Genomic DNA, 101271 nt, shown 5'->3' with positions numbered 1-101271 from the left:
TAATCTCAACTCTTTACTTTATGCAGATGATGTTATACTTTTAAATAAATCTGGTACAAGTCTGCAAGATTTCCTGACTAAATTGAATAACTGTTGTAATAAATTTGGTATTATCAGCAATAGCAAGACAATGAAAAGGCAGAAACATTGAAAATATTAAATGCATTGTGAATGGAGAACGTACAGAACAAATAAAACATTTCAGCAACTTAGGCACAATTTTTAGCAAAGACGATAAATTAAATATGGAAATAGACAACAGAATCAACAAAGCTGGTATAGTAGGAAGTCAACTAAATTAATGTATATGGAATAAGAGAGAAATTAGTCAAAACACTAAAACTGTATAAAAGACAGTGTTCAAACCAATTTTAACTTATAGATCTGAGAGCTAGGTTAGAAATAAAACACTCGACCAAAGACTAGAGACAACAGATATCAGAATACTGAGAAGGATTAGGGGTATGAACAGATGGCATCAATGGCAATATCATATTATAAACAAGGATATTAGGAAAGAACTAGACATTGTTAGCATCCAGGAATGTTTTAGCAGAGCTAATCTCAGGTAGTATGGTCACTTAAACAGAATGAGAAGGGAAAGATTAGCAAAACAAGTGTTCTCTGCCAGGTTGGCAGGAAAAAGACCCAGAGGAAGACCAAGATATAGGTGAATTGATACAGTACAAAGTGCCTTAGAAGACAGAAATATAAGATCTGATAATTTTGGAATCTTGACAGATAACAGATTGATTTGTAGGAATTTTATAGGAAAATTGTTGATAGGAAGTAAATAATGATGCAAGTTCTTCATGTAGTATTATCATAATATCCTGTACACCCCTTGAGGGTACATGTCAGGAATTTGATGATAATTAACCCAAAAGAGCATAAATTCATCCTTTCTGATCCATATGTAAATATTTCACAGTCACCATCATCTACATTCTCATGGCTATAACAACATACTGTTAGCTAACTTTAGGGTTGATAGAGCAAATAGCATCTCTGCTTTTTCAGCCTATGAGTCATGGTTTGAATCCTGCCATGACATGGATGTTTATGAATGTCTTTAGGCAGTAAATGATTTTCAATGCCACTAGTTCCCTTATGCCTAAAAGAAATTATACATCTGGTCTCTAGTTCATCTGGAGATAATCTGGTAACCCTACATCTCTAGGGAGAAAAGATTATCCAAACCATAAGCGTGATCATACTTATGGTTTGATCATATTAAGTGTGATCATACCAAGAGCATATTGGCACCCATAGGTGCTAATGTGCTCTTAGTATAATCATTTATTGTGCGAGATTTGTCCTAAAACAGTCTCAAAGCCATCATGCAGCCACTGCAGTTTTTACGTCCTGATTGCTGACATAATTCCTCTGCTATTATTATGAATTAAATAACAATAAGTATACGTGCCAAAAAAACCACACACATTTAATTTATTAACTAATCCATATATTTCTGGTTGCAAGGACATCAGAGAGAGAGAGAGAGAAAATAAAAGAACAACATTTAAAACTGATATGTTACATATCATGTGTTTACTTACTCATGTCTCAGTCACAGTTGAATAAACAGGAGAACACATGGGTCAAAGGAAACAATGGTAGAGATGCACTTTTTTTTAATGAATGATTTATGTAACAGGGTTACATAAATCATTCATTTAAAAAAAAAAACACTATGAAGAGTTAATCATGATTACTTCCCAAAACATTGAGATAGGCATGAAATCAGAACAGTTCATTATGCCTGCATTTTCAGGTGGATTTAGGAACTCTGAGGTAATGCTGACTGCACACTGAATTGAATTTTGTGCACTACGTTGTACACTACAAAACTACACTGAATTTTGCATTTTACTGTTCTTGTTGCTTGTTCTTGAACCGTAATGATTAGAATGGAATGGGTGAGTGCGCGCGTGCGCACACACACACAACTAGATAAGTTAGGGAACTATCAGTAATTTCGTTTGAAAATTATTTTCATTTAAAATAGCGGCATTCTTTTGTGGAAATTCTATGTTTTTACAACAAGAACTTCTGGTTTCATTTGGCAACGTGTGTGCTGATTTGAGTAAAGCCTTAAAGTGGTTTGATTCATTATTGTATGAAAAGCTTGAGTCAATTTGTTTGTCTAATACTTCATGTACTTTATATTGAAATAGCAACAATGAATGTTAAATATAATACTATTCAATGTCAAAATAAAATATATAAGTCAACTATCTTGAAAATTTGCAAGAGTATTTCGGAAAGCATTATTTAGAATTGGAATGTCTTTGGTAGAGATGCACTTGTGAAATCTATTTCAGGTTAATTTCACAGTTGTCAATTCTAATGTACAGTTTACACAAACTAATGATGCATTTATATTTAAAACAAATTATAGGAATAAAACAGTTCATCATTGAGTTCCTCTCCCGTTTCCCCATAATTTTAAGGATACAGCCATGAATCCTAAAAAATAAAAATAAAGGAGAAATTAGAATGCACTGAATGAATGCTTTTATTTTATATATTGCAAATTAGTTTCAGAATAAGTTTGAATTTTTATTTTAATAAATTTTCACAGTAATAATATCTTCTACTCAAACAAAAAATCTACAGAAACACATTAAATGTCCTCAATAAAAAGGTATGACAAACAGAAACCCCCCCCCCATATTGGACTGAAATCCTCTTAGTGGTTTCAGTATGCTTTATTCTAACTAGGAATTGATATGGATAAAAACAGCAGCTCCAAAAGATGTTCAAGTTCAATAATAAGCAAGAAGAGATAGGAACACATCTCCAGCTTCAATAGACTTGCCATCTAATGGTTGACTATATGTGAAGCTGGAGATGTGTTCCTATTTCTTCTTGCTTATTATTGAACTTGAACATCTTTTGGAGCTGCTGTTTTTATCCATATCAATTCCTAGTTAGAATAAAGCATACTGAAACCACTAAGAGGATTTCAGTCCAATATGGGGGGGGGGGGTGATTTTATATTTTGTTTTCTGGAATGAATGAGAGGAATATAATAAACTCATCAACTTTCATGATATTAAATATGTAATGCACTAATATAAATATACTAAAAGAGTGAAAGAGGGAAGATAAGGAGAGAATTATGTATGGTGATTCAATGATAAGGAGTAGTGCCAGCATGACAAAATCTTGTTTCATGTGTTGCATTTATTATTATTAACATCCGACTACCATGGAATCTGACTCATCGTGGAAGGTACACATTATCACAGACAAAGCTCATCTGCCCATGTCTTAAACTGATTCAATGTGTCTATGTTAATAACACACACTCAAGCAACACATTCCACTCACTAACCACTTTCTATGCAAAGAACCCATTTCTCACTCCTCTGCTCACACCCTCCTTATACAGTTTCCAGGGGTAGCTTCTTGTTCTATCCCTTTTTCCTATTTATGAAAAATTTCTTCCATATAAACCTGATAACAATCCCTGACTAACTGATATGTTGCAATTATATCCCCCTCTCTTCTTCCCCCTATTCATGGCTTTATAATTTACATTCTTTCAATCTGTTCTTCCTACTCTACATTCCAAAGAGAACACTGACTGTCTTCGTGAATCTTTTCTGGACCCTTTCTAACATATCCTTGTCACCATGAAAACCTGGTGATGAAATCTGTGCACAATAATTCTTATCAAGGCCTTATACAATGGAATCATAACCTTTTTATTTTAGCATGTCAGAGTCCTCTGCATCATTTGCCATTATTCAATGTGACAACTTCAGAACTTGTGCGATGTGGCTTCCTGAATTTCAGGTCCTTCTCAACCACCACTCAGATCTCTCATCTCCTCAACCTCCTTTAAATTTTCCACACCAAGTGTATGTTTTGCATCCCATCTTTGCTTATCAAGTTTCAAAACCTTACACTTTGCAACACTGAACTGACAGTTCAAATTACATGCCTATTCATATAATTTATTCAAATCCTCCTATAAGGCCATAGAATTTGCTTGACTCTGCAGTCCGCTCCAAAATTTCGCATCATCTGCAAATCACTAGTTAAGCCCATCCCAATATCATTAATATACAAACTGGACAACAATGGCCCCAATACAGACCCTTGTGGCAGTGACACTTCTCTTTCAGGACATTGCACCCCAAAAAAACTTTCTGATACCTATCTGACAGCTAGTTACTGATCCAACTCACTAGCAATTCTTGTAGAAAGGCTTATAAGTTGGTTGCACAAGATTACTAAATAACTTATGGAATTCACAACGTATACTGGATATGTTTCTACTTCATTTGCTGTTTTTAGTGCCTGCGTGCACGTGTCTTAATCTTATGTTCCCATGAAGATGGCAACGTGACGTTGCAGAAATACAGGAAGTATATCTTAAAGTTTATTTTAATTTATATTCCAGTATACATTGTGAATTCCTTAAGTTATTTAGTAATCAACTCACTAGTCTTTTATCAAGTCCCACTTCTTTCAGTTTATTTAATAGCTTGTCATGTGGCAAACTATCAAAAGCTTTTGAAAAATTTAAGTATACCACCGTATATACATTGCCCTTGTCCTAGACATTTGTCACCTTGTTATAATACATACGTTAGTAAACACAATCTCTCCAGTACCTTAACCACAACTCCAGATATACAGATTGGCCTATAATTTGTAGCTCCAGCTTTATGCAGTGGAATAATTTTGCCCTCTTTCCACTCGCTTGAAATCTGAAATCTGTGCAGCTGTACGACTATCTAAACAGGCATGCCAATGCTACTGCCAATTCCTTGGAACATTCCCTTAAGACGTGGTGATATTTCATCAAATCCTATCAAGTTACTGACATCAAGCTTATTTCCTCATGTTCCTCCTGCTCACTCACAATTAAGCCATCCTCTCCTATGTCCTCTATGATTTCTCATGAGGATGAAACACCCTTATAAATTCTGTGAGAAGTTTTCAGTGTTGAGACCACATTATTATGTAATTAAAGAGTTTAATAAAAAATAAACAATTAAAACCCACAAGTTTCATAAGTCTTAAGACTTACATCATCAGGGGTACTGGTACCTAAAAGTTTAATACAACAAAAGCCTGTTAACAATTAATTACACATATTACATGTTTTTGAAAACTTCACAACTGTAACATAATTGATAAACTAGAATACAAATGGCAAATTTGTTACTGTATGCGTGTTCCAACACATATACAGTAACGAATTTGCCATTTGTATCCTGGTTTATCAATTATATGTTACAGTCGTGAAGTTATCAAAAACATCTAATGTGTGTAATTAATTGTTAGTAGGCTTTTGTTGTGTAAAACTTTTAGGTACTAGTACCCCTGATGATGATGCAAGTCATACGACTTATGAAACTTGTGGGTTTTAAGTGCTTATTTTTATTAAACTCTTTAATTATACAATAATGTGGTCTCTACCAAAAACTTCCCACAGAACCACTAAACCACAGAAGCTTAGGTTTGCACCCTTATAAACTATTCACTGAATAACTCAATGGCATCTTCGCAGCAGTTATCATTCTACCATTTTCATCCATTAACATCGCCTTACCATAATCATTTTTCCTTCTACTTGCCACATTATCTGATAAACTCTCTAGTTTTTTCTTGGCTTGATTTGCTAATTTCTGCTCATACTGTACTTTTGCTGTCCTTACCAAATGAGTCACCTTTCTGTCCTGCTCTTTATACTCCTCATGCAATTAATTGCTACCATTATTCATTTTGTGCTGCATCCACAGTATTCGCTTCTTGCAAATTTCATGCTTAATCCCTTTATTCAATTTGACCTTCGGAATACATTCACACATTAATGCTGTTATGTATTTCTTTGGCAGTTCCCAAGCAGCATTTATTTCCTCATTGCTCAACTCCTCATTCCATACTATAGATCCAAGGTGTCTCCTAAACTTGTTATAATCACCAGCCTTATACTTCTACATATATCCTTTCCTCACAGAAGTCTGCATATGGCTAGTCACAACTGAGGTGAGCACTTCATGATCACTCTCACCAACTGGATGGAAGTGCAAAACCCCATTTGCAATCACATCCTCCAATGAAATATTCAGATCTAAAACTCTTGATCCTCGTGTGCCCCTCCTTTAAATACTAATTGAGATAGGTGTCTCTTAAAAACCCAGTTAATTTTTCTTACTCCCAAATGATATCTCTTCATTCCAATCTATACTGCCATAATTAAAATCACATATAACAATCAACCTTCTCTTGTTCACCAACCCAAGTTGCTTATACATTTCTTCATCACTGTCGACATTCCCTGGTCTATAGCAGCATCTGACTAAATAACTCTTCCTGTCAACCCTCACCTCATGCCATACTGACTCAAAACCAATACCACTATTTACATCTCTCACTTCCACTTTGCATGGACATAATTCAACTTCTATCATCAACAGTATCTTCCGATTTGTCTGTATGCAGGATAAAAAACTCAAGTTTTTCATCCTGCATACAGACAAATCGGCCTTGAGAACACAAGCAATTTACAAGCAAAAAATACTAGTGGTGGTGGGCAGTAGATGCCATTGGCGGTTTGCTGTAGTTGGTGGATTAAGTAGGTGCCCTCCCTTGACAAGTCTTTGGACTCCTTGGAGGCATCAAGTAGTAATAAAAATAATCTTGAATTCTCGTTCTATCATTATCCCTCACAGTACTATTATTCTCATTTACAATAACTTCAGGCTCACAAGTTCCATTCTTCTGATCTTTTGCTCATATCACTTGTTCCTCCTTGCAGCAATAGTCGCTCTGACTCGCACCAAATCCATTCAAATGCAACCTGTCACTTTTGTACATTTCCATTTTCCTTCAAATGCATCCCACACATTCACAAACTCCACTCCCTTCTCCTCGCTCAGCTCGACTGACACACCATTCATGATCGTTGCTGTCTATCTCAATATAGTATCACTTATTTGAGTTTATAACATTTATAACACATAAACAAAAGAAAACATTGAATAATGCTTTATTTACAAATATTTTTGCTTGAAACTAAAACAAGTGGTAAAAAAACAGTTACACAAGGTAGAATGTTAACAATGGATTGTTTAAAAGGATATTTTCTGCGTGCATATATGACAACATCAAGATATGTTTAAAAAAATACTGATGACTAAGGAGAATGAGACATTTCCATATTTTTGGCAAAGACAGCAATCGTTTTGATTTAAGTTAGGGCAGAAGCACTTTCCTTAAATAAACTCTCTTATTTAAAGTGACAATGATAAAGTAATTAAGTACTTGACCAGAAGATTCTATACTCAGTGTGGGTCAACAACTTATGCAAAACCCTACTCGCCATGCAAAAAATTTACTTGCCCAAGACCACCCAGTATTTTAATGAGATGTCTAAATAAGTCAATAGGAGTTCCACAAAATGAGTAATAATACTGTACCAAGGTTGAGAAGTTGTTTATTTATTTCTCATTAAATAATAAAATATTCTTTAAACTAAACATATTTGGTCGCTTTATAATTAAAATACAAACTTATTTATTACTGACCATATACAAAAACAAACTTACAGTTTGTTTTTGTAAATGGTCAGTAATAAATAATTAATCAATCAATAAATAATAAATAAATAATTTACAAAAACAAACTGTCTGGCTTTTTCAAGGCATTTACGGAGACATAAAAACTAGTAAATGCAAATTGAATGGAAACGTTGTAAACCAACTAGTAGCTAAGGTTACACGTTCGCGTGACAGAGAGGACTTAGTGTTCTTATTCATTATCATGCATGCGTGTTTGTTGTAAACGTGTAATGTGATTACTGGCTAGCTGTAGTTCAGATTGATTTAGAGAGAGGATCAGGTTTTTCCACGGACTGTTTAGGATTGCACCCTGATTTCTGTTGAGGTTCCCACCGGTTATCAACACTATTGTGGCTTCCTTGAATAAACGATGTCTGTAGTCATCATCCAGATATGGCATGGAGCTGTTTTGCCACTCTATCGTGTGGTTAGATGTACAGAAATGATGTGCTAAGTCGGAAGAGATACTTCTGTTGCGGTTTACATCACCGACATGTTCTTTTTGTCTGATTTCTAAACTCCGTGAAGTTTGTCCGATGTAGGTAAGACTACAGGAGCAAGAAATGTAATATACTCCTGGATATTTGTAGAAAGGCACCTTATCTTTTGGGGATCCTAAAACTTGTCTGATGCTGGTGGTTGAAGACCACTCTGATGTTTTAGGCTCTTAGTATTCTGGCTATTTGATAAGAAATTGACTTGATGAAAGGGATCTCTACAGTAGAAATGTGCTGGGAGTTTGATTCTTCTTGTCTGGGGTTGTCACCATATAGATATTTTTTGATGATGTTTTGAGGAAATGATATAGCATATCATTTCTGTACATCTAACCAAACGATAGAGTGGCAAAACAGCTCCATGCCATATCTGGATGACGACTACAGACATCATTTATTCAAGGAAGCCACAATAGTGTTAATAACCGGTGGAAACCTCAACAAAAATCAGGGTGCAATCCTAAACAGTTCATGGAAAAACCTGATCCTCTCTCTAAATCAATCTGACCTACAGCTAGCCAGTAATCACATTACACGTTTACAACAAACACGCATGCATGATAATGAATAAGAACAATAAGTCCTCTCAGTCTCTGTCACGTGAATGTGTAACCTTAGCTACTAGATTGTTTACAACGTTTTTTATGTTCCTTTCAATTTGCATTTACTAGTTTTTATGTCTCCGTAAACGCCTTGAAAAAGCCAGACAGTTTGCTGGCAAAACTGGTAGGCTCTAATGTAAGTTTGTTTTTATAAATGGTCAGTAATAAATAAGTTTGTATTTTAATAAAATATTCTCTTTTGTTTATTCTGCAGCTACTTGCCAGCTAGCAAAATCAACTCGCCATAGGTGAGTGGGTGATTATAAGTGATGCAAGATTACACAAGATAGAATGAACTGTTTAACCAATGGATTTAACAATGATTTAAACAAATCATTGTTAAATTAACAATGGAAACTGCTTGCAACAGTGAAAGGCAGCTGAAAGTTTGCTGTTGAAAAGAGGTTTTATCTTGTAGTAAATTAAAGATCTGGATTGGTGTTTTGGTGTAATTTTGTTTATTTATCATTGCTTAGCATAAACGAGTGATTGTGGAGCTTTGCGTGTTTGAAAGAGATGTTACTTTTACTATTTTTTTTGAAGCTTGTGGGGAACAATGAAAAAATGGTGATGCAAATGAGATCTGCACATCGTGCAGAACAAAAATCAAATGTAATTAATGGTATAGACTTTTGGAGAATAGTTCAGTGTAATGAGTACAATATGTACATGGGGAATGGGGAGTGTTTGTGGAGAGGCTGAAAAGGAAAAAAGGATATGTTGAAAGTGATACTCTGTTGGACTATAAGTTATTGGTAGATGCAAAACTGACTAATGGAATGAAAGAGTGCAATTGTAGGAGCAAATGAATATGAATCATGGAATGGAAGTGAAGGAGAGTAGGAAGGATATAAACAAAAGACAGATGTCTTGCATCTTGACAACTATGTCAAGATGCAAGACATGAAAAATGAGTTTATCAGAATGAGAAGCGAGATGAAAAATGTGTAGCGAAAGAGTGAAGAAGGATAGGATGAAGGAAAGCAGAGAAAAAGAGGTGATGAATGACATTCCATTATTACAGATGTGATGAATAAGATATTCCATAAGGTGTTTTCCAGAAGAGAGAATTAGCAGCATCGTTTATGTGTTAGATATGAGAAGACAAGCAAGCAAGTTGGTGGTAGTTGTTGGAACAAATGACTTTGTTGGACATAAGGAAAATGAGAGAATGGATATCAGGAGGTTGCTGAGAAGAGTGAAGATAACATCGTGGTTGGAAAAGTAGTCAGTGTGTTACTCAGGTATGCCAGTGATGAGTTGAGACAGAGCAGGGATCATGCTGGCAGAGCTGTGCGAGGAGAAGGGAGTAATGTGTGAGATATATGTCACATTTGAGGGAAGGATGGATTTGTACAAAAGTGACAGGTTGAATTTAAATCGATTTGGTGTGAGTTGTCTAGATAGACTGTTGCTGCAAGGAGGTGTAATGAGTGATGTCAGCAAGAGAGCAGAGGAAGTAAGAGGTGAAGCATAAGATACGGAGAAAACTGGTGAGACTGAAGTGGTTGTAAATGAGAATAGAAACAAGAATGCAGATAGACAGAAAGAATAGCGTAAGGCAAATGGATGTTGAAAATAATGGTGAGTGTGTGTATGAGGATAGTTAGCATGGGAATGGGATGGCCTGAGATGTAAAGAATGTAGTTGAGACTGAAGAGATAGGTAGGGTAAGTGGTGATAAAGGTGACTGGGAATGATCAGGTGTGGTGAAAACCACAACTAACAAGTGACACGGGTAGGACTGGTTATAGACCTAAAAGTGAAATGCAGTATAGACCATATTGGTCTGTTCCGGTCTCATTGTCCATCCAATATCCTACCGTGCCTTCTCTTTCCAATTGGTTTATATTTTAACATTTGTTTAGGATATCGGGTGTAGGCCATTCTGTTTACATGTTCTATCCCCAATATTATATTTTTGCATTTATTCCTTTTTAAAACTCCCCTAATTGTTTCCTAGCTTTGCATGATTCCTAAAATTAAATACAATATACTAATACTTCATGAAGAAGACACTTTTGAATGTGTAAATATTGCATCACATTTATGTGAACAATCTGGGTGTGCAGTCACAAATACAAACACCTTTGAGCCATTTGAACAGACATACAGATGGTGTAGCTGGTCAAATTCTTAGCATTTCAGTAGTTTTAAACCACCCAAAAGGAGAGGTAGGGTGTGCACTGGGACAATAACACCAAGAAATCAGTGGCTGCGATTGGTTATTGTTTCAACCAATCCAATTGAACGTTGTTATTTGTCATGTGTTATTGTTTTCTGAGTTTCATCTGTTTTGTGTGCTTGAAGTGTGAACTGACTTGTTTAGGACACATCATAGACAAGTTTTTAATACATAATGTTCTATAAATAATTTATAACTTTTTTTGCACATATTTACAATGGGAAATAGTGCTGACGATATCTACTGAATGTCTCATTTTCTGCCAGAGCTCTCATGGATTATATGTATAAATAAGTAAGCAAACCAAGTTATTTCAGCTTTTCTTTAGTTCAAATCCAGAAAAATAATAATTTTCCAAGTGATTACTTTTCCTGATTTCTGTGTATATTATATAGCTGTATTTAAAAATCATATCAAAATTCAAATTATCCATGTCTTGCTCTAGTATTTGCAACTGATAATCTAATCTCACCACAAAGCATAAACAGCACAAGTGAAGCATAGATATTGTTCATTTGACCTGTATGCTTTCCATGTTTAAAATTATATTAATTGATAAATTAAAGTATTCAAAGTTATCCTAAAATTAATTGCATTGGATTGGCAATTAAGATGAGCGCTGATATGCTATGGATTCTTAAAACTTTCATACATCAATAAAATGCAATCATACAGTCAAATTGACATGAATTTTGAAGCATGGGTTGCATAAGCCACACGACATGTATATGAAATGTATAAGCAACTTGGCTTAGCAAACAAAGGAAGGATGAGTGATCATTATGGGTGATTTTAATTGTGGTAATGTAGATTGGAATGGAGCCTCTGTAGCTCAGTCCTTTTGTTGGAAAGACCTGGGTGAGATTCTTTTCCATAATGCAAGGAATCTTTACCAGGTCTTTTTTGACAAAAGGTGAATTAGCTAGTCTCATATGGAGGTGGAGGATTTTTTCTTCATGAAACTTGAAGAAAAAATTGAAGACAATAATTATGAGGTGATCACCTGGGTGGGGGGCTAGATATATTAATGCTTTGGTGAGGAGATATGTGGAACAAAGGACTGAGCTACAAAGGCTCCATTCCAATCTAAAACTCAAAACAGGCAAACTGGTCACGTGAACACACACATGCATCAACAGGCATAAATACTGTAAGGCAGGGAAGGCAATGGGAAACCACCTTGTTCCTAATCATTATTCCCTAGTAAAGTAGCATATATTGGCTATCCCACCAACCATAAGGTTGAGGAGAGAAGATTGTAATGAAGAGAAGGCATTTAGGCACAAGGAAAATTAAAATTAATCATTTCATTGGAGGATGTGATTTGGAGTGGGATGTCGCACTTCCCCCAGTTGATGACAATAATCATGAGGTGATCACCTGGGTGGGGGCTAGAAATATTAATGCTTTGGTAAGGAGATATGTGAAACAAAGGCCAGTGATTATAAAAAGCACAAGAGATGGTATAGAACTATAGAATGAAATGAGGAGTTAAACAGGAGGGAGATAAATGCTGTGTGGAACTGACCAAAAGATATTTAACAACATCAACATGGGAATGCATTCTGAAGGTCAAAACGCTGAATAAGGTAAATATTAAATGATGAATGAAGGGATTAAGAATGAAATCTGGAAGAAGAAGAAGATAGTCATTGTTTATTCGTATGGGGGCTCCCCAAGACAGCACAAGATAAAGAATGGTAAATTGCATGATCAATGCAAAGAGTACGTCAAGAAGGTGACTAAGCTGGTAAGCACAGCAAAGGTGCAGTATGAGCAGAAATTAGTAAATCAGGTGAAGAAAAACCCTAGATAGTTTTTCAGATATCTGGCAAGTAGAAGGAATGGTAATTACTGCAAATGACATAGCTGAAGTGTTCAGTGAACAATTTATAAGGATGTTTCATCCTGATCAGAGTGAAATCACGAGAAGCTCAAGAATAGAGGAAACAGGAGAAGATGGCCTATTTTGTGAGTGAGCAGGATGTGTTTAAAGAATTAAATAAGCTTGATGTTAATAAGGCAATAGGATTTTATGACATATCACATATCAAGGGAATGTTGCATAGAGTTGGCAGTAGCATTGGCATGCCTGTTTAGTTAGTTTTATAACAGTACAGGTCCAAGAGAGTGGAAGGAAGGTAAAATTGTTCCACTGCATAAAGGTGGTGATAAAGCTGCGACTACAAAATATAGGCCAATCTGTATATCTGCAATTGTTGTTTGAGAGATTAGTGAAAACTAGGATACAGAAATGGGTTTGATAACAGCAGTATTCTCTGTGATTGTCAGCATGGGTTTGTTAAAGAGAGATCACATTTTACTAACTAGTGAGCAAGATCGGTGACTAGCTGTCACCAATCCAGCACACTAGTCTGTTATTCAATCCCATCCATTTCAATTTATTTAACAATTTATCATTCGGCTGTCTATCAAAAGCTTTAGCAAAATCTTAGTATACCATTGTATATACATCTCCCTTGTCCAATACATTTCTAACTTTGTTAATTGTAACATAAGTAAACTGGTAAAACAAGAAAGTTGTGTATGGGAATACAGTCCCAAAAGAGAGAGTCACTAGAAGTCACTACTAAGAGAGTCATTACTGTTGATGTCAGTAATGAGACCGCTGTTGTTCAACTTGTACATTAATGATACTGGGACAGGTTAAACTGTTGCTATTCATATGATGCAAAATTGGGGACTCAAGTGGATGTTGTGGTCTTACAAGTGTATCTGTATGAATGAGTGCATACGAGGGTGGTCTGAAAAGTTCTCGGCCTAACAATGAAAAAAATAAATTTATAATTTCAAAATTATTTTTATTTTTCAGCATAATCTCCCTTAAGACTAATACATTCATTCCAGCGATGCTCCAGCACTGGAATAAATTTTATCATTATCCCATTCCTGTAGTGGTTCTCAATAAGATCTGCAAAATACCCCTCTACAGCTGCAATCACCTTTTGATTTGAAGAAAAACGCTGACCAGCGAGGAAGAGTTATAGTTTGGGAAAGAGATAGAAGTCAGAGGGAGCCAAATCTGGGGAATAAGGTGAATGTTCCATAGTGCAGATCCCTTAATTTTCTGATTGCTAAAACACTTTTGTGGGCAAGTGCATTGTCCTGATGAAAGATGATTTTTTTCTTCTGCAAACTAGGTCTTTTCTCACAAATTTTTTATCTAGTCTGGTTAAAAGATCGAAATAATATTCCCCGGTTATTGTTTTACCCTCTTCAAGATAATTAATAAACAAAATGGCTTTAGCATCCCAAAACACCGATGCCATGACCTTTCCTGCTGATGGAACCGACTTCGTCTTCTTTGGCGCTGAACAACCTGCTTCTCTCCACTGTTTTGACTGTCGTTTGGATTCTGATGTATAATGGTGAATCCAAGTCTCATCCGTAGTAATAAATTGATGCACAAAATCAGTTTTGTTCTTGTTAAAATGCTCCAAGCACCGTTCAGAGATTTTCATGCGAGTGCGGCACCCATCTTGCGCAAAGCTTTCTCACATGCAATCCTTCATGCAAAATATATTGTACACGTTCTTTTGAAATGTTTATAGTCTCAGCAATTTCACACACTTTGACTTACCAGTCATCCAATACCATCTCGTGCATTTGATCAATGATTTCTGGTGTTGTTACACTTTTTTGGACGTCCTTCACATGGATCATCTTCAAGGCAGGTACGGCCACATTTAAACTCGGCAGCCTATTTCTTAAGTGTCGAAAACGAAGAAGAAGAGTGCCCATAAACTTTTACGAACTTTGAATGAATTTCTTTTGCTGTTAAACCTTCTTTTACAAAGAATCTTATAACCGCATGATACTAAATTTTATCCATTTCAAGGGATACAGACAACATTTTTGCTTCAAACAGCTGTATAAAACAAACTACTCAATAGAATGACTTGCGACAGATGTACTAACTTAGAAATAGAAAAAAAACCTTGTCAATAGTGTTGCCATCTATGGTTGAGGCTGAGAACTTTTCAGACCACTCTCATAAGTGAAACTATCAATTCAATGTTGTAAAATGTAAAGTTTTGAAATTTAGTAAGCAACAATGGGTTGCTTACTAAATTTCAAAATAGTTGCTTACACCCAAGTTACAAAGTATACAACTTGGGTGTAAAATTTGAAGGAGGTAGTGGAGATGAGGGATCTGGGAGTGGTGGTGGATAATGATCTGAAATTCAAGGGGGGGGGGGCACAAGTTGGTGCTTGAATTTCATCACACTGGATACTGAAAATGATGCAGAGGATCTTGGCATGCAGAGATAAAGAGGTTATGATTCTGTTGTAAAAGGCTTTGATCAGGCCCCATATGGATTATTGTGCACATATTTGGCCACCTGGTTTTCATGGTGATGAGGATATGTTAGAAAGGGTTCAGAGAAGATTCTCAAGGGTGGTAATAACTGGTCTTTGGAATGTGGAACAGGAAAACAGATTTGGAGGGGGGGGGGGTTGTGATTTACGAAGCCCCATGAATAGGAAGAGGAACAGAGATATAATTGAAATATATAAGTTGGTCAGGTATTGTTACCAGGTTAATGTGGAAGAAATTTTTCATGGAATGGGAGAGGGGATAGAACAAGAAGGGGGGGGGATGCAATTTGCAAAGCCTCATGAATAGGAAGAGGAATGGAGATATGATTGAGACATACAAGTTATCCCTGTAAACTAAAAGAAGGATGCGAGCAAAGGAGTGAGGAGCTTGTTCTTTGCATTGAGAGTATTTGGTGAGTGATATTGTGAATTGTCTGAAGTTGTGAATGCAGACATACTGAATAAGTTTAAGGCATGGTTAGAACTAGTTTGTCCAAAATAAAGATTACAATCGCAGGGAACTTGAAAATTGCCAAGGATAAGAGAAGACCATCTGTCCTTGCAGGAAGGCAACCAAGATAAGAGTTTATTGATGGGAAATAATGTCAGTATTAAGCTGTATTTCTTTAAGATCTGGTATTTCTGAAATAGGTTCAGAAATGCCAAATATGTAAGAAATTGGAAAACTCTTTGTACAGTTTCTTGTAGCTAGAGTATAGGAATCACACATTTGATGTATTTATATTTTAGCATAACATTCTGGATGTTATCAATCTCCAGCTAGAGGACTTCAGGATTGGAACAAATAACAAGCATGAATTAGTAGATTCTGTCTACTAAATTAAAAGAAAGCATATCAAAAGTTCTTGGCAAGTAAGTCACCTTGTGGTGTTTGGGAATACAGAGAAAAATGTAAGAAAGCAAAGCACTGTGTAAAATTAGCTAAACAAGTGTCATGGGAAGACTTTAGTAAGAACATTGAAAATAAATATCAGGAAGGTGGTAAAATATTCTGGAGGCTACTGAAAAAGCTCAGAAATGGAGTTAAAAGTAAAAGGTCCCCTTTATCAAAGATGCCCCCTTTATCAAGGATGATAAAAAAGGGACATAAAAACTGAGGATAAAGATATTCTTGATGTACAGAGAAATTACTTCGAAAGATTGCTTAATGAAACAAGCATTGACAGCATGGTGGTAGAAAACACTCAACAGGAATGCCATCTCAAATACAGGGTGTTCGGGATAAATTTGACATATTTATAATTAATTATATTTTTCCGTAAGTTACATGTATTAACACACACTTCTCTTCATTTAAAAGTTTGGACCCTTCTTCATTCATATACAAGATGTCAGAAAGGATGGATAGCTGGAACCCACCTGAATCATGGAAGAGAATAACTTGTATCATGATGATTCGTGCCCGCCATCAAAATAAGGATATTACGACTGCTGCCCAATGCTCCCTGAATACAGTAAAAACAATCAGGCATGAACTAGAGACTTGCAATGGTGACTACGAGGATGTAGCAAGAAGAAAGATCCCTAGCAGACGATCTGATTGCGTTCGTACAGCAGAATTCCTCGCAAATCTGCAGGAACAGGTGTTGAAGAACCCTGGCATTGGAATTCGGGCTTTGTTCGTGGAGTTGCTAACTGTAGTCAAGCCCTGGATAACAAGGGTAGCCAATGGTAGGCCGTATGTATGGCAGCAGGATTCGGCCCCTTGCCACACCTCTGGGAAAAGTCAAAAATGGTTGTCTGAAAATTTCTACGACTTCACCAGTCCAAATGTTTGGCCTCCAAACTCCCCAGACCTTAACCCCATGGATTATTTTGTATGGGGCGCAGTTGAAAAAGACACCAATCGCACTTCCAGTAATACAAAAGCCCAGTTAATGGATAAAATTAAAACAGTTTTTGCGGCCCTTCCCAGGGAGACTGTAGCATCAGCTTGTTCGAGGTTCCGAAGCAGAATTGAAGCTGTGATCGATGCTAATGGTGGTTATTTTGAGTAAATCTTGTTGATAGTATTGTAATTAACTCTGCCTGTAATGTTTTTTTGTCAATTCATTAAATTTAATAGATACAAAGAAGATTTTCTTTTTCCTTACGAAACTGTCAAATTTATCCCGAACACCCTGTATATATCTGTATTTGAAATAGAAAAAGCTATCACAACCTGAAATGTGGAAAGGCAGCTGGAATAGATGATATTCGACCAGAAATGCTAAAATATAGAGTATAAAAAGCTTCACAGTGGCTACACTGCATGATTCAGAGGGTCTGGTCAGAAGGTCAAATTTGCAATGATTGGAGTAGACCTCACATAGTACTATCTATGAAAAAGGGGAATAAAGCTGAATGTAAGAATTAGAGGAATTTCTCTGCTGAATGTTCTAGGTAAGATTTATGCAACTATTCTTGAAACAGTAAAGAAAAATTGTAGAACAGAAGCTTGGAGAAGAACAAACTGGATTCATGCCAACCAGGGGTTGTCAGGAGCAGATTTTCTCTTTAAGACAAATAGATGAGATATCATGGGATATAACAAGGATCTCTATTTAAATTTTGTAGATTTGGAAAGGCATATGACAAGGTGCCAAAAGGAAAGCTGTTCAAAACGCTCCAGTTATATGGTGAAAATGGGAAATTATATCAAGCATTAGTCTCTATTTAAGATGTAAGGCAGCAGTTAGAAATGAAGAGGTACAAAAATTTGGTTCAATGTTAAGTCAAGTATGCAATAAGCATATACATTATCTCCACTGTTATTCAGGGTCTATATGGATTGCATGTAGTGCTACAGAAGAACCTTGAAAATCTCATGGAGAGAGCACGAGACAAGTGCAGAGGTACTACAGAGAATGAAAACACAGACATCTTTAGCACAGGAAATGATCCAGAGAAAGATGAGACTGGCAGGACATGTACTGAGGGAAATCAACAGCACAGAGGACACTAATGGTTATTAGAAGGAAAGCTTATGGGAAGAAGATCAAGAGGTAAAAAAAGTGGCTATGCTGAAACAAAAAGAAGGGCTGCCAACAAAGAAGGCTGGAAGAACATGGTGCTGCGCCCTTGCACTAAGGAAACTACATGATGATATGGATCGCATTATGAAGGAAAGCGATATTAAACCTGAAATCAAAATTGGGGATATTAATCTCAGCTCTTTACTTTATGCAGGTGATGTTATACTCCTAAATATATATCCAGGACAAGCCTGTAGGTTTCACCAACCAAATTGAATAACTGCTGTAATAAATTTGGTATGAAAATCAGCATTAAAAAAACAAAGACAATGAGAATAGGCAGAAACATTGAAAACATCAACTGCATCCTGATGCAGTTGATGCCTATAGCACAAGTAAAACATTTCAGCAATTTAGGGCACAATTTTTTTGTGAAGATGGTAAATTAAATTTGGAAACAGACAGCAGAATTAGCAGAGCTGGTATGGTAGGAAGTCAGCTGAATAAATTTATATGGAATAAGAGAGAAATTAGTCAAAACACTAAACTAGCTGTATTCAAGAGTGTTCAAACCAGTTTTAATTTATGGATCTGAGAGCTGGATTAGAAATAAAACTCTTGATCAAAGACCACAGATATGAGAGTCCTGAAAAAGATTAGGGGACTGAACAAATGGCATCAATGGCAGTATCATATTAAAAATGAGAATATTAGGAAAGAACTTGTGATTGTTAGCATCTTGTAATGCTAACATCTAGTGACCAAGATATAGGTGGATTGATACAGTAAAAAGTGCCTCAGAAGACAGAAATATAAATCTCATAATATTGGAATACTGACAGATAATAGGATAATCTGGAGGAGAATTGATAAGAAGTTAGTAATGATGTAACTTTCATAGAGTACTATCATAAGATCTTGTACACCCCCTGAGGGTATATGTTAGGAATTTGATGACAGGGATGATTTACTGATTTACTAAATTAGTACTGTATCTACTCGAATATAACTCGCACTTTTTTCCCCAAAATTAAAGCTAAAAAATCATGGTGCAAAATATATGCGAGGGAATTTTCAGGAACTAAAGTTTTCAGGAAAAAACTGAAAATGGTTATAACTTACCAAGAATCTCCTACTCGCTATTGCTACTTCCAGCCTTGAGAGTGGTTTTCTTGTGTGCATTGTCAAAATCATCTACCCAAATAGCGTTATCTTCTCTTCCATCTAGGGCATTAGAGATGCTAGTTTTTTAAAAAAACTCTTGGCAATAATTTCTGACGAAATCGTTTCCCAAGCTCTCAAAATCCAGTTGTACAACAGTTCTAATGATGGTCTCTTAATCTTCCCTGCTGGAGTCAGGTCGTAGCTGCCAGCTGCCATCCATTCTGTGTAGAATTGTTGTACGTAGTCCATGAATGGTTTGTTGACCGATACATCCAAGGGCAATACACAAGGTGTAAGACCACGAGGAATAATGGCCACATCATTCCTCGTATCCGAAAGTTATTTTATTATCATTCAGGTTCTAAGTGTCCATGAAAGTTATCCCACATGAAGAGAGCGGGGTATCAAAATAAGGCTCCTGGTGATTTGACCCAAACTGTTCTAGTCCAATCTCGAGCAATGTAGTATCCATCCAACCGTTTTCTTGGACTCTTACGTTAATTCCAGGAGGAAATTCCCATTTGACAATGTTTTCCTTTGGAATATTACGTAAGGAGGAAACTTTCTTCCATCTGCAGTAATTGCAAGCATGATCGTGTATTGCTGTTTTTCACTTCCGGTTGTGCATGTTATCACACTTTTTTCACCGTTTTCTGTTATTGTTGTTTAGTGTGGCATGTCAAAATTGAGGGGGAGCGTTTTATCGGCATTGGCTATTTGTGTTAGCATATAGTTATTGCTCTTCCTAAGTTGAATTACATAGTAATGAAAATCCATCAGTTTATCCTTGAAATCTTTTGACATTCTTTGACAAAGGGATGTCCTTCGACGAAGGGAAAGACTTTTCCTCTTCATGAATCTTGTGATCCAACCTCGGCTCACTTTCAGGTCTGTAAAACTGATGCCTTGTTTTGAAACTAACTGATGTGCTTTGAGTATAACATTCTGTGTCAAAACACAGCAACCCATCTTTATGCAAACCTAATACTAATTCAAGTAACTATTCTTCCAATTCAGGAAACTTTCCACTTTTAGGTCCTAAGAATGCTTTTCTTGACTTATTGATGCTTTCTAATGAAAGTTTCTGTTTACACCAATATCACACATTAAACTCTGTCACTGTAAACTCACGGTCTGCTGCTTCTCGATTGCCATGTTTTTCTGCAAAATTAATAACTTTGAGTTTAAAACCAGCACTGTAACTTGAACATTTCTTCATATTTCAAGCAACAATCACCAGTAATTTACAAGACTTAAGATATGTAATGAACAAGCCTTCACAAATGATTAATGAGAAGTGAAAGCAGAGCGCGAAACAGACAGCAATAGTAGACCAGTAGAGATAGTGCAGCTATGAAGATGTGCATATACTGGTGCAGTATTAACAAGGGATCATGCGACCCAATGACAAAGTCAAGCCAACAGTTGTTGAGTTGGAATGCTGATTCTCTTCAACTGAATTTCGTAATATCTGAAACTGCCATAACAATATTCACTATATATTTCTTAGTTTTAACACATTCACAACAGGGTGGTGTTTTACCCATTTATGTTTCTGAGGAACTTCTCATTACCGTTTGTGTACCACCTGCGTCGCATGGGCAGGCTGAACTCACAAAGTTTCAACCTTTTGGTTGAATTTTAATGCCGCTTGTTTGTGTGCCACTTCCACTTTTGTGATCTTTTTATTTCATTTAATTGAAAATTTGGACAACAGTTTTTAGTTAGATACTATGTTTGCAGGTGCAACATATGGTTTTGCTCGAGTCTATACAGCATAGTTTCTGTGGGAGGGGACATGTGATTAGTTAGTGCCATTTTTATCCTAGTTCTCTAATTGCACTATTTGTTGAAAAATATATTACATCATCAAATTCCAGAGATGTACACTAAAGGGGTGTACAGGATATGATAGTCAGCTCAGCTAAAATCAGATAATGCCTTTTATTCAGTAATAGAGAGTAGGCAAGGCCTTATCTACCTTTCGAAGACTGAGTGGGCAGTTCAATCTCCACTGATAGCCAATCAGAAATAGCTGTCCCATGTCTATCGCTAATTATAGGTAGCCACCGATGAAAAGGCTGGCATCTCTTGGTACCTAACAGGATATATTACTGCCTGAAATAATGTGGATACTGCGGTCGATTTTCTCGAGTTTACGGGACTAAAAACTGGTTTCCAGGAGGAAAAACTCGCTTGCCCGATCGATTGAGATCGACTAACTTGGACACCGGTCAAAGAAAGGCTTAGAAAGAGTTTATCAGTTGGCAACGAGACTTGAACCTAGGTCTAACTTTGAGCAGCCAAGCGCAGAGGATGCAAGCTACACAGGCAACTAGGATATGATAGTACTAAATGAAAAATTTAAACCATTACTAACTTCTTATCCATAATTTTCCTCCAAATCAATCTTTACCTGTCAATACTCCGACATTGTCAGATCTTATAATTCTATCTCCTAAGGCGCTTTTTACCATATCAATCTGTCTATATCTTGGTCTTCCTCTGGGTGTTTTTTTCCTGCCAACCTGGCAGAGAAAACTTGTTTTGATAATCTTTCCTCTCCCATTCTGTTTAAGTGAAATACTAACTGAGATTAGCTCCACTAAAGCATTCTTGGATGCTAACATCCAAGATCTGAGAGCTGGGTTAGAAGTAAAACACTTGACCGAAGACTGGAGACCGCAGATATGAGAGTCCTGAGAAAGATTAGGGGCGTGAATAGATTGCATCAATGGCCATGTCATATTAGAAATTAGGAAAGAACTCGATGCAATCTATTCACGCCCCTAATCTTTCTCAGGACTCTCATATCTGCGGTCTCCAGTCTTCGGTCAAGTGTTTTACTTCTAACCCAGCTCACAGATCCACAAGTTAAAATTGGTTTGAACAATGTCTTGTATACAGCAAAATTTTAGTGTTTTAACTAATTTCTCTCTTATTCCGTATAAATTTATGTTTACAATACCAGCTTTATTGATTCTGTTGTCTATTTCCATATTTAATTTACCATCTTCACTAAAAATTGTGCCCAAGTAGCTGAAATGTTTTACCTGTTCTATAGGTTCTCCATTCACAATGCAGTTCATATTTTCAATGCTTCTGCCTATTTTCATTTGTCTTTGTCTTGTTATTGCTGACCTTCATACCATATCTATTACAACAGTTATTCAATTTAGTCAGGGAATATTGCAGACTTGTAGCGGATTTTTTAAGAAGTATAACATCATCCGCATAAAGCAGAGCTGACATTAACTACTCCAATTTTGATATCAGGTTTAATAGCACTTCCTTCATAATGTGATTCATATAGATAATGAATTAAAAAGGCATAATGTACATCCTTGTCTGACAATAGATTTAACATTAAACCATCTTCCTGTACTTTCTTCAATTCTAACTGATGATTTACAATTCAACTTCCTTCAATTCTAACTGATGATTTACAAATAAAGACTAAGTATTGCTGGTATAATGCCCCATTGACACCATACAACTGTAACGCTTCGATTAGCTTTTCTCTTGGCACCTTGTCATATGCTTTTTCCAGATCCACAAAACTTAAATACAGATCTTTGTTATATTCCCATGACTTCTCAATTATTTTTGTCGTAAAGTGAAAATCTGATCCTGACAGCCTCTACTAGCCTGAATCCAGCTTGTCCTTCACCGAGCTTCCTTTCCACAATCCCTCTCAATCATTTCTCAAGAATACTTGCATAAATCTTAACAGGAACACTCAATAGGAAAATATCTCTGTAATTCTCACATTCAGTTTTATTTCCCTTTTATATATGGGTACTATGAGCGCTCTACTTCAATCATCTGGAATTTGTCCCCTCGGTCCAGTCCTTCTGAACTATGCAGTGCAGCCACTGTAAGACTTTTATACCTCCGTACTTGAGCATTCCTGGTCGATTATCATCTATTCCAGCTGCCTTTCTATATTTCAGGCTTTTGATGGATTTTTCTACTTCAAGTATGCATATGAATTCCTGCTCAATGTTTTTTACCACTGTGCTGTCACTAATTGTTTCATTTAGCAATTTTTCAATGTAATTACTCCATACTTCAAGGATATCTTTTTCTCCAGTTTTCATGTCACCTTTATAATATCTCTAATTCCTTTTACAGCACTCTTTCCTCCATTTCTGAGCTTCTTCAACAACTTTCAGAATATCTTGCCACTTTCTTGATATTTATTTTCTATGTTCATACCAAAGTCTTCCCATGACTTCCGTTTAGCTAGTTTTATATAATGTTTAGTTTTCTTACATTTGTCTCTGTATTCTCTAAGAGCACAAGCTGAGTTATTTGCCAGGAACCTTTGATAAGCTTTCTTCTTTTCCTTCACTGCTTCTTTAACTTCCTGTGTCCACCATGGAGTTCTGATTTTTCTATCCTTGCAGACAACCTCACCACACGCCTCTCTGTCCCTGAATTAATCAATATTTTCTTCAGTGCTTGCCACTGAATTTCCAGGGTTTGGTTCCTGTTCAAAAAATTTCTTTTTTTCTTGAATAATGTTTGTATATTTTAGTCTACAGTTCACATCTAAAAGCTGCTCAACTTTTATTTGCTTTAAAACTTTCTTACATGTTCTTCTTTTCAATATGAAATTCAATTTTATTCTGCTCAAGACAAAATGGTGATCACTTCCAATTTCAAATCCTCTGTACACTCTAGAGTCCTGCAACAGAGAGAAAACATCACTACCAACAATAACATAGTCAATTTGACTTTTCTTATTCCTTGCCTATTCTTTTCATGCGAATTTATGCACATTCTTATGTTGGAACATGGTGTTAGTAATAACCATGTCCATGCCCACAGAAATCCAACAGGTATTTTGCCATTATTATTAGCTTTGTTCTTTTCTCCAAATTTTTCCATAACATTTTTGTATGTCTGACAATCATTTCTTACTCTGCTATTTAGATTCCCAACAAGGACTTACTAATATAATAATGGAATTAACTCAAGTAAATTATTATTTATTCGTAGAATTTTCGCCTGCATATCACAGGCATCATTAGTACAGGTACAAAGGCTAATTAAACAAAACTGTTATATTCAACAAGTGCCACCTAAGTAGCTAAGGTTAAATTTCCTAAATTTATTTAAAAAAAAAATTCTTTTATTATTTTTTTTTTAAAAATATATATATATGTGTATACAATTACAAGTTAGGAAAGATTTGCTGATTTATAGAGTACTATCTCACACAAGGGGGAAAGACGTAGTACCAGCGGATCTGTTTAGGTTAGGAGAGTGAAGTAACGTTTCATGTTTCTTTGTAAAGCCATTGCCATTAGGAACAGACTTTTTTTTGGTTCCTAATGGGAACCAACAAAGTAAGGAAATACAACGGGTAGACATACTACATACTAATATAATAACGGAAAGAACTCACGTAAATTATTCTTTATTCGTAGAATTTCTTTACCGAAACTTATATCGAGACTTCACGGAGAGTCCACTTCAAAACAATGTGCCAGATACAGTAAAGTATTAGTTAAGAAAGCAAATTGCATTAACAGAATATTATTCCGAAAGCACCGTAAGATGGCTCAGGTTATTCCTACCTGCTGTAAACTAAAAGAAGTTTTTAAATCTCAAATAGCCCATCGGATTTATTTAAATTATCTGCTACAAGAAGCAAAGAAATACTAGATATCAAGAATGCTATAGAACCAGTATCAGAGACTGAAAATTTTAACACCATTTTATGCATTTCATCGACTTCATACCGATAGGTTTTTAATGCTTCCCATGATAGATTGGGTGCCATAGGCGTTTGGGGGGGCTACCAGTCTGGAACTCGGGGGGTGCCAGGGGCAGACCCCCCCTTTCGAGTTTTCAAAATTCGAGTCATCAGAATTCAAGGAGAACTGGCCTGCCAGTCTGGAACTTGGGGGGAGAGTAGGTGTCGAGGAGGAGGCACCCCCTATTATTAACATAAAAACTTTAAAGTAATCTGTCACAATTTTCACCTCTAGTAAAATACAATATATTAGACCATACTTTGTATAAAGTCGTCTAGTCCACACTATTGGTCTTGAAATCAATATCCTCCATTACATTCCGATCTTGGCTACATATACAGGCACCTTTTTCCGAAAACGTTGGAAACTTGGCAGCTGTAAATCCGGAACTGACTTTCTTCAAAACTCAAAAGAGTTATCTCACACTTTAGGCATCTGTTGGCTAGAACGTAGGTCACCGACCTTGAATCAGTACGACATCCTCGAACATCGATACGACCTTTGTTTCTATGTGGCCATCTACCAGATGATTGACCTCTCTTACAGATTACGAAAAACCCATGATGACAACGAATCACAGCAAGAACCAACTTCCGACGATGAATACCAAGACCTCTGTGTGTGACTCCCCTTTTGCATCACTCCTGTTACGATTTTATTATCTTGGGTGTGTCATGGGTCTTCACACAGCAGCCTTTTTGGTCGCTGCATTAAGGGGGAAAACCCCGTACATACTTGATCTTCGCGATAGTTATTGCCCTAGGTCATATCTTAATCTGTCTGGGATATATCTTTGTTTTAACAATCCTTTGTTACAATTTAATTTATACTTCATTTTCTTCGTTCTTTGTTAATATACAATAATTTGGGGGTTACATGATTGAACAGTTCACTCTAAAATATTTCCATATTACATAAACATAAAAAAAATGCTAATTAACTACAAGTATTTTGCATGGATTTTTCGTTCTCCAGTAAAATCGGTATATAAGGGTTTTTGTACAAAAATCCTTCTATACAAGATTTTACAATGCAAAACTTTTTAATTTCTGTTATCGTAAAGGAAAATCAGGGGTGCGAGTTATATGCGAGGGTGAGTGACATTCGAGTAAATATGGTAGAGTAAATTATTTTAGTAGATCTTTTGTGAAGGATATGGACTATCTTTTCCAGAAAATCAGAGAACCAGTTTTTAATGTTGAGGCCAAATATCAAATATATCAGCAATTTATTGTACTGAAAAGGGTGCTTGGGGTTCTATTGAAGAGAATAAGGTTTCCTCACAATGTTCTATGTAGAAATTAGCTAATGTAGGAGAGAGTGGAATACCAACTGGAGTTTCTTCTATTTGTTTGAAGAGGTTTTTGTAACTGGTAGATGAAGTGAATTACAAAGTCAAATGGTTTTACTATGTCAAAAGGAAAGATCTGTGATATCAGCCGAAGTTAAGCATTGTGCAGAACATTGGTAAACAATAATTCCTCATCCAGACTGATCATGATGATATTGTCAGCTCGAAGAGATGACTTCATTTTTGTTAGAAAATCTGATGATTTTTTGAAACGAGAACGAACAAGCATTTCCAACATGTGAACTTAATCTGATTAAAAATTTGGATATACTACGAGTAGGAGAGTATTCAGTCTACAGTATGGTTAAGGGGAATGCCATCTTTATGGATGAGTAAAAATGTGGTGTCCAAGCAAAGTTCAACTTTTTTAATCATGTCATTATCTAGACTTGTGACTTCCTCTAATAAACAGTTCAATTTGTTGAACTGTTTATTCACCAGTAGTAGGATTATGGCTAATTTCTTGATACATAGATCTGTTAGAAGAAGTGCTAATTTTCTATTGTAATCAAATCAATCAATGACTTGCTCCTTTTGAACATCAAGAATCAAATGGATGGAAGAAAACGAAAGTGCTGCACAGAAGTCATTATAAATCAGACAGATTATTTTTGGAATCATCAGCTTCAAAATATTCACCAAACCTTAAGAAGTATGGTTGTATTAATTAACCAAAAATTTGGGAGACACTCATTTTAAGATAAAATTAATACCCTCCCCCCTGCTGTCTCTTGCTCTCTTTATCCAACAAACAAATGGTACCAATTAAAACTCTAGTTCCTTGTATTGTCCATTACAATTTCTTAAACTGGTCCCCACTGTTAACTGAATTGTTGCTGTTCATGTACTGTGACGAACTGTTTTCTGTGCTTTGAAGGCACTGGATATAATACCAGTGCAATATCAGCAAATAAGTTAAATAAATATTATTTTCTTATTATTCTTATGGTGTGAATCAATACTATTAAACTGACAGTTCAATGCTAGTAAATATCAAGTTATGCACTTTGGTATAATGTTTTTGGGCTTTTGGAGTTTTAGTAGATAAGGAGTTGAAGTTCAAGGGCCATATAACAAAGATCGTAAATACAACTCAGAGGAGAATTGCAATACTGAAGCTTTGACATGTAATGTAAGAAATCATTTTGCCATGTGAAGTTATATTCATTCCCTTACAAAGCAATGGCTATAACTTCACATGGACAACTGTGCACAGATCTGTTCTCTTGGTTTCTGTGGCAATGCTGATACAGTAAAGAGAGTGCAAAGGAAACTGTCAAAGATGTCAAGATTGTGAAATACAGATTAAGAATTTTTGGATTGCAGACACCAGCAAACAGGAGAAAGAGGGGTGATATGATTGAGATTCAAACTTCTGAAAGGATCATACAGGATATCAGCAAATGAAATATTTATGGAAGGTGGGGAAAGGATGGGAGGGCATCCACAGAAATTAAGAATAAATGTAATCGAGAAGGAAGGGAGAGGTCGATTGATTGGAAGAGACTGCTTTTAGAAGTTGAGAGTGCTCTTTCAACTCATATATATATATATATATATATATATATATATATATATATATGAGTTGAACGAGGGATGTGATGATCGTATTGGTAAGTACGAATGACTTAGAGGAAGCATGAATCAGGTGGCAAGAGATCCGAGGTTTCATGCTCAGGTTGTATAGCAACAGACAGAGAGAGGGAAGATAGTATGTTACTCAGGTATGATAATGCAGAGCTGTTGAGGAAAAAAGTGTCAATAATGAATGGTATGATTGCCAGAATGTGTCAAAAGAGATACTTTGATTGTGTGGATGCTTGGAGTGCATTTGATGACAAAAAAGAACTGTGTGCAAGAGATGGCTTGCATTTCAATGAGAAAGGACACAGGCATTTGGAGGGAATGTTGTTCTCTGAATAAGTGAGAATGTTGGTGCATGGAAACTAGAATTATCAGGGTAGATGGTGGCAGGGGGAGGGGACAATTGGGAGAAAAGGAAACATATGGTGTAATGCAGAATCCAGTGGCATCTGGAGGAAATAATGACAGGTATAGAAACACTAACAATGAGTTGATGTTTCTTTATACTAATGTCAGGAGTATCTTGAATAAAGGAAATGAATTGGTGGAGCTGATAGCCTCAGCCTGTCCAAAGATTATTGGGATCAGTGAGACATAGTTGATAGAAGATGATATACTGACAGGAATAGAAGTAGCAGGACATAACATTTTTCGGACAACGTGGTGGTGAAGTGTAGCCATTGATAAGTGAAGTATTTGGAGAGCAATGCCACTAATGGTTTAAGAGCGTATGGTGTGAGGTGGAGGTGGGCAGAACAGGATATTTAATGATGCGTTACTGTGCCAGGAGCACAGATGGTGAAGAACATTTAGGTAGCTGAGCTTGGCGAGTGCAAAAAGAATGATTGTTATGGGAGATTTTAATTACAGCAATATAAATCAGGAAAAGGAAACTGCATGTAGTAGTTAGTAATAGTAGTAAGGGAATGGAATTTCTGGAATTCTTAAGAAACAAATGTCTAAGGCAACATGTAATAGAAAGAATATGAGATTCAAAAGTTTTGGATTTGGTCATAGCATCAGAGGAGCTGACTCTGCCCCTGGTTCGAGAGAGTGACCATGTGATTTTAACTTGAAGGATGAATAGACAGTTTGGGACAGTTCTATGGATGGAGAAATTGGAAAGGTGATATATCATCAGTGCATGGGAACTGATGAAGAAATAGTTATTAGCAGCAATGGCAAGTTGTATACTTAGAATGAAAAAGAGAATATAATTCTCTTTTTAAAGAGAATTACAAACAATAAACAGGAATGTGAATGACAAGCAATAAAGTGAATGACAAACAATAAACAGAAACTGCAAGTGAATTTTTGGAATCCAAGTACTGTCATAGTAGGCCAGTATACCCCCCCCCCCCAAGGGTGCTATCAAAAAACTGATGATGATGGAATTCAAATATGAAAATCCTTTGTAAAGATTGTGTTTTGCATATTTTTCATTAAAACAATGATGTACTCTGTTACATTATACACATTTATATTAAAAAAAAAATTCTTTTGGATTTTGCTATATGCAAAAGTTCTAATGATCTAGTCTTCAGTAAACTACCAATATTAGCTTTACCAACACTAAATATTAATTTAATAACCTGGATTAATGCAGTTCATCAAAAGGAGGAAGGAAAATCAGAAATACCAAGAGTCATCACTTGATAAGTAGTAAGTGGTGAGAACTAGTCAAAGCATGAGTCATGCTTTGATTGATTAGTTTCCAGTAAACATCAAACAGTATAAGGTTACAAATAGGTATGGGGAAAGAAAAGAAAAAAAGCTTTGTTTTCATGAAGGTAATACACTTTGTGACAAATCCGTAGGCAACAGTTACAATTCAAAATCTTTCCTTTTATATAAAATAATTTTAACGGAGCATCTTGGAATATAATTTTTTAATTTGCAAACAAAGACCTAAAATATCTGCATACTTACTGCACATCAGCTGTGTGGTCTAGATCTGAAAAATAAATAACCACTCTTAAGTTGTTTTATCAGGAAAAATAAAAGCAAGCTTATTACACATTATATATTAAATATACTTGTATAATATCATTGACTTCTAAAGAAATGCTAGCTGCACTGTGGAAAATCCACTACAGCTACTACACTTCTTAATTCACTCAATATGACAAATTAGTGGATGCACCAATCCTCTCTACCAAATGAATTTTGTTACCGCTACTCATAAGAAACTATTCTTCAACCTGGCTGACCCTACTTTTAGCCACTTTCATATATATCCCTATCTTATTTTTTCTAGTGTGATATGCAGCAAATGAATTTCATATCAATACCTTAACATCTTATTGTTCGTACCATTTCAACTTAGAAATATCTTTTTTTTCCCCCTTTGGCAATCCCATACACAAGAAGTTGTTCAAGCAAGGAAGTCAAGAAAAGGTAATAAAAACAAACAAAACAAAACAAAACAAAAAAAAAAAAACCTTTTCAGCATTAAATTTCAAAACCTCATAGATTGTAATTTTAATGAATACTTGACAAGAGAGGAAGATGCTGTTCAAAAGCAGCAAAAGAAGAATGAAGAAAAATGAAATGAGAGTGAATAAATGTTCAATAATGGTTGTTGCACATGTTTCAACTTAGAGAAGAGTGGAAGAACTAACAATAGCAGTTCTGTAGTTAGTAACATGCAGATATTTGCAGAATATTATTATTATTATTACTCAGATCTGTTGTTCTCCTATCTACAGCCATTCTATGAAAAATCTTATCCACATTAATCTGGTAATTATCCCTTACCAACTTATATGAACTGAACATATCTCTGCACCTTCCTTCTATCCAATAGGATCTGCAATTTGCACTCTAAATCTGTCCTCATGTTCCGTATTCCAGAGAACTAAAACCAACTCAATCTCCTCTGAACCCTCTCCAATCATGATCCTTTGAAAAATCAGGCAACCACATCTGTGCAAGGATTTTTTGCCTGATTAAAGACTTGTAGAAGTAAGGATGATTCCATTGTACATGTTAGTGTTCTCTGAATCATTGTCATAATCCACTGTTCTGTCCTTGCCATTTTAGCAAAATATCCCCAAAATTTCAGGTTCCTATCCATTATTCCCAGATCTCATCTCCTCTACTCCTGGTAAAATATCCTCACCAATCTTATACTCTGCATCCCATGTTTGCCTCCCAAATTTTTAAACCTTACACTTCACTACACTGAACTGGCATCCCCATAAATTCACCCATTCACCCAGAGCATTCATGTCCTCTTGAAGGCTACAATCCACGTACTACTCATAGCTCTCTCTAACTCTGCATCATTTGCATACAAATGTATCACTATTCAAGCCCCTTCCAATGTCATTTACATACAACAATGGCCTCAAAAAATACCATAAGACCAACTTGTTAATACCTATCAGACAGCCCATCTCCAATCCAATACATTAATTTACTCCAACCCCATCTGCTGCAGTTTAATTACCAGCTTGTCACGTGGCAATCTATCAAAGACCAGAGCAAAATCTAAATATACTACTGTGTATGAATCCCCCTTGCCCAATTGTCACTTATTGTTATAATAAGTAACAGATTACTAAAACAAGATCTTTGTTTAGCAAACCCATGTTGTCTTTCCAAGAGAATTCTGCTACTGTCAGTCCAGTTCTGAATCCTGGTCCTTACTAGCCTCTCTAACATCTAGACTAAAACTCAAGGCAAGCAGATTGGCCTATAACTTAAAGACTTAGTCTTAAATTCCCCTTTATAAAGCAGAACCATTTTGTCAGCTTTCCACTTTGGAATTCGGGCCAATCTAAAACTCATGTTAAGTTAACGTTGGTGCTAACTCCCTGGAACACTCCCTCAAGACATATGATGTGGTGATATACCATCCAGTCCTGTAGTGGCATTATTGACTACTGACATTATAAGTTGATTATTGACATAAGTTAACTCAATTCCTCACTCATCATCAGTGGTTCTTCTCCACTTCCCACTACCCTCAAGTTCTGCATCAGAATACTTTAATGAAATGCTCATTTAACACATCTCTCTCTTCTACACATATTGGACACTAAATTAGAAACTTTTATTTTACATATAGGCATGTTATGCATAGCCACTGCTGATCTTCAATTCCCTGCGCATAGTTTGGTGAGATTTGGGTTGGGAACAGCAGTGGCTATGCATAACACAGGAACATTTGTTTGTTCATATGTACAAGCTTTCAGACAATGGTGATCTTGCTCCTGATAATAGACTGCCTTAGCACCACAGTTATGCCTCTTAGACAAGCAATGTGGGTTATTTTTCCACTGATTTCACTTTCTATATCCCGGGATATAGAACAATTGCCTTTACAAGTCATCTTGGTAAGGCGATGGTGATAATATTGACAGAAAGATTGAGAACACAATTGGAAGCATACCTTACAGATGAGCAAGCAGAATTTAGGAAAGACAGAACTACAATTCAACAGATTTTGACAATGCAGTTAATAGCAGAAAAAGCTAGGAGAAAAAAACAAAAACAAACATACCTGCTTTGTTGATTTTCAGAAGGCATTTGACAGTATCGACCAGAAAATGACATTAGCAGTGCTAGAATCCTATGGAATTGACAGAAAACTAATAGCTATATTAAAAGATGTTTACAAGAATGCAGTTGCAGCAGCTAGAATAGATGATGATGTGGGGGAAATGGTTTAAAACAAGCAGAGGTACTAGACACGGGGATCCAATATTGCCAAGCATTTTCATCGCACATTTAGAAAGAGCAATGGATAAAATCAAGAGAGATGCAAAAGGAATATCAGTGCATGGGATGAGAATTAACAATCTAAGATTTGCAGATGGCATTGTTATTATTGAAGAAGGTGAAAGAGAACTACAAAAAACATTGAAACTGTTAAATGAAGAAGAAAAAAGATTTGGACTTGGAAAAAACAAATTGTCTTTGGTGAGCAAAACATGAAACAAAAGATACAAGTGAATGGAATTGATACAGAAAATGTAGAACAATTCACATATTTGGGAAGTAAAATGACATATAATTTGGACTGTAAAAAAGAAATAAAGTTCAGGCTTGTAAAGGGAAGAACAAATCTGAAGGCCATGGATAACATCTGGAAAAGTAAAGTGATCAGCCTGCAAACAAAACTAAGAATACTGGAAACATGCATCTTTAGTTGTGTACTGTATGGATCTGAAAGTGGGTAATAAATAAGGAATCAAGAAAAAGAATTTTGGCATTTGAAAGAACTTGTTACAGGAAGATTCTAAGAATAAGATGGGTACAGAAAGTCACAAATGAAGAGCTCTATCAGAAGATACAACCAAAGGAGAATCTAATGCAGAAGATTATACAACAGAAGCTGCAATTATTTGGACACATTTGCAGAATGAGCAAGGACTGGAAGATAAAGACATTCGTGTTTGGTATTAGGGAAGGTGTGAACAGAAGAGGTAGACTATACAGAGAATGGATAGACGACATAAAGGACTAGTGTGGAATGGGTGTACAGATACCGCAACACTGTGCATAGGACAAAGAAAGGTGGAAGAAGATAGTGAAGGAGGCATCGGACACCAACGGGTAGTGAGCCCATGGTTTGTGATGATGATATTTCACCTTTTGAGAAACAAGTCAGTTCATATGTTTTCAAAATTGTGGCTCCAGCCAGAAGGGCACCCACAAGAAGACCTTTATCGAACTTGAAAGATACTTTGTTTTTCCCCATTGTGATTAACACTATGAAAATTATTGACCAGCAACATTCTTAAATAGTTGCCTAGAACGTGTGGTAACACATATAATTAAGTATTTTGCATATATGCTGCTTAAGTGACGTTTATGTACATTTGCATAAAGGTTTCTAATTCAGTGGCTAGTATGTGTATATCATCCTCCCTTCTACTGTTCACATATATAAAAAAACTCACTAAGATTTTTTTGAGCTTCATTTGCTAACTTTTTTTTTAATGTGTGGTTCCCATGGGTGGGAACCACACATTTTTTGTTGTTCCCACCCAAAAAATATGAAAGTCAGGTTTCCATTGAGAAGTTATTGAAAATGTGGCTTTCAACTTCCTATGAGCCTTCAACTTCAGCATGCCAGCTAAAGATGTGGTTACAATGTATTAATCTTGACAATAAAGTTTCCCTTTAATTGTTATTGGTTTTAAATATATACTGAATATTTTATTTACTACTCTCATGCCTTAACATGTATGAAAAGTAGGTGTATTTTCGATTAAACTGTGTTGTGTTCCCAAACAAGTGAGATTCTGATCTTCAAAGATCAGAATCTCACTTGTTTGGGAACACAACCTCTGCTATCCCATGTTGTAAGCTTCCTCGTTTACACATTTTTCATACACGAAGCAATTCTTGAGAACACAACTCCTGCATGTAATGAAAGTTACCTGTACTGCATTTTTTAGATTGATTTAGACAGAGAGGCATGTGAAGTTGTGAGGATAGAAAAAAATCAGAACTCCATGGTGGACTCAAGAAGTTAAAGAGGCAATCCTGGAAAACAAGGAAGTGGATCATAAGTTCCAAGCAAGTCAGTTATCATACCCTTAGAGAATATATATATGAAAGCAAATAAGTGGGTAAAAGTAACTCGATGAAGAAAGTCATAGGAAAACTTTGGTAAGAATGTAGAAGATAAGTATCTGTAATGTGACAAAAATGTTCTGTAACTTACTGAAAAAGCTAAGAAATGGAGGAAGGAATCAGATGATAAAGATGATATGAAAACTATGGTAGAAAATACTCAAGAACAATGCAATCAGGAGTACATATTAATATTTGAGGTAGAAAAAAAAATAACCACAGGAAAACAAGAAATGTGGGGAGGCAGCTGTACATGATACTCAGTACAGAGGTATAAAAGTTTTATGGTGGCTGTCACTGAACAACTCAGAAGCTTGTCAAGAAGGTCAAATTCCAGATGACAGAGTTCTCATACTATCCATCTATTATATAAAAAGGGAATAAAACTGAAGATGAGAATTACAACAGAATTTCCTTAATGAATATTCCAGGTAAGATTATGCAAACATACCTGAGAAGAGGCTAAGAAACACTGGAAGAATATGAGGGGAGGCTGAAAAGATCTGATAAACACCTAGAACAAAAATTATATTAATGTAACTGATATAATCATAAGAAAGAAAATATTTTAAAACTCTAACTCCCATGTTTCATAAAGTAATAATTTGTTCTTTTTCTTTTAGGATATATAAAGAAGAGATGTCAGACGTTTTTCAAGAAATTCAAAGACACAGAAGTGAAAGCCATCATCAAGTTTTTCGTACTGCAAAAAAAGTCCACAACTGAGATTCACCAAACTTTGTGCGAGACTTTAGGGGACTGGATTATGTGCCCCGGCATATCCAACAGTTGGCAAGTGGGTAGCCAAGTTTAAAACTGGACATCCTGAAACAACAGATTTTCCCCCAGGTCAGAAAGACCATCCACAGTGATCACACCTGAAAACATCAAGGCAGTGCATGTCATGATCCTTGATGATAGACGAATAACAACCAAAAACATTGCACAGATTCTGGGGATATCCAAGGAATGAATTGGAGTCATTATCCACCAACATCTGGACATGCAGAAGCTTTTAGTGAAGTCAGTCTCTAAATATTTGAATACTGACCAAAAGAGAGAATGCGTGCTGTCATCTCAAGGGATTTTGAGTCATTCTGAGAAATCAGGTGCCAATTTTTTGGCTCATATTGTGACTGTTGATGAAACATGGTAACTCAGAGACCAAACAACAGTCAATGTAGTGGAGTGGAGACACAAAGGCTCTCCATGGCCAAAGAAGTTCTGAACTCAAGTCAGCAGGGAAGGTTCTTGCCAGTGTCTTTTGGTATATGGATGGTATGATCCTTTCCAACAGACAATACACAATTTGGGGTTTCAATGTCTGCCTCACCAGTCCTATTTGCCAGACCTGGCCCCATCTGACTATTTCCTATTCCCAAGTTTTAAGAAGCACTTCAAAGGAACAAAATTTATAACAGATGATGAAGTCATATCAACAGCTGAGGACTGGTTTGTGCACCAAGACTTTTTTTGAAGAGATTGCAAATGACACAGAAGCATAGTAACAAGTGTATAACACTTCGCGGGGAATATATAGAATAATGTGCAAGTTACATGGTTCTACCTCAATTCCTTAATGGTGATTATCACAACTTTTCAGCACACTGTCAACCTAGCAAATAGGGGATATCAGTATCAGATTTTCACTTCAAGTCAAACAGTTGAGAAATCGTGGGAATATAACATGGATCTGTATTTAAGTGTTGTACATCAGGAAAATGACATATGACAAAGTACCAACAGAAAAGCTGTTTTAAACTATACGGGATAAACAGGATATCTTGAGCAATACACAGTCTATATTTAAGTTAAGTTAGCAGTTAGAGTTGAAGGCAGTACATGAAGATGGTTTGCTGTAAAATTAGGTGTGAAACAAAAGGTGCATATCACCCTGTTGTTCATCATCTATATGGATCACATTACAAAGAAAAGTGGCATTAAATATCAAAATTGGATATGATAATTTCAACTCTTGACTGTATACTGGTGATTACTATGATTATTATTATTATTATTATTGAGAGACTCCATAAAATCAGGAACTCATTGAGGGAGGCCACACTACTTACAACAGCTGTCATACCTGTTTCTGAATTCATTCATGCTACTTGCACACACAACATCCAATGGTAATCTATTCCAATCATGCATTTCTAGCCCTCACCCCTTCCTGACAGCATTAATTTTCAACTACCAAGGATGGCCTTGCGTTCTTTGTCCACCCTTCATAAAATAAAAAATTCCATCTGCTGAAATTCTATGGAACCCTTTCAGAAGTTTGTAACTCTCAATCATATCACCCCCCTCTTTTTCCTATTTGTGTGTCTGCAGTCTACAAATTCTCAATCTGCCTTGATAATCAGTATTGCACAATACTGATATCATTTCTAACACTTTCACATGCACTCTCTCTCTCTCTCTCTCCACTGTATCACAATTACCACGGAAACCAGGAGACCAGACCTGCATGCAATAGTCCAAGTGAAGGCTTTTCAAGGCCTTGTAAAGAGGCAATATGACTTCCTTATCTTTACAGTAGTATCAAGGTTCGTTTCAGCATTGCAATTATTCTCTGAGTTGCATTTATATTCTTTGCTATATGACCCGTGAACTTTGACTTTCTGTCTGCTAAAACTCCAAAAACCCTAGCCAAATTAGTTCTTCTGGCATAATCCAACCAATATAATATGATATTGGATATCTAATCACACAAAAGTGCATGACTTTACATTTATTAACATTGAACTGACAGCCATTTAGCTGGAATTATGGTCATGCCCACAAAATTCCAGCCTATTCAAATCATTCTACAAGTACCATATCAGCAGCACTCCTGATTACCCTACCTATCTTTGCATCATCAGCAAATAACTGTATGTCACATGCTAATCCTTCCCAATGTCATTAATGTATAGACTGAATAACAATGGACCAAGTAATCCTTGAGACATCTGCTCTCAAGATTCAATGCTGAGACATCTGCAAGATTCACTACCCCATATATGACTTTTTGATATCTGTCAGTCAGTCATCCTCTTATCCACATCAATAATTTATAATCCAAACCATATTCTCCAATTTATGCAACAGTATTCCATTCTGTATTCTGTCAAAAGCATTAACAATATCCAAAAGTACCACAGTGTATCCATTCCCCCTTGTCTAACTCAGTGGCAACATTATTATACAATGTAAGTTGCTAAAACATGATCTTCCCTTAGTAAACCCATGCTGTTCGTTGCAAAGTAGAGATTCTCTGTCAGCAAATTTCTGAATAATAAATTACACGATAACCACAGTAATTAACTTTAATGAAATGAAAGTATAGATATTTTGTACTGAAAATAACAGTACATCATCAGTGTGTAGAAACAAGCAATCAAAAGGAACTGGATTACAAAGTACATACAGCAGTCAGTGGTTTACCAATTAAAAACTGTTGCCACATGCTAGAAATTAGTATTAATAAATAATATTATTAAAAAACTATTTTTAATAACATTATTTATTAACACTAATTTCTAGTAAGCGGCAACAGTTTTTAATTGGCAAACCACCGAATGCTGTATGTACTTTGTAATCTGGTTCCTTTGATTGCTTGTTTCTACACACTGATGATGTATGGTTATTTTCCATACGAAATATCTGTACATACATTCATTTCATTAAAGTTAATTACTGTCGTTATTGTGTAATTTATTATTTATAGTCATGCCACAGGCGCCTTTAAAGATTAAATATTTCTGAATGTGAGCTCCAACCAACTTTTCCAAAATCTTCAACACTTCTGAGATACTGATTGGTCAACAGTTGGATACATCGGTCTTTGAACCACCATGCACTGGGATTACTATACATTCCTTCCACTACTGTGGAATCTTCCCTGTTCTGACACTAAAATTATATAGCCCGTTCAAGTGAACACTCTTAGCATCCCTGCTGATATCCCATCAGTTCCTATTGCAGAATTCTTATTCAGTTGGTGCAACAGCTTCTAGTACTTCCTCCTCATACACTTCAGTTTCCTCACACAGTGAAGAGGTAGCAATGACTTCAATGTTACATATACGAGGTTGATAGCTTTTAACAAAATGCCTACTCACCTGCATACCATCATTCAAATTCACTCTTTCTTTTACTTGCAGCATAACAACAGAATTCTTTTAGGTTATCTTTCTCTTGCGAGCCAGTTTCTTTTCATACTCAGACTTAGCTTTCCATACAACACTTCTGACTCTTCTGGTGTACTGCTTATAATTAACATCACCCATATGTACACAGCATTGCTTCCACAACATTTTTTTATTACAAATCTCTTGCTTAATTAGATTACACATCCATTTCACTCCTGCTGCATTTATTCTTCGATCTCCAGAGACACATTATGATGTCACATAATTTAAATATTTTTTAAATGCTTCGTCAACATCCTTCCCATCCAACAACTGATATTATAGTTCACAACCTAGCATACTCTTCAGGTGGTCATAATTTCCTGCTTTGTAGTTTAGCATGTAATCTAAATGGAACATTCATAAACTTAGCTACTTCCCAAGTGAGCATCGCATCATCACTATCAACAGCCAGAAGCAGAATAGTTACGTGTTTTATTGAAACCACCTCTGACACTATAATTAGATCTAACACTCATTGACCACAAGTTCTTTCTGTCACATACTGTTTAAGGAAGTTATATCACAACAGCTCAATAAATTTGAGTTTTTCATCTTGTGTACAGACAAACTGGCTTTCAGAACACATACAATTTACAGACAAAAAATACTAGGTGTTTTTTTTTTTTTTTTTTTTTGTCTGCAATGGGTCATTTACACACAAAAAATGCTACACTGAACTGCTGCTACCACATCATAGATGATGTGATAGTAGCAGTTCAGAGTAGTTGGTGGATGAAATGGTGAAGACAGAGTTAAAGAGTAGGTTCCCTCCCTCGATGAGACTTTGGACTCCTTGAAGATGTGATGAAATAAATAATAATAATAATTTAGTTTCATTCTCTTTATGCAATTTCACAGCTACCCAATCGATTTCAGATAATTAAAGTCTCTCATCACGATTACTCTTTTTGGGCATATCGACTTTATTTGGCTTTACATTTCTTCGTCACTAGAAACTGATCCATCAGGAGTGTAACAACACCCCGTAATGTATTTGATCTTGTCAGATTCTACCTCACAGCAGATGGCTTCAAACTCACTGTCACATGAAATACTATTACTAGTATTACAACCATAGGTCTCATAACTCACTGAATTCATTTTTAGATATCATTACAGCACACCCCATGCTATCCCGTCTATTTTTCCTAAAAATACTGTTCTCTTTACACTTATTACCAGTTAGTATGTCTCATATATTTCTGATAGCCAGGTCATATTAGTGTCTACAATATAAGGTCCCAATATATTAAAGACACTAATATGACCTGGCTATCAGAAATATATGAGACATACTAACTGGTAATAAGTGTAAAGAGAACAGTATTTTTAGGAAAAATAGACGGGATAGCATGGGGTGTGCTGTAATGATATCTAAAAATGAATTCAGTGAGTTATGAAATTGGGACCTTATATAAGGTCCCAATATATTAACCACAGCAAAAAACTAAGCTCCTTTGTTTCTGATACTCTTAGCATTTGTGCACAGACATAAGTTACTTTCATGCTCTTTTGTATATTCTTCAGGGGCAGCTTGTGCATAGGCACTGCAGAACCCCCAATTTTTCTCGTTATATAAATATATTTATTAAATTATTTTTATTTGCTTGTAATATTTAATTTTATCATCAACAATCATATATAATTCTCTTATTTTGTATAAAAAATAATAAAATTGATCTTGTAGCACTTAGGAGGGCAAAGGACGTTAGCAGCACTGGGTTTACCACAGTGCCATATTGCTAGTATTTGGTATGTGCGCAAGCATATGCACGTCATTGTGAGATGTGAGCTATTAGCGTAACGCAGAACTGTCCGTCACCCAGTTCCACTGTTGTTTATATGCAGTTTGCGCCAGTAGAGTGTTCGTAGTGATTATCATGTTTACTCCGTCTCTTTAAATATTTCATCATCATCATCAAATTCCTGACATGTACTCTCAAGGGGTGTACAGGACATGATAGCACTACATGAAAAATTTACATCATTACTAACTTCCTATCTATAATTTTCCTCCAAATCAGTCTGTTACTTGTCAAAACTCCAACATTATCAGATGTTATATTTCTATCGTCTAAGAAACTTTGTACCGTATCAATCAACCTATATCTGGTCTTCCTCTGGGTCGTTTTCCTGCCAACCTGGCAGAGAACACTTGTTTTGCTAATCTTTCCTCGTCCATTCTGTTTAAGTGACCATACCCCTTGAGATTAGCATTGCTAACGCTAATAATAGAGCGTGGAATTCGCAACCTGCCTAACCATATCGCCAACAACGTGAGACTGGATGTAGTCGGTGTTCTCACTAAAGCCAAACCTCCGAAATCCAACTTATCCAAAAACGAATATACAGCCCTACAAGAATTAAAAAACAACAAAAAAATAGTAATCACCAAAGCTGATAAGGGAAGCACCACTGTGGTACTCAATCAAAAAGACTACAAAGGTAAGCTAAATTCTTTAATACGAGACCGTACTACTTACCTCCCCATTGAATATAATCCAACCAACTCTCAGATTAGAACTATCCACAGACTCCTTAAGAAGGTCACTTCTTGGCCTGTGGAAGTCACCAACAAACTTAAACCTTATAACTCTAGACCCCCCGATTATATGGACTCCCAAAAATACATAAACAAAATGTGCCATTGCGTCCCATAGTGGATGGCATTGATTCCCCCACATATAAATTAGCCAAACATTTAGCCAAAACGCTCACACACTACACTGGCAACACACCATCACACATAAAAAACTCAGCCCACTTTAAAGCCAGTATAGAAAACCTCACACTCCAACACACTGACATAATGGTCAGTTTTGACGTCTCCTCCCTATTCACTAATGTCCCACTCAAAGAAACCCTTGAGCTCATCCAAGCCAAGTTTCCTCCCGATATCTCAGCCTTATTTCAGTTCACAATGAACTCAGGCTATTTCGTTTGGCAAGGAAAGTTCTACAAACAGATAGAGGGGACAGCCATGGGTTCACCACTTTCCTCACCCTTGGCTAATTTCTTTATGGAGACATTTGAAGAGAAAGCCTTCAACTCTGCCCCACAAAAACCCACTATTTGGCTTCGTTATGTGGATGATGTGTTTGCTATTTGGCCACATGGCTCAGACACACTCCACTCCTTCCTAACACACTTAAACAACCAACATCCCAGAATCCAGTTCACCTTAGAAAAAGAGGAAAACAACACCCTCCCCTTCCTAGACACTTTAATCACCCGCCAGCTTGATGGATCTTTGGTTTTCTCTGTTTACAGAAAACTCACCCACACTGGCAGATACATTCACCAGCAATCCCACCCCCCCTCACAACAATATGGGGTGATAAAAACACTATATAACAGGGCAAAATTAATCTGCTCAGATGACAAGGCCCTGACTATGGAACTAAACCACATCCTCAACACTTTCTTAGCCAATGGCTATAACCCCAAAAAAATCCAAAAAATACTAAAACCTGTAAACCACAACCCCCCTCCCCCCCTCCACAATAAAGACTACACCAAGTCTATCACTATCCCCTACATCCAGGGCACGCACCTCTGAAAAAATAACTAATATCCTCAAAAAATATGACCTTACTTCCTGTTACAGACCATATAAAAAGTTGGCATCCCTTATCCACTCTACCAAAGACCAACCACTTCCCCTAGACCTACCTGGTGTATACCAGGTCCCTTGCAGCTGCAAATTGTCCTACTTTGGCCAAACAGGCAGAACAACAAATATCAGGATTTCAGAACACCAAGACTACATCCGGTTTCACCAGTACAGCCGCTCTGGGTTGGCAGACCATGCCTTAGATACCCACCATAAAATTCGATGGAAGAAAACAAAAATAATCCATCGCAGCAAGTTTAAATACAAAAGATTATTCAAAGAATCTTCAGCAGCTCTAAAAAACGTTTTTAACCTCAACAAATTTGGGTGCATGAAACTGCCCCAAATTTGGGAGACTTTCATTATGAGAACTTCAGCCCAACTGCCAAGACTACCAAATTAGCCCGCAAGAGGGCACCACTAGGACTTAAGGAACAAAATTAGTTTCTTACATTCTTCCTCATTTGCTTTGTTAGTTCCTTAGTGCACGTACCATATCTTTATGTTCCTGAAGATGGCAATGTGACATTGCCGAAATACAGAAGTGATTCATTAAAGTTATCTTTAATTAAATACTTCATATGCGTTGTTAATTCCGTAAATTAATTACCAGTTAAACCTGGTTTTACTCCATTTCCCAAGTAAGCAAACAGACAAACAAGTCAAGTTTGCGCCTGCACTTGTTAGATTAAAGTCATTCATCACGATTACTCTTTTTGGGCATATCGACTTTATTTAACCCAAGGTAAAATACTTCCTACTAATTTCTCTCTTATTCCATATGAATTTATTCAATTGACTTCCTATCATACCAGCTTTTTTGATTGTTGTCTATTACCATACTTAAATTACCATCTTCACTAAAAATCGTGCCTAAGTCGCTGAAATGTTTTACTTGTTCCACAGGTTCCCCGTTCAAAACACAGTTGACATTTTCAACAAGTCTACCTATTTTCATTGTCTTTGTCTTTTTAATGCTGACCTTCATACCATATCTATTACAAGTTATTCAATTTAGTCAAGGAATCATGCAAACTTGTAGTGGATTTATTTAGAAGTATAACATCGTCCGCATAAAGAAAAGAGCTCACATTAACGTCTAAAATTCTGATATCATGTTAATATCAGAATTGGAGATATGGATCAAATAAATACTTAGTCTTTATTTGATCCATACAGATAATGAATAACAGAGGGTATAACGTGCATCCTTGTCTCACACCAGATTTAATATTAAACTATCTTCCTGTACTTCCTTCAATTCTAACTGCTGACTTACAACTCAAATAAAGACTAAGTATTGCTTCATATAATGCTCCATTGACACAACATAACTGTAAAGTATGGAATAGCTCCTCTCTTGGCACCTTGTCATATGCCTTTTCCACATCGACATAACTTAAATACAGATCTTTGTTATATTCCCATGCTTTCTCGACTATTTGTCGTAAAGTGAAGATCAGATCCTGACGGCCTCTATTTGGCCTGAATCCAGCTTGTTCTTCATTAAGCTTTTCTTCCACAATTCTTCTCAACCGTTTCTCAAGTATACTTGCATAGATCTTGCCAGGAACACTCAGTAGGGAAATACCTCTGTAATTCTCACATTCAGTTTTATTTCCCATTTTATATATGGGATACTATGAGAGCTCTACTCCAATCATCAGGAATTCGTTCCTCTGTCCAGGCTTTCTGAACTATGCAGTGCAGCTACTGTAAGAATCTTATATCATCATACTTCAGCATTTCTGGTCAAATATCATCTACTCCTGCTGCCTTTCCACATTTCAAGCCTTTGATGGCTTTTTCTACTTCAAGTATGGATATGTATTACTGACTGCATGCCTGGTCAGTGTTTTTTTTATCACTGTGCTGTCATCACTGCTTGTTTCATTTAGCAATTTTTCGAAGTAATTACTCCATACTTCAAGGATATCCTTTTCTCCCGTTTTCATGTCACCTTTATCATCTCTAACTCCTTTTACAGCACTCTTTCCTCCATTTCTAAGCTTCTTCAATAACTTCCAGAATATCTTACCACCTTCTTGATATTTATTTTCTATATTCTTGCCAAATTCCTCTTCTGTTTAGCTAGTTTTACACAGTATTTCGCTTTCTTACATTTGTTTCTGTATTCTCTAAGAGCAAAAGCTGACTTATTTGCCAAGAACTTTTGATATGCTTTCTTCTTTTCCTTCACAGCCTCTTTAACTTCCTGTGTTCACCATAGAGTTCTGATTTTTCTATCCCTGCAGACTACCTCACCACATGCCTCTCTGGCTGAATCAATCAGGGTTTTCTTCAAGGCTTGCCACTGAATCTTCAAGGTTTGGTTCCTGTTCTCAAACTCTTTCATTTTTTTTCAATAATCTTTGTGTATTTTAGACTACAGTTCACATCTGAGAGCTGCTCAACTTTTATTTGCTTTAAAACTTTCTTGCATGTTATTCTTTTCAATATAAAATTCAATTTTATCCTGCTCAAAACTAAATAGTGATCGCTCCCAATTTCAAATCCTCTGTACACTCTGATGTCCAGCACCATGGAGAAAACATCACTATCAACAATAACATAGTCAATGAGACTTTTCTTATTCCTTGCCTCTTCTCTCGAGTGAATTTATGCATTTTATGTTGGAACATGGTGTTAGTAATAACCAGTCCATTACCTGAGCAGAAATCCAACAGGTATTTGCCATTATTATTGGCTTTGCTCTTTTCTCCAAATTTTCCCAAAATATGTTTGTATGTGTGACAATCATTTCCTACTCTGCTATTTAGATCCCCAACAAGGACCATCTTTTCCTTTTTCATTGTGAGTTGCTTTTTCTAAAGCATCAAAAAATTCCGTAAAGTTAAAGATAGTAGCAATCTTTAACTCTGGTGATGTTGAGTTGTGGTTTGTTTTCAGATTTGTTCCAGTAGCTGACTTTTCGCTGTTCGCTCTGGTTACCTGGTGAAAACAACAAGGGCCTTGTTTAACCAGGCGATGCCCCAGCAGGCATGAAATTTTGTCATGTTGTACCATCATTTTGTATATTGGTTTAAGCCAATAAGAATACAATTTGGTCGGCTAGATCCCAAATTGCCAGTCTGTCCTCGTTCGTTCAGTATCCAGGTACTGGATACTGAACAAACAGGGTGCACCACGAGAAGGTGAGGATTGGGCATTAGGTCACAAACCCTGGTCGGTTCTAGGCATTCCTTTAAAGACTATGTGGAGGTCTCCTCTCAGTTATCCAGCTTTGACCCTTAAGCACCCCTTTAAATATTTGGACATTACAATTAAAGATATAACATTTGTTATAGTTTTTATTTTAGAACAATATTGCTGCTATGATAATGGTTTTATTTTCAAGTAATTTTGAATTATACTAAACTGTATAGGGTGCTTAAGGGTCAAAGTTATATAACTTTGAGTTATACAACTCAAAGTTGTATAGGAGAGGAGACCTCCACATAGCCTTTAAAGGAATGCGGAGAACCAACCTGGGCTGTTGACCTAATGTCCAATCCTCACCTTCTCGTGGTGCACCCTGTTGAGTATCTACTTGGATACTGAATGAACGAGAATGGGCTGGCAATTTGGGATTTAGCCGATCAAATTGTATTCTTATTGGTTAAACCAAAATAAAAAATGATGGTACAACATGACAAAATTTCATGCCGGCTGGGGCGTTGTCTGGTTAAACAAGGCCCCCCGTTGTTTTTGCCAGGAAACCAGGGCGAACAGCAAAAAAAGTCAGCTACTGGAACAAATCTGAAAACAAACCACAACTCAACATCACCAGAGTTAAAGATCGGTACTATCAACATAAAATGCCTGAATGGCAAAGAAATGGAGCTAGCTGAGGAATTAGAGAAGTACCAGATGGACATAATAGGGATGACTGAAACAAAAAAGACAAAAATAGGTGAGATCTTTCTGAACAATAAATACAAAATGTTATATTCAGGCAATGACAATCAAGAAAAAGAAGGAGTAGTCATAGTATTCAACACAAAATACGAGGCTAATCTTCTGGATTTCTGCTCAGGACATGTTCCAACATAAAAATGTGCACAAAAATTCACATGGAGAGAAGAGACAAGGAATAAGAAAAGTCTCACTGACTATGTTATTGTTGCTAGTGAAGTTTTCTCCCTGGTGCAAGACACCAGAGTGCAGAGGATTTGAAATTGGAAGTGATCACTATTTAGGCTTGAGCAGGATAAAATTGAATTCAATATTGAAAAGAACAACATGTAAGAAAGTTTTAAAGCGAATAAAAGTTGAGCAGCTCTCAGATGTGAACTGTAGACTAAAATACACAAAGATTATTGAAAAACAAATGAAAGAGTTTGAGAACAGGAATCAAAATCTTGGAGATTCAGTGGCAAACTCTGAAGAAAACATTGATTGATTCTGCCAGAGAGGCATGTGGTGAGGTTGTCTGCAAGGATAAAAAAATTCAGAACTCTCTGGTGGACACAGGAAGGTAGAGGCAGTGAAGGAAAAGAAGAAAGCATATCAAAAGTTACTGTCAAATAAGTCACTTCTGCTCTTAGAGAACACACAGAGACAAATGCTAGAATGCTAAATACTGTGTAAAACTAGCTAAACAAAAATCATGCAAGGAATTTGGCAAGAATATAGAAAATAAATATCAAGAAGGTAGCAAAATATTCTGGAGGTTGTTGAAGAAGCTTAGGAATGGAGGAAAGAGTGCTGTAAAAGGAGTTAGAGATGATAAAGGTGACATAAAAACAGGAGAAAAAGATATCCTTGAAGTATGGAGTAATTACTTTGAAAAACTGCTAAATGAAACAAGCAGTGATGACAGCATGGTAAAAAACACTGACCAGGCATGCAGTCCGGAATACATATCCATACTTGAAGTAGAAAAAGCCAAAGGCTTGAAATGTGGAAAGGCAGCAGGAGTAGATGATATTCGACCAGAAATGCTGAAGTATGATGGTATAAAAGTCTTACAGTGGCTGCACTGCATAGTTCAGAAAGCCTGGACAGAGGGACGAATTCCTGCTGATTGGAGTAGAGCTCTCATAGTACCCATATATAAAAAGGGAAATAAAACTGCATGTGAGAATTACAGAGGTATTTCCCTACTGAGTGTTCCTGGCAAGATCTATGCAAGTATACTTGAGAAACGGTTGAGAAGAATTGTAGAAGAAAAGCTTGGTGACAAACAAGCTGGATTCAGGCCAAATAGAGGCTGTCAGGATCAGATCTTCACTTTACGACAAATAGTTGAGAAAGCATGGGAATATAACAAAGATCTGTATTTAAGTTTTGTCGATTTGGAAAAGGCATATGATAAGGTGCCAAGAGAGAAGCTATTCAATACGCTGCAGTTATATGGTGTCAATGGGGCATTATATCAAGCAATACTCAGTCTTTATTTGAGTTGTAAGTCAGCAGTTAGAATTGAAGGAAGTACAGGAAGATGGTTTAATGTTAAATCTGGTGTGAGACAAGGATGTTCATTATCCCCTCTGTTATTCATTATCTATATGGATCACATTATGAAGGAAAGTGGTATTAAACATGATATCAAAATTGGAGATGTTAATGTCAGCTCTTTGCTTTATGCGGATGATGTTATACTAAATAAATCCGCTAAAAGTCTGCAAGATTCTCTGACTAAATTGAATAACTGTTGTAATAGATATGGTATGAAGGTCATCAATAAAAAGACAAAGACAATGAAAATAGGCAGAATCATTGAAAATGTCAACTGTGTTGTGAATGGAGAACCTGTGGAACGAGTAAAACATTTCAGCTTAGGCACGATTTTTAGTGAAGATGGTAAATTAAATATAGAAATAGACAACAAAATCAGCAAAGCTGGTATGGTGGGAAGTCAATTGAATAAATTCATATGGAATAAGAGAGAAATTAGTCAGAACACTAAATTAGCTGTATACAAGACAGTGTTCAAACCAGTTTTAACTTATGGATCTGAGAGCTGGGTCAGAAGTAAAACACTTGACCAAAGACTAGAGACTGCAGATATGAGAGTCCTGAGAAAGATTATAGGCATGAACAGATGGCATCAATGGCAATATAATATTAAAAATGAGGATATTAGGAAAGAACTTGACATTGTCAGCATCCAGGAATGCGTTAGCAGAGCTAATCTCAGATGATATGGTCACTTAAACAGAATGGGCGAAGAAAGATTACAAAAAAAGTGTTCTCTGCCAGGTTGGCAGCAAAATGACCCAGAGGAAGACCAACATATAGGTGGACTGATATGGTACAAAGTGCCTTAGACGATAGAAATAAAAGATCTGATAATGTTGTAGTCTTGACAAGTAACACACTTATTTGGAGGAAAATTGTAGATAGGAAGTTAGTAATAATGTAATTTATTTCATGTAGTACTATCATATCCTGTACATGGCAGGAATTTGATGATGATGACTAAACTATATAATTTTATCGATAATAAACAATATTTTTTCATGTTAAAGATACCAAGCTAATTTAAATATTTTCTATAATATTTTTTCATGTTTAATTTTGATATTTTATCCAAACACATATACACTGCACTTGCAATATGTATGTACATTTCGAAAGTTGCAGCACCCCACGATTTCAAGCCACGAACCACTACTGATACTCTCGCCTGTGGTCTGCATGACACAGTTCGATAAGGTTGCAATTCTCCGTTTTTATCTAGTTTCTTACTTATCATATGCACACATCTTTACACAGGCTTGAAAGGTCCCAACCAGAGAAAAAGAATCACTCTCTCTTTATATCATTTCCATAATAACAACCATTCTCATCATTAACAGAGTTACACAAATTATGTGTATATTAAATCCAAGATCATTTCGTGTTCCTCAGTACTGAGAGTTTTTGCTCTCTTAGGTTTCTGACAAAAAAAAATAGTTTGAAACAGCTGTCAGACCAATGAAACCTTATTAAAATGGACCAATAGGAGGCAAATATTTGGGCACTTGAAGCATTCATGTCACCTATAAGGCTAGGGCAACTGGTAGTATGGCTGCAAGTGTATTCCCACAAGCTCTCTGGTCAATTTTTGCACAAAACTTTTATAGTTTCTGTATTTGGCTTGGAAATGATGTTGGATTTAATATCCACTTAATTTATATAATTTTGCATCACCAAAGTGAAGCCTTTTGGCTCTTTATCTTAGTAAAATCTTTTACTACTGTTGGAGTGTTCGCTTATGGAAAATACACATCTCTGATGCTTTATGTTCCTTAGTACTGGAAGTTTTGCTCTCCTAGATTTCTTCAGGAATTTCACTCCCAGTGAGGGAGTGAAATTCCTGGACCAATAGGAGGTGAATATACAGGCACTTTAAGTGTTCCTGTCACTTATAAGATTCAGATAGGATAACTCGTAGTATGGCAGCGACTGTATTCCCGCAAGCTCTCTGGTCAATTTTTGCATGAAACTTTTATAGTTTCTGTATCCAACTTTGAAATGATGTTGGATTTAATATCCACTTAATTTATATAATTTTGCATCACCGAAGTGAAGCCTTTTGGCTCTTTATTTTAGTAAAATACTTTACGCACTAACCGAGAGTTTGCTTACAGAAAATACACCTCTTCGACGCTTTGTGTTCCTTAGTACTGAGAGTTTTTGCTCTCTTAGGTTTCTTCTGGAATTTTGCTCCCAGTGAGGGGGGGGGGGGTCTAGCCTTGAGAGAGCGATTTGAGTCTTCGTGGAAAGAATTTTTCGGCATGGCCCATGTGGGGCCATTTGATACATGCCCTCTAAACTTTAATTCCCTATCCACTAACATCCAGTCTTGGGCTTCGTCAATTTCCTGGAATACAGTTCCACCAATAGTATACAGCTGGTAATCTTTTCACCCCAAAATGCATAACCTTACACTTTGCCACATTAAACTGACATCCATTCTCCTTTGCCCAGTCTGCCAATCTATCCAAATCAACTTGTAAAATTTTGCTATCATCGGTATTAACTATTGCTCTATACAACTTTGCATCATCTTCAAACAACTGAACAGTTCCTCTTAAATCCTTTCCTATATCGTTAATGCACAAATTAAACAGCAGTGGTCCAAGAACAGAACCCAGTGGCATGCCACTAGTCACAGGCCTTTTTTTGGACTCTCCTCCTGAATAAACTACTCTCTGATATCTCTCCATCAACCACCCTCCTATCCATCTCACCAACTTTATATCCATCCTCATGTGTTGTAGTTTATCGATTAGAATTCAATGTGGCATCCTGTTTAAGGATGCTTTTGCAAAGTCCAGCAGTATCACTGTAAACCCATTATCTGTATCCAACTCGGCTGTCACTGTATTATAAAATATGAGCAAGTTACCGAGGCATGACAACCTTCCCAAAACCATGTTGCCCCCCAATATAGTATTCCACTTCCGTCTATCCATTCCTGTATTTTATAATTGTCAACTTCTCCAATACTTTGACAGCAACTCCTGAAATGCTTATTGGTTGGTAATTTGCTACATCAGTCTTGAAGCCTCCATTATGCAATGGAACTATTTTCTCCTCTTTCCATCCCCTTTAGGACTAACCCAGAGTTGAGACTCAGATTAAACAATGTGGTAAAGGGAGTGAAAATTCCTTCGCAGCTTCATGTAAAACTCAAGCTGGTATGCTGCCATCTAATCCCACAGATGTATTCACATAAAGGTTCTATAATATCCTATGCACCTCCATTTCATTTACCTCAGTTCCAGTATAAGCCTTTGCCTCTTGTTCCTGCAATATCACCACCTGGATGATAAAATCTTGCAAAGTGTTCACTTAGTAATTACCTCCCTACCATCGACATTCATTAAAATCATTCTGCCATAAACATTCTTTCTTTTACTTGCAGCATACTGAAAACACTGGGATTATCTTTAGCCTATATTGCTAATTTCCTTTCATATTCTGCTTTTGCCTTTCTTACCACACTAGTAACCCTTTTGGCCTGTGCCTTATACTGTTCATGTGCCTGCTGGTCACCTTTCTTCTTAAATTCCCTCCACGATTGTTTCTTTTTTGCAGATCTAGCTTAATGATGATATTCATCCATTTAACTCCCACTTGATTTTCTATGGGAGGAGTTCTACTGGAGGAAGTAGGGGAGACAAGAGATCTGGGGTTGATGATTGATAGAAACCTGAAATTTAGGGGACATATTGCAAAGGTGGTGAAGGTAACACAGAGGATTGCTGCAATTATGAGAAGGACACTGACCTGCAGAGATAAAAGGGTTATCATTCCATTGTATAAGTCTCTGATCAGACCACACTTAGACTATTGTTCTCAGATTTGGTCCCGAGGATTTGAAGGGGATAAATTAACTGTGGAAAGGATACAAAGACGGATGACAAAGATGGTTTCAGGACTGTACAAGCATAAGTATGAGGATCGGCTGAGGGAATGTGGACTGCAGAGTTTGGTGGATAGAAGGAGAGGTGATATGATTGAGAATTTTAAACTGTTGAGAGGTGGTTACAGGGTTGACACTGAAGAGTTCTTTCGCTTTGTTGAACAGCCGGAGTGATTACAAGAGGCCATCCCTGGAAGTTACGAAAGGAAACTGAGAGCAAGAGGGTGAGGAGTGGTTTCTTTGCGTGGAGGGTGGTTGAACCATGGAATGAATTGCCTGATGGAGTGGTGAGAGCAAGAACGGTCAATGAGTTTAAGGAGTGGTATGATAGACTTTGTGTTTCTTAGGGGGGGGGGGGACCTTCCCTCGATGAATCTTGACAGACTTTATGTTCTTAAGAAGGACCTCCCACGATGAGTCTTTTGACTCCATGGAGGCCTGAATAATAATAATAATGATTTACTCTAGTGACTCTAAGCATGCAGTCTGCCATTCTTACAATCAACCAACCTCAAACACTCCTTTACCACTATCCCTGCACTATCAACAACCAGCCCTTCCAGTTTTACATTCCATGGCACTGATCCATGCAATCTCCTAATCTTGTCATATTTTTCAGCCCTATAATTCAACATATACCTCATCTTAATTGAAAATTCCACACATTTAGCCACCTCCCAGTTCAAGACCATATGATCACTCTCATCAATTGGTGGCATGGTGGCCATATTCGTAATACACAAATTCTTAGATGCAATTACTAGATTGAGTACTCTCAAACCCTAGTATATTCCATCACATGCTCTCTCTCAGATAATTATCCCTTAGTAACTGCATAAACAAACTAACAAATTGGATTCCAAAAGAAGAGAAACAAGACCATGGATGCCCTAAAAGAAAGTGAAATGATAAATTTTGTTGGGAAAAATTTGTCAATCACTAATAAGAATAGAGAAAGGTGGAAGGAACAAGAGGAGGCCTTCGTCCCACAGTGAACAGAAAATGGCCGAAAAGGAGAAAAAGAAGAACTGCATAAATTCCATTTCTTTCCTCCATGTGTCCTCTACTCCTTCCATCTATGTTCCAATAGTTGAAATCACCTATAATAATCTGTCCTCCACTCATTGAGTGTATTTGCTGGTGCATACTACTGCCATCATCTTTTCAATCCCCTGGTCTATAGCAGCATCCAACTGTATATTTTGTTCTGCTGGTCTCCATTTCACACCAGATAGCCTCAAATATGCTATTTTCACTGGCCTGCAGTTGAACTTCTACTCTCTTTGGTTGCAGTTCATTGGCTATCATCAATAATACTCCTCCCCCATTCTTTTCTCTTTATTCTCCCTTCATATTCATATTCTATTCCATTATATCGTCTTCTGTCAGCCATGTTTCACTAATGTCAATAACCTTTGGTGAGGATGAGCTAACCAATTCCAAAAATTCTCACTGCTTGTTCCAAGCGCTCCTAGCATTAGTTACAAAAGCCCCTTAGGCCCACTACTATCCTGACGCTTTATATACTAACTATCCCATTCTGCTTTATTACCAGTGGTACTAACCTAGGCAGTAACTACACATTCTTACACTCAACTGCCCCACTGATGTCTGTATATCAACTCAACAGTTCTCCCCACCCCTTAAAGCCCTGATTTTGCACATCCACTTTCACTTCATTCAACAGTCTCCAAACACCAAATCCATTCAGATACAAACCATCCTTCTTGTATAAGTCATTTCCCAGTCAAACTCACTCCACACATCCACAAACTCTACACCACTCCACCTGCATAACTTATGCATCAGGTCATTTGCTATTATGGGCATCCTGAGCTCTACTCTGTCATATCACGGTAACAGACTCACTATCTTAAAACTCTTGCACTTTTCTTTTGCTACTTCCAGTAATTCTTTCATGTCCTCTCTCATTTAATACTTTTCTCCTTTCAAATAAATGTACCAAGATGAAACACTAATAAAATGATCAACAAATAGTTCAACTATGTCATCTGCTTTGGTCATCCGATTTCTATGTATGCTTGCAATTTTGTAAATTATTATTATTATTCAGGCCTTCACGCAGTCAAAAAAAGACTCATTGCGGGAGGTCCTTCCTAGGAAACACAAAGTCTATCATACCACTCCTTAAACTCACTGACTGTTCTCGTTCTCACCACTCTATCAGGCAATGCATTCCATGGTTTAACCACCCTCCATGCAAAGAAACCACTCCTCACCCTCTTGCTCACAGTTTCCTTTTGTAACTTCCAGGGATGGCCCCTTGTCATTTCCCACTGTTCAACCAAGTGAAAGAACTCCCCAGTGTCAACCCTGTAACCACCTCTCAACAGTTTAAAATTCTCAATCATATCACCTCTCCTTCTATCCACCAAACTCTGCAGTCCACATTCCCTCAGCCAATCCTCATAACTATCATTATACAGTCCTGAAACCATCTTTGTTATCCACCTTTGTACCCTTTCCACAGTTAACTTATTCCCTTCAAATCCTGGGGACCAAATCTGAAAGCAATAGTCCTGTTCAGCGTCTTATACAACGGAATGATATTGTCTCCCTTACTTCCTCCAGTATAGCGCCTCCAATAGAGTATGCAGCGTCCCCTCAATGTGTCCCAAACCTCAACACCTTATATTTTGCTACATTAAACAGACATCCTATTCATTTGCCCATCTGTCTAGCTAATTCAAATCCTCTTGCAGGGCTACCACATCTGCACTATTACTAATAACCCTTCCCAGGTTCACATCATCTGCAAACAACTGAATACCCCCCCCCATGCAATCCACTGACAATGTCATTGATATAAAGGTTAAACAATGGTCCCAGTACTGAGCCCTGTGGGACCACTTGTAACCCTCTGCCTCCTTGAAACAGCCCCACCATACACAACTCTCTGATACCTATCGGACAGCCAATCCTGAATCCAGTTGACCAACCTGACATCCAAACCCATGTGCTACAACTTAAATATCAGCTTATCATGTGGCACCCACTCAAATGCATTCACTAAATCCAAGAAAACAGCAGTATATGCCTTACCCTCATCTACTGCTCTTGTAACTTTATTATAAAAGGCTAGCATATTACTAAAACAAGAGCACTCCTTCACAAATCCATTTTGACTCTAACAGAAAACATTACCCTCACCTGCCCAATGTTGTATACAGTTCTTCACTAATTTCTTCAAGATCTTAACAACTGATGACACACAAACTGGCCTATAATTAGACACTTCCAATCTGCTACCATCCTTATGCAATGGCACTATCTTATCTTCCTTCCATTCCCTGGGCACCTTTCCCATAGCAAGACTTTCACTGAAAAGCCACATAAAAGGAGCTATCAGTTCTTTAGAACATTCTCTCAAAACTCGTGGTGAAACACCATCCAGTCCCACAACTTTACTGACATCCAGAGCACTCAGTATTCTGGATTTCAGTAGTCTCTCTTCCTGCACCTCTAAACCTCGAACCTGCCCTATTCCTCTAGTACTAAAATTTATTCCTCCAGGATGAAATACTGCAATGTGGTGTTCATTGAACAATTCCACTATGTCCTCTGCATCAATCACTCTATTCCCATTTTTATTCCACAATCATTTTTCCTCCTACTGGCCACATAGCTAAAAAATTCCCTAAGATTTTCTTTGGATCTTAGGGCCAATCTCTTCTCATATTCCAGTTTTGCTTTCCTTACCATACTAGTCACTCTCCTGGCCTGTGTCTTATATTCTTCATGCATCTGCTATTCACCTGTCTCCTTATATCTCCTCCATAGCCTCTTTTTCGCATGCAGTTCCTGTTTAATATTGTTTGTCATCCACTTTACTCCAAATTGTGTCCTCTTCTTCACTTGTGGAATACAGCTTACTATTGCTGCTAAAAATATTCCTTCACAATTTCCCAGGCACCAATGATATCACGGCCTTCCAATTCCTCCCTCCATGACAACTTCCCCAAGTTGATATCTAAGATTATTATAATCACCTGCCTTATAATTTCACATATGTTCTGTTTTCTTTGATACTCCTGCATGTCTATACATCTTCCAAGTCAAAAACACATGGTCACTCTCTCCAAGTGGTGGGAGAGATGTCATCTCAGTTATTATCGACTCTTCTGATGCTATGACCAAATCCAAAACTCTTGAACCTCTTGTTCCCTCTATTATATGTTGCCCAAGACATCTGTCCCTCAAGAATTCTAGAAATTTCATTCCCTTATTGCTACCTGCATCTTCCTCTCCCCGATTTATACTGCTGTAGTTAAAATCTCCCATAACAATCATTCTTCTTGCACTTGCCAAGCTCAACTGTCTAAACATTCTCCTGGTTATTATTATAATATAATAAAATAATTATTATTATGCGATACCTCCAGGGAGCCCAAAGACTCATCGTGGGAGAGTGTGCCAACAGAATCGAATGACTGATTTCCTTCCAACTACTAACCGCACTCAAACTTGCTTAACTTTTTGCTAAGCCATTACCTTAATAAATATAAAAACTCTGTAAAACTTTACATATACTTTCAGGAGCACTGAACAGTGCAGAAAATTGGTCCTGTAAAATGTTCACCTTACCCCTACACACGAAATGTACAATCACTCTCAAATCTGTATTTTCTTGAGGATCACAATTATTATTATTATTACTCAAGACCCCATGGAGTCAAAGACTCATCTGGGAGATCCTTTTATCCTATATACAATTAGTTTACACAGGTTTTCAAGAAATAAGCTACAAAAGAATTTTGTGAGCCTTCAGGCTAATACCATCACACACCAAAATCACATCTACATGAGCTTCACTAGAACGTAACTGATTAAAAATAGTTAATAAAATGATATAGTGATGATTCCATTTTAAACAGATATTCCAAGTTTCCATCTTTTTATAAATTAATCACAATTATTCGCTATTCAAAGTTACCAATGCTACATGTGAATTAGCATTGGTAACTTTCTTATCTATTCTTAACCTACAAAATGATCACAGCAAATTAATGACTTTACTCACTAGATTAATGATTTTATTTATTCTAAGATACTTTCGATCAGACAAATATAAATCAACTATTCAAGTTATTACTATTAATATAAAAATTGAAAAATACTATTATATTACTATTAGAATAACTTCTGTGGAGTCAGTAGATTATTATAGAAAGCCCACTTAATTATCAATATATTTATCTATCATACTGAATCTTCTTAACCCATGTGGCCCAGTAGTTGTGGACATCCAAGAGGTGCAGATCTGGGCAATGACTAGTCTCACAGCAGAAGAGGTCCATTTCACAATAAAATCGCTAAAATCGGGCAAGACTGTTGGCGATGATGAAATTCGGCCCGAAATGCTAAAAGCCTTAATTCGAGATGGTGTTCTCTGGCTGACTCGAGTGTGTCAGGCTGCTTGGATATCTGGGCGAGCACCAAAGCAATGGCAGACAGGCATAATAATACCAGTCTTTAAGAAGGGAGACCAGAAGGATTGCAGTAACTATCGTGGCATCTCTCTGCTCAGCCTGCCGGGAAAGTGTATGCTAAGTGCTTGGAAAGACGGTGCAGGAGCATAGTTAAGTCAAAGTTCCAGGAAGAACAATGTGGCTTTCGTCCTGGTAGAAGCACAACTGACCAAATCTTCACTTTAAGGCAAGTCTTTGAGAAATCTTGGGAATATGCCAAGAATGTCTACACATGTTTTGTGGACTTGGAGAAGGCATATGACTGGGTTCCTCGGGATAAGCTTTGGCAAGTAGTACAGGAGTATGGAGTGGATGGTCAACTATTAGCTGCCATCAAGTCCCTGTATGAATGCCCAGAGTTTTATGTCAGGGTAAACAGCACAAAGTCCGAACCTTTCACAGTCTCCGTTGGCCTCTGCCAAAGGTGTGTTCTGTAACCCCTCCTTTTCATAATATTTATGGACTGGATTGATATGCACAGCCGAGGCAGTGAGCGTGTCAGAATTGGAAAATGTAGCATTGGACTTCTGCTTTTTGCAGATGACCTAGTTCTGCTTAGCTCTTCCAGAGATGACCTCCAGCGGACCCTGGATAGGTTTGTAGCTGTTTGTGCAGATGCCGGAATGAAGATCAGTGTAGCCAAAACTGAAACGTTTGTGGTCTCAAGACAACCATCCCAGTGCACTCTAAATGTAAGTGGAGTCCCAATGAGGCAGGTGGAGAAGTTTAAATACCTTGGGTCATTATTCACGAATGATGGAAAATGGGACGTAGAGCTAGATACTCGAATTGGCTTAGCAAGCTCAATATTGCGGGAGCTTGGCCGTTCGGTAGTATTGAAGCAGAAGTTAAGCAAGAAGGCAAAGAAGTCTTCAATACGGTCTATGTCCCCATCCTCACCTATGGTCATGAGAGTTGGGTAATGACCGAAAGAATGCGGACACGAATCCAAGCGGCTGAAATGAGGTTCCTTCGAGGGATTGCGGGGTTGACAAAACTCGACAGAGTCAGAAGCTCTGCAATTCAGGAAACCCTCGATACTCAACCACTGCTTCTTCGTGTTGAGAGATCACAGTTACGCTGGTACGGGCACCTGGTCAGAATGCCACAAGAGAGGCTCCCTCAGCAGGCCCTCTTTGCCAAGCCAGAGGGTGGGAGGCCACGTGGAGGGCCAAGGACTCGCTGGATAGACTATATCCAAAACCTTGGGTGGACACGTTTGGGAATCCCACCAGAACACCTGAGCTTGGTGGCAGAGGATCGTGACCATTGGAAGTTCCTCTTGCAGCTTTTGCCCCCACAACCCAATTAGGAAGAGTGGGCCTTGAAGATGTATGTATGTATGTGTATGTATGTACTGAATCTTTAAATCATTTACACTCCATGCTTTCACAATTCATTCTAGCAATGTGCTCCACTTGCTAAGTAAAAAATCTATTCACACACTTCACCTTTACACAACTACCAGAGATAACCTCTCATTCTTCCCATCTTACTTTCCACTCTTTTTATAATCCCTTTTGTAGTAATCTGGTAGAATCCTTTATTATTATTATCGACACCCAACCTCCATGGAGTCAGAGACTCATCGTGGGAGGTACTCACTATTGCATAGAATGCTCATCCAACCATGTCTTAAACTGATTCAATGTGTCCACATTCACAACACACTCAGGCAATGCATTCCACTCATGAACCACCCTCCATGCAAAGTACCTGCTTCTCACTCCTTTGCTCACACCCTCCTTATACAGCCTCCATGGCCTCTTGTTCTACTTCCTTCTCCACTTCTATGAAAAATCTCTTCCATGTCTACCTGATAACAACCCCTGACCAGTTTATATGTCTCGATCGTATCCCCCCCCCTCTTCCTCCTATTCACAAGGCTCTGCAACTTACATTCCCTCAATCTGTTCTCATACTCCACATTCCAAAGACCACTGACCACCTTTGTGAATCTTCTCTGTACCCTTTTCCAACATATCCTCGTCATCATGAAAATTCGGCGACCAAATCTGTGCACAATAATCCACATGAGGCCTGATCAAGGCCTTATACAATGGAATCAAAACCTCTCTATTTCTACATGTCAGGGTTCTCTGCATCATTGCCATTATTTGATGTGATGTCTTCACAACTTGTGCAATGTGACCCCTGAATTTCAGGTCCTTGTCCACCATCACTCCTAGATCTCTCATCTCCTCTACTTCTGTTAAAGTTTCCCCACCAAGTGTATACTTAGCACCCATCGTTGTTTACCAAATCTCAAAACCTGACACTTGGCAACATTGAACTGACAGTTCCACTTACCTGCCCAATAATGCAATCTACTCAAATCCTCTTGTAAGGCATTAACATCAGCCTGACTGTACATTGCTCTTCCCAGTTTTGCATCATCTGCAAACAGCTGGATATCACTAGTTCAACCAAACCTAATATTAACATACAAATTGAACAATAATGGCCCCAAAACTGACCCCTGTGGCACACCACTGGTGACCAATTCCATCTCCTTCAAATACCTCCTGCTCACTCACAATTAAGCTATCCTCTCCTATGTCCTCTACACTTAAGTTCCTTATGATTCCGCCCTGATCAGGATGAAACACACTTATAAATTGATCACTGAATAACTCAACAATGTCTTCTGCAGCAGTTACCATTCTACCACTTTCATCCCTTAACTTCATCTTTCCATGATCATTCTTCCTTATACTTGCTACATATCTAAAAAACTCTCTAGTTTTTTAGATATGTAGTTTTTTCTTAGCCTGATTGGCAAATCAGGCTAAGAAAAAACTTTCTTAGCCTGATTTGCCAATTTCTACTCATACTCAACTTCTGTTTTCCTTACTAAATGAGTCACTCTCCTGGCTTGTTCTTTATATTCTTCATGTGACTGATTACCATTATTCACCTTGTACTTACTCCAAAGGACTTTCTTTTTTGAGATTTCATGCTTAAGCTTCACATTGATCCATTTTACACCAACCTTATTCAGCCTTTTGGCCTTTGGGATACATTCGTACATTGATGCTGTTATGTATTTCTTTGTAAGTTCCCATGCAGCATTTTTTCCTTACCGCTCAACTCCTCATTCCATGTTATAGCTCCAAGTTGTCTCCTAAGCTTGTCATAATCACCAGCCTTATAATTCCACATATATCCTTTCCACACAAAAGCTTGCATATGACTAGCCACAACACAGGTGATTGCTTCAAGATCACTTTCACCAACTGGAGGAAAATGTGAAACCCCTTTACTATTACATTCTCTGATGAAAATCTAGAACTCTTGATCCTCGTGTGCCTTTCTTTACATGCTGCCTGAGATAGTTATCTCTCAAGAACTCGAGAAATTCACTTTCCTTATTCCCAAATGCTATCTCTTCATTCCAATCTATGCTACCATAATTAAAATCACCTATAATAATTACCCTTCCTTTGTTCACTAATCCAAGTTGTTTATACATTTCTTCATCATCACCACCTTCCACATTCCCAGGCCTATAGCAACATCCAACTAAATATGTCTTCCTCTCAACCTCCAAGTTACACCACACTGCCTCATAACCATTGCCACTATTTCCCCCTTTCATGTCTACCTTATGCAGACTTAATTCTCCTGCTATCATCAGCAGCACTCTCCCTCCCTCCCTTCCTGCCCTTTCTATCCTCATGAAAAATACTGTACCCTTCCATTTCTATTCCTGTTACTATATCATCTTCATTCAACCATGTTTCACTTATTCCAATGATCTGGGGATGAATAAACTCAATCACTGAAACCATTTCATCCCCTTTATTTCTGATACTTCTGGCATTTGTAAATAAACACAACAGTTCATTTTTAGGTCTATAGCCAGTCCTATCCAAGCCATATGTTGGTTGTGATCTCCCCACCACACCTGCCAAATCACCTTTATCACCACTTACCACATATACCTCCCCGGTCTCCATCCACACCGCAATACACTCCATCTTCACACGCACTCACCGCCACCCCAACACTCACTCCCTCTAACTTCTCTTTTTCATCCTATCCACTTAACTCTCAAACGCTCTGCAAAACCAACACTCCAGACTTCCAATTTCACTTTGGTCATTCATCTCTGTCATAATGCAACCCAATACTGTATTCGTTCCCAACAACCAGAAACTACTGATTTACATTACATCATATCACATTATGTGTAGTCTTAAATATGAATAATATTGTTCGAGAAAAAAAAAAATTAAAGCATTTGAAAATAAAAACCAGAGCTTGAAATCTTAGTAGTATGACGTGTATATGATATGAAATAAACTGACTGAATCTGCTAGGGAAGTATGTAGTAAAGTGCTCTACAAAGAGAAAAAAACCAGAACTTCATGACAGACTCAAGAAGAGACAGTTCAGGAAAAAGAAATAAATCCTATTAAAAATTCCTCACAAATAAGTCAGCATGTGTCTAAAGAAAAAACTTAAAAAATGTAAAAATATCTAAACAGAAGACTTGAAACTCTTTGGGAAGATAGAAAATAAACATCATGAAGGTGTCAAAATATTTCAATATAGTTTCTTTCCTCCACCAAGGATCAGTAACCTGAATACCTGTTGAGGGTACATATCAGGAAATTGATGATGACCAACCAAGGATCACTCTAGTAGTGTTAATGGTTAACCAAACTGATAATTTGACATACTGTGTGGATTATAATGTAGCTTGTTTCTTTGTTTATACATGTGTACTCCAACTGATGACCTTAATATGAAGCTTGAAACACTGGGTGATTATCTTGATTAATATTAAATTAAAATTATTATTCTAACATGGAAGTGTTGTCTCCATAATTGGCCATAATGAATGCTAGGCTGACTGGTTGAGTAAATAGAATTTCAGCTATCTAATGCCATTATCAACTTGTGGATAATGGCACTGCTAGTGAAGTTGGAACCCACTATATTTGTAAGTTCAAATTTTAGTGTGATATGGATGTTTAGATGATAAATGATATTCAGCACTTATCAGAGACAACTGAATTGGCTTGAAAAGTACTGGGGTTAGTTAGAGCAGTGCTATCTAACAAAATTCAAAATTATAGAAAATGAAAAATTAAATAATAAATTGCAGCGCTTGCATATATCGTGCATGCGTGCGTACGTACATACAATACTGCGCAGTGCTGCGTACATACAATTGTACACAACTGTAAATACACTTCCTTTATTGTAAGCCTGAGTTATGCATGACATGCTAATTTTGGAATATCGAGTGGAGACATTCATGTTCAATCTTTGTCTTATTTTCTTTCGTGGAATGAGACTATGTGACATGCAGATTTATAACAACACAAATTTATTAATAACATTTATACAAATTTTTGTCAGATGCTGTTAATCCCCCCCCCCCCACACACACACATCCCAAACCCTGTCGCTGATCCAAATTGACATTTAGAAATACATAAATACATTTTTAACCTCGAGTCATCATAGCAACTTGAGGAAATCTATCTAATTTTAGACATTAATTGTCCTTCTTTATTTATTATTTCAATGTTAGGTTGCAAATCTAAAAATACCTAGTACTATTCCCTTCTGAAAAACCCTTAATAAATAAACGTCTAAATTTTGGGACAATAAATGATAAAAATAAAATAAATAATACATTATATGCATAATATGAAATGACGTGTATATGATATGAAGTTTTTCAAATCTTACATTCATATTTAACAGAAGGAATGTGCAATTCTTCTTCAGAAAATTGCTGAACTGGGTCCGCTTCACCACCAGCGTCAATCCCTTCTTCAACTTCAGCTTCTGCCATTTTACGGAATCAAATATGCCCAACCAACTGAAGACGCACAAGCAACCACAACAGATGTTTAACTACGAAACAAGAATGCAGTCCGTTTCCACAGCATGAACACCAATGACAATGAATCCGTGACATCATAACCATACTCCAGACGGTGATGCGAAGTAATAACAACTATTCCCAAAGAAAGAAGCAAAAAATTTCAATAAATGAGGAAAAAAATCCCCCCCCCGCAAAAAAAAAACGGATTAATCAAAAAAGGGCAATAAATAAAAAACGAATTCGTTGAACAGCATGCATTGGGAATATATAACTTATATAAATATTTACACAGGTAAAAATTATTATTATTATTATTATTATTATTATTATTATTATTATTATTATTATTATTATTATTATTACGGCGACTCCAAGGAGTCCTTAGACTCATCGAGGGAGGCCCTAAACATTACAGGTCCATCACAACTATTCGACATTCACACAGTATCTATCCTACTTTGCCTTGAACTCATTCACTGTCATAGCACCCACAACAGACTCTGGCTGCTTATTTCACTCATTCACCACTCTAAAAGTAAAAAATCTACTCTAACACCCTTACTGACCACACTCCTGCCCAGCTTCCATAGATGTCCTCTAGTCCTCCCACCACCAGTCCTGTTCTTAAAAATATCCTCTGAATTAATCTTATAGAAACACTTCAGCAATTTGAGTGTCTCAATCATACCTCCCCTTTCCCACCTATCAACCTATTTTTGCAACCCACAAATCTTCAACCTGTTCTCATAAGGTTCATTCCATAGACCTGCTATCATCTTGGTCACTCGCCTCTGGATCCTCTCAACCTCCTCCCCATCAAGAAGAAACCTAGGCAACCAAATCTAGGCAAAGTATCGAAATAGGGTCTTATCAAGGCTTGATACAAAAGAACAATAACTTGCTTGTCTCTGCTCGTCAAAGTATTCTTCAGCATCCAAGTGATTTGATGAGCTGATTTAGCCACTTTTGCAATGTGCCCTGTAAACTTTGTCTCCCTATCCACTAACACTCTCAAGTCCCTGGCCTCATCAATCTCCTGGAGTACAGTTCCACCAATGTGATATACTGCTGCTAATCCTTTCACCCTAAAATGCATAACCTTACATTTTGCCACATTAAATTGATATCCATTCTCCTTAGCCCAGAGTTCCAATTTATCCAAATCATGCTGCAAAATTTTGACGTCTTCTGCATTCACTATTGCCCTACCCAACTTTGCATCATCAGTGAACAAATGAACCGTTCCTCTCAGATCCTTCCCTATATTGTTAATGAACAAATTAAACAGCAGTGGTCCAAGAACAGAACCCTGCAGCACACCACTAGTCACAGGCCTTCTTTTGGACATTTGGACTACTTCTGAGTAAACTAATCTCTGATATCTCTCCATAAACCACCGTCCTATCCATCTCACCAACCCTATATCCATTCCCATATGTTGCAGTTTACGGATTAGAATTCAATGTGGTATCCTGTCAAAGGCCTTAGCAAGGTCCAGCAGTATAACCGTAAACCCATTACCTTTATCCAGTTCAGCCGTCACTGTGTTATATAACCTGAGCAAGTTACTGAGGCATGATCTACCCTTCACAAAATCATGCTGTCCCCCATACAGTGTCTCATTTTCATCAATCCATTCCTGCATTTTCCCTTCATGACTTTCTCCAAGACCTTGACAACGACTCCTGGTATGCTGATTGGTCGGTAATTTGCAACAGTAGTCTTGGATCCTCCTTTATGCAGTAGATCTATTTTCCCCTCTTTCCACACCTCCGGGACTAAACCAGACCCAAGACTCAGATTAAACAATATGGTCAAGGGCACTGACAGTTCTTTAGCCGCTTCACGAAAGACCCGTGCTGGTATACCATCCAATCCCACAGATGTATTCATATTAAGGTTCTGTAACAGACTATTCACCTCCACTTCACTCACCACAATTCTCATATAAATTAATGGTTTCTTCATTCCTTCAATGTCACCACCTGGGTGATATACTCTTGCAAAGTGCTCACTCAGTAATTCCACTATATCGACTGATTCAGTGACCTCCCTACCAACGGAATTCCTTAAAATCATTCTGCCGTGTACGGTTTTTCTTTTACTTGCAGCATATCTAGCGTCTCCGTAGCGCAATTGGAAGAACGACGGTACATTGCGCACTTCGATTGGCATAGGCCTAAGTTGAATTCTCGTCGCGACGGGAGGAATCTTTATCTTAACGATTTCAATCGAAGGTGAGTTAGCCGATCTCATACGGGGGTAGCAGGGTTTTTCATCCCGCATACAGACAAATCGTCCCTTCAGAACACAGGCAATTTACCGACAAAAAATACTAGTTGTAGTGGTGGTGGAGGTGGGCGGTAGATGGAGATGATTAGTAGTAGATGTTCGATCTAGCGGTTGAGACAATTGTAGGTGTCCTCCTGCAATCAGTCTTCGGACTCCTTGGAGGTATCACGAATAATAATAATAATAATAATAATAATAATTTTAAAAAAATTTTTTTTATTATATCTCAGATAAATTACATACATACAATAATAATAATAATAATAATTTTTTTTTATCTCTCAAATAATTAAATGAATATACTAATATTTAGGGAACGATGCATCTTTTTCTTGCAAAATGGTTCAGTAAGAATTATAATTACTTTAATATCATTGTCATTTGCAGAATTTTTCATTGACACAAGAGTAAAAAGTGTGTATTATTACCATTAATAATAATCATAGTAATCGTGTTTATTATTAATGACTCACAAGTTAAACAATATTACTTATGTTGCAGTTTACATAATAATAATTTTTTTAAATTTAAATTGTAAATTAAATATATAATTTTAAACTTAAATATATAACTGAAGTATTACTATCACATTTTCTGTTTACTACTAGAATTCATTACAGAGTGTTAAGTGAATAATGTTAGATAAATACAACTACTGGAATGTAACTCAACTGCACCCTCGAAGCTTTGTGATTAGCTTATCTGAGGGTGATACTCGTTATATATACATATATTTGTTATTGATTTGGGTGGCTGTGTTGGAAGTAGGCAGATCTTTGGGAGGTCAAAGGAATGATCTGAAAGGTCGGATCAAAGTGAAATTGCCAATATATCCTGTGTTATTGCATCTGTCTTGATGGTTCACGTTCTTTTTTTTTATTGTGGGCTTCTTTTTGAACTATTTAGGGGCTTTTTTTCTTCACAGTGGCAGCTTTTCTGTTTTCTCTGCTTTTAATTTGTATCGGCTTTGAAGTTTGTGACTTCCTTATGAATTTCTTGGCATCTCTGGTCCACAAAAATTGGTAATTTTTTTCCATTTTTGCTTTTCTTGTTTGGTACAACAGATTCTGGTTGAATGGTGTTAAATATTCGGATAGGAAGATTGGTGTATTGTCTTGCTGTGCGTTCAAGTCCTTGGCAACTGTTTTTTTCTGCCTGCTGGCTTTTATGAGATTGTCTCTTGTGGACTTGCTCTTAAGACGAATTATGACTGGTGCAGGTCGTGGGAAGCCTTGATTTTTGCTCTTCCTAGGAATCCGATTTACGGTCTGAATGTCGTTAAGCTGTAGGGGGATATCAATCACATGGCCTAATTTTAAAACCACGTCTCTGAGGTTTTCTGTAGGTGCAGTTTCAGGAAGACCGTTTATGACAAGATCTTTTTTATGTTGTTGCTGATTTAAACGTTCGTATTGCAGTTTTAGAGAATGAAGTTCTTGACGGAGTTCGGATGTCTCTTTCATCAAATTGTGTTGCCTGTCTTTTAGTGCGTTAATGCTCATTTTAATGTCTTTTACCGTTTGCAACACTTCTATTACTGCTAAATTATTGTTTTACCAAATCTTCATATTCGCTAGATTTTTTTGTTATTTGTTCGTTCTGTTCCTTAAAGAGTTCTTGCACAAGATCTACTAAGCTGGCTTTTATAGTCACTAGACCGTTTTCTATTAGTATACTTAAAGAGTTTAAATTATAGGACTCACCTGCGTTTTTTTTGTCTGTTCAGTTCGTCATCTGATTTTGCCTCCGGTATAATCGGCTGCATCGTAGGTGGCTGCCTTAAGTGCGTTTCTTTGTTCCTCATGCAGATTACACACTTCCATTCCTCACGTGTTACATCGGGTTCATATTTATGTTGCCCGGTTTTTTCTGAAAAGCCGGCACATTTTAAGTGTAGAATCCTACTGCATTTCGTACAAGTTCTATTATTTCCGTTGGACGATAACTCCTCCAGTCATTTGACTTCATGACTCACCTTTCTTCCCTTAGTCAGTGAGGCGTGATTATAAAGATGGCGACGTCCTTTGTTCTTCGCTGGTTGTTGACCACGGTCCTCTCTGTTCCCTTTTCAACACTTCAAAATTTGGTTTCTTCTTAGCCGATCTCGTTGAATTTTATATCACTGTCTTCGGCGTGATAAGTAGGGTTACTTGGGAGTACTTTCAACTTAAAACAGGAGTTGGAACCACTTTAAAACTATAAAAAACTGGAGCAGCGATATCACCGTGCGACCGTTCGTATAATAATAATAATAATAATAATAATAATAATAATAATAATAATAATAATAATAATAATAATAATATTGAAAGAACTGTTTGGGATTCTCTTTAGCTTGCATAGTTAATTTCCTTTCATAATCCCCTTTTCCTTTTCTTACCATACTCGTTACCCTTCTGGCCTGCGCTTTATACCGTTCGTGTGCCTGCATGTCACCTTTCTTCTTAAATTCCCTGCACAGTTTTTTTTTTTTTGCGACTCAAACTTAATGGTGTTATTTATCCATTTAACCCCTACTTGATTGACTATTCATACTCTAGGTATACAGTCAGCCATAACCTCTTGCAAAAGCTCCTTGACCACTTCCCATGCACTATCAACATCCAGCCCTGGCAGTTTTACATGCCATGGCACTGAACCAAGCAATCTCCTAAGCTTGTCATAATTGCCAGCATGGTAATTCCACATGTATCCTGTCTTAGTCGAAAATTTCACACAATTAGCCACCTCCCAGGTCAAAAACGTATGATCACCCTCACCAATAGGTGGCAAAATTGTCATATTCATTACAGTCAAATTCTCAGATGCAATTAGTAGGTCAAGCACTCTCTGACCCCTAGTATTTTCCATTACATACTGTCTCAGATAGCTATCCCCTAATAACTGAATAAAATCCAGTTCCTTCCTCACATGTGTCCTGTCTTTCTTCCAATCACTGTTACCATAGTTGAAATCCCCCATAATAATTACCCTCCTTCCACTTATTTCATCAATTTGTTTATGTTTTGCTAGTCTCAAACTCACACCAAATACCCTCAAATGCGTTCTTTTCACTCTCCTGCAACACAACTTCTATTCTCCTTTGCTGCAGTTCATCAGCTATCAACAAGAACAATAAATATTAAATCATTAAAACATCAATAAAAAATAGACATTAATTAAACAGATCTCAGTACCTTGAGCTATTTATTCAATACCTATTACTTCTTCCTATCATGGATTTTAGGCCAAGTGGACTGCCATCGCTATCTTGGTCTTCCAATTCTTCTTCTTTTTCGATTTTTTTTTTTAAATATCAGTACAGTATTTCAGGCAGTCTGCTATTGTTTACTGGATTTAGATGTTCTAACATTTTTGTTTTTATTTACTTGTATGGTAGTTAATTGGTTTTATATCCAGGAATTCTAAAATTTCTTCATTTCTGCTGTTTGAATCCATTTTTTATTATTCTTTTTTACGGTCCATGTTTCACTTCCATATAATAAAGGTAGTTTAGACAGGATGCATAGAGTTGATTCTGGTGTGTTTTTGTATCAGGGATAGTTTAAATATATTGTTTATTTTACTTAAACAAAATTCACTTGACTTTAATTAAATTTTGTTAAAAATAACAAAATTTGATATTTTAGAGTCGCTATCATTTTTATAATCTCCTAGGGAGTGGGCAAAGCGGGTTTACTCCTATCAATCTTCTTGGAGACTGAGTGGACGGTTTAATTCCCACCCAGTACCGTCGACAGGGTGTAGCACAGGGGCAGCCTGCCTTTCGGCGTGGCTTAATAAGGGCTGTCGTTCAGCCATATTGAGGTAGGCGCCGTCGGTACGCTAACAATTCCTATGTTAATAGAAAGGGGGACAGTAAATCCCTTTATGTTTTTATATATACATCTCTTAGGAGCTGGGTTTTACATTATGAGAGAATATTAAAGTTAGTGACGGAGCTTGCTCCACGTTTGCATGGAGTTGCTCTGGTGTTGTACTACCCAAGTGATCATTTATACTTGGGCTCGCTAACAATTCCTGTTAGCTTAGCAAGTGCGGAAAGAGGTTTTTTCAGGCTTAAACTGATTTAAAATCATTTAAGAACGGCAGTGACCGATAGAGGCGGACACAGCTTATAATTTAAATTTAGAGGAGCTTAAAAACAGTTTTATTGTACGATATCCCCGTAGAGCAAACATATAATTATTATTATGCAATCGTTTTGCATTAATGTTTCTCTTGTCATAAAAACAAAATAGCAATTGGAGATTTTCTTATATTTTTGTCTTATAATCCATCAGGGGCGATATTAAATCGTTTGTCTCAGGGCACGATCTAATCTGGCGATGACCCTGTTTCCACCAATAGCAAATCAAAGATAGTGGGCTCAAGATGCCCGCTAACAATTGTCGTCCTCTCGTGGTCTCTGACCCAAACACAACTTTTTAATGTCTGAAATGGTGTGAACTGCATGGTCTATTTTCTTGAGTTTACGTGTTGAAAAATCCAAGTAACGGGGAAAAAAATCCCGTTTACCCATGCCAGAGATCGACTAAGTTCGGAACCTATCGAAGAAAGGACAAATGTTCCTCTTGTCGGTGACTAGAATTGAAATTAGAACGCTCTTTCTTCAGGTTGCCTAAAAGTGGGGATGTAAGCTCTACCTCGACTGAGCTATATACGCCTCTTATTGGTATTAAACAACTAGCAAAAGAAATGTAAATCGAAGCAACTAAAAACCCACGGGAAAGTTGAAATTCTCGATTGGTTGATGTAGAGCATGGCTGCACTGCTGGCCCTCTTCAGCAAAGTCTCAGGTTTGGAAAACGTTTGGTACCTCTTAGACTGGTTTTTTTTTAATACTCTAAGAAATAAAAAAAGTCAACTGATATATAAAAATCGTCAACGCTTCCTTGTAATTTTGGAAATGCATTACTTGGTTGAAGTTTGAATCTATGACGCACATTTTAGTAAAATATTTTCCCGCAGAACAAGGACATTGCGTCCTTCAATTGGAAAAGACCTAGGTTCGATTCTCGTTGCAACGAGAGGAATCTTTATATGGGCTTTTTCAAATGAAGATGAGTTAGCCGATCTCATATAAAAGAAGCAAGGTTTTTTTGCTTCCAGAAACTCGAGTTTTTCATTCTGGGTACAGGAAACTCGGTCATAAAAACATGCGTGATACATAAAAAAAATCGCTACTAGTGGTGGAAAGATAAAATGGTTACATAATCTGCATTTGCTGTTCATTGCATTAGTTTGAAATGCCTGTTCTTGAGCTGCTAGAATAAATCCTTCTGTTTTAATATATCCATATTTTAGCCATTGCCAGCTCTTGTTCACGTCAATTTTGTCCTCAGTAGCTCTAAGAAATTGGCCTTGCAGAGGTACATTTTTCCAGCGCAGATACCGATTATTTTGCTGTTCCTTTTTGTAATCGCATTTATTTCCTGTTGCTTTCAGAAGATCCTCTTGTGCAACTGCTTGAAATATTTGCTCAGAGCTATTGTTTATGTAACGTTTTAAGCTATTTTCTTCTTCCACAGTCTGTCTCACTTGCAGCAGACCCCGTCCGCCTTCTTGGTAAGTAAAACCGGTTAACGTCACTTCGTGGATGTAATGCATGATGCATAGTCATTAGTTTTCTAGTTTTGCGATCCAGTTTGTCCAGGCCTTCTTTTGTGCAATCTATTATGCCAGCTGTGTATCGGATCACTGGTATAGCCTAAGAATTTCTTGCTCTAATCGTGTTTAATCCACTTAGTTTTGTTTTCAGAATATTTCTCACTCTTGGTGTATTCTGCTGCTGCCTGTTGTTTAACTTTCGAGTGAAGAATGTCACTGGCTTCGTCAGATGAAATTGCTTTTATATATTGATCTTGATCAAAATTAAAATTGCTAGGGTCATTAATTTTTGCTCGTTTTTAATAGATATAATTGCGCATTTTTTTTTCTAAACCAAATTCCATTTTGATGTCCTGACTGAAAATACGAACTATGTTCGGTAAAGAGTCTATTTGCTGTGCCGACTTTACATATAACTTCAAGTCATCCATATACAATAGATGGGAAGTTTTAATACAGTATTACATTTAGGAATTTTATTTGTTTTGCTCAGAATCATAGATAAGGGAATCAAAAAATCTTGAAGAGCAATTGTGACAAAGAATCACCGTGGAAAATTCAACGTTTAATGCTGATATCTCCGAATCGTTCATTATTCACTATTAAACTTGTTTTCCGTGATTTCCGTGAAATTATGGAGCGCATCATACTGAAGAAACTCACAGCATACACAGAGACCGTTCATATTATCCCCAAAACACAATATGGTTTTCAGAAAAATAAAGGAACAACATCTCTCTTGGAAAACTTTACAGACGTTATTAATACCGCCTTAGACAAGAACAAAATTGCCATGGGTCATCATTAATCTTTCGATACACTCACACACATCAAACCTTGTTAGAAAAGCTGAGGCATGTTGGAATAGAAGGGCCTCTTCACAGGTGGTTTACAAACTACTTTCAAAATAGAAAGCATATCACACGTATCGGGTTAAACTGATACCAGTAACCAGTAACCTGTGGAGTACCACAGGGAGATGTAGTCTCCCCAACTCTACTCAGCATTTACACGCACGATATTAATCAGCTAGCTATGAACGGTAAGATATTCCAATATACAGACGATACAGCAATAATATCATCCACAATAACGCAAGTATAGCCCAAACAAATATGCAACATGACATAAATCTGATCATAGACTGGCTCACGAAAAACTCCATACACCTAAACTCAGAAAAGACAAAATTATATTTGCAAACGATTACAGTGATCGTTATTACTCTGCTATATGAATTCCACATTATGCAAATTATAAACATATTAAGAGTGAAAAGCGTAACATAAGATTTCATAGCACTTTTGCCTAAATATTATAAAATATGTTATTCTTTGAGATATAATGAAAAGTGAAAGTAAAGTGCTGTACCGAATTGTACACAAGGTTAGTACAGAATTGAAAATTTTCATTGTTCTTTGTTGCTGTCGATTTTTTAAAATTATTATTGTGAAAAGTGAAATTAATGCATTCAGCATTATTTATTTTCATTTTTACAAAATTTCATGTTTCATGTTAACAAAAAAGTAATTGTTAATCTGAATTGTGCATAAAAATAAATTATAAAATTAAAATGTACCGCACGGTCTAGAAGCCGAATAGAGCAACTAAACGTTTCTTCGACTGCTCCCCGAGTTAGTCGATCTCTAGCATGGGCAGGCGGGCGGGTTTTTTAGACCGAAAACTCGGGTTTTTCATTCCGTATACTCAAGACAATAGACTGTAAAACCCACATTATTTCAGTAACATATCCTGTTAGGGTTAGGTATCAAGAGATGGCAGCATTTGTTTGCGATCTCATCATCGGTGGCTGCCTATAATTAGTGACAGATATGGGTCAGCTATTTCTGATTGCCTACCTGTGGAGATTGAACTGCCCACTCAAAAGTTAGACAGGGTATAAAGGCCTTGCCTTCTCCCTATAAGGGAATAAAAGACATTCGTTTATAATTTTTATTTTATTTTATTTTTTATTATTATTTCTCAGATAAATTACATACGTTATATGAACACAATTATGCATAACAAATACTTTCTTGTACATAAAGTTTTTTTTTAATAATAATAATAACAATAACTGTTTACAGCTTATATTATTATAAGTATGCATAATGGTGACTATAACAGATTTTTTCTTTGCAATTTTACACTATATATATAATCTATCAATGGATATAATCACTCTATATTGGGTACTTTTGTCAGTGTTATTACATACATTTGATTGCATATGATACATTACTTACATTTGTTTACATATGATACTAACATTACATACATTCGTTTACATGTAATACATACATTACATACATTGGTTTACATGTGATACGTACATTACATGCATTTGGTTACATATGATACATCTTGGATGAGAACTAATTTCTGTTTTCATCCACAAAGCCTATATGTAAGCTTATCTGAGGATGGCACAAGTTGGTTATTATTTATTGTTTTTTTTTTGCTGTGTTGGGAAGCTACGAAATCTATGATTGAGAAATTCGCGCACACACGCACGCACGCACTCATGCACGCACGCACGCATTCACGCACGCACCCCCCCCCACAATAACTTGGAATGTATTGATGCATCGCTGAACTGGAAGCCTGAGCGAATATATTGTGTTTCATTAAGTTTGTATGGTATTTTGGGTGCGTGTTTCTTGTTCATAGTATGTCCTTGGAGCTCTTTTCAGACTAGTGTAGTTTGTAAGATTTCTGTATTCAAAAGGTAATTTATTTATCATGTCTGGGATGTAGAAGTATCTCGTGGCTTTTCCGTAGTGATTATTGTATTCATATGTGATATAATTAGTTGTCTGAGGTCTTGTTAAACGGTATGTATTTCTGACTGTCCTGTAGTTAGCATCGAAATAATGTTTTAGCAAAGCTGCATAGTGAAATAAATGTTTTTGCTGTCAGTATTTTGTGTTCTGACATTGCAATATAAGGTCGTTATTTTCTCTTTGTTCCCAAAATATCAGTTTTATCATTTTGTACAGTAGCGACATTAATCTACTTACCCTTTCTTTTAGGCTTGCACGGTGATACGAATGCATTTTTGGAAATTATGGAGACAACTACCGTGTTTGAATAAAAAATTTAGTTTACTATTACTAAAATTTTACAATTCGACGTTTCGTCTTTATGTCAAGGTCATCTTCTGGAGCATACAAATATACACAAGAAACAAGCTATACTACAATCATACTGGTTCGTTAAAGACACTGACTAATCGCTACCACAATTGTTGGCCTGACCTCTAGTGAAAAAAAAAAAAAAAAAAAAAATTATACATCAACGCTAGAGTCCCATTATTTGTGTTGTCTACTATATACATATATTAACATCATTCCAGCCAGTTTGAGTGGAATGGTTTCTAATACTAGCGCATTGGCTAGAGTCCTGACTTATGTTGAATTTTTCATATTAGGTTGGCTGAATGTGTGCCATCCAGATCCTTGGAATTTTCATACCATCTTTATTGTTGATATTTGGGTGGTTTATCAGGATTTCGCAGGATTCTTTAAATTTTCTTTCCTACCATGTTTTTGTGCCGTGTAAGGAGCAGGTGCTTTTCCAGTTGATTTGGTGTAAGGTGTTAAGTGCATGGTCTGAGAGGCCTGCTTCACCATAATTGTTATATTTAATGTGTCTAATGTGTTCTTTCTTGCGTATAGGGATTGTCCGTCCTGTTTCACCAATGTACGGTAAGTTACAGGTGCAGCGGATGCAATAGACTCCAGGATGTGCTAATGGGAGGAGAGGATCCTTAGAGGAGCTGAATATGGTTTTAAGTTTAGTGGGTGGTTTAAAGGTGGCATTGAGGTTATAATGTTGTAGGATTCTGTTGATTTTTTCTGATAACCCTTTAATGTATGGGATGGCTATGGTTTTACTGTAATCTAGATTCGTTTTTGTTGTGGTTTTATAGAGTATTTTATTGACAGTATTTTTGTTATAGCCATTGTTTATGAATGTGTCACTAATGATTTTTAGTTCTTGTTTCAGGGCTTGCAGGTTAGAGCAAATAGTTGTGGCTCTGTTTTTAAGGGTGTTTATGACTCCATATTTTTGTGCTGGGTGGTGCTGTGAATTCGCATGTATGTATTGGCCCGTGTGTGTCGGTTTGCGGTAGACCGTGAAGGATAGACTGCCTGAAGGAAGACGTGTAACTAGTGTGTCTAGGAACGGGAGCGAATTTTGGTTTTCGATTTCGATGGTAAATTGTATGCGTTCGTGTTGTTTGTTTAGGTGGCTGAGGAATGTGTTTAGCGTTTGTCGCCCGTGCGGCCAGATCGCGAACACATCGTCAACGTATCTGAGCCAGATTGTCGGTCGAAGCATGGCGGAATCAAGAGCCCTTTGCTCAAAGGTTTCCATGTAGAAGTTCGCGATTGGGGGGGGATAATAGTGAGCCCATGGCTGTACCTTCCTTTTGTAGGTAGAATTTGTTTTGCCACACGAAGTAACCGGACTTTAGTACGTGGGCAAAGAGGGCAGTAATTTCGGGCGGAAATTTGTTCTGTAGTAGGAGAATTGTGTCATTGATGGGGGCATTAGTGAAAAGGGCAGAAACGTGAAAACTGACTAATAAGTTGTCTTTGTCGAGTGTTATGTTTTTGATTATGTTTATAAAGTGTTGTGTGTTTTTTATGTAGGAGGGGGAATGACCTACCAACTCCTTGAGTGTTGCCGCTAATTTCTTGGCTAGGTGGTAATTGGGACTGTCTATTCCTTTCCCTATTGGTCGAAGGGGCACATTTTGTTTGTGTATTTTCGGAACCCCATATATTCTGGGGGGGCGGGCGTAGTGGGGTTTGAGTTTTTTAACTGTGTCTAGTGGCCAAGAAGTGATGGACTTTAGTAGTTTTTCTGTTTTGTCCTTTATCCTCTTTGTTGGGTTATAATTTACCATTTTATATGTGTTGTTATCGGCTACTAGTTGGTTCATTTGCAGTATGTATGTTGACCTGTCAAGGACAACAGTGGCACTGCCTTTATCAGCTTTCGTTATTATTATGTTTTGTTTGGCTTTTAATGATTTAATTGCTGCTAATTCTGTTTTAGTCAGGTTGTTCTGTATGGTTTTCTTGGTATTTAGGACATTACTGGTTTCTAGTCGTATTTTGTCTGCTATGTTGTTAGGTAGGGATCTGATGCCTCTTTCAATGTGGTAGATAAAATCTAATTTGTTTACCTTTTTAGGCGCTATTGCGTAGTTCAGTCCTTTATTCAGCAGCGTGAGTTCGCCGTTGTTCAGGGTGTGGCTTGATAAGTTAATCACATGGTTCTTGCTTGTCGGTGGTTGGTCGCTCCTTTTTCTCTTGTTTGTTGTTCATTGTTGTTTCTCGGGGAGGAAGTCCTCTGATTGGCCGCCATATTTTGCCGTTGTTTCAACCTGTGGAATTTTTTCTTGAGTTTTTCTTTGTTCTTTTCCAGGGTATGCTTGGCCGAATTGTCAGTAATTCTTTCAAGTGTTTGTAGAATGTCTGGGTTAACATAGTTCGATAGTTCTGATTGTAATGTAGAAACTAGATTTTGTGTTGTAGCTAGTTTTCGGCGGGCTGTTTGGATCTGTTCTCTAAGCATTGCTTTTTCTGTGCGGTCATAGATACGGAGTGCCTTAGCGGACGTAAATTTCTTTTTTAGTCTGATGCAGATCGGAATGAGGTTATTGTCTCTGCATCTCTTTAAAAAGGCCCACCGATTGATCAGGAGAGAAATACGAATCTTTAGTTTACCATAGCGATTGCAGAGCTTGTGGGTATCATTTCTATGGATGATCTGAATCCTTTCTTTTATGCTTGCACGGTGATCCGAATGCATTTTTGGAAATTATGGAGACAACTACCGTGTTTGAATAAAAAATTTAGTTTACTATTACTAAATATTTTACAATTCGACGTTTCGACCTTTATGTCAAGGTCATCTTCTGGAGCGTACAAATATACACAAGAAACAAGCTATACTACAATCATACTGGTTCGTTAAAGACACTGACTAACCGCTACCACAATTGTTGGCCTGACCTCTGGTGAAAAAAAAAAAATTATACATCAACGCTAGAGTCCTATTATTTGTGTTGTCTACTATATACATATATTAACATCATTCCAGCCAGTTTGAGTGGAATGGTTTCTAATACTAGCGCATTGGCTAGAGTCCTGACTTATGTCGAATCTTTCATATTAGGTTGGCTGAATGTGTGCCATCCAGATCCTTGGAATTTTCATACCATCTTTATTGTTTTTCGTACCACAAAACATGGTACGAAAGAAAATTTAAAGAATCCTGAGAAATCCTGATAAACCACCCAAATATCAACAAAAATATCAAAAAATTGAGGTCAGTCCAACAATTGTGGTAGCGGTTAGTCAGTGTCTTTAACGAACCAGTATGATTGTAGTATAGCTTGTTTCTTGTGTATATTTGTACGCTCCAGAAGATGACCTTGACATAAAGATCGAAACGTCGAATTGTAAAATTTTAGTAATGGTAAACTAAAGTTTTTATTCAAACACGGTAGTTGTCTCCATAATTTCCAAAAAATGCATTAATCTACTTAATTTGTAGGGTGCACAGAAAGCATACGTTGTTATAGCGTAACTTAGTATATTTTGGCATAGTGCTTTGTATATTAGTGTTTTTAGGCGTATGGGAACTATGTCTTTTAACCTGTAGAGTTTGCCCCTTTATTGTTCGAAGTTTGTTGTGTAGATAGTAAATTCCAAGGTATTGTATCGTTTCAATCTGAGTAATTGTATTGGTTTTGCTGTTCTGTGTGTTTTTTGTGTTGGAAAGTGGACGTTGGATGGTTATATATTTGTTATCAACTGGTCAAGTCAGTGGGTTTCTGAATATCATTAATTTGGTATTTTCTGAGTTTTGGTGTATGGAGTTTTTCGTGAGTCAATCTATGATCAGATTTATGTCATGTTGCATATTTTTTTTGGGCAATGCTTGCGTTATTATGTATGGATATTATTGTTGTATCGTCTGTGTATTGGAATATCTTGCCTTTGAGTGGTAGCTGATTAATATCGTGCGTGTAAATGTTGAATACAGTTGGGGAGAGTACAGCTCCCTGTAATACTCCACAGGTTACTGGTAACTCTCTGCTTCGGTTTGATACGATACGTGTGATATGCTTTCTATTTTGAAGGTAGTTTGTAAACCACCTGTGAAATGGCCGACTATTCCAACATGCCTCAGCTTTTCTAGCAAGGTTTGATGTGTGAGTGTATCGAATGCTTTAGTTAGATCAATGAAGACTACCATGGCAATTTTGTTTTTGTCTAAGGCGGTATAAATTACGTCAGTAGTATGGTAGGCGCATTAGACAAAATGCATCCCGTGGGCGTGGCTTCCTGATGTCATTGTGAGTGACGTCATGAGTTTGGAATGTTTGGAATTTCCGTGTGGGCAACTGTGTCACTGGCTTCAGTTCTTGTGTTTTGGTTCGCGTATGGGATTATGGGTGATGGTTGAGATAAGGATTCGTGTTGTGATTGGTGGGACACTTTGAACAAAATGCTTCCGGTGTGCGTGGCTTCACGAGTCAGGAATATCCCTGGAAGTATATGTGGTCAATGGCTTCAGTTCTTGTGTTTTGGTTTGTTTGTAAATAAATGTCGTCATTTGTAAATAAGTGACGTTGTTGTTTTGAATGGAAAAGGGAGATATATTAGAGATAAGAATTCGTGTTGTGATTGGTGGGACAGTTTAAACCAAATGCTTCCGGTGTGCGTGGCTTCATGAGTCAGGAATTTCCCTGGGAGCATATGTGGTCAATGGCTTCAGTTCTTGTGTTTTGGTTTGTTTGTAAATAAATGTCGTCATTTGTAAATAAGTGACGCTGTTGTTTTGAATGGAAAGGATGATATTAGTGGATAAGAATCGTGTCGTGATTGGTGGGACACTTTAAACAAGATCAAGATCAAGATAAGATAAGGAATCGTGACGCGAATGTTTGTTGTTATTGAGTTTGGAATTTCGCTGGTCCCCTTCTGTCAGAAATATCACATGGTGTGATGGGTGATATTTAGAGATATGAATCGTGACGTTATGTCTTTGTACGGTATTTTGGTTTGGCTATGGAATTGTGGGCTATGATTTGAGATAAAATATCTTTGAATTTTCCCAGGGTGACACACATCCGTCATTGTCGTCTGTGGGAATTCTTAGAGTATGTCGTGATGGTGGGTGTGATTAGATTTTTCTGAATAATTAATTATATACTGGTGTCACTCAAACATACGGTGTTTTTTTTATTATTATTTTATTTTATATAGATGTTTGTACTAATTTTCCAATACATTTGGGGTATTTGTTTCCTGTTAAAGGGTTGGAATTCTTAGAGTAAGTCGTGATTGGTGGGACACTTCTGACAAGATCAAGATCAAGATAACATTAGGATTCGTGACGTGAATGTTTGTTGTTATTGAGTTTGGAATGATAATTTAATTTAACTATATTCTATACCACACAAACATACAGTTTTTTTTTCTTCTATAGATGGTTGTACTAATTTTCCAATACATTTTGGGTATTTCTTTCCTGTTAAAGTGTGGGAATTCTTAGAGAAAGTCGAGATGGCACTCGTGTTTCGAGTTTTTCTGAATAATTAATTATATACTTAAAGTACCTGTCCTTAAACACACACACACACACACACACACACACACACACACACACACACACACACACACACACACACACACACACACACACACACACACACACATACACATTAGACATAAAAAATCGCTAATGTGTCCATGTTGATGCTCTAATATATACCCTATGATTATTCTTATGAAAAAAAAAATCTATTCAGTATTAGAATTACGCTTACCAAACAACATGCGATCAGTTATGCTTAAGTTCAAAAAGTACTTACAGCTTTCCAGATGACTCTTCTAAATACGAATATTCCAAAAGAGTTCAATTTTATATCCACAACACAAACACAAAAACCACAAAGAATGAAATTTCTGTAAATACTGTAACCTGAACTAGTTACTTCGTCCTTTTGATTACTGACCGTAGATGCTGGGGTTTCGTCATTTGCAATATCCCCGAGCGAGCTGTTTTCTTCAAAGGGGATGACATGAGTCACATCCGTAAATTGGGGTATTGTTCAAAAGGTAGCATTTCCTCAAGTTTGGATATTTCTCAAAAAATTTCATATGACTAAGGACTTAGTATCAAGATGTTTGAATAACACATATCCTAAAATTATTCATTCTTCGTTACCGTCGGAATTCATTGGTGTTGTTAATTAATGCTTACATTTAATTTTAATTTAGAGTACTATCCGATTGGTTGTCTGTATTAATTCTTTCCCACTGTTGTCCAAATTTGGTGGGAAAGTCTATGCGCTGTTTTGTTTAGGGTAAGTGTTATTTCCGGTTTCGAATTCCGATTGCTGTTAGAGTATGGAATTCAGAGAAGTGAAGTTTTTTTTTTTTATTTCAATTGATTCGTTATTTTCTGTATTTTACTTTTACAGGTCATATTCTAACAGAATAACTCAGCAGAATTAATAAATATATAAAGTATATGAGAAATTATTTTCCAACACTGTATATTTCTCATTAAGTCTTACCTTTAAGGTATCTATCTTATCCGGTCGCCTTTTATTGTACGTAGGTGAGAAATCGTGTGTTTTGTTTCGAACTCTTGGTTTCCGTTGGGAAATTACCAATATAACTATTAATTTTACCTTCGATTCCTTGTGCTCTTAACCTATTTCTGTAAGTAGAATTTATTTGTGAATTATTTTCCCACACTGTTTATTTTCATTCATTAACCTTGTTTGTAGATAACGAACAAATAAGACTTTTAATTCAATGAATCAAAAAAAAAAAAATTCTCTGGTTACTTTGTGGTATGAAATTTCACAAGGAAAAAAAAAAAAAAAAAAATGTTATCTTCCGTCTTAAATTTGTATAACACATATACGACGCATTATACAAATATATGTGTTATACAAATATATAACACATATATTTGTATAACACATATATAAAAAAATAAAAAAACGCGTTTTTTTATTTTTTTTTCCAAAAACGTTTTCATAAAAAACGCGTTTTTTCCTAAAAGTTATCATAAAAAACCAGTTTTTTTAATTTTTTTTTTCCCAAAAAAGTTATCAGTATCAATTGGATGTGACATCACTAAAAGATATCCGCAAACGATGAGCTCACTCATCTCCACTAGGCTGAGCAGACATCTTCTGGAGGAGAGGGGATGGTGAGAGACTAGGGTGATGGGGTTAGGTGGGGGGAGCATTGCAGGTAAGACATCTGTCACCCTCTGTGATATCACAGAATGAGAGACATATGTTCCCCAGAAATATCCAAACACATAACGACATTGTTGTCATGTTTTGTTTGGCTATGGAATTGTGGGTGATGTTTTTGAGATAAGATATCTTGGAATTTTCCCAGGGTGACACACATCCGTTATTGTCGTCATGGTTTATCCAACACCATGTAGAAACATGTCCGTGAATCATCTGCGCAAAAGTTTCATTTTGGAAGGAACGGTCAGGGTTAAGGGTCAGGTAAGCAGTACTATAAGGAAAAATAAACGAGTCAAGTGTCTTTGCAGTTACGACAATTCGTTCATCCTGTGAAGTTATCGTATTGTGTTGTGGTGATTGGTATCCAGGAAAGTAAAGTAAAGTAAAATAATGGGTGAGCCACAAAAGTCATTGAAATTTTCTTTCTTCAGGAAAATAGCATGAGACAAAACTCTTCACCTAGCTCTAAAAGGATAGAAACCGATTATTATTTTAGAAGACACGTACATTGTGATGTATTTATCCCGGATCACTTGGGAAAAATTATGCAGGAAGTGGTCTGATATCCTCGGCTACTTGCAAAGAAGAGTTGACTACGAAATGGACCTCGGTGAGTGTTATATTCTGAAATGCCAAGATGGGGAACTAATACTTGATGATACAGGAGCTGATGGAAGTAAGGTTTTTTCTATTAGTTGTGAAGAAGCTGAGAGATTTTCAACAAAAATGTACGACATTGATAATCATTTACTATTTTTGGAAACTGAATTACCATCTGTTCATATAATGGGAAAAATTATCGCCCAACATTTAAATTCATCAATGGTAAAATTAGACTTTCAAGATTTTATCCAATTCGATAAAGATTCTTTATTTTGGGACATTTATGAACATTTTACAAAAACTGTTTGTGTATATTTGCTGACAAAACAATACACAGAATGTTTAGCGAGGCATGGTGTCATTTCCAGACTGACACAATATCAAACGTATGGAAGTGTGGTTACCATGGTATCTGATTTAAAAATTCTTTTGCATGACCAGCTATTTTGATGTAATGTAACCAAGAAACAGTGAGTAACAAAAATTTTATTCATTGAACTCTTTGGAAAATGTTAAGAGTCTAAACTAAATATTGTGAAATATTTTTAGGTAATTACATGTTTCGAATTTTTCTCAGTAAATATACTTGTAAATAGTATTTCAGCAAAATAAAATGTGCATTTGTAAACTTAAATGAAGAAAGATGTGTGTTTTTGTTGTTGTGTTTTTCCATAGTGAATTTTTACTCAGTTATTCTGATTAGATCGTGATATTTAAATCCACAACTTTATATCTTAATGCAATTCTGTTTAATTATTTTAAAAAAATCACAACTGTGAAATTAATGCCAGGACAGGAAAAAAAAGTGTTGAAAACGAAAATCCATGTATTGATTATTTTAGATATTGTCTAATGCTACCTATTGACATTATTTGAGTTATCTGAAAACAAATCGTTCACATAATTGAAAATCCGAACTGTTAGAATTTGGTTATTTTTACAGAGAGTGAGAGAGAGAGAAAGAGAGAAGCACCTAATTAAACTAACAAAACATGAGTTTAACACTTCTTTAAAGTTTGGCATAGAGAAAATATTTGTACTCTACAGATAACACATATACAAATTTTACCTTTCCCTACACAAAGTAAGATAAAAACACACCAACATTATATCCAACTGCATGTGAAAACATGTCATTGAGTCATCTGCGCAAAAGGTTCATTTTTGAAGGAACGGTCAGGGTAGGGGATGGTAAGTGTAAACAGTACTATAAGAAAATACCAGAGAGTCGAGTGACTTTGGACTTAAGGTAATCGTTCATCCACTGCAGCTGCTGTTTTGTGATTTGTGTTTGGTAATGCAAAAATAATGGGTGAGCCACAAATTCTTTGAAAGTTTCTTTGTGAAAAGTTCTAATTGTTTAGAATTTTGTAAACGAATGTTACCATAAAGTATATGATCAGAGCTAATAATCAGTGAAATAATAATAAATAACTATTTATTTGTGGTGCCATATGAAGTAATCGAAGAAGAAGAATGAAGGAAAACGATTATGAAAAATCGACAGTGGGTGAAAAATACGAATTTTCAGTTATCATTGGGATAATTGATGTACAATTTTTGTTGAATAAGAGTTCAAATTTATTTCCTAAAGAAATTTGTATTTCTGATGGAATTAGTGTAAGATATGCAGTTACAAAATCACCTTGTAGTTGGAAAGAATTACCTGAAAGAGTTAAAAAACAGAATTCTTGGTTAATAAAATATAACCATCAGCTGAAGTGGGAAATTGGTTCACTAGCTTTGGACAAACTAAGAGATTGGATGATAGAATCAACATGAAAATATCATATATTACTTGCCAAAGGAAGAGAAAAATCAAAAACATTAACGAAGTTAATAGGGAGGCCTGTTCTTGATTTAAATGAAATTGGATGCCCAAAACGTGAAAACATAACGTGTACTTTTAAATGCTTTTGGAAACATAACGAAAGATTCTGTGCTTTTAATAATTCTCTGAAGTATACATATTGGATTCGAAAATATAAATATGCAACCCTTAATTTTACTACAGTAATAAATTCCCAACAAACGCCAAATGAAAAATTAACTTTCAGATGAGAGTCACATTGTCAAAACCATACGATGGCAATTCCACAACCATGGAAGAACCTTTGATGTATTTTTCAATTTATTTATTTTCTGTATTGTTAGATTCAGTAAATATAATTTGTAAATAATATTTCGTTCAATAAAATGTGTAAATTTAAATGAACAAATTGGGTGTCGTATATGTGTTATACAAATGTAAGAAGGAAGATAACATTTTTTTTTCCTTGTGAAATTTCATACCACAAAGTAACCAGAGAATTTTTTTTTTTTTGATTCATTGAATTAAAAGTCTTATTTGTTCGTTATCTACAAACAAGGTTAATGAATGAAAATAAACAGTGTGGGAAAATAATTCACAAATAAATTCTACTTACAGAAATAGGTTAAGAGCACAAGGAATCGAAGGTAAAATTAATAGTTATATTGGTAATTTCCCAACGGAAACCAAGAGTTTGAAACAAAACACACGATTTCTCACCTACGTACAATAAAAGGCGACCGGATAAGATAGATACCTTAAAGGTAAGACTTAATGAGAAATATACAGTGTTGGAAAATAATTTCTCATATACTTTATATATTTATTAATTCTGCTGAGTTATTCTGTTAGAATATGACCTGTAAAAGTAAAATACAGAAAATAACGAATCAATTGAAATAAAAAAAAAAAAACTTCACTTGTCTGAATTCCATACTCTAACAGCAATCGGAATTCGAAACCGGAAATAACACTTACCCTAAACAAAACGGCGCATAGACTTTCCCACCAAATTTGGACAACAGTGGGAAAGAATTAATACAGACAACCAATCGGATAGTACTCTAAATTAAAATGAAATGTAAGCATTAATTAACAACACCAATGAATTCCGATGGTAACGAAGAATGAATAATTTTAGGATATGTGTTATTCAAACATCTTGATACTAAGTCCTTAGTCATATGTAATTATTTGAGAAATATCCAAACTTGAGGAAATGCTACCTTTTGAACAATACCCCAATTTACGGATGTGACTCATGTCATCCCCTTTGAAAAAAACCGCTCGCTCAGGGATATGCAAATGACGAAACCCCAGCATCTATGGTCTGTAATCAAAAGGACGAAGTAACTAGTTTAGGTTACAGTATTTACAGAAATTTCATTCTTTGTGGTTTTTGTGTTTGTGTTGTGGATATAAAATTGAACTATTTTGGAATATTCGTATTTAGAAGAGTCATCTGGAAAGCTGTAAGTACTTTTTTAACTTAAACATAACTGATCGCATGTTGTTTGGTAAGCGTAATTCTAATACTGAATTGTTTTTTTTTTCCATAAGAATAATCATAGGGTATATATTAGAGTATCAACATGGACACATTAGCGATTTTTTATGTCTAATGTGTATGTGTGTGTGTGTGTGTGTGTGTTTAAGGACAGGTACTTTAAGTATATAATTAATTATTCAGAAAAACTCGAAACACGAGAGCCATCGCGACCTTCTATAAGAATTCCCACACTTTAACAGGAAAGAAATACCCAAAATGTATTTTGGAAAATTAGTACAACCATCTATAGAAGAACAAAAAACTGTATGTTTTTGTGACATAGAATATAGTTAAATTAAATTATCATTCCAAACTCAATAACAACAAACATTCACGTCACGAATCCTAATGTTATCTTGATCTTGATCTTGTCAGAAGTGTCCCACCAATCACGACTTACTCTAAGAATTCCAACCCTTTAACAGGAAACAAATACCCCAAATGTATTGGAAAATTAGTACAAACATCTATATAAAATAAAATAATAATAAAAAAAACACCGTATGTTTGAGTGACACCAATATATAATTAATTATTCAGAAAAATCTAATCACACCCGCCATCACGACATACTCTAAGAATTCCCACAGACGACAATGACGGATGTGTGTCACCCTGGGAAAATTCAAAGATATCTTATCTCAAAACATAGCCCACAATTCCATAACCAAACCAAAATACCGCACAAAGACATAACGTCACGATTCTTATCTCTAAATATCACCCATCACACCATGTGATATTTCTGACAGAAGGGGGGCCCAGCGAAATTCCAAACTCAATAACAACAAACATTCGCGTCACGATTCCTTATCTTATCTTGATCTTGTTTAAAGTGTCCCACCAATCACGACACGATTTCTTATCCACTAATATCATCCTTTCCATTCAAAACAACAGCGTCACTTATTTACAAATGACGATATTTATTTACAAACAAACCAAAACACAAGAACTGAAGCCATTGACCACATATGCTCCCAGGGAAATTCCTGACTCTTGAAGCCACGCACACCGGAAGCATTTGGTTTAAACTGTCCCACCAATCACAACACGAATCCTTATCTCTAATATATCTCCCTTTTCCATTCAAAACAACAACGTCACTTATTTACAAATGACGACATTTATTTACAAACAAACCAAAACACAAGAACTGAAGCCATTGACCACATATACTCCCAGGGAAATTCCTGACTCATGAAGCCACGCACACCGGAAGCATTTTGTTCAAAGTGTCCCACCAATCACAACACGAATCCTTATCTCAACCATCACCCATAATCCCATACGCGAACCAAAACACAAGAACTGAAGCCAGTGACACAGTTGCCCACACGGAAATTCCAAACATTCCAAACTCATGACGTCACTCACAATGACGTCAGGAAGCCACGCCCACCGGATGCATTTTGTCTAAAGCGCCTACCATACTACTTACGTCTGTAAAGTCTTCCATGATAGATGTTGTTCCCTTATTTTTCTGAAACCATATTGTGTTTTTGGGATAATATGAAAGGTCTCTGTGTATGCTGTGAGTTTCTTCAGTATGTTCCGCTCCATAATTTGATTGATAATTGATAATGTTGCTATGGGTCTGTAATTGCTGATTAAATTTCTTTTTCCATGTTCGTATATGGACGTGATTATGGCGGTCTTTAGCATACTTGGTATCTGTTCCTGTTTTAAATATTTTATTTATTAATTTTAGTAGGGTAGGTTTAAAACTATTTGCATGTTGCATTATATCTTTAGGTCTTATACCATCAATTCCTGGGCCTTTGTTTGGTTTGATTTGATGTATTGCAGAGAGAGAAGTTCTGCTTCTTTTATGGTTGGGAACCATAATGTCTGTTTTGATTGTGGTCCAAGTGGAGGGTCACGTCTTGTGATTGGGTGAATATTTCTATGCAGTTCTTGGATGGAGTATTAGTTAAAGTCATTTGCTAGTTGTTGGATAGGTTTTGCGTCTTTCATGTTTTATGGTTTTGGAGGCGGTGGTGTTGGGAACACAATCTAGCATCTCATTGATCAGATGCCAGGTTTGTTTCATGTTTTGTGCAGAGGTTAGTTTGTCTCTGTAGTAGCTTCTTTTTGCATTTCTGATTTGTGTTGTAAGGCGATTCCTGATTATCTTATATTCAGTTTTTAAAGTTGTGTTATTTGGATAAATAACACATTCTCTTTAATTCCTTCCATAAAGCGTCCTTTCTGTGTATTTCTAGGATTAAGTTTTGTGTTATCCAGGGATTTTGTGTTGTTTTTGAACGAATTCCATCTTTCTTTGTAGCTTTCTTATATATTTCCTCCAGTGTGAGTTTAATGTTGTTGTATAAGATATCTGCTGAATCTGATGCCAGGTGTTCCATGTCTGTTTTTCTTATTTCGTGGTTGACTATTTCTTTGTATATTATTGTTTTTTGTCGCTTTTCTTCTGTGGGACATTGCTTGGATATTGTCTTGGTGTGCAGGTTTAGAGTGGTGAAGTAATGGTCTGCTACTTTGCACTTTATGACTGATGCAGTGTAACTGTTTGGTGGTGCTCGGAGGTTTATATGATCTAGACAAGAGGCAGTGATAGTATTTCCAATATTTCCTCTGTAGTGCATGATGTTATTGTTGGTATTAGATTATATATGGATAGCGAGTCTAGGTATCTTACAGTGTTGTTCTGGTTTTCGTTTGCAATATTTATGTTTATGTCGCCAATTATCATTAGGTATTTGGTTGAGCATATTTCTTGGCGTGAAAGCCAGCAATTGAGTTCGTGCAAGAATTTTATCATGTTTAGGTTTGTTGGCCTGTAAATAGCATTTAGTATTATGGGAGATTGTCTATTGGTGGTATTAGTGATTTCGAGGCAAAAGGTTTCAGCATGCTCAAACTGATAGGCCATTTCTTTTGCTATTAATTTTTGTTTGATAAATATTAATATTCCACCACCTCTTTTTGTTCGGCGGCATGATCTATGTTATTTAAAGCCTGGAATTTGGAAAGCAGTCGCTTCGTCATTAGTTATGGATACTTCTGTTAGAATCAATATATCAATAATATCAGGGTAATTCCTCAGATAAGCCTGTAACAATAACCAATGTTTTCGAATGCTTCTGATGTTAATATGCAAGATTGAGAGACCTCTCTCTTGTACTGTGTGTTGTTTCCATGCATCAAATGATTCGAAAGTACAATTACTGATGTATTCTGGTGTAATTACATCTATCTGATGGTTCACATTCATTTTTGTTGTGTTGAGATCTTCTTATTGAACTAAGTTGGAGTCTTTTTTTCTTTCACTCTGGTATCCTATCTATATCTTCCGAGATTTTTATTTGTATAGACTTTGAAGTCTGTGACTTTCTCAAGAATATTTTGCCGTCTTTGATAAATAAAAATTGGTTCTTTTTTCTTTTTTTTCTTTTCTTGCTTGGTTCAAAAGATTCTGATTGTAAGGTGTTAAATACTCAGATAGAAAGATTGGCGTATTGTCTTGCGATGCATTTAAATCCTTGACTACTGGTTTTCTCAGTCTGCTGGCTTTTATGAGATTGTCTCTTGTAGCCTTGCTTGTCAGACGAACTATGACTGGTGCGGATCGTAGCGAGCCTTGTTTTTTGTTCTTCCTGGGAAACCGATTTATGGTCTGAATATCATTATGTTGTAGGGGTGGGGGTCAATTGCATGGCCTAACTTTAAAACTACATCTCTGAGATTTTCTGTGGATTCAGTTTCTGGAAAACCGTTTATGACAAGGTCATTTTTATGTTGTTGTTGGTTTAAAACTTATTATTGTAGTTTCAGGGAATTAAATTCTTGACGGAGTTCCTACGTGTCTTTTATTAATTGCTACCTGTCAGTCAGTGCGTTAATGCTGGTTTCAATGTCTTTTACCGTTTGTAATACTTCTTCGACTTTTGAATTATTAAATTTAACAAACTCCTCATATTCGCTAATTTGTTTTGTTATTTGTTTATTCTGTTTATCAAATAGTTCTTGGACAAGATCTACCAAGCTGGCTTTTATATTTTCTAAACCTTTTTCTAGTAATAAATTTACAGAACTCAAATTATAAGACTCACCGGAATTTTTTTGTCTGTTCAGTTCATCGTCCGATTCGGCCTCCGGCTTAATCAGTTGCATCGTGGATGGAACTGAAAGTTTCTTAAAGTCCAGAACATGTAAAGTGAAGATTCCTAAGGCATTTCCTGCAGGCTATATGACTTCTGTCAGACGATAATTCCTTCAGGCACTTGTTGCACTTCATGGCTCACCTTTCTTCCCTTGGACGAATGTAAAGATGGCGACGTCCTTTGTTCTCTGCTCGTTAGTGACCACGGTGAACTCTGCTCAGTTTTCAGCACACTCAAAATTTGGGTTTCACTTGACCGATTTCAATGAATTATATATCACTGTCTTCACCATGACAAGAAGAGTTACTTTGTGACGCTTTTAAATTAATAATAGGAGTTTTCTTAATTAATAATTAAGGAGAATTAATAATAATAATAATAATAATAATAATAATAATAATAATAATAATAATAATAATAATAATTATTATTATTATTATTATTATTATTATTATTATTATTATTATTTTTATTTTTAATATTTTTTTAATATATTTTTAATATTTTATTTTTTTTTTACATTTTATTGTCTCAGTATAAGTTACATACAATAATAATATTTACAGTATTTACAATAAGGATTATACAGAATTTTTTTTTTTTTTATGTCTCAGAATAATTGCATACATAGTTGCTGTAGTAATTATATGTATATAATATTTATAACGCATTACAAGTGTGTATAACAGATACTTGCAAGTTAGTAATTTTCTTCCTCGAAGCTTAGCAGAGCTTATCTGAGGAAGAATATACAGGGTGTTCGGGATAAATTTGACAGTTTCGTAAGGAAAAAGAAAATCTTCTTTGTATCTATTAAATTTAATGAATTGACAAAAAAACATTACAGGCAGAGTTAATTACAATACTATCAACAAGATTTACTCAAAATAACCACCATTAGCATCGATCACAGCTTCAATTCTGCTTCGGAACCTCGAACAAGCTGATGCTACAGTCTCCCTGGGAAGGGCCGCAAAAACTGTTTTAATTTTATCCATTAACTGGGCTTTTGTATTACTGGAAGTGCGATTGGTGTCTTTTTCAACTGCGCCCCATACAAAATAATCCATGGGGTTAAGGTCTGGGGAGTTTGGAGGCCAAACATTTGGACTGGTGAAGTCGTAGAAATTTTCAGACAACCATTTTTGACTTTTCCCAGAGGTGTGGCAAGGGGCCGAATCCTGCTGCCATACATACGGCCTACCATTGGCTACCCTTGTTATCCAGGGCTTGACTACAGTTAGCAACTCCACGAACAAAGCCCGAATTCCAATGTCAGGGTTCTTCAACACCTGTTCCTGCAGATTTGCGAGGAATTCTGCTGTACGAACGCAATCAGATCGTCTGCTAGGGATCTTTCTTCTTGCTACATCCTCGTAGTCACCATTGCAAGTCTCTAGTTCATGCCTGATTGTTTTTACTGTATTCAGGGAGCACTGGGCAGCAGTCGTAATATCCTTATTTTGATGGCGGGCACGAAGCAATTCAACAAATTAATCCTAACAAAGGACCGGGGATAGACGGAATCAGACCAAAAGACATCAAGAAACACTCAATCGACCTACTTCCAGTTATACAAAAACTGTTAAATAAAATCTTCGAAACGGGACACATACCTGAAACACTGAAGACTGCATTAATCCCACCCATACACAAACAGGGAAAAAGAAACATAATAAGTAATTACAGACCTATCGCCACGCAGCCAGTAATCAACCAAATCATGGAGCGCATTGTACATCAGAGACTCTCCACATACGTTGAAAAATTTCAAATCATACCCAAAACACAATATGGCTTTCAAAAAAATAAAGGAACAGCAACACTCCTGGAAGATTTCACAGATCTAATAAACGCTGCATTGGATAAAAACAGAATAACATTAGTGGTATTCATTGACCTAACAAAAGCATTTGACACACTAACACATAAAACCTTGTTAACGAAACTTACCCATATCGGAATTGGAGGTCGTCTACTCCAGTGGTTTAAAGCATACACGAAAAACAGAAAGCACATCACACGTATAGGATCAGCACACTGCAGAGGTACATGTAACCTGTGGAGTACTGCAAGGAGCTGTCCTATCTCCCATTCTATTTAACATATATACACACACGACATAAGCCAACTCCCCCTAAAAAGTAAAATCTTCCAGTATGCAGACGACACTGCCATAGTATCCATTCACAACACTGCAAAATCGCTTACAAAAATATGCAACACGACATCAATCAAATCACTAACTCGTTAACCGAAAACGGCATATATATAAACCCTGGAAAAACAAAGCTATTGATATTCAAAAACCCCCAAACCCTGCCCATAGAAACTAAATATCTCACTATCAAACATTCATCCTCCTATACACAAAGTGCAGAACCTAAAATCACAACCATCACACAGGTGAAAACAACACGCTACCTTGGACTTCACTTCGATGCAGATCAAAGTTGGAATAGCCATACAAACCACCTACATACCAAGCTTAGGATAATAGCAAGCAAACTATACAGATTAAAAGACATTGCCCCAATCCACATAAAAATACTAATGTATAAAACATTATGTGAAAACATTTTAAGATATGCAATCACATCCTATGCATTCTGCGCAGACTACAGGCTTAACAGGCTACAATGGTTGCAAGATAAAATGATAAAACTGATATTTTGGGAACAACCCACTCTTATGCAGGAAGCATGGACAAAACACAAAATATTTAAGGTGAAACAATTACGCCACTACACAGTCATGTTAAAACACTACTACAGCCCAACATATAGAGTAACCAGAACAACATATCAAATAACATGACCACAGTCAACAAACTACATAACATATAAGTACAGCAATAACTACGGCAAAGCCACCCGAAACTTCTACGTACCTGACATGATAAACAAACTGCCGTTCGACAACAGAAACCTAGGAACATACAGAGAGCTGAAACAGGCACTATATAAATATTATTGCGAGAATGAAAATTAGAGCAATTCCTGTTTCTCTCTCCCCCACCACACATACACACACACACAAACCTATGACAACCCCTATTCTCAAAAACTATCACTACAAGAACACAAAGTAACAAACACACCATGTCTAAATCCAACCCTATTTGCAAAAAAAAAAAAAAAAAAGTTAAACTGTAATAGCAGTCGAAGTCTTTCAAGCACGTACCAACAAACAGTAAAATCAACACCTGGCTTGTGACCACTATAGGAACACAACCATGAAACCACCACCCTCTGTCATCTATATTCTTCCTCAGATAAGCTCTGCTAAGCTTCGAGGAAGAAAATTACTAACTTGCAAGTATCTGTTATACACACTTGTAATGCGTTATAAATATTATATACATATAATTACTACAGCAACTATGTATGCAATTCACCTGAGACATAAAAAAAAGAAAATTCTGTATAATCCTTATTGTAAATACTGTAAATATTATTATTGTATGTAACTTATACTAAGACATAATAAAATGTAAAAAAAAAAAATTAATATTATTATTATTGAATTGTGTGTGTATGCTATATTATTGCACTGTATCGTGAATTGTGTGCACATTGGTGCCAATCCATATTTAGCTAGTTTAAAAAAATGTATATTCATATTTATAAAATGTACTCTGCATTTTGTATATCGAATTATCATACAGTACAGAAAAGATAATATGTTTTTCATTGTGTGTGTGCAGATACTCTGCGTGATAGTAAACCTTATCATTTTCATTGTAGAAACAAAAACAAATAAGTCGTTTATAAAAAAAAAAAAAAAAAAAAAAAAAAAATTATAATCCAACTCTACAGGTTAAAAAACATAGTTCCCACACGCCTAAAAACACTAATATACAAAGCACTATGCAAAAATATACTAAGCTATGCTATAACAATGTATAATTTCTGTGCACCCTACAAACTAAATAGGTTAATGTCGCTATAGTACAAAATGATAAAACTGATCTTTTTGGCAACAAAGAGAAAATAACGACTTTATATACACTGCAATGTCAGAACACAAAATACTGACAGCAAAACATTTATGTCACTATGCAGCTTTGCTAAAACATTATTTCGATGCCAACTACAGGACAGTCAGAAATACATACCGTTTAACAAGGCCTCAGACAACTAATTATATCACATATGAATACAATAATCACTACGGAAAGGCCACGCGAAACTCTACATCCCATACATGATAAACAAATTACCTTTTGAATACAGAAATCTTACAAACTACAATAGTCTGAAAAGTGCTCTAAGGACATACTACGAACAAGAAACACGCACCCAAAATACCATTCAAACTTAATGAAACACAATATATTCGTTCAGGCTTCCAGTTCAGCGATGCACCAGGACATTCCAAGCTGTGGTGTGTGTGTGTGTGTGTGTGTGTGTGTGTGTGTGTGTGTGTGTGTGTGTGTGTGTGTGTGTGTGTGTGTGTGTGTGTGTGTGTGTGTGTGTGTGTGTGTGTGTGTGTGTGTGTGTGTGTGTGTGTGTGTGTGTGTGTGTGTGTGTGTGTGTGTGTGTGTGTGTGAGCGTGCGTGCGTGCATGTGCGAATTTCTCAATCAACGGCTGTAGTGGAAATCAAGCCAATTAAACATAGATTTAATTTCATAGCTTCCCAGCACAGCATATAAATCAATAAATAATTCGATTATTGAGGATGATTCGATTGTCATCCTCAGATAAGCTCACAAATAAGCTTCCAGGATGAAAGCTGAGAAAATACATCTCATCCAAGATAATAAATAAAAAATAAATAAATAAAATAAGTAAATGTAGCATATATAATCAAATGCATGTAATATAAGTATCACATGTAAACAAATGTATGTAATGTATGTATCACATGTAAACAAATGTATATAATCTTGTATCATATGTAATGATAAGTATGTAATGTATGTATCATATATTATAAATTATTATAATTATTATTGCGAAAAAAACTATTATTATTATTATCATAATATATGAATGTATAAAATGCAAAGAAATGTATGTAATGTTGTATCATATGTAAACAAATGAAAGTAATGTTATTTCATATGTAAACAGATGTATGTAATGTTGTATCATACGTAATCAAAACTATGTAATGTATGTATCATATGTAATAAATTATTATTATTATTTAAAAAATTATTGTTATTACACAATGCAAAATAGCAGTTTAACTGTTTTAATGTAAAACCATAACTGTAAATTGTTTTTGTTAGGATTACTATTAATTTTAAAATTAATTATAGTGTTACATTGTCCTATTCATGATAATTTTAATAACATGTAACAAAATGTACTCTACTCTCATGTAATTTCTTTGAAAAAAGATAAACTGTGGTTAATAATAATAGTTGCAGAAGTTGTGAAGACATCACATCAAATAATGGCAATGATGCGGAGAACCCTGACATGCAGAACTAGAGAGCTCATGATTCCATTGTATAAGGCCTTCATCAGGCCTCATATGGATTATTGTGCACAGATTTGGTTGCCGCGTTTTCATGGTGATGAGGATACATTGGAAAGGGTACAGAGAAGATTCAGAAGGTGGTCAGTGGTCTTTGGAATGTGGAGCATGAGAACAGATTGAGGGTATGTAAGTTGCAGAGCCTCGTGAATAGGAGGAAGAGGTGGGGGGATATGATTGAGACATATAAGTTGGTCAGGGGTTGTTATCAGGCAGACATGGAAGAGATTTTTGATAGAATTGAAGAGGGGGGGGGAGTAGAACAAGAGGCCATTGCTGGAAACTGTATAAGGAGGGTGTGAGGAAAGGAGGGAGAAGCAAATACTTTACATGGAGAGTGGTTGGTGAGAGGAATGCATTGCCTGAGTGTGTTGTTGGTGGGAACACATTGAATCAGTTTAAGACGCGGTTGGATGAGCATTGTAATCAACAATGAGTATTTCCCACGATGTGTCTATAACTCCATGGAGGTAGGGTGTTGATAATGATAATAAATATACTCAGTCAAAACAAGATATCTTTCAAACAACAATTTGACTGGTGACGCAGAGCAATTGAAATTATATGTAAGAATCTAAGAATAGTCTGCCAGGTAGCATCGTAAATTATGGACTGTTCCAAGTAATGCCATTTTTGTAGATCACATGTCGTTACTCCGTTGAGGTTTAATTCTTGTAAATAGTTGGAAAGCTTTTTTGTAATTGCACGAAGTGCACCGATAACTATTGGGATAACTTTGGTATGTTTAAGCCACAGCTGGCCAACTTCGATTGCCAGATCTCGATATTTAGTAATTTTTTTTCAGCTCCTTGCTCTCAGTTTGTATTGTAAAGTTCCAGAGAGTTTTTGATATTTCGTTTTCCATTACTGTCTCTATTTTATGCTGTCACTAGTTATCAGAAGTATGAAAGACGTGCTTTTTGCATACATGTCAATGAATTATTTTGGCCACTTGATCATGGAGGCATTTATAATCAGTTTGAGCTATCTTGCTGCAGGCACTGATTAGATGCTCTATAGTTTCATCTTTTTGATCGCATGATCTGCATTTGCTGTTATATTGGATTTAAAATTTGTGCTTTGATTGCACTTGTTTATAAAGCCTGTTCTCGAGCTGCCAGGATAAATCTCTGTGCTTCTTTTTTTAACATATCCATATTGTAGCTATTACCATGGCTTTTTCACGTCAGTTTTTTTCTCAGTATCTCGAAGAAATTGGCCATGCTAGGGTTTATATATACTATATATATATATTTTAAATATCTGTATAGTTACATATATTTATTATGTAACTTTGTCGATGTAAAACTAATTTCTTCTTCTTCTACACTCTGTCTCACTTGCAGCAGACTCCATCCAGCTATTCTTCTTGGTATATACATCCAGTCAAACATCACTTCGTGAATGTAATGCCTGATGTACAGTCATTAATTTGCGAGTCTTTCGGTCCAATTTGTCCAAGTCTTCTTTTCTCCAATCTATTATGTCAGATGTGCATCGGATTATTGGTATAGCACAAGAGGTCATTGGACTAATTGTGTTTAATCCATTTAATTTTGTTTTCAGAATATTTCTAACTTTTTGGTGTATTCTACTGCTGCCTGTTGTTTAACTTTGGAGTGGATAATATCACTGTCTTATAATATCCCTAGGTATTTATAGTGTTCGTCAGCTGAAATTGCTTTTACATATTTCTCTTGATCAAAATTAAAATTGCTAGTGTCATTAATTTTTCCTCGTTTAATAGATAAAATTGCGCATTTATCTAAACCAAATTCCACTTTCATGTCCTGACTGAAAATACGAACTCTGTTCAGTAAAGAGTGTATTTTCTCTGCCGATTTTCTATAATAAGTTCAAGTCTTCGATAAACAGCAGATGGGAAATTTTAATATTATATTTAGGAATTTCGTATCCAAGTTTTGTTTTCTTCAAAACGAGAGACAAAGGTATCAAAGAAATGTTAAAGAGCAATGGTGACATGGAATCACCTTGGAAAATTCCATGTTTAATGCTAATATCTTCGAATCGTTCATTATTCACTGTTAAAGTTGTTTCCCATTATTTTATTGCAGTAGCGAGAAACGAACGCATGTTATTGCCAATTCCAAATATCTGTAGTAATTTTAGGATCCAGGAGTGTGGAAGGAATCGAATATTTCATTGTAGTCTATTCATACCATGTTTAAGTTAGTTTTTCGTCCTTTTGAATTTCTGAGGATAATTTCATTAATAAGCATCTGGTCTTTTCTTCTTCTAGATTTTTGAAAATAGCCTTTTTGTTCAATCGGATAAATCTCATTTTCTGATACGTAGTTGTATGGAATTGCTATGATTGCATTGAACAGCTTAAGCATAGTTCGTAGGCATGTTATCAGACAATAGTTACTTTGGTCCGCTCCCTTATTCTTGTCTTTAATGAAGAGAAAAGTAGGCCTGGATATCATCCAGTCTTCCATTGAGTCTGACTGCAACAAATAATTAAATTGTTCTGTGATTCGAACATGAACGCTGGTTAGATGCTGTAACAAAAATCTCTCAGTTCATCTTTGTTAGGTGTGCTCCAGTTTTTTAATTTTCTAGCTTGTGCACTGACCATTTCACTAAAGAAATGGTCAGTGCACAACATTTGTTTTGCATTTCATTTGTTTTTATTTCATTTCTTATTCTATTTCCTCAATACATGAAGTATCTTTATTATGTTCAATAGGATTATCTCAGTTTGACTTCCAAAATTTGAGTGTTTCTTCTTTTATTGGTGAACGATTGTTTGCATTTGTATTTCTCTGGAGAGACTGAAAGAATTGACGTGGTTCTGTCGAAATTGCATGCACAAAACATGCAATTTCGACAGAACCAACTTATTCTTGCTTCATATCTTTTAATTTTCTGTGAAGTCGCTTTAATTCTTTCTTTTACCTCTTTTAGTAACGTCAGCAATTGTTTTGTTTGCCAAATTATGTTTTAATCAGTTTGTTTTTGAAGTTATTATTTTTCAGCCGTCCTTATTTAAAACTCTTTAAATTGCTAAGGTCGGTTCGAAGTTTGCTGACTTTTCGTTGCAATAGGATTTTCCATGGTGCAGATCGCATCATTATTGGCTTTTGCTCTTGCGGTTTGCACCCTAGCTTTATTGTAATGACATAGGCTGTTCTGTATAGGTGTGAATTTGTTTCCTTTATACAGTTGGTAGTGATGGTTTTTATCACAGCATTTGCGTCTAAGTGGAGCTGTTTTAGTTCAGATTAATGTAAATCTTTTAATGGTGGTAGTCTTATACAGTCATTTATGGAGTTCATATGTTCCAATATCCCTGACTTAAGTTTATACTGTACTTCAGTGAATACATATTCTGATGTATTTCGTCAGCTTAATGCTCACTGAGTTTAATTCCAAAGTTTGATATATCTACCTTCTCATGATTTGCTGTTACTGGAGTTGTTGGCTTATTATGTAACTCTTGCAGCTCAAGTTTAGTAAATATTTTGTTACGGAAAATAAAATTCTTTTGGTCCATAAGTTTTCGTTCTGTTATAGCAGATTCTGGGAATTTTTATTTCCGAATTAAATGCATACGCTTTCTAAAACCTCGTTTTTCTGGTTTCGATCTGTAAAAACATTTCATAACTTCTCTGTTTCCTTCAATAGCTCATTTTTTATGTTTGGTTTCTTCCAGTTGATTTTCAGCTTCCTGCCCTGGTTGCCCAGAAAGCAAAGCTGGGTCCTGAAACCCACTTTTCGCCTCATTCACAAGATCCCCAGCATCTGACGCAGTCTTTGACGACCCCAGCGTTGAATGATCCGGTATGGATTTCCTCTTGCTTCTCTTCATTAAGATGGGGAACGGGACACTTTTGATTTTGTTATTCTGGCTCCTCGGTTGAGACCTGTCTGACATGGGTGGCACTCATGGTAGCTGTGCTACTGCCAGCACAGTTCGCAACATCACTGAAGCACGCAAGCTCCACTGCTGCGACAAAGCCGTGTTTCTCTGAGATTATTATTATTATTATTATTATTATTATTATTACTTACTCCACACTATCAGAAAATATTCTACCAAGCAAGGAAAGTAAAAACAGAAAACAATTACCAGTTTATATGGATAAGAGACAGCAAAATATTCCTTAGAAAGACACAAGACACAAAACCAATCGAAATAAAATCCGTAGATGACCTCAACAGGCTGTCACATTGAAAGGAATATTGACAACTCGTAAAGAAGGACCAGCACCCCAACCAACATGAATGCACACCATCAAGCAGACATAATCACCCCGGAACATGATAATTGCCACATTCTGAAATCAATATCAGAATGGAAACAACTGACAATCCCCAAAAAAGGACTATCTATTCTCCACATAAACATCAGAAGCATTCAAAAATACTGGCTGACCCTGCAAGCTTATCTGAAGGAAGATATAGACGAAATAGACATTTTAATACTGACTGAAATATCTACGACAAACGAAGAGGCATCCTCCTACCAAATGCCACACTTCCAACAACACAAACACTGCAGACAAACAAAACGAGGCGGTGGTATAATAATATTTACCAAACATAAACTAGAAGTAACAGAAATAAACTATAAATTAGAATACGCAGAAAACATATGCATCGAAATTAAAAACATCAAACAAGAAAACTCCCTGATATTAAACGCAATATACAGACCACCCAACTTAAGCACCACAAAATTCCTAGAAGAACTAAACAGATGGCTTTCAGCCACGAAAGTAGGCATCTCAAAATACTTGATAATAATAGGAGACATTAATATAAACATTAGGAACATAAATAACAACACAGAACAATACCTAGACCTATTATCGGCATATAACATAACCCCATCCATACAGTCGTATACACGAGAAGAGATAGTCGGAAACACAACAACCTCAACCTGCATTGATCATATAAATATAAGGGCCCCTCCAAACAGCCACACAGCAGCCGTCATAACATGCAAACTAGCAGACCATTATTTCACAGCATTGCAGTTATACACTGAACCAGAACCCATAAAAATCACTGAGACTACAAAACAGTATCATAGCATTGTAAACGAAGCAATAGTGAACGATGAAATCAGAAAAACAGACGGGATGCAGATAGCATCTTTAGACTCTGCTGAAGCTGTATATAATAATCTTAAACTTGCATTTAACAAAATATATAACAAAGCATTAACAAAAATAAAAATTCGCCCCCAAACGAAACAAAATCCATGGATAACAGACAACATACTAACAGACATACAAAGAAAAGATGCCCTATGGAAACAACTTAAGAAGTCGCCGAACAATATCGCTTCAAAAGCTGAATACAAAAGAAAACGGAATCTCCTAACAACCCAGATTCGAACGGCAAAAAGAAACTATTACAGCAACAAATTAACAACAGCACAGAATGACATAAAGGAAACCTGGCACCTGATTAATGAAATGCTGGACAATATACACAGAGCCACTGCCACAGAAACAATAAAACACAGCTTTGCCTGCGACCCCAAATCCCTCAAACAGTTGGCAAACAACTTTAATCAGCACTTAGTGAACTCTGTTCAAAAGCTACAAGAAACAACCTTTCCTCACACGAACGGACATTCTCCACTATGTCCACGAGCAACCCAGTCAATGTGGTTCCCCACAGTAACAAAAGAAGAACTATCACTAGCAATTCAACAAATTAATCCTAACAAAGGACCGGGGATAGACGGAATCAGACCAAACGACATCAAGAAACACTCAACCGACCTACTTCCAGTTATAAAAAACTGTTAAATAAAATCTTCGAAACGGGACACATACCTGAAACACTGAAGACTGCATTAATCACACCCATACACAAACAGGGAAAAAGAAACATAATAAGTAATTACAGACCCATCGCCACGCTGCCTGTAATCAACCAAATCATGGAGCGCATTGTACATCAGAAACTCTCCACATACGTTGAAAAATTTCAAATCATAGCCAAAACACAATATGGCTTTCAAAAAAATAAAGGAACAGCAACACTCCTGGAAGATTTCACAGATCTAATAAACGCTGCATTGGATAAAAACAGAATAACATTAGTGGTATTCATTGACCTAACAAAAGCATTTGACACACTAACACATAAAACCTTGTTAACGAAACTTACCCATATCGGAATTGGAGGTCGTCTACTCCAATGGTTTAAAGCATACACGAAAAACAGAAAGCACATCACACGTATAGGATCAGCACACAGCAAAGAGGTACATGTAACCTGTGGAGTACCGCAAGGAGCTGTCCTATCTCCCATTCTATTTAACATATACACACACGACATAAGCCAACTCCCCCTAAAAAGTAAAATCTTCCAGTATGCAGACG

At 36.4% G+C, this 101271-nt stretch overlaps 1 long non-coding RNA gene across 1 annotated transcript; it reads right to left on the bottom strand.

The window, feature by feature from the left end:
- Positions 1–2095: 2095 nt before the first annotated feature.
- On the bottom strand, positions 2096–63232 carry LOC150107035 (uncharacterized). The gene is made up of 3 exons (XR_016548343.1): positions 62980–63232; positions 29977–30001; positions 2096–2469 (listed from the first exon to the last, which is right to left on the bottom strand). It is a non-coding gene; the product is annotated as an uncharacterized LOC150107035 (long non-coding RNA).
- Positions 63233–101271: the final 38039 nt, after the last annotated feature.

Source organism: Typopeltis vanoorti, chromosome 5 (assembly GCF_054136105.1).
Source record: "Typopeltis vanoorti isolate ZY-2024b chromosome 5, IOZ_Tvanoo_1.0, whole genome shotgun sequence".
Lineage (NCBI taxonomy): Eukaryota > Metazoa > Arthropoda > Arachnida > Uropygi > Thelyphonidae > Typopeltis > Typopeltis vanoorti.
This window is presented reverse-complemented; position numbering and strand designations above follow the sequence as displayed.